The sequence below is a fragment of the Trematomus bernacchii genome, unplaced genomic scaffold (assembly GCF_902827165.1).
Source record: "Trematomus bernacchii unplaced genomic scaffold, fTreBer1.1, whole genome shotgun sequence".
Classification (NCBI taxonomy): domain Eukaryota; kingdom Metazoa; phylum Chordata; class Actinopteri; order Perciformes; family Nototheniidae; genus Trematomus; species Trematomus bernacchii.
Window position 1 is genome coordinate 1,265,942 of NW_022987828.1, and position 144,179 is coordinate 1,410,120.

Below are 144,179 nucleotides of genomic sequence, written 5' to 3' on the forward strand. Positions count from 1 at the left end.
AACTTTTTCACTTAACAGTGACAAAATTACATTGTTGTGGCAATATTGGAAATATAAAAAAAAGTGAACGAATATAACATACTATCATAGCATTGTTTACGTGTGCTCTCTATAAACACATTTGACATTTTGTGATCATGATCAAATGTGAAGCCTCAGCTTTGGAACCTTTCATCGCTGGGATTTGTTCCTACACGACGTTCCATTCAGAAACACCGTTTCACTTCCTGTTAGAAATCTCAACAACAGAGCCGAAGCGCTGAAGCTAAACAACTTTAGCAGCTTTTGGTCAACAAATATTAATGTAGCAAAAATACTGCGTAGCAACAATGATTCCGTACACTGTCAACATCAAACTCGCGGCTCGGACTCTGACTGGCACTCTCCATTTGCAGAATAAAGCCGCTGTAGACTGGTGAGTACTGCACATCTGCCGTTAGCATCTTTATGTAGCTTCTTCATTTAGTCAATGCGTGCGTATGTCATTTCATGTTTGATAAATGCTAATTATATTATATATGCATCACGTTACATTGTTCCCTTTTATTGCTACCGGCAATAATTATTATGCCGATTTTTCCCAACAGAACATAACACTTAGGGCATCCTGTGTCATGTGATGTGATGTGAAGGGATGTGACAGTTTGCTGGGCCTGATGCATTTTGTAACCCTTACCTTCCCATAGTATTCCAGCAGGGAGCACGACTTCACTGTGACTTCCTATGCGTTATTGCATTTCCGGGCCTGTGATAAAAACACTCTACATATTAAACCTAATATGTTATTTAATGAGGTTGTAGGTTGCAGATGTGTTGTACTGGACTTTACTGAAATGTCATGTTTCTAATGCTTTATCCTCCTTATGTATTTATATTACGTGGCATACTATTAACAACACCTCTATGACATCAATGCTAAATATATAATACAATGAAGATCTCTATCAGTGTCAAATATCGAATACACTAGATTTTGATTGTAGTAGATTCAAAGGTTTTAATGTCATATACACATATGCTACAGTGTAGAAATGGCAATGAAAATCTTATGACCCGAGCTCCTCCAACGATGCAACATATATAATAAAATACAAAAATTCAAATAAAAAATTGTGCAAAGTCATGGAAAAAGATTGAAAACGCACCAAGAAAATGATTGAAAAGTGTTTTTAAAAGGTGTAGGAATCCAATTGTCACCAAGTTGTATTCCCCATACATGAAGCTGGCAATGATTAATGTATTAATCTATGCGATAACAAGTGAGACTTACCATTCATCTTTAATAAAACGCTTTCAGTGGATATCATTTCCTCATACATGTAGAAAACATGGCAATGATATGGAAGATTATTAATGGTTTAAGTTGTAAATTGTCTTCACTTGCAGCTACCTTTTTATACTCCACTATTTTGATTAATGTGCACACTTCCTTTGCTCTGAGTTGTATCAGTCTGTTGTACTTTGAAAGTCCATACAAAATAACATATTTAATATTGGAATTTACATTTTGTATGTGGAATTGATTTGTGACCTTTCTGTAGTCCCATCACGCATGCATACTGAAAGATGTGAAATATGTAGACATGGAGTGGATTGATGGTCATACATTTTTTGCTCATTGTTAGAAAAATGTCACTAGTCACCGGCTTGAGTTTCAAAACAGGATACATGTATTTATTATCCTTGCAAGAATGGAAGTGTGGGTGTTTTACAGTCACAAGATGGAGAAACAACGGTTCAAAGCAGTATACCATGCTTTGTTCAGATTAGCTGAGGCCCACGTCAGAAATGATCATCTTTGCCATATCTCCCTAGAGACTGAATCATCATGTTAATCATTGCCACATAGCTTATCATACACTTTAAAACAGTGTGGCATGTGTGGCTTTTACTAGGTAATCATACATCTTGTTATATACACTGTTATACACTTGGGCCATTGTTATCATATGCAACTCTGTCCTTGAAAGAGTACATTCAGTATTTTCCCAACACAAAATGAAAGTTGAAATGTTCTTCTTGGGGTCTTGTGGTCTTGGCTCAATGCCCGCGCACTCACAGACCCTCTGTTTTTATTCTGTGTCAGGAAAAAATCTCAGCTCCTTTCAGGGTTCTTACCGTCATTAAAAACCTGGAAAAGTCATGGAAATTCAAAATGCTAATTCCAGGCCCTGGAAAAGTTATGGAAAACAATATCTTTCCCAAAGTTTTGGAAAAGTCATGGAAATTTAACTAAAGTTGCATCAAATATAATTTATATTTTATCTAATCGCCGAAATAGTAATACTATAATGATAATAAATACTGTATCGTATAGTAATGAAACGTAAAATGGCATTTAACTGTCGAGGTATTTTGCTGGTGAGAGATTTTAGTTGCTTTAGCCTGGAGAAGCTAGTAAGCCTATTTGATTTGTTTTAGATAGGCACAACATGTTTCATATGCAGACCTTATTTTCCTGTTCCATGTTAAAATAAACCATTTTCAGTGGTACCGCTGAGAAAGAGTAATTGTTTTGGTCATGGAAAATTAGGTAAAGGTCATGGAGAAGTCATTGAAAATCATTGGTGAAAAAGTGTATGAACTCTGTCCTTTTCACTTACCTCATAATTCACTCTATCTTTGACTCCTTTTCCTATCTTTCTCTCCGGTCTCATTTTCTGTAGGGGTTGGCAGGGGCTGATAGCTCAGGGATGTCACTCCAGTATTCTCATCATCGATCCAAAGACGTCTCAGACCATACAGGTGCTGGAGCGGCACAAAGCCAACGTGGTCAAGGTGAGTTCACAAAGTAAACTTTTTTCAGCAGTTTATATTTGCAGTGTAGAGCTGCATCTACTAATATGTGTATCCTCAATACTATTCATCTGAATTTGAGTATCATTTGTTTAGCTTAAATTGTGTTGATACATAAAAGAATGCCTACAACAGTTTCCAACAGCTCACAGTGATGTCCAAGTATCCAAACAGCAAATGTTTTTTGCTTGAAAATGGGTGGAACAATTTATCACTTTCACAATTGTTCTAAATGTTTTTGGAGATCACATTCTTTTTTTCAATTGACTTACCAATCAACTGACTTACATTTTCAACTCTGCTCCATTGGATACATAATAGCCTTTGATATCTGTCAATAAGTCAAGCTGAAAACCTAAAAAAGTAATCAGACAATTAACTGATTAATTCGTGTAGAATATTTCAAATAAAGGCTAATCAAAAATAATTTGTTGTATGAAGACATTTTGGTTTGGGCCTCATGTTTCACTTCTTTTTCCAATTTAGTTCTTTCTGAATCTCAAAGTGTTCATTGAATACCCGATTCCTAGATGCAGAATCATACCTGTTGCACTTAAAGTCAGCAAATATGTATGGGTATTATGGTTTCTAAGCTTTTAATGTGTCTAGTGCCCTTACAGTATGTCTTTTATATATATATATATATATATATATAGATATGTGCCAATTTCTCGCTGATATTTTGTACATTTCAGGTAAAAATACCGGAGAGGGGCATGAGAGGGGTTTCAGTAGGCACAGGGTGTCCGCGGGGTCTTACAAAGTATTAAAAGTTGATAAATCAATGTAGCGAAAATTAAGGCTATTAAAAAGTATTAAAAAGTATTAAACGGCATTTTCCAAGGTATTAAGAAGGTCCACAGCAACAACAACATGAAACACCCTTTAATTTACTGCAACGACATGTCGGGAAACCCCCTCTAGGGGAGTGTGTTGGGGCGCCACTGATGGTGATGAAAGCTGGTTCGAGGGCCCCCCACAGACTCTAGAATCGCCACTGTCGATGGGGAACAAAGCTGTCCGGTCCCACATGCTAAGTGCTAGCCAGAAAGCCGGCGCGTTTAAGTCCCGACTCTCCCGATGGCCAGTCCGTGCCTCCCCTGACTGCACGTCGCTGACACTCACCTCTGTAGTGCAGACTCTCTGCACGGAGGAGGAGCAGCGGAGTCCGGGCGATGCTGCTCCTCCAAGGAAGAGACACACGTTCACTAAGCCAAAAAAACTATATCCGGTCACAGAGATCTGCTATTTTAAAGTAAAGTCAACACATATCGACCCTAAATATAGTCTATATTAAGAACGAGAAAAGTCTTAACATATATCGTTTTTTGTAAACATGACAAATGTGCGAGGGTGATTACGTCAGAGCATCGTCCTATGTCCCGGGGCTTAGCCCCGGACAGCCCGGCCCAATTTAACTACTGGGTATTTGTGAGGGAGCTCCTATATGGCATTACCCCGCTGAAGCTCACATTACGTTACATGTTACTTGTTAGACACTTTTATCCAAAGCGACTTACATACTCAATACTGTGGGCAATTTGGGGTGAAGTGTCTTGCCCAGGGACACAACGACATGCTGACTGCAGTGGGGTTTGAACCTGTGCTCCCTTGATCCGAACCCCAACGCTCTATCCACTGCGCCACACGCTCACCAAAGTTTAATATATTTCATAGTTCAAAGTTTTGTCAATTGTTTTGTTTATTGGTCAAATACTGGTTTCTAATGGTTTCTGAGGAGTGTTACTGGAATGAAAGAGCACAAAGTGTGTCTCCAGAAGCAAAAAAGCAGCATACTGCATTAAACCTGACCTTGACAGAGAGGTTGAAGTTCATGTGGAGAGGAGGCTTCAGTAGTCTGTCAGATTTATCTCTTGGGAACAATGCCTAAATCAAATACTACTTTCTAATGGTTTCTTTTTCTAATAAACCTTGCATTGGGTTGGTCACACAATTCATTATCTTGTATATAATAATACTGTATATAGTAAATGTGAGGTAAAGTGTGTCGCCAATGTAACCGGTTAGAACTCAAAGTTGCGATGAGGTCTTAAAATGTATGGAAAGGGTCTTAATAAAGGTCTTCAAAGGTATTACATTTGACTTCAGGATTCCTGCATATACCCTGAGGCAGCTGAAGATACTCAAACTGCTAGCAACATAAAATGTGCTTCTCCACTGGCTCGCTTTGACACCCAGATGCTGGGCTTTGCGCTGACATAATTCGCGTTACAATAGCCGCTAACTGCAGGTCCGTCTCCTCAACTGCTAACCGCTCTCCTTCAGGCGAGGTAGCCTCCTAGTGGTTGAAAGTAAGGCGTAAGGACCACAGGGTGCATGAGCTAGCTATTTCATGTCTTGCTTGTGGTCTGATATACAGTAAATTCATTAAATGTATTTCCCCATATTGCAATTCACAACCTGTTTCCAAGCAACGGTAGCTGTCACAGGGAACCTTAAGGAAAAAGTGTTTTGTTATTCGTTGCAAAAGAAAATATTTTTCCTCCATGAAATAAAAACACACACGTACTGATGGAGTATTATTTCATCAGAATTATTGTTATCATTGTGCAACCTTGAGATAAGTTGTTGTGGTTGCTTTCTGGCACAAACACTGAGCGCTGCTTCACTGTAAGCTAAAAAACACTGATAAAGGTTGCTTCTGTATTAACAGATAGCCCTTCTATGTATGTGTGTTTGTGTCAGCTTATGTGTGTGTATGGTTTATGTGTGTGTGCTTTGTAGAAGGGTAAATAATGGGCAATAAATCGTGTGGTGATTATCAGTGCCTGGGCTCAATCCGAGACTCTCATTCCTCACAGCAAAGCACACTTTAATCTTGTAAAGCACCGCAGCCACAGCAGCGAGTCATTCCTCACCACACAGCCCGACACAAGAAAGCTTGCAGAATAAAAGGGAGAACAAAAAAAGGAAGGAGTTGGCATAGCACGGAGCATGCCTATTCAGGAAAGAATACACATACATAATCAATTATTTAAACACAAACTTGTTCCAAGTCATTTGTCTTTTTAGCATACATTTCTATGGTGTGTGTTTCTTGGAACTGCATCGTTTTTCTTTCCCTTAACCCTGCTTTATATGCACCATAGTTAACATGTAAAAGCACTTATACACAACAATACCTGATCTGGATAGACCTACAGTACAGACAATATTGCCTCTGTTTTCAGTCAAATTCATCATTTTCTTTCATGTAAAAGTCTTGCAATGTTTCCATAGCGACTGGCAAACATTAATCATATGTTTTGTGTTGGGCAGTGGTGGAAGTCTATTTACTCAATAACTGTACTTAAGATCAAATATCAAAGAGCTTAACAGAGCAAGATACAGAAAAACAACAAAACATGAACAATGATACCATTTAAAATGAACCAAAATTAAAAGCCATTCAAGGCAAGGCAAGTTTATTTATAGCACCTTTCAACACAAGGCAATTCAAGGTGCTTTACAACAATGAAAGACATTCAGAAAAAGGCATTTAAAAACAGTCATTAAAAAGCAAAGATAATAAAATAAACATTAAAAGAAAAAAACACATGAATAAAAAGTTACAGTGCAGTTTAAGATATGAATAGTTCACACAGAAGTTCCACTTTACTGATGCCTTTCTTTAAGGTCTCTCCGAACATGAGCTGTGTGTGTGTATGGCACATACGTCCCGAGCAGCATACACAGAGAAAACCAGCCAGGACAAAGTCCCCAGACACTGATCCCCTGGGTTACTAGCCCCAAATGTTCATTAACTTTCAAGGATTAAAACATCCAAGGGAGATTGCTGTTTTAAGATATATTATTACATGTAAAGCTAACCAACTGAATTCAAAGTATTTCAAATAAACCCAACCTTTACCAAATGTAATGTTGAAGTTATGAAAACAATAATGCATCAATAACTATAATCCAATAATGTAATATATACGATTCTGAAATGGGCTATACTGCATAATGAGTCCTTTTCGCTTGTTACTTTAAATATATTTTCATCCTTATACTTTTGTACTTTTTTGAGTAGGAATTTGAATGCAGGACCTTTCCTTGCAGCTGTGTATTTTTACACGGTAGTATTGCTACTTTAACTTACTGTACGTTACCTCTGGTGATTTGTAGGTGAAATGGTCCAGGGAGAACTACTATCACAACCAGAGCTCTCCCTACTGTCTGCGGCTGGCCTCAGGAGACGCCTCGGGGAAGATCATAGTGTGGGATGTGGTTAGCGGCACCGCCCATTGTGAGATCCAGGAGCACTCCAAACCTATCCAGGGTAAGATACCCTCCACAAACCCCCCCCCCCCCCCCCCCCCTCTTTCTCTCATGTAGGCTTGGATTGATTTCTTGTCCCTCAGTTCTGTACAGGAAGGATATCACCCCCAGGGGCCCTGCCAAGGAGAAACTTGGAACTGTTGTTGACTATTTGTTTTCATTAAGAAGCTCTTACCATCATTCTCTGCCCTTTCTGTTCTGGCACTTACTTTACTCTTTATTCTCCCCTCTGTTTCTTGCTCTTTCTCTGCCAGACTTGGAGTGGTTATGGAATCAGGATGCGTCTCGTGATCTACTGTTGGCCATCCACCCTCCCAACTACATCGTGCTGTGGAACGGAGACACGGGCACCAAGCTGTGGAAGAAGAGCTACGCTGAGAACATCCTCTCCTTCTCATTTGACCCCTTTGACCCCTCCAATATGGCATGTAAGTTATCAACAAATGTGTCGAAGAAAATGTGACTCAGCCTTTGTTTATACACTGTTTACATTTTTAATTTTGTTAACTTTTTTGTAATTGGAGGTGGAATTAGATTTAAGATTACACATATGTGGGGGGGGGGTGGGGGGTGTGTGTGATTTTTTTTGCGTTTGTGTATATTGTGTTTGTTTCCCGGGGAAAACACTCACGAGAAACACCGGCTGTTGTTATAACTGCTGTGACGTTAAATTACTCCGTTCTCCGCTTGTAATTATTAGGGATGCCAGAAACTGACCATGATCAAATTTGAAAATCGGACAGCCCTGGCGAATATTAATCGATTATTCGCCCTCCCGCCCCCCGCGGGAGAGAAAAAAAAAAACACTATCATATTGGTGATTAGTGCAGTTATGTCACCTGCACGCCTGTCATCACAACGACGTGGCCTTGAAGTGAAGTTAGTAATGGCCGGCTGTGCTGCGTCTTTCTCTGTAGGCACTTCTTTGGCATGCTTCACACTCAAATGCGAACGCATTGTTGATGTTGAGCTGTGGTAGACCAAAGTCTTTTCGCAGAGCTTGCATTTTACTTAATTTGCACTTATCAGTTCGAAGTAGTTCCACGAGGAACTCTTCTTTGAACGTGCCGCTTTGTTCATCTTTAGTTGTGTTGTTCTCACTGTTCTGTATATCGCCAATAAATCAATCGCACGTGTGACGGAGAGAGGGGGGGGGGGGGCGGGGTCGGTGTGTAGCAGGCTGCAGCAGCCTGCGCTGCTGGCTTCCTCCAAGTTTACAGTAAAACAAACTGGTGGTGTGACCAATGGCCATTTACAATTATTAATACTATTACTATTATTAGCATTAGTCTATATTTTGGTTGAAACTAAGCAAGGAAAAAAAAGAAAAACATAAATAATAATAAAAATATATATAAATAAAATCGAATTTTAAAAATATTTTTCGATTATGGAGACTGTAACGAATATTCGAAAAATCGAATAATCGCTGGCATCCCTAGTAATTATGCCGTTACAAGCTTCAAAGTTGTATTTATCATCTAAATTTGCCGAAACAAGTTTAATATTCTGAAAGCCAAGACTTTGTTTATTTGAAATCAGATGAAAACAAACTGTAACGGACCCTGCCGTGTTATCTATGATTACTATATGCCTTACATTCATAATTTCAGCCGGAGGGAGGGGGTGCGGCGCTGTGGAAGAGCAGATTGCGAGTGAGGTGCCTGTCATCTTCCCTTTACAAGCTTCAAAAATGTATTTATCGTGTGATTTTGGAAATAAAAGTTTCATATTCTGAAAGCCAAGAATATTTGTTTATTTAAAATCAAACAAAACACCCGAATCCCGAAAAAATAGTTTTTTATGCAAATCCACGTTTATTTTGAAATGAGCCGTTGCGACTTCCGACTGATTTCGATAGAGCGGGTCACATATGAGAGAGACTTTGCTGCCTTCCTTTTAAATTGAAATAAATATATTTTACCATTTCTCTTTACTGACAGTTGTGACAGCATATGCAGCTTTTAAACATTTTTTCTCTGTCTTTTGGCAGTGCTGACCAGTGAAGGAATAGTCTTTATCACAGACTTCTCCCACTCCAAACCCCCGGGCAGCGCTGGTAAAAAGGTCTACATCGCCAGCCCCCATGCAAGCCCCGCCCACACCAAGCCTGCCTCCGCCATCTCCCTTGCCCCCACAGGCGCCAAGAAGGCCCTCAACAAGGTCAAAGTGCTCATCACCAATGAAAAACCCACGTAAGTCGGATTTTTTTTATAAATGTATTGCTAATTTAAAACTTTGCCCATATGTCAGTAAATCCACCAGCAAACTTCTCTGCATTTTAAGTAAGGTCCCTAAAAGTTTTACTAGAACAACTACGAATCAAGGACTTTGCTCTGGGTCAACTCACTTGAGTTTTATACAAGCAGTTCCAAGAATTTTATCAAACAATGTCTTGGTCTAAGGATATCTAAAGTGTTTGTATTTGTATTTGTTGTAGCAAATCACATACATTGTGTTGGAGCACTGGTGTTACAAAGTGATGTCACTATGTGGTTAAGTCTACTTGCCTCTTTGGGAGAAATTACATATGGGAGAAATGATGTTTGGTAGAATACATACAACAAAAAATACATACATCAAAAGGATGAAATAACAGGTTTCGCTATTGGAGAATAATAATGGATTTTGGATTATGTTTTCATTTTGTGCCTTAGGTTGTTTATTTGTTCTACCCAAGCAAGATTTGAGATTGATCAATGTGATAAAGTAAAAAATTGAATTTTCCTTCTCAGGGTTAAACAAGTTAAAATGAATAAATGTATTATGTGTTGTGACTTCACCTGTGTTCAATACTTCAATTTACAAAAACGAGTACCTCTTTTTTCTCCATTAAGTATTAAACTGAACACTGACATTTTAATTGTGTTAGACATAACTTTACAAAAAGTTTTGGTGGATCAGGGACCAAAGGCCTGTTTGATGTGCTGCCTGCATCCTGCCTGAGTGGCTGTGACTGTCACACAGGCTTATTTATAGCCGCCTCTCTGTCCACCTACTCAACCAGCTCTAATAACAACCACTCCATTAATCTTACTTTTCTTTATTCTCTCTCACTCCACTCGGCCGCCATGTCCATTTCACTCTTTGTGTCTTCTGTTGGTGTGTGACACGTTCTTCCCTCACCTCTAACGCAGTGTGTAATTGCTCTGGAAAATGCTGTATTCCATCATTACGCCTTTGTCCGCGTTCCGGTATCTCTCCTCTCTGGTGCTGTCTGCCTGTGGTTGATATATTGGGGTATTTAAACAAGACTGATATCAATGTATGTTATCAGAAACATGTTGAAAACAGTATTACATCATACACATTAGTGTCTCATCAGATATCTATTCATCAGTTTTTTAGCCAGCACAAATATGACAAACAATAACAAAGGCGACCAACCTTGTCAGTATTGTAATATCTCTACATCTAATGCTACTTATCCTTAAGATGTCAGACACTGAGCTACATTGCCAACAACCCATGAGGTTTATATGTCCCACCATTTTGGGAATGAGCAAACATTCGAAAGCAGCTAGTTTGCTAGAAATACACAGAAGAGCAACTGATGATTTGGGAAAGAGCAACCATAGCAAATTCATGTTGTTTTAATAAAGAAGTCAGTGTGTCAATAATCAGCTTTTCCATCAGTTCCTGCTGCAGGCAGCGCGAGTAGTTTTCCACACAGCAGGGCACAATAAACTTGTTTACCTGTAGAAGCCTGTAGCCTCGGAACCTCCATTCACCGGCACACAGTGCCGTTCTCAGTGTGCTAATGAAGAAATGCAGAAAATAACAGTGGACCTGTCTTGTGCATTTGATGAACATACGCTAACAACAACAACAAATAGATTGAGTTTCCTGTGACTGTTTCACAACAATCCACCTAGTGTTTCACCAATTTTAATGTAGCAGTAGGATGCTCCTTTATGAATTAGCAGTAACTTAATACAGCTCTGAAAGGGTGTAAAATGAGTGAACAGTATAGTGAGTAAGATACAATAACCTTGGTAACAAGACATTCATGTGATAGAATACTGTATTCTGCCCTAACAATTCACCTGCTACATGTTAAATTCAGACCATAGCTGATATCTTGAGGGGCGTTCATTTGAATTTTCTCTGTCCAAAACTACCGCTATGATTATTTCATTATTTGCCCTTGCAATGTTAATGTTAGTGAAAAGTGATCTGTGTGTCTGCCCTGTCATTTGGATCCCCTCCAAATTGTAATGAGTTCTTTGTTGGCCTATGCGATATGCTTCCACTAAGTTCCATGAAAATGTAGCCAGAAGATTTATCGTAATCTCGCTGCCAGACTAACCGGGCCAAAAACATAACCTCCCATTTGGCGGACATGTGATCCATCACTGGGTCAAACCCTGAAATGAACCAAACTATTTCATAGCAAGCCTCTGCCATTTCCAGCTGCTGTGGTCTTCTCTTAGCCAAAACTGAGGGGTCTCTATCATAAAACATAATTATGCACACATTTGTTGCTCATTTTAGAATCAAGGCCAAATTGTTAATTTATGCACCACTGCCTGCCAGTATGAAGTTTTGTGAGTTTATTCTATGGACATCAGAAGCTCAATCTGACTACATTATATGTATAAACATTTGATTTGAAGGTCCTCTGGGTCATTTATGTTTATTTATCATGAATAAACAATAACACTTCTGTTGAAAGACAGTAAAAGCGGTCCTCTGAGGTTGCCTCATGTGCTTTGTGTGTGTGCACGTATGTGGCGGTGTATCACTATGTATGATCCCCGGACTGCTGCAACCTTCATGGGTTATTCACAGCAAAGAGGAGGGTGTGATGTTTTGGAAATACAGTTGAATCTTTTGCGAGGGTTTGGTTAACGAGACTTTCTCTTCTCTTTTTCTGCTTTTCCTCTTTCTCTCTTTCCCTCTGTCTTTTTTATTTTATTCCATCTAATACACAGAAGCCTCTTTTACTCTTTCTTTCTGATGTTTTCTGCCTTTGGTCGCTCCAGTCCCAATCTCTGCCTCGCCTGACTTCAGTAACTGTGTGATTTAGCTCAGCAACTCCTAAAGGTTACCCAATTGAGTCCATTTCATCTGTTGTGCCTTTCCCCGGATGATAATGATCTCCATTGTGTTATAAAGTTTGTCTCTTTTATTTCATCTCATGGTGACCTAAAGGAATGAAGCTGTAGGAATGAGTAACGACCTTGGCCTGCTCATAAATTCTGCCAAACCTGCCCTCTGTTCCCTTTTGATTGAATTGAAGTATTTGTGACGCCTTTGTTGTCGAATGGAGAGATCAGACCTCGCTGCTGCCATGGATATAGCATTTGTAATGACTTAAACACAGATGAAAGGACTTACAGGAAACATACATTTTTAAAACACGTTAAATAATTCAATGGCTTTTTTTGTGATGCTGCAAATAAATTCATCAGCGTCCTATCATTATACCAAATTCACTTTTAAGTTCTCCCTCATTTGCCTGTGACTCACAGAGGCCACAAACGCAATAACTAATTCATCCATCCTTCTGTATGGGAAGACATAAATAAATATCAATTTGATGTTAGGAAAGAGACATTTTTTCTATTAAAGAGGTCCTCCTGTAGTGTGTTATATATGTTTTTGTGCGGTTGAATGTTCAGCAAAGGCTGAAATACCAAAGTTCAGATGACAAAAGTCCAAGTTCCCTCCAGAGGGAGTTTTTTGCAGTTCCCCCTGCGTGAAACGCCTCGATTTTAGTCCTTTGTTTACTTCTGTAACTTAGTGACATCACTATGTAACACTTGCGCTTCTATTGGCTAGCTCTCCAACACATTGTATACGATAGGCTAAGGTGCGGGCATTGCTAAGCAGTTGACCAATCACAAAAGAGCTGGCCAGCTGACCAATCAGAGCAGACTGGGCTCTGGTTTCAGACAGAGGGTGAAAAGAGGTACAAAAATTAACAGGCAGTTTGAGAAAAAGAGCTTTTTGAACATTAAAGCATGTAAACATGGCACACTAGAGGCACACAATACAAATATGGAACCTTAAAATGAGCATAATATGTCCTCTTTAAAGCTTGTTTTAAATCCATCATCACATTGGTGTGTTTGCATATAAGTGTGCTGTTGCAGCAGAGGCTTATTATATATTTTTGGCGATGTGTCTGCTGAATTAGACAAACTTTATTTTCCTACTTATTAATAAAAAAAGTTTGGTCATTTGAAACATGTCTTGTGTGCTGTGTCTAAAACAAGAATGGCCAACGTGTAGGAAATACATTAATACACCATTAACCCTTTTTTTCGAGAACATTTTTCCCAGTTCAGATTACCTGACACTGAAATTAATTGTATTTTTCTACTTTGTGTGCATCCCCCGGTCCTCCTCTTCCTGTGGCGCTGCAGTGCGGAGGCGGTGACGTTGAACGACTGTCTGCAGCTGTCCTACCTGCCGTCCAAGAGGAACCACATGCTGCTGCTCTACCCCAGAGAGATCCTCATCCTGGACCTGGAGCTCAGCCAGACCGTGGGGGTGGTGGCCATCGAGCGCTCCGGGGTGCCCTTCGTTCAGGTGAGGCACGCTGTACAGTACATGAACAGCAAAAATGATATAATCGTTATCTCTGTATAGCTTGAAAGAATCCAAGTTTGTGGAAATCGCAAACCTGAAGAGAGTTAACCTAGTTTTTGGTGGAGAGCAGGTGGCTCGTTTTGCAATTGCATTCATTTTGTATTCACAGAGTTCTGTCTTAGGGAAAGACATTCCTTCTTTGCATTTCAAGGCATGTTTCCCAATTTTTGCTCCGACGTCTTAGTTAGTCTGGGCGAGATAAATGAAAGCACGGCTGCGCTGTCTCGCTCCAACACGCTTCCTACATCACCTTCTTTCCCCATAATATGATCCAGTTTCTACCTTCATTACTTTACTTGAAGGGCTCTACCAAAACCTGTCTTTTTTTATCAATGATTCTCCCAGGGAGCCAATTCCGCCTGCTGTATATAATAAAGTTCTCTACTTTTCTTCCTCCTTCTCAGTGCTCACCTCATTAAGGTCTGATGACTGAACAGCAATGCCAGGCAGTGCTTAGCGTCAGCACAGAAATCTCACTGTCCTTACATATTGTCTGACCTTATGTTCCTTTCTACGGCCACATTCAGCAGCACCGGTGACCTTTAGGTGACTTTCCCATTTTTTTAAAGTCTGGATTTCTAATTGGAAATTGATGAATGCTGTGAGGGTATTAGATAAAGGATTTGTCACGGCTGCAGAGCCAGTAATGGAACAGAAACTGTCTCTTAATGTCACTCTGTTCCCACTCCCTACTCTCTGTCCGTCTGTGAGTGAATAACCCTCGTAATTGTTGTGTATCTCACGTTTTTCATTGTGGTAGTTCTACTCTATTTTAGCCATAATATGCCATTTGAAATATATAACCTATATCTATGCATGTATGCAAAAGCAATGCCCAGATTACTCTTCCTCCATTTATCCCAACAGTCATTTTCTGTGAGCGTGAACTTGTAAACTTTATCGCGCTCCCATAAATCATACTTATATGGGACTGTCAGCGATCTTGTTTTTAATAAATATCCATGGTTAAAGAGTACAAAGATGGAGAACAAGCCTTTGTAGTCGAGGAGTAAGTCCTGAAGTCACAGAGCCAGGAGTCCAGGGGTATTACTCAGCCGCCCAGGCGCTGTCCGGCCAACGCCTCCCTCCTCTAAGTGTTATAAAGTGCTTGTCTCTCGGCCAATTTGCATGACTGATGACACCGCTGCAGCAAAGGTCCAGACCAGTGTAGACGCTCCAAGGAAAGACAGGGAAATATAGACACATCTATACTGCACGCTGTCAGATCTGCCACATATCCCATTTATTAGGTGTACCTTCAGTTGCTGTACATGTAATGCAATCCATGGGGGGGATCTGGGTTTAAAATGATTAGAACAACAAAGGTGAGGCTCATAATTGTAAAAAAAGGTTGATTGACAATTCCATATAAGTACTTAAACTGGCCATAATTCATTTTTCAACTCTCAGTACTTTTTTGCCATTTAAGATGGAAATGTATGTATTTTTTCACCTTATAATGTCGCTTAGTTACATCGATTCTTTTTTTATATACACAAGCATTTCAAGACGGATGGATTCTGCTCAGTGGCGTAACAAGGTTGTGATTGGCCCCGGTGCAAATATTGTTTTGGGCCCCCCCCCCCATCGCCCCAAACCTAAGCGCACGCTGATGCGCTCACACACGCACGGACATACACTCTCTCTTGTCCTTTCTCTTTTGAGCGCCGCTCTTGTGCTTTGGTTTGCAGTACATCTTTTATAATGCTGCCGAACTTGCTGCTGCTGCTAGCTACAGTACAGTACAGGTTGATTAAACGGTTCGCTCGTCACGCAAGGTATCACATGACGTGAAAGGGAACAAGGTCATTGGACAGACAAATTACAAATTCATAGGTTGCTTGGTTACTTTGAAGACTGCGTGAACCGGTCAATGCCATTGGGGCCCCAAAAAAAAAAAATTAAAAATATATATATATATTTCTTTTGCACCGGCTGCACCGTCGATAGTTACGCCACTGATTCTGCTTATTTTATCTATTGAGAGTGCATTCAGGCATACACTTTGCCAGTTAATATAATGTGCTCTCTTAATATAATGACTTAAAATGTTTTTATTTTATGTTGATCTGAAACCCTCAAGTGATTTTCCATTGAACAGAACATTATACTGCACCTGTTTTGGGAGTCACATTTCTTTATGAAAATCATTGAACGTTATTAGGTTCCAGCTAATTGGTCCTTTTGTTAGAATCAGGAGCACAGACAACGTCAGGGTTGAAGGACCCTAATAGAAGTGTAGCAGTTATGATTCTGCTAAATATCATTTGAGCATTGTAGTAATACACTGGACATCAAGGGCACACTTTTTTTTAAATTTGATTTTAGTATTTTATATGAATATTGTTATGAAAATTCAGGACTTTTTTGGAAAAGTCCCCAATTTTTTTTAAATAGCTCTCATAGCTCACAACTTGCTCCTTTTTCCGATAGCTTATATGCATTTAACCCTATGAATATAAGTCAATGCTGCATGGTACTTTTACACTGCACAAGTAGGACACACCCCTTTTGAAGTTTTTCCTATTTTATGAGAATAATGTTATAAATATTATGCAGTTTATTTTTGTTCTTGTGACTCCGAATCAATGCAGTATTGTATTACAACACTGAACAAGTATTACTGTCCTTTATTTTCATTTTGTATGAATACATTTATAAAAATTAAGAACGAAGCCTACAAAAAAAGAAGTTTCACCAAAGATAAATTCATCATAAAAAAAAGATGAGTAATTGAATCCATCTGTGAAGAGCAAAGAATACAAGTAAACGTATTATTGTTCCTATCTTGTTACATTTGGGTTGGTTCTAAATAAAGAAAATGAAATACACACACAATGATGCAGTGCTACAAGCAAACTAAATAACCACCTGTTCAATACCAAGTATTCAAAAGACATGTTGGCATTTGATTCTGAACGCACATCTCTCCCTGGGTCCAGGTGATTCCCTGCGCTCAGCGGGACGCCCTCTACTGTCTCCACGAGAACGGCTGTATCACCCTCCGAGTGTGTCGCTCCACTACAACCCAAGAGGAAGCAACAGGTAATAAAACCTCTTCATGGTACATGCTAACTGGGTTGTACTCTCTCCCCCCATCCTCACTCCTGTCTTATCCCCGTCATCATCTCTTCAGACACACTGCAGTCAGAGCCTGTAGCCTTGCTTTATGCTCCAGTGAGCATTTAGCCCCTTACTCTCATTTATCTTTAGCTCAGTGTTATAGGCCAGTGGGAGTCCTCTGTTGCTGAGTCTCCCTCCTTTCCTCCCCCCACGTACTCTCCTTGCTATCTCTTCCATGTTACTCCATTTCTTTTCTTTCCTGCCATTTCCTTTTGTGAGCCATTCATTTCTCGTCTTATTTTCTTATCTCCTTAAATCCCTCCTCATATCTCCCGTTTCTTCTCACACTTACTTAAAACATTTTCTTCACAGGTGTCTCAATCAGACTTTCTCACGCTGCTATCTACTTCCAATCTACCTTTTTATTTTTCCCTTTTAAAATGACATCAACTCAATGTCTTTATCCACTTTTCCCCTTTTTAATTTCCTTTAATTTGTTTATCAATTTTTATCTCCCGCAATAATCCTTATTTTTTGATCCACCACCCTCCCATCCTGCCCTTTTGTTCTACTTCTCAATTTGTTAAACTCCCTCCATCTCTCCTCCTCTCCCTCAGACCCCGAGCAGAGTACCCACGAGCTGCTGTACGACCTGCGTTCTCAGTGCGATGCCATCCGCGTCACCAAGACAGTCCGGCCATATCGCATGGTCATCTGCCCCGTCAACGAGAACAGCGCTGCGCTAATGGTCAGCGACGGCAGAGCCATGCTGTGGGAGCTCAAAGCCCACACCGGCAGGGCTGTCACCAATCAAAGGTACACGCAGATCATTTTTAACTTCAACTTCTTATGTTTTATAAAATATGTTTTCTAAAATGTTGCAACTGTCACGTAACCACATTTCCCCCCGAGGTAAAAAGAGTTATTCTGGGTCTGATTCTGATGAAATCCCCAAAGCTACATAACATTTTTTTAAAGGTTGGGACTGAGAAGCAGAGAGAGTTTGAGTGCTTGAATTGTTTTGTAAAGTACTTTAACAAAATAACATTCTGACCTACATTTAGTCTTCTTAGTGACTAGCGAACTAAGGAGGTGCACAGAGATGTGCGAGGCAAGGAAAGACTTATCTGCCATTGTGCTGTGGTTAGAAACACAATCATCTGCATCTCTAAATAAAATATGGTTGGCATGTCTTTGTTTTTTGACACTTTGTGATTCATTATTTTATTATAGTCTTGAATATGGTTAGGATGTTTCATTCAGGTGTGCTTTCTATTTAAGGACTATTGAAATGTTGGCAGCTGTCTCATACTACAATATACCGGAAATCTGGTGTTCTTTTTTAAAGAGGCCATGTTGTGCTTTTTGGATTTTCCCCTTTCCTGTAGTCAGGCTTGACATTTCGTCATTTTAGGGCAAGGCCATTTGTCCTTTGGTGTCACACAATCTTTTAGGGCACAAAGGCCACATGCCAGGGCACAAAGGCCATTGAGGGAAACATTTGGATTTGGAGCTTACAAATAAATAACTTCACTTTCTGATGAAGGAAAAACACACGAATGACACGGAAAACAAATTACTTTTTTAATATCAATAATGTCAAACATTATATCATCATATAGGCCTATGCCTCCTTAGTATTACTGTATATACAATGAAATACTCTACTTTGAATAATTAGTGTTTGGTATGTTTTCCATCTACTACTTCTCCCATTCAAAAATCCGAAATCAAATCAAAAAATCTAAAATTCTATTAATATGTAACAAATATATTCCATTTCAGAGCAGAAGAAACAGCCTTCAAGGGTCAAACTCTGCACATAAATCATTCAGCAGTGCACAGTGAAGCTCAAACATTCAACTGTATGAACAAGCAATACTTTGAAATGTAAAAGTCTGTGTGTGTGTGTGTATACGAGAGTCTCTTTAATACATTTTTTCAACTCGAGCGTCAAATTCGCCTGACGCGTTCTCGCAGTAGCTAATCAGCAGTGAGGATCTAAGCCTGCCGTCACTGACGTTGAATCAGAACACCAAAACATCAGCCGTTAGCTGTTAGCACTCAGAGCTCACGGCTCCTCATATCTGTTCAGAAACTGGACAAAAGTTCAACATGAACAAACCACAGACTGTCTGTGTCATGGCGAATACAGTCGCTGCTTTATTTATGTCTTTAGGCCGTTGTTGTGAGTGTGGACGGAGCAGCTATCGATCCGATCTCCATTCAGAAAACACGGATTTTAAAAGGTTTTTTCGCCTGCCGTCTTGTCTGCACACTTGTCAAAGCCTTAATTCATGTTTTTTACTAACCGTTATCAGTATTTTGTTACTTCGGCATCATTTTGAAACGTATATTACTGTCATGGCCGCCGTGAAATTCCTACCCGGTGACTGAGTCAAATGATGTTATCTTCTGAAACTGATTCTTGTATTTTCTAGTTGGCCTCATGTGACATTCACTGTCACACCCATGTTGTATTTCAGACAATTCATAAAAGCGATAAAATACTGGCTGTAACTAAAAGTGCAATGATAAGGCACGGTTAAAGAATCTCAGGATAGGCTGCATTAAAAAGAAAGGTTTTTAACCTTGATTTAAAAGAACCCAGTGCCTGCCCCCTGATAAATACCTTACCCTTTTTGAACAACAACAAAACAGCAAACATTACATATTTTCACATATTACACAGTTCATTCATTCCTTCAGCGTGGAACTGTAGAGGCAGGGCAAGAGCTTCTTAAACCAGTTGCTTCTTCTCTCCTTTCTGGTGACCTGGCTCTCCAAACATTTCAGCCGAGCGTTCAGGGAGCTCTGCGTCTCCTCCCACTCGTCCTCCTTCTCCTGAAGACTCTGCTGGAGGCTTTCAATTCAATTCAATTCAATTCAATAGCTTTATTAGCATGACCATAGTTACATACAGTATTGCCAAAGCTCTGTATAGTTGTAACATCTATCCAAAATACACACAAATAAACAAACTGCAAAGAACATGTTTTGTTTTTACAAGGAATACAGATTAATTTCATTGATATAAACATTAATACAAAATAGAATATGATATATATATCTATAAGATATATAAGATGTGAGACCTGGTGTATCTGCTCATTCCGATTCCCTCAAACTGTGGCAGGCAGAGACAAACTGTCCTGCAACAATGCTCTCTTTATATTCCCCGAGAAGTATTTTTAGTTTTTCATTTTCATTTTTAAATATTTGAGGATGCTTATGTTTGAGTTTTGGGAAGAATTGTTTCCGTATAGGTTCAACAGTTGGGCATTGTGTGAGGAAGTGCTGCTCTGTCTCCACAGCAGTTCCTCCACATTGTTGGCATGATCGCTCCTCTTTTGGCAGCCATGTTTTCTTGTACCTGCCTGTTTCTATGGCCAGGCTGTGAGCACTCAGTCTGTACTTTGTCAACATCTTCCTGTGTTTAACATCAGTCACTGTGGTCAGGTAGGTCAGGTAGCTTTCTTTCCTGCCACTGCTGCTCCAGATTCTGCCTCATTCTCTCTTTGAGCTGAAGTAGGTTTGACTTCAACATCTTCCTATCCCGCTGTCTTTTCTTCATTTTCTTTATTTCGGTGTCTGTCCCCTTGAGGAGCTGTGCCTCGTTCTCCTTGTACTGGATGCGGTTGCTTTCCAGCTATTGCTCCACCTCCTTCAGATCACCTGCTAGTTTGTCGTTTGCGTGGAGCTGAGCAGCATATGAGGCCTCTGATTTTTCAGTCTGCTGCAGCAGGGAGGTTCTCTCCTGCTGCCAGAGGAAGCGCTCCCTCTCCACCTGATCTTCAAATATTTTCTGAAGAGCAGCCATCAGGCTCTTGCTTTTCTTCTCCTGCATCTCCACCTGGGCCAGATGGAGGCTCTGGGATTTCTGCAGTGCAGTGAGGGCAGTCTTCTCCACCTTCCACTCCTTCTCCTTCTCATGCAGACTCTGCTTGAGGCTTTTTTTTTCGCGAAGAAGCGTTGACTTCTCCTCCTGCCACTGCCGATCCAGATTCTGCCTCATCCTCTCTTTGACCTGGAGCAGGGTTGACTTCAACCTCTGCCACTCCTGCTCTCTTTTCTTCAGTTTTTTTATTTCTGTGTCTGTCCCCTTGAGGAGCTGTGCCTCGTCCTCCTCGTACTTGATGCGGTTGCTCTCCAGCTGCTGCTCTGCCTCCTTCAGAGCAGCAGATAGTTTGTTGTTTGCCTGTTTCTCCTCTTGGAGCTGGGCAGCATATTCAGCATTCAGACATTCAGACTTCTTTAGAGCAGCAGTGAGGTTAGTAATCTCTCCCTCCTGCAGCTTTGTTTTCTCCCGGTTTTCATGGAGGTAATCGAGAAAGTTAGCCGGCAGGTCCTCCTGAATATCCAGGTGGACTCTGCGCTCAGACTTCCCCGGTCTCAGCCTCGCCTCGCTGTCCTTCAGCTCAAAGCGGCCCTGCTCTTCCAGGAAGCTGAGGTAGAAGTTTATCGGAGGTTCAACCTCTCTGGAAATGAAATCCATGTCTCCCACGTTTGTGTTTGACTGGATCATGGTGTTTCTCTCCTGTGTCTTTTGTTTCTGTTGCAATCTGCACTTTGTGTAGTAAAGTTAAACTCGCTCTGAACCAACTTGTGTCTGAGTGAACACTGTCTGGAACAATCTGTCTCTGCCTTTGATGACAATTCTAGAATTATAATGTCACAAGACAGCATCATCTAGAACAAGGGTATTCAACTAAAATTCAACGAGGTCCAGTTAGAGAAAATCTCCCCATGCAAAGGTCCGGAACTTCAAAATGTCTAACTTGCTTCATGAATTAGTGTGATATATATTGAAGTAGCCTGTAGCTTTATCAACGTCTGCATGTAATCAACAACTGACTGCCAATCAAATAAAGAAAGTACAATTCAAAAACAACAATATTTATTGTCAATTAACATTGAACTATACAGATATACAGTAAAATACTGTGGATATGTAAATAAATAAAATAGCTTTTGAAAATATGTGCATCTTAAAAGTGCTTAATTTTAGATAAATAAAATAAAGTGTAGCAGCAGCTTGAGTTTCCCTTTTTCTTTGTTAACTGTTTCACATCATGACTTAACAGTTTCAGCTGATTATAGAACAATATCAGTCTTTACACATCATAACAATTGAACAGTTTTAAAGTTTCTCTTTCTTTCCCTCTTATATTGCAGTCCCTCACTCACTTTTTTTTAATTCTGTGCGTGAATTGAGCTCGAGCTTGTCCTGCCAGGAGTTTAAATCTGGGCTGAAATGGTTTCAGGGCCATTCTCATACAGACATGCAGGTGCTCATTGGTTAGCCTGGAACGATATTTAGTTTTAATTTTGATCCTGTTGGACTGATCATATTGGGCTCTGAGACTGCTTATTTTGTGTGACCTCAGTTCTGACTTGAGAGGGAATGTTTGGTCAAACACTTTGTGTTTTGTCTCATAGTGGCGTTTTGGAACTTTTAATGAGCGCCACGGGGTGTTTCTCAATCGCGAGTAAAGCTGCTTCAGAGCCACTATTTCAAGCATACTACGTCATCGAGTGCCGCCGAAGTACTGTTCCAATCTCCAGTATACTTGGAAATCTACCGAGCCCGGCGTACTCCATTTGGAGAAATATCGAGGCTGCACATGAGTAGACTCCGCGGTCTTAAAATCCCCACGATGCTTTGCGCACGGACCAATTTCCCCAAATCTGTGGCGGAAGATGTAAGGCGGGGCCTCTCATATGACGCACACCTGCACACTTGCTAGCGTGTTCCACACTTCGTTTTCCGAATGCCAGGAAGTATTCTTGACTCGCTTCTGAAGCAAGATGCTCGGCAGACATGTGCTACCAAGCAAGCGTACTCGCGATTGAGAAACACCCACGGTCTCTGAATGAGACACAGTGGTTCTGTGCTCCCAGTGGGCAGGATCCACTCAGGGTTAAAAGCTCTGTTCACACTGTCCACTTTCCTCTTCTTGGAGAGCACCATGTGTAATTATTTGTCTCTCCCTGTCTGCTGCTAACACGCCTGTTCACTCTCCTCTCCGTCTTCTCTCTCTGTATCGCTAATTATTCTCTTCACTCACTTTCCTCTCCGCTTCTCTCTGCCGCTCTCTCGTCTCTTCTTCTGTGTTTCTCTTCCTGTATCGCTCACTCGTCTCTTTAGAATCGCCCCGTCAAAATTGAATTCCCCTATTAATGTATTGATTATAGGTCCGGGTCCGTATAGGTCGGCTTCTGGGTCCGGATCCGGACCGCGGTCCGCCTGTTGCCGACCCCTGATCTAGAATGATGCTGCCCTCTGACATCATAACGGATTATTTTCCAGAGTCAGAATCTGAATACTTCACTATGGCAACCGTCAGAATGTTGTTTTTGTCATATTTTTTACAAAAATATATATTTCAATTCAAGAAATTACTGAATAAAAAATGTTCAAAATAAATTAAATGGAATATAAATATTTATATGGTTCATAATAGGTTACATTTTAAATTTGCAATAGAAAATACAATAAAAAAATAACAAACGTGTTATTATTATAAGGAGTTTAAGCAAAAATGTGCAATAAAAAGCCAAATAAAATAATAACAATATTTTAACCAATAAAAGGAGTTAAAGTAAAAATGTGCAATAACATTTTAATACAAAATAGTATCTCTGGGCCTTGTTCTTGAGTGAGGGGACGATGGAGTTGTGGTTGAGGTGGCTCATGCACCTGGTTAGGATCCACCATGCACGTCCAGCTGGGAAGAGACCATGGGGCAGACCCAGGACCGGGTGGAGGTTTTATTTTACAGAAACATGTCATTATTCTGAAATTCGGTTCCAAACTACTACATTTAAGTTTAAATAATGCCATTCATATTCAGTTTTCTCCATAATTATACAAAGTGAATACTAGTGTTGTATAGGTTTTTGTGCATGTAAATGATCTGCAAAAACACAGCCCCAGACAGAGGGTGAAAAGAAGTGCTGCAGCAGTAGAGGCACACAATACAAATCTGAATCTAAAATTGAGCATAATATGTCCTCTTTAACATTCACTTGCTCACTATTTAGGAAAAATCCTAAAAAGTTGGTTTGTGTCCAGGTTGGATATACTGACATGAATAATAATTATTCTGCCATTTCCTCCGTGAGGGTGGTGTTGTCACAGTGTGCCAGCAGCAGAGATAAATTAAAAATAGTTATTAAGAGTGGAACATTCCACTCCGCTGTATTTGCTCGATTATAGGTCAGGCCCCGAGTGTATAAGCTCCTTCACTGTAGCGGTCTTAAAAATAGGACCTAAGAAGCGGCTCTATTTTTGATCGAGCAGCATCTAATCAATGCAAAAAATCAGTAGACATGTCCTCCTCTACTAAAGCTGCCATCTCCCTCTGGTTCAGTAATTTATTAAAAGGCGAATCACATTCATCATTCACACAAGCAATATTTATTTTTCACTCTCCATTCACTTGGTTTAATAAATGATCTGTGCCATGCTTTCAAAATGATGTATTCATGATCTCTTCCTCCCCCCCTCTCTTTCAGTTCTGGGCTCTCGCCGCTCTACACCCCCATTTCGTTTTGTGGATCTCCACTGGGCACGAACCAGAAAAGGATTCAGGATCTGTCTCTCAACAGCATGATCGGTACGAACACTCATCACAATTTTAACACCTTGTAGCAAGCACCAGACATGACAGGCTCTGCATATCCACCACGTTTCTGAGGCAAAATCTCACATACAGTGGGTAGAAAATGAATACACCCCCTGTAGAGTGTCCTTGTTGTGTCTTTAGTGTTTTATTTATTTATTATAACATCTCAGCTTAGTTGTGAAGGTTTCTGAATTTTTAGCATGAAGTACATCAATTTTTCTGACGCATAGCTTTAATGGAGAGCTGCTGTGATTCCCTTATAAAGTGCACTACACAGGGCATATGCTTGTATTTTAGTAATGTTGCTGCCACTATCATATCACGAGTTCTATGTTTTTACAGAGGTGATCTTGTCTGCTACCTTCTTCAGTATTCACCAGACCTAAAGCGAGTAGTAGTTATGGTTCTTACTGATGTCTAGTCAGTGCAATACATGTAGCTTGCACCAATTTCTGTGCTTTCTTTGCCTTTACACTGCTATGGTAAGAATCCGTTGGGGTCAAACTTTGTAATATGGTTAATTGGTGTTAATGTTTTTATCTTGTTACGGTTTTTAGATGAATCTTTAGGGTTAACACCTCAATGCCGACAGCCCTAGTATGTTTATTAATACATGAACATGGGACTTGTTTGGTCTATATGGACTATATGTATTGAAATCAACAAAACTTACATATCTTAATTTCTAAGCTTTACACCCTTGCTGAGTCAATACGTGTGAGAAGCAATTTGCCTACTACAGCTACCAGTGTTTTGGATAACTCCGTACAGGGTTGGCACACCTTTTCATGGATTTGGTTTGATCTGATGGACCGCAACCTTAAAGAAACTGCATCATATATTGGTATTTAGGTCCGGGCGATGATACGGCCACTCCAGAACATCGCCCTTGTTCTTTGCTAGATGGTAGCTTTCAGTCGTTTTTCAGACCTTCTCAGGTTATTGCAAATGGCTGCTCTGGCAAAAACTGTGGCCGGCTATGATAATAATGAACACAATACATTTCTAATAGCTTAAAATGATTAAGTGATTGATTTGACATTTCGGACAGACAAGGACGACTTCCAATTGCAGGCAGTAATTAATTAGATTTTTATAATTGTTTTTTTACTTTGAAATTGATTTGATTAGAGGGACTTTCATTTATTCATTTTATTCCATGCAATATCAACACAATCTAATGTTAAAGGGAGTGTATTCATTTTCAATCGACTGAATATCACTTTTTCTTTCGTCAGCCTCCCTAGATGGATGACTTTCATTTTAGAAAGAAAATGTGAAAAGCATAAAGAAAGACAAAGCTGTGTGGGGGCGTTGTTGTGCACAGTGCCCTGTCATATCTCTGATTGTTTCTCACTTAGTTTTGTGGGCCTCAGGGCACCCCTTTTCTTTCTGCTGTAATGTGTGACTGCGCACTACACAGGCCGGAGTTATTTCTATGCACTGCTCTGCACAAACTGTCCTGTGGGTGCATGGCCCTTCCTCTCTCTTTTTACCTCTATCTTTTAATCATCTCATCCTTTAGCTTACGATGGGTTTCTTTCTCTTTATGTCTTTAGTCTTCTCCTTTTGCCTTTCTTCTTAACCTTCCTGTTTAGTAAGAGCATAAGGACCTGACAAAAGATGAATGTGGGTATAAATTATAAATGAGATCCCGGAGTTATTCTCTATTGTGTATTTGTTTGTGGTTGTTTTTTCCCTTTGTGTTTTGGATTCAGTGATAGGCAAGGGAATCGTAGTTAGTTATGAGGGGAAGACACACACACACACACACACACACACACACACACACACACACACACACACACACACTGTGTATTGCATGTTGTTTACATTTTGTCACAGCGAGCTTGTTGTTTAGACCTGGTGCTGATTGTCTGACACAACAAGAGAATGAGGCGGGTAATGGCAACCTGATTATGCTAAGGGGAAGAGCTGCCACCTGTAAAACCATAAAGCATTCTATATTTTCAATTTCTGCACATGGCAATCTGTTGTATACATGATTGTTTTTTTTATTGCAGTATCAGTTTATGCAGACCTGCCCTCATCTCATTACCTCTCCCAAGAAGGTAATGTTTTTATTCTGTGTGTTTGTCTGCTTGCTGATAAAAGGAGGTAGCATGGTCCAAAAAAGACCCTATTGCACTCATACCTTATTTTCTTACTAATGGAAAGTGGTCTGTGCTTTCAGAGTGTCCCTATAGTTTTATTATGTCTTTAAGCTGCATTGATCATTTAGAAAGACCAATGCAAAGAGGGTTGTTATGGAGCATGAAATGAAAGCTAAAATGGATTTTCCATCAGTACCAATTATGAATTCAAGGCGTTTTGGATTTTAAGAGGTGCCCTATAGCTCTGCAGAAGCAGATGATTTGTAAGAACTTACATAATAAGTAGAATTTAAGAAGTGGAAGCGTATGGGCACTCTTGTGTGAAACATGGGTCTTGCCTTAATTGTCTCAAATCACCCCTACATCCTTTATCAATGCACCACTGCCCTTAATGAAAAAAAACACAATAACATTAGCTTTTTTATGTGAGCTTTTCCACTTCAGCCAAAAAACATCTTTGGAATAAATTGGTAAAGCCAAGTAGAATTTTTTTTTTGTAGGAGGGCTAATGAGCTTTGTTACAAAAAGATGTCTAGGATTCTGAAAAAAGAGTGAAAGAGAGATAACCACACATTTATCCCACAAATGAAACTGTGCCATTCGATGTAAGATGACACCTGTAGAAAATTAGAACCCAGTGTTTGTGTCAGGTATATGCATCCTCCTCTGGAGTTTAAGCAGGAGCTACTTTACTTTACAAGCTGTTGGATACTGTAGCTGAAGTTGTTGCTGACAGTTTATTGGCTTCAGTTGGTGGTAGTTTGTGTCATAAAGAGTACATATTGTGCTCATTTTCAGGTTCATATTTGTATTTTGTGCCATTATGTTTACATGCTTTAATGTTCAAAAAGCTCTTTATTTTTCTCATACTGCCTGTGCTGCAGCACCTCTTTTCGCCCTCTGTCTGAAACCAGAGCCCAGTCTGCTCTGATTGGTTAGCTGTTAGTGCTAGCCAATAGAAGCACGACTGTTATTTAGTGATGCCATTATGTTATGGAAGTAAACAAAGGAGTCCAATGGAGCATTTTAGACAGGGGGGGGGAAACTCCCTCTGGAGAAAACTTGTAGCTTTAGACTTTGCAGACTATTTACATGCACAAAAACGTATATAACACACTACAAGAAGGGGAGAACCCCCAAAAGCATAATAGAGCCCCTTTAAGTTTAACTACATCTTTGTGTTTAATTTATCCAGACATGTTTATTGTAACGCAGGTATGACAGTTTGAATGTGTCAGATTGTGCTTTGTAGTAATAGTTTTGCAAAGAAGTAAACCACGTGCTGCCTGCAGTTTTAATGAGATATCTCAATGGATGGTTGCTTCAGAGTAGAGATCCAAAAATCCTGTCCAAACCCCAAACATTTACAGGCTGAGACTATCCACAGATATTAAACAAAATACTGTAGAACACAATATGAAAGTTAAAGGGAATGATTCAAATCAAGTTGTTATGTAGCCGTCAGATGTATCATTTAAATTGGATCAGCTCGACTCACTTTATATTGGTCACAGTTGTATCAACACATACACAATAATAAAGGACTTGGATCGGGGGCAAACAGCCTTTTAGCACAGAAATGGAGCTTCAATCCCATAAATTGCTTCTCTGTAATTTTGTCATACCATTTAAGTTGTAATATTGATTTATTGCGGATTGCATGCCCAGGGAAAATTGAAAGAAATGACATTTAATCACATACTCGTAGCAATACTCAAGATAAACAGATTTGACAAAGCCTGACAAAGATCTCTGTTTTGTCACATTCTTGCTTTGTAGCAGTACTAAGCATGCTATATTCAATGTGTTTGATTAACAAATGTTGTGGTTTATCTCCAGGTCAGACCTTGATAGCTGGTGAAGCCCTTCCTCCATCATCCATCCAGCAGGAGGTCCAGTTGAAGTTCCTGCTGAGCGGCCTGCTATCCGGTCTGCCACTGCCACCATTTGCTCTCCGCATGTGTCCACCACTAACCACCAAAAACATCAATCACTACCAACCCCTGCTGGCTATAGGTAGGTAACAATGCACAATTGACACACATGCGCATAAGAAGTTCTGTTCTGTGTAAAGGAGTTGGTTTTCATCCTACTGAGAGTGGAGTATTGTGAAATATAACTAAAAGTAAGGAGCTCAGCATTACTATTTCACCGCAGGGTTTCTCAAAGCCTGTACCAGGTCTACTTTAACATTTCAAACGTTTCTGGAGGTCAGTTTTTTTCCACTTGTGTGCAGTATGTTATTTTGTTACATCATGATTTGTAGCTGTTTCCGAGCACAACCAGTTGCATCAGTGCTGCAAATCCAATACATGAACTGCTTTTTGTTCATAATGAATGAACCGTTCGTTCTGTGTCATAAATGTGATGTGTTGCCCATTCAGATACAATTATATTCCATCTAAAAAATACTGAACGTTCTATGCATATGAACTCTATCATAGAGTTCATATGCATAGAACGTTCAGTATTCAGATGATAGAGATAGAGGTATTTTGTTTGCCATTTACTCAAGGTTTGCTGCGTTAAAAACCGTTAGTTAAGCTGGCATGCACAGCTGTCAGCTGATTGGTTGCACATCGGATTGATGTAAAAGTTGAAATAATTCTTAACTTAAGCGCAGCACTCTATTTTGAGCGGTTCACGACACTGTGTGTAGTGTCTTGCCTATTTGTGTTTCACTGTACTTCTGATTGGTCAGCTAGTAGACAGCATGTGCGTACATAATGTCAACCTGCACACAAACAGAGGATACGTTGTCACAGTCACACATGCACACTTTTCATTTATTAGCAGATAGCAACTGATAGGAAACGGTGAAGCTTAGTTGGTCACCTACCAACTGAGAAATCAAAAAGCTGTCCTTCGTCAGCTGGTAGACTTTCTGAAGAAATATGCTCAGCAAATGTTCAGTTGCTAACATTATCATTGCAAAACATTAAAGTATAATACTTCAACATAACCATGCATACAGTATGTATTGATGTATCAAAATACTTAAGTTAGTTGGAATAAGTCACCAATAGCAACTGTTAACACTTTCATAAAAAAAGAAGAAGAATTTCCCCTTAATGGATGCATTAATTTACCGGTCTGCATAGGGTACATTCCCATAATTATCATATAAATCTACGTATTTGCAAATTATGTTTATATAGGGCTGAATGACTATGCAGCCGCAGCTACACAATTTAAATGCTTGCACATCCAGGCCTTTTATCGATGTGCATTTTTGTCTATTAATAGTCTCTTGTATTCCAATTATAGTAATCTATTTCTGCTGCAGTAAAATACTTTAGGAGTGTTCTTAAACTCCCTGACACTTCCTGATGATGAACCCCTTTGACACATTTTAAATGAATCATTTTCTATCTGCCTCCATGCATGTTGATTGGTATTTCCATTACCTAAATGTTTATAATCTGACTCTTTGAGATAGTGAGTTAGTATATGCAAATGAAAATGATACAAAAGGCATAGAGTTTATCCGAAATATCAGCCTTTGTTATATCTCCCCGAAAGCCGGCGGTTAGACGACACACAGTGAGCGTTTTGATGCATTTGTTTTAGATTGCATATCCATTTTATTCATCTTCTCCACAGTAATGATGCATAACATTATACAATTCTGGATTGTGTAACATGTCTCTGTTTTTTGACAGTTTGTCCCTTCCTGTGTGTATATTTCTGTTTGCTCACACACTCCTGCCTCTGAAATACATTCCATTTTAGGCTGATCTCTTCCCAATGCAGTAAACCTTCAGTTTAGATGTCAACCTAAAAAATATTCTACATTCATTCCCCTGACAAAGCCAACATGACTGAATCATACCTCAAAGAAACACTACCACCTACAGACCCAATGGCAAGCAGATGAATAATAACACTCTCAACCTACACATCTAACTACCATTTAAAATCTGTGTTTATGTCACTGTGAACACATCTACAACTGTGGGACACAGATCTCTTAAACCAAGATTACACATTATAACGTGGTGACTATACTTCATAAAGACCTAAAGAGGCCACTGCTGTTCTCCAACTGTTATTTGTAATCTTTTGTTTAAAGTGAATTGGGATTTTTTACTTAAAAACCACCACCTTCTTTCAAAAGCAGCCGTTTCAAAATCAATTTCAGTCATAGACCTATCATTTTTTGTGTTTTTTTAGAAATCCAATCAGTGAATTTTGGAGTGAGGGCAGTAAGAGCCCCTCACACGCAGATGGTGAGGGGTCGACTTGGCACAGCTGGTTCCCATTGGCGTTCTCAATCTGAAACTAGAACAAGGCGATTTAGTTTTCTCTTCATCCTTTGTCAGATCCCCAAAGTCAGCTTACAGAGTCAAGAAGTTAAACGGTCTCTAGCTGTATATTTAAAATGTGTCTTTTGTTCCACATCCTATGAGCTCGTTTGTGAATAGTACATTTTGGAGACTGGATCATTATGTCGGGGAATTAGATGGAAGGCACATCTCTGCTGAAAGGTGGAAAAGATCTCCTGGCGATTCAAACGCAACAGTATGTTTAGTTGAAATTGTATCTTAAATTCATTTCTAGCAAATGTCATGTACAAGCACAGTTAGATATGACACATATACTATTGCTTCAATGTAGACGTTCAAATAACAGTAGAAAAAGCCTCATTTGGAGCCTTCAAATCTGGTATTTGCCTCACTGTCATGCTGTAGAAATTGGTTACATTCCTGGCTTACAGTTGCTGTAGTCTCTCCCTCAGTAATGATGCCAAGCTTGGTACTGTCACCGAAGATCTGGCAGGCTTTGGCATCTGTCACCTCTTTTGTTTACCAAGAGCCAGAGAATACACCTGATCATTAAATCCAGAGTGATCCATGAGGGAGTTCTTGGCAGATACTGCACTGTCTCTTCCTTGGCTTCCTTTTCCATTCTGCATCAGGGTTTGTCACTAATGTGTAGTTGAGTTAAAAGGGGATTCTCAGTTCCTCCAACACCACATGCCGAAACAGCCAAGGGAAACTGATATATTACACCTTCCTCTAGGTGCAAATAAAGCATGAGCTTTATGCTGATGGTGTGAAAACACTAGGAGTTGAAATTGCCAAACACATTTTCTTTGCAGTTCAATAGAAATCAGGCTTCCCTTTCTCTGTTTTCTCAATTTCTGCGTCTCACTTCCCCCTTCTCAGTCTCCTTGCTTCCAAAATAAAGGTTACAGAAACTGTGAAGCCAGCCTCACTCCCCAGAAGCAATGTGGTCTGGTCTCCTGTCTAAAAAGCATTAATCTCTGTGAGACTTGACAGCTCCATTACAGATAGGTGCATTGCCCGGAGCCTTCCTTTTCAGTGACATGTACGCAAACACTGACTAACCGACAATACTCCCAATCATCTAAGTTAGGCATGCCTAATTTATTTATCCGTGCTTCCCCGACAGCTATTCTTTGCTGCATTGTTTGGATTTGCAAAAATGAAACCCCATTTAGATTAGAATAAAGAATCAACACATACATTTGTCAATTGCAATGTGAGAAATGTACTTCTCCACTGATTTGAAGGCAGCGACTGAGGCATGCAACTCTAAAAGCAAAACAATTATAAAATGGATTGATTCTCATTATCGTCTCCAGTGGTCCGTCGATGGCAATTTCTATACATTTGTAGATCACTACAAGACCCTATACCAGGCCAAGAAGATATATGATACCTTCGATATAATTCTTCTAATCCAACTTTCGTCAATAATTTAAATGAAGGTGGGTAGGAAATGCAGTTTAAGAAAAAACCCTGATACATTATCAATCCATTGTTTTAAATTCAACACTTTAAAATGTTTTAACACTACCTTTTCTGAGCATCGGAATGACAGATCACTGTTTTGCATTATTTTTTGAAAATACAATGGAGGGACAAACTGAACAACTGCTAATGCATCTTTTTGATTGGTGTGTTCAATGTCTCATCTGAATCTCACCACACGCTGCCATACGGAAGAGCGGCATCTTCTTGATCATTTTGATTAAAGTAAACAAACATTGGCTCTGAGGCGACTCATGGTCGCGAGTATCTATGTTTATCTCCATCCACCCACTTCAGCTTGACAGAAGTGTCCAACAGTCCGACACTATCAGAATCAGAATACCTTTATTAGTCCCACAGAGGGGACATTTGCATCGTTACAGCAGGAAAGAGCCACAGACAGCTTAATGTTACATATGTTAAAAAAAGTACTAAGTTATGATATAATAAAAAAACAAAAAAAACGACATGCCATCTTTCAGCTTCTCAGGGAGTAGGCAGGGAAGACACACACACATACAGATTTCTTTGCAGCACTGCCTCTCTCCACGTCCAGATGTTGTGTCAGCATGTGGTTGTCTTGCTGAAACCAAGTGTAGTCCTTTTGCAGAGGGACTGGCCACATCAGCGGAGCTTCATCACACTCAGGATAACTATAAAAGCAAATTGGTTCCTGCACCTGTCTGTGTGTACCACCAACATAAACAATAACCCCCCCTAAACCTTTGTAAAACAATTTCCAAGCGTCATGAGAATGGGCTTTTAAATGTGCTTTCACATCTGCTGCAGGTTGTTGCTTTTCTTTGCTCCACAATTGAGTAATTATTTTAATTGTTGCGGCTTTCAGCTGCCTTGCTTGGGTTATAACCTCAATTGTTTTTGCCTGTTCACAACTGCTTGTCCTTTCCACTAATGTTAAATAAGCCCGGGGCATTTTATAAAACCCATGACAAAGCTGTTGTAATCATTTAAAGGAAATTACCATAATGTAAATAGGATGTCAGCATTTTATTGTCTAAAGCTGAAAGCGTAGATAAGTGCTTTTATAACTTGTTTTGTTAAAATATAAAAACACATATGAGAAAATCCCATGATACACATAAAATGATTATAAGCATATGCACTGTCGAAGCCATAAGAAACACTACTTGTTTTAATCCCCAGAAGATGACAAAAGTCTTCAAAACCATCACTGCCAGGATACGCTTCAGATTTTGAAACATCTTCCTTACATTTTCAAAACTTCTAGGTTGACTTTAGGTTTAATTGAACCTTAGTAAACATCAAAATAACTTTAAAATACATTTGATTTCCTCTTTCAAAGTATGAACATCACTTTGTCAAACTTCTTTAGAGTTTTCGATCAGTGTCAAATGTCACATGTTATATTTAATCAGGTGGAGTTTAGGGAGGGATGAAGCAGCAGATGAAAATGGTGAAATGTTCTAGGGCTGTGATCTGAGTGACACAGGGTTGGATGTGCTGCCTCAATCCACACCCACTGCAGTGACAGGGAACACACAGGGGTGTCACAGTGACACACCGTCCTTCTGATCCTGGATGGTAACGGGATGGGGAAGTTATGTAACTGTATGCCTTGTGACTGTCATAATTCTTATGCACTGCTCTTCTCTGTTTCCTCTCTCCAGGCACCAGTAATGGGTCTGTGCTGGTCTACAACCTGACCAGTGGCCTCCTCCACAAAGAACTCAGTGTCCACTCTTGTGAAGTCAGGTAAGATTTGTGTTGCTGTGAAGTCACAACAAGGCAGGGGTTAGTGGTTCAGTCCCCTCTGGATTACATGACATATCTGTAAAATGACAAGATGGATGAACCCCAGTGGCTAGTCAATCTGATCGGGGTGGATGGATTTTGTGTTGATTGTTTTCTGGCTCATTAGTGCTTGCAGAGGAAATTGGCAATCACATAATTAGAGTGCCTTGTCAGCTCTTGTGTTTTTCTTAGCTTGCTTTAGGTTTGTATGTGAACACCGGCTGAGTATGGTCATCTTGTCTCAAGGAAATAAATAGGACAACCACTAGAGCAAAATAAAATAACCCAGAAGATATCAAGGTTAAAGATATTGTGTAGCTGAACAGGTTTTCACTTGATATGCATACTGTATAATGCACTTTACAAAGCAAATCAAGGTTAAACATATCAAATCAAAGCAAAATCATGCCAAGATGCTGGTCATACCGTTTTTATATGCTAATTAAATCATGAGGACCATAAATACAAATGCCACCTGGTGACATAAAATATGTTATATACCCAGATCTTATTATTTTCAAGTACAACCACTACACACTCTCAATGAGCGGAAAATAATCAATGACTCTGTATGCTTATTCCAACAAATAACTGTGTGTGTGTGTGTGTGTGTGTGTGTGTGTGTGTGTCGTGGTGTGTGTGTGTGTGTGGTGTGTGTGTGTTTGTGTGTGTGTGTGTGTGTGTGTGTGTGTGTGGGTGTGTGTGTGTGTGTGTGGTGTGTGTGTGTGTGTGTGTGTGTGTGGTGTGTGTGTGTGTGTGTGTGTGTGTGTGTGTGGGTGTGTGTGTGTGTGTGGGTGTGTGCTGTGTGTGTGGTGTGTGTGTGGGTGTTGTGGGCTGTGTGTGTGGTGTGTGTGTGTGTTGTGTTGGTGTGGTGTGTGTGTGTCACAGTGAAAGCTTAGTCTGCACTTGAAAAATGGGACCAGCTTTGCGTGCCGTGCAAATCAATTCATCACAACAACACAATACATGGCTATACAAGGCATATAATATACTGTACCCTGCCCAGTGTATGTGCTCCTGTGTTTGTGTTCAACTGGCTGTAGACAGAAGAAAATGGTGTGTTAAAGTGGTGATTTCCACTGTTGCAATATCTACTCGCAGCACCTGATGTTATGAAATAAGTGAGTTAGTGTTGTATCTGTCTAACCCTAACAGTAATACCATCACAGGGAAGTCTCATTCAATTTGTGACACGTGTTACTGATTTTTACTAAAGTACAACGCTGTTACTCCTAGATGTTATATACCAATGCCAGTTAATACTATATACAGCTTTTTCACAGGAGACATGTTCACTTGTCAAACAGGTAAACTAAATCACATTAATGCAGTGCTCTGTTTTTTATATGCTGTATTATATGCTCACTTGAACATAGTCATCATTAATAATATAAGTTACACCTGGGTTTTTCCAGCAACGACAAGTCCAAATGTGCTGGGAGAAAGTTCTTTAGATTTCTGGGTGACATGCATAAAGCAAATCAAATATAATTTTCCATGCTTTTGGAAATAAAATGACTTTAACCTCTGAGCACTACATAATTCCCTATAGTCCTGGTAGCTAATTAATGAACCAGTCAATATTACTTGAAAGGGGCCTTCAGGGAGAAGCAGATTTCTATATTAGGAAACTTTCTTTTTCATTTCACAAGCAAACATTTAAAAATAGAAAGTAAAGTCAGGAGTGGAGGGTATCTGATGATCATTTTCAGGAACCAATGACATGACCACAAGTAAAAGCTATTAAGTAAGGAACTCTCTTGAACAACATGTAAAAAAAGATACTCTAACAAATTCTGTTCAATACCTGTTTTAATGTGTCATGTCACGCCTCAATGCTATGACCTTCTGCGTAAACACCCCACGCTCAGTCGACTATTCATTTTTAAGTATTTGTTTTCCTTGATGTCCTTGATGCCAGCTGGCCAACAGTGATTGTGATTTGAGAATAATGTGTTTCTTCTTCATTTTCCCCAAAAATAATGGTCGACGTGTTGCCAGCATAGAGGTAGAATGAGAGTAGAACAGACATTCCTATATAAATCAACATAGCAGAAGGGTTAAAGTCCTATTGTAAAGAAATATGAGCATTGTTGCCGGCTAACTTCTGCATAAAGTTCTTCATAATCTGCTGAGCTGAGGTTTTGCAGTAACGACTACATTAGTGAACTATTAAAGCATGGCAGATTGACTCTTTTGTGGGCACCATCTCTGTTGCCCTGAGAGGATAAATGTGGAGTGGTGCAGTAATGAGAGTCCTAAAACCTCCAAAATATTTGTACCCCATCCGGTTGCCTTGTCGTGAATGTTCTGGGTCTGTTGAACATGTTTTTTGTGGTTAGAAGCCCCTGCAGAGAAGCCCTCTCCAGTGTACTGAAATCCATTGGTTGAACTTCCCATAGATTTTTGTCAATGGGAGCCCTTGTGATTGCAAATTCAGGGTTGGGCCATACAAAAATACATCATCCCTGCACCACTCCAAGTGGATGGATTGCTGTATTTTTAATTGCTTAATATTTTCCTATTGGCACAAATCATTTATCATTATTTTGATTGAATTATATTTTTAAATACAGCCAAGACATAGCTCAAAAAACCCAGTGATTTTGACACACTATACTTTACCTTCAACTCACTCCACCTACTGTTCGCAAATGTTCACTTTGAACCTAGTCCAGGGGTCTGCAACCTTTTTGACCTAAAGAGCCGTTTTGCCCCCTTTTCCACAAATTTTTTTTGTCTGGAGCCGCAAAACATATTTGATAGCTTGATAGCCTATAAAGTTGTATATATTGTTATATCATAGACAAAAACTACAGTTTTTTTGCATTTATTATTTATTACATTATAAAAAACTGCGGGACCGCAGCAGGATATGACGCATATTTGAGTTGACCTAATTAAAACCGTTTAAAAAATGTTTTCGTGTCACAGTATCACCTCAAAATACAAGATACGAAACATTTTCAACCGTGCAACAAAATATAAATAGTCCTAAAAATATTTTTATTTTTATTTCCTTCTTATTTTTGTCTAAGCTCTAGGGAGCCAGAGTAGAGGGCTTAAAGTGCCGCAAGCGGCTCGAGAGCCGCGGGTTGCCGAGCCCTGAACTAGTCAAATGAGTGCAACATAGTTCAATGGCTATACTACTCTCATTCTATTTCTATGGTTACCACAGTGATTGCAGAGAAATCCAAGGATACATGGTTTGCAGTCTACTCTGAATGTCATATATTTGCCCAGAAAAATATAAATCCACCAATAAACTTCATTTTGTTATGTTTTCTAAATTAATGGATCAATCTGTTTTTTTATTTGTATTGATTGAGCCTACTAAACACCACTTACAACAAAGCAACTCATTTAGCACAACAAAGTGAATATCAAGTAAATGTAGGCTATTTATTCTAATTAGGACAAAAGAAAGCTTAACATGAACTTGCTTGTGTAGCGTGTATTGGTTAATAATGGGGTGCGATGCAAGCCACAATGAAAAGCGACCAACTCCGAATCCCACACCACCTTCTGAGTGACCCACAATGCAACAGCCAAACATCAACAAAGAGCAGGCTTCGCTTCATTAAATTGGTATTCTCTAATGAGCAGCAAAACTATTTTACCAGGATTAATTAAGCACACGATTGAATCAATGAATGCTGTTAAAAAGATCGATCGGGAGCTATCACTATCTGTTCAAGCAGAGCCAGCCTTTAATGAGAGAAGTTCCACAAATGCGAAACTTTAATGAGCCGTGCAAGAAAAGCACACGTTTTAAATGTCTGTAGCTACCCTCTGGCTGTTATGTGTGGATTAAAATGAGTGTGGAAATTAAAGCGAGAGAGGCAATGTTTTTTTTTCTTCAGTGTCAGTTGTCAGTGAGAATTTGCTCTACAGTCCTGACACTCAACAGATGTCACCTCATCTTTCACTCAAAGCCACCGTACCTCCTGCTCACATCCTACATGTGCTATTTAACACCACTCATATTAGTTTTGAAGGTCTATCATCAAAATTCATGCACAAAGGCGAGAGATTTAAAATAAATGGATTCCATTAGATCAGACATTACCATTACAGGAATGGCATCAGATCAGGGCTTTCTCTTGCAAACCTAAGTATTGGATTTTTCTCTTTTCCTGTTCAAGCTGTGGTTGAGTATTACTGTAATTTCCACATCCAAGATTAAGATCAAAGCAGTGTGTTTTTCTGTGGTGGAGAGCAGAGGTACTTTATGGAAATGAGCCCGGCAGCCCTTGCCCTGGCACAGCCATGCCAAACGAGCCCTTCCTGCTTAGCATCTCATTTACATTTAGTGGGGAAATCGACTAATTAATCATTTGGCTATTTACCATCTCATTACGGTGGAGTTTGTGCCCCCTGAGCTGTGCCTCCGCTCTCAGAAATATTCATATCTCACACTTGCTGGCATGACTTTCTGTGCTACACCTTCCCGATGGATTTTGTAGAAGTTTTAGGTGTCTCATTTACCTCTCTGCCTGTGAGGATGCAGCAGAGGAATATCTGACAGCTACACTTGCAAGTATTAGATAGAAATATTATTATTTGTACTAAAACCTGTGTATGTGTGTGCTTACTCCACAGGGGAATTGAGTGGCTGAGTCTTACCAGCTTCCTATCTTTTGCTACTTCTGCACCAAACAACATGGGCATGGTGCGGAATGAACTGCAGCATGTTGACCTGCTTACTGGTAAGAGACACAAACACACACACATTCTCACCTGTATCTGTTGGTAAGGCTACCAACCAACACTTGATATCTTCCTTTGATAATGATCAGTCAATTAAATTGTATGTAAATACCCCAATATTACAAATTACACATTTCTCTCAGGGGGCTTTACAGTGTGTACAACATACAACACCCTCTTTCCTCAGTCAACAAGGAAAAACTTCTCAATATAAACACAATTCATAAATAAAATGGAAAAAATACTTGGGGAGAGCCACAAAAAAAATGGGATCTCTCTCCCAAAATAGGCAGATGTGCAATATAAATTGTGTTTAGATTAAAAAAATTACAAAAACACTATCAAAATCTTCCAAGTGCCTTCAAAAAAATAATAGTAACGTGAGCCACAGCAACAGGCACGACTTAAGATCCAAAAGTAACCTTTGATACTGGCAGGGGAGAGACACAAACACTGTTGGATTCTTCTGTTTTGCTCAGGCTCCCTGCAGCCTCAACAACAAAGAGCATATAGACACTTCAGTCTTTCACTCTACATGTGGTTTTTCTAAGAGACCCTTCTTGTTTTTCTCCAGAGGACACTTACCTCCAAATTAGGTCCAAACTAAACAGTGTTAGGGAACCACCAAGGTGCCAAGCTGAAAATGAGATCCTATCTGAGTGCCTGCAGAGCAAATGATATCCCCAGCTACGGCTCTATAGAATTACGGCTCTAGAAATGACCGAGTGTTTTTCAACTTCCTCCAGGGGGTGGACAGAGAGAGAAAGTAATGGATGGTCAGAAAGAGATGGTTTTAGTGGTGAAATGTTTGCTCAATATAATGTGAGAATCAATAAATATGGTTCTAATCTTGGATAGGAATAATTGAGGAGCACTTCACGTGTCTGCTTCATATATTTCAAGGATATTTCAGGTAATAAGGATGTATGAGTGTACATATACACCGTCAGTGTATGACTTTAAGTAGATGGCGGTCGATGCACTCCCAATTTGGAGAAACAGACTGGAATATTGGCACGGATCCTGAGCATCTATTCTGTGGACGGGTTGCATGTAAAAAAAATCAATATCCGTTAAGTGTACAGTACCATTAGAATTGTTTCACCACTGTACTTTCCCCTTTCTCTCTGGGAACTGCATTTCTTATTCAAAGTCACCAGCCTCCATTGATAACATTTTTTATTTTACCTCACATTGTGCAATATTGCATCACAATTCTCTGTGTGTGTGTGTGTGTGTGTGTGTGTGGTGTGTGTGTGTGGTGTGTGTGTGTGTGTGGTGTGTGTGTGTGTGTGGTGTGTGTGTGTGGTGTGTGTCGGTGTGTGTGTGTGTGTGTGTGTGTGTGTTGTGTGTGTGTGTGTGGGTGTGTGTGGTGTGTGTGTAGTGTGTGGTGTGTGTGTGTGTGGTGTGTGTCTGTGTGTGTGTGTGTGTGTGTGTGTGTGTGTGTGTGTGTGTGTGTGTAGTGTGTGTGTGTGGTGTGTGTCTGTGTGGTATGTGTGTGTGTGTGTGATGTGTGTGTGTGTGTGTGTTGTGTGTGTGTGTGTGTGTGGTGGTGTGTGGTGTGTGTGTGTGTGTGTGTGTGTGTGTGTGTGTGTGTGTTGATGAACTTTTGCACCAAATTATTAATAACTTCCTTGGAGCACTGCTTTGTCAGTGTTTGCCCCTCCCACTCCAACCCTGTGGGCTATGGGTTCACCCACGTATCACTAAAACAGTTAAAATATTTTAAATATAGCGTATGCACTTTAACTGATATTGCTTTTGTGCCCATTGCCACATATTGTAGATAATACACCGACAATGGATAAGCACCTCATTTAACTCAACCTTAAGCAATCTTTTAATGGCTACAGAATTGTTCCTTGTCCCTAAAAATATGGTCTCTATAATGTTTGGGTAACATAGCCTTCATCCCCAGTTCATTCAGAACAGTGATGAGGGTAAATCACCTCTCACCTCTCACCTCTGACCTTCTCTAAAGCACCTGAGTCCTCAAAGTTAACAGTCCACTGCATTAGCTTTGGTTACAGGCTTGCACACGTTCCAACACACATTAACATTATTTATGTCTTTTTTTCTTGGAAGTTAGAATTCTTTAAAGAGCCTGAAGTCCTCTAAGGAGTCTTAACTGAAAATGTGTCTGCTGCTGGTGCTCTTAGGCTCTGTGTTTGCTTCTTCGTTTTTGTAAATATGCTTTTTATTGCGGTCATATTTACAGAGAAATGAAAAAGATCTGTGTGTTTAATACAGAGATACCATTAGTTTGGGACTTGCTTAGCCTATAGCAGAGAAGCATGCACGCCTTTCAGGAGCTCATTAGCAGTGGTTTAATGTAACAAAGTATATGTACTCAAGTATTCAACCTAAGTACAATTTTGAAATACTTGTACTTTACTTGAGTAGTTTAAATTCATGCTACATATACTTTTACTCCACTAAATTTTGCATTTTTACTTCATTACAGTTATTTAACACTAATAGTTAGCTAGCTACTTTTACATATAAAACCGATAAATACACATTATATGATGTAGTACTGTAATTGTATATATGCACGTTATTCAAGAGCATGTATTTGTTATTGATAGAAACTGAATAATACAATTCTTTAACCCTGTAAAATGTGCTATAGAATTTGCAGACTGACTTCTTTTACTTTGGAAACATGTAGTACATTTTACTGATAAAACTTCTGTTCTTCTATTTAGGTCACTTTTTATAATTAGGACTTTAACTGGTATTTGAGTAGTAAAAGACTATAGTAATTCTTCTTTTACTTAAGTAAAATATCTAATTTCTTCTTCCACCACTGCTCATAAGATGTCCGACAGTATTTACATGTTGCAAAATCTTCTCTACTTAGAAGTAAAAACCAAAATATTATGATTTTTCTTTTCTTTTTTGTACCAAGGAAATCATTTATGAGGTATATTTTCTTCAGCCTACTTATTTAGGTTGTAGATATATTTCATTGAATGTTCTAATGTAAGATGTATACATTGGCAATTCAACTATCCAACATTTAAATTGCTGCTACACCTAGACTACATTCAGTTGTTTGATATAGTTTCTGTTTGTTGAGTGTATGTTCATACCTCTCATTTATTCAGGAAAGGTGAGTATATTTTTGCATGATCAAGTTCTCAACTAGAACTGCGAGGTAGCAAGGTGAGTACTTAAATCCTCTGTGCTTCAGCTGATAGTATAATCCACCAATGCAGACAACTGGTGCCCTTTACAGCATTTTCTGATAAGATTTCAGACTCCAGGATAGAAACTCATCTTCCTCACTCGTCTTACTAAATTGTGCTGATACCTGGTCTCTGCAGAAATGATAGCAGCTAGTCTTTTTTTCTTATCTAAGAAAAAAGATGTACCGTATGCTGTAATAACTCGGGGAAGGCTGGTATTGAGAAGTTGTAGTGAACTCTGTTTTCATTGCCTCACAAACAGTAAATATTTATGATGTGTGACAGTGATAATTAAACATTATATTTAGTGGATGATCATCAGCTCAGCTCTTTAAAACCTCTTTCCAGTAATCATCAGCAGTAAATTAAGGAATCAATCGAACTTTATATATATAGCACCTTTCGAACAAATCAAACGCACCCTCAAAGTGCTTCACAAGCAGTTGACAAAAATGTGGTTGTTAAAAGTAATAAAATGCACAGATATTAAGAGAGAAGTCATAATGATCAACAGTAAAGTGTTAATCTAGCAAAATACAATAATCTAAATGTCATCAATGAAAAAAAAAGTATGAATATAGAAACCATAGTAGTGAAAATCATGCCTCTTCCCATTGCATACAGCCGATTGAAAAAATGTGACGTAACATGTTTGTTTGTGTTTCGTTTTTTGTAAACGCACATTTTACCAGTTTTTAAAAAGTGTCAACCCTTTCAAAAGAAAAGCATTAGCCTCGAATGCAGCACAAGTCTCCCAATTTCCCTCTACACCATATGCCCTAGCGATTTACTTACCTTCTGGAACACACCGACTACAGTCCTGATGAAACTGTTAGAGGTCACCCCCCCACCCTCTTCCCCACAGACAGCTCTGCACATTTTAAACAGGCCAACTTCCTGAGTGTCCTCAGCAAAAATCAGGTCAGCACTTCCTTTGGCAAATATGATCATCTGAAGGTTATTCTTGTTTTGTTTAAAGGGGCACCTTGATGCCCTGCATAATGTCAGCTCGGTGGATGGCGACTTTGCGTAAATGTAAAGCAGGGATTAAAGCAGCTGGTGAGAATAAGTTGTCGGCAGTTTGCTCTTTCCGCTCCGGCAAAAGAGATGAAACCAGGAAGCCCTGCCACTAAATGTAAATGAGATCAATCAGTCTCTTCACAGGTGTGAGGAAAGATACCGTGTCCTGCTTTCTTTCATAACCCCCCCTCTCCTTCTCTCTGTCTGTTGTGATTTCCAGGCAGATGCTTTGCATTCAGAGGTGAGCGAGGAAACGACGAGCCACCCATTGAGATGATGAAAGTGTCTCATCTCAAGTAAGTCGCCGGCTCTCCCCATCCACATGTAAAACCAAACACAAGCATCACTGTTCCTAATGCTTTTACCTGAGACACAAACACTAACTGTACATTTACATATATTCAATTTACACCCACATACTCCTTCACCTTACTTGCAATAACCTTGGAACAATGTTATCCCTTTCCTTCTTTATCTCTTTTTGTCTCTTAATATATCATATTTCAAAAGTGTGATGCTCTTGCTTGCTTTTTTTCCGAGGTGTCGAAATAACCAGAATTCTTTCTCTGAATATCACATATCTACCACTATTTGACAATGCCAAGCAACCTTGCTTAGCCCTGTGTATCAATTGCAAATTAGGTGTATAATGTGTTATACTGAAAATGTTCATCTTTGAATGTTCTGCCTTAGGTAACTATTGCATTTTGCTCTTTTGCTAAGAAGAGCAAAACTGCTTACATTTCTTTGCTATGGAGGCGATGAATGCAATGCTCTAGGTCATGGCCATGAACATAATATAGTATATTGTATCACTTACAATCTGCTTCACAAATGCAAGTAATACACTTCCCATACGGATAAAAAGTTAAATATGAGAGCTTTTCAAACGCATTGCTTCTCATTTCAACACATTCAGGGCTGTTGCTGCAACAGCCTCACTTGGTCTTGTATGATCCAAGCTGTAATATAATGGTAATGTTAATAAACTGTAGGTAAATATTGCTGTGTAACGGACATGAGTGTGTCAGTTAAAAAGGTATTTATTTTTCTCAGCACCTCTTTTCACCCTCTGTCTGAAACCAGAGCCCAGTCTGCTCTGATTGGTTAGCTGGCCGCCTCTGTTTTGATTAATCAACCGCTCACAGATGTGTCGGAAATGTCCCCCCATTAGCCTACCACGAACAATGTGTTGGAGCGCTAGCCAATAGTAGCGCGAGTGTTGGGTAGTGATGTCACGGAAATAAACAAAGGAGTCCCATCAAAGCATTTCAGGCAGGGTGTGGGAGAGAAACTGGAATTGGGAATGATGGGGTTTAAGCCTCTGCAGAACATTTACATGCACAAAAACCTATAAAACACTACATTAAAGGGAAAACTCGAAAAAAATAGGGCTCTTTTAAAGTGGACCTATCATGCTATATTTGAATAATATAGTGTAGGACCATACCTATATAAGGCATATTTATACTTTTTTTTTTTTTTCAAAATACCAAACAGATCATGCATTTTAGCCATGCCTCATTTCGCTCAATTTGAAAAATGTTAGCTCTGTTTTTGCAAGGGCTGATTCTGTGAGAACAGCACCACCTACAGGCCTGGCATATGTACTACAGCGTCTCCAGCGCTTTTGAACGGCAATGGCCGTGTCTGTCTCCTCCTGATTGGTGGAGTTGGCCCAATAGCCGTAGTGCCACCGTCCTGACGGACAGTGTTCAAATCTGGATCAGTTTTTATCAGATCCGTTGCAGCCCCTTTTTTAGAGATTTGGGTATGGAGGAAAATAGAGAGGGTTGTGTTTTCTGACACTTGGTGAGTTCCCTGGAACACCGAGGACACATATTCATGTATAAAAGACGTACAAAAGTGCATTTTGCATGATAGGTCCCCTTTAAGCTACTCTTACAACAGCTTAGCATTTTAGCTAAATGCTAAATAGAAGTTTAAGTAGTTTAACCAATTCAAGTAATTTCTATTTTATTGTGCATTGGGTGCCAGAGTGCATAAAGAATAACATCAACAACAATAGACTTTAATAATTTGTTTATCCAAAGAAGAAAGGAGAGGATCTTGGCCTTATTGTCCTCAACTCCTAGAAACACTCTTGTGTTATAGGAATTAGGAGTTTTAATATGAGTAATGTGCCTTATAATATAATTATATCGCCTGCTGTCATTCAGCAAAAGTTGCCCCTGAACAAAGCAAATTGGGTATTGAAACCATATAAAGTTCAAAAAGATGTAATTACAGGGCAGTGCATCATATCTGTCTTTTTATCGGCTCTATCTTTTTCTTTTCAACCAGCCCTCTACAGATCACAATCTTATAATAGCATGGGCCAGGGGATGGAGTTACAGAGAGAGGTTCACATGCTTTCATACACCGTAGCTTACTGAGAAGCTGCCCATAGCTGCAGTGTTTCACACTGTTGAATTCTGAGTTTCTTCTCTGAAATGTTTCAAGAAGGAGAGCTTGTTTCTTGGCCTGATCTTTATCCTGGGTAGGTAAGCGGTTTAAAAGTTAGACACATAGCAAGAATTGTTTTGAAAACTCATCATTGTTGCATTTACGCTTTTGAGAAATAGTTGAAAATAATCTAAAACGTATTGTACCCTATGGATAGTAAAGACATTTCTGAAACTATTATCAATGTATTTGCTGGCAATATGACACATCATTAACTTATGTGGGACAGTCAACAGCCAACATTAAAGAGGCCCTATTATGCTCTGGGCTTTTCCCTTCATGCAGTGTGTTATATAGGTTAGTGTACATGCAAATGGTCTACAAAGGCTCAAATCTTCCTTAACATAGTGACATCACTATGTAACACTCACGCTTCTATTGGCTAGTTCTCAAATACATATATTCTAAGGGATGGGACATCTCAAAGCGGTTGACCAATCACAAACGAGTCGGCCAGCTAACCAATCAGAGCAGACTGGGCTCTGGTTTCAGACAGAGGGTGAAAAGAGGTGCTGAATCACAGACAGTGAAAAATAAAGACCTTTTTGAACATTAAAGTATGAAAGCATGTCACAGTAAACAAAATGAACCTAAACATTTGCATCATATGTCCTCTTTAAGATATCCAAGTCACCTGACTGATTTTAAGAGCCTTTTTCAATATAGAAATAACCCTATAAAAGCCTTATAGACCCTATAGTGGGGTCTTTGGCAGTGTATGTTTTGAGATTGAATGTGTGTGTTTGTGATGTTTTTCCTCAGGCAGTACCTGGTGGTTGTGTTCAGAGACAAACCTCTGGAGCTGTGGGACACCAGGACGGGGACGCTTCTCCGGGAGATGGCTAAGAACTTCCCCACCGTTACTGCACTGGTAGGAACCTACATAATAATGAAACTATTTTATCCATTCTGAGGTGCTAGTAAAAAAAGAAGAGAAGAATGCAACAATAAAACTGAAATATAAACAGAAAGAAAACATGTTTTAGGTATGCTTCTTTAAATACACTGCTGCATAACTCCAGTTAGGATATTAACTGTAACAAAACAAACTGAAGGTGTTGACTCTTTCCTTTGTGATAATACCCTCTTGCTGTGGAGTGGGCCATTTGAAAGATTAGTCTGAACATTTTTCCCAAGCTCAGCAAAGAGCAGCGGCTTCATTAGGCCAGAGAAATGCTCATAAAAGAAGAGTTATGCTGGACCAACTTTACAGTGGGGCAGTAAAATCCTCCACAGCGCAAATAAAAAACGCCAGTAACCTTAATAATACATGCTGGCCTCCCTCAGCCTCGTATTGCTGTCTCATTTCCATATTGATTACAACCTCGAGTCAAGCTGACTGCATTCACAGTGCTCCAGTGGTTAGACAGGAAGGCTGCTCTCCTGTGGGCCTGAGCTTCATTTATGTGAGCAGCTCCTCAGAATGCAAATCACCCCTCCTTACCTCCAGTCTCTGTCTGTCTGCTTTTTGTCTGTTGTTAGTCCAGAAAATGAGTGTGGGTCTGGGTGTGATTCTGTAATTGCTATACCCTGTGTGTCTAATCAGGAGTGGTCCCCGTCCCACAACCTGAAGAGCCTGAAGAAGAAGCAGATGGCAGCGAGGGAGGCCATAGCTCGGCAGACCGTGTCAGACGCTGAGCAGAGCATCGTGGAATCCTCAGTCATAAGGTCTGCGTTATAGATCTCAGAATTTTGTTTTATGAAGTCTTTTGCCAGGATAGAAAACCCTCAGGCAGAGTCAGAGCTTCAACGGTGAGTGAGGAATTGAAATAGGATCTAAAAAGACTTTGTGGCGGACTGAAATTCATTAAACTAATACCAGATTTTGTATTAAACAGTTAATCCTTCTTATTCCAAAACGACTTTCTTATCTTTTATCATATTCAAAAAATTGAGTCTAAAATCTAGACATAAAAAAATGTGGCTTCGCTCAGAGCCATCCCCAACTCATGTGAGATTAACTTAAGCAACCATAGGCCACCAGTCATGCTCCAAACAAATCATTGATTTGAAACTGCATGTTATTTAACAGTAATCATTATACAAAAGTACATAGTATCGATATCATGCTTTTAGACTGTTTAACTGTCAATGTCCTGATCAGTTTGGTCAAATAAGTCAATTTATCCGTTACTTCTAGCTAACTATGTCAACTATTAGCCATTATATTATGCAATTTTCTCAATGTTCCATTCTCTTGGCTTTTACAACTTCTGTTTAACACTTTATTATGGCTTTTTCACAATGTACCAATCACTTTAAGCTTTGTATTTTAATAATTAATCTGTAGGGCTACTATTATCAATCTATTTCATACAGGTATTCCTTACTTTAGCTTTTTGTTTAGACATTGTCGCTTGCTTACTAGTTTTTAAATCAGAACACATTATGTTCAAGGGAATTCAACTTAGAACTGTAATTATAAAATCGTATCATCTTTTATTGAAATGACTTGTAGCTTTTCTACAATCCTTTCATTCCCCCCCGAGAATCCGTGGTTGGAAATCACTGGCCTACAACTGTTTTACACTCTTTCAAATGTGAAATATTTGAAAGAGTGTAAAACATTACCACTGTCATTTTCTCCTCCACAGTCTCCTGCAGGACGCAGAGAGCAAGTCAGAGTCCAGTCAGGCCATCTCAGCCAGGGAGCACTTTGTGTTCACGGACACTGATGGGCAGGTGTACCACATCACCGTCGAGGGCAACACAGTCAAGGATGGTGCAAGGATTCCCCCTGATGTGAGTGCGCAGACTGTGTCAACTGTTATGTTTCCTTAAGCTTCATATCCTCCTGGACTTTGTCAAGGTCATCCACATCCTCGCACAAGGCTATTCCTAGTGGTTCTGCTAATCCTTACTGTACACAAAGATGTAAAACCGTCCTCTTCTCTGCTCAAGTTCCTCCCCCATGGAGTAAAGGCAATCACTCCCCCTCCATATTCTGTGTCCTTCAGGTTAATTTTTATGTATCTTGTGTGGGGGGTTGATATAAATGTTGGCTGATTAATAAAAAGTGTGCATCCTCATGTGCAACAGCTTCTACAGCTTTACATTTTTATTAGATTAACTGAATGCGAGTGATTTGGCGTGTGTCATCAGTGTGTCATCACGTTGTCCCAGATATTGTTTTGCACATGCTCTCTCCGCGGGTTCAGAGCGTGACTCAGACTCAGGGGAAAAGAAAGAACATGTTACTGTATTTATTTACCTGAATGGCATCTAAAGCTATTCATTTGCTGTGACAGCTAAACAGCCCAGCTGGTAAACAGACACAAGCTGGATTTATTTTGATTACTTTGCAAGTAGCCGTGTCACCAAACAAGTTGCTTTTTATAATTGACTAAAGAAAGGTGTTTAGTTGCCCAAGCGTCCATTCCCCCCCAAGGTAACATAACATTGAAGCTATTGTTTAAGATGTCTTTGTTTTCAGGAACCTTTTTTGGACTGCCTGTAATGTTTTCAAGCTGAGTCATGATGTAAAGTAGCAGCACCTTCTGTTGTTTTTCCTTGATTGCCTACATCTGCTCTCAAAATACTAAGTGCAATTTCACGCCTTATCACAAACAGTCTCTGTTTATTTTTTGTATTCAAGATGGAAAAATTCATCTTGCTGCATACAGTATTTCTAAATAAAAACCAATAAGCTACTCAAGTCTATTCCGGAGCAGCAGATTAGATTGTTTGCCAGCCAGTGTGTGGCCTTCTCCTCACACACACAGCACAGACAGACACTGGAGCTTTACCTGGAGGATTTTTAAAGCCGTATTTTTCATGATGGCTGCAGATTCATCGCTCACAGATTTGCATAGCCCGGAGGTTTATAGTCCTTTCAGAATGATAGAAGATCTTCATATCTCTGTCAGGAAACTGACAGATTCTCCCCTAAAAAGTTTGGTCCTATTATCCACTGGGTACACACTGAAGCAGAGCTGACACTAAATGTCTTCACATCAGCACTCTGTCTTGCTGCGCAGCCCTACTTAAACTCAGATGTCGTGCTTGTTTAGCACTTGGCTAGAGAGGATCGTGTTGTTATAGTTAACCTGTTAAGCCCCACGGACCCTTCGGCGGGTCCGAAACCACAACATCTGCAAGCAACAGTGTCTGAGGGCTTCTCAAGATTTAATAAACTATGAATGTTTCATATCCATGTAACGGGAAGAAACTCAGCTAACTGAACTTTTTTTATTTTTAGCAAAAAAAAACACAAGACTAACGCTGAGCCTCTGAATTAGCCCTGAGCGAAAAAATGCTAACGCCGTTAGCACAGAACTCACGGTATAACACCCTTATTACTTATCGTAACTGCACATCCAACCCATCGATTAGCATCGTGAGATTACACAGATTCGATAGGTATCTGTATCATCACTCCATGATCAGAACCCGCGACATGAGAAACAAAAACAGACATCACAACACGTGGCATTAGGTAGCCAACACGGCAATATGTCTTACCTTTTGTTGTTGTCTGATCAAAAGTTATCTTCAATGGCATTAAAACGATAAAAACGCTGCTGAAGGTTCATCCATAGGTTAATCCAATGTGTCTGTGTCCCTTTGAAATGATTTCTGATAATCCATCAGCAATAAACCTAGTTTTAAGATTAGGTTTAGCTTTGGGCAAACTGCGTGCGGATAGCTCTCATTTCTCAATGGTAACGTTGGTGTGTATGTGGACATTCCCCTTCGATTCTATTGGCTCTAACGGTTCAAAAGAGATGTCAATCATCAAAATCGACCAATGGGTTCCAGAGAAACGGCAAATACGCCCATTTCCACCCAAATCATCTCAGAGGTGGAGTTTTTTTTGCTAAACCTCTCTAAAAAGGTCAAATGTCACTTGTTTTGCATCAATCTTGATACAGGGTACTTATTATATGTTGTACTTTGGATTCCTAAAGCTTTTAGTCTACCTTACCATCATCCAAGGGTAGTTTTCACTATAAGTAAAAAAGAATCTTTGGACGGACACTATAATTTACAGTTTTTTACTATGTTCAATCTGAATTTTCTTTAAAATAAAAAACATCTATATTGATTCTGACTTTTCTACATCCAACTCACAGGTTTATCATTACTTTGAGAAAAAAGAATATTAATTTACCCCTTTTAGAAGTGAAGTTATTGTCATTTGTTGTGGAAAGGTCATTTTCGAGGCTTAACAAGGAAAAGGCCTTTTTTATGCTGTTGGTATTGCACTTTTTAAACGACCCATTTGTTGGCTGTCTGAAAGAGAAGACCTGTTAACAGCATTTTTTTTTTATGTCCTTCCTCTAATCATGTAGAAGGTGATTTTGGACATGGATTTTTTTCGGGTTGTCTTAGTAGGGTACAACTTCAGTAACCGCTACTAGATAGTGTAATTCCTACTATATCATTTTGTTTCTTTACATCAGAATCAGAATCAGAATACCTTTGTTAGTCCCACAGACGGGAAATGTACGTTGTTACAGCAGAAAAAGAGCCACAGACAGCTTAATGTTACATATGTTACATGCATTACAAATAATTAAAGTTAAAAAAAATAATATAATAAAAAATATATTAAAATAAGAAGTTACACAATTTACAAAATACACATCCTGTAACAGTTCTTAGGATTTAGCAGCCAGGTATATATTGCACAGTTATTAACGCCATATATATTATATAATAGAAGATTACCATACAGGAAAGATGCTCACCATCAAGCCATGCTGTCAAAACTCTTAGTTATTAATAGATTTGTATTATTATTATGTCTTTATCCAAAAAAGACCATGCATAAAAATACATTCATCTCAGGGAGAGACAATATACTATATGCCAGATTATAGCCGAAATGAATTTGCATCTGCAGTCCCTGGGCTGGTACACAGATAACGATCAACAAACACTAAAAACATTTCTTAGTTTATGAGAACACAATGAGATTTATAAAGTTTAGGAGATGGTTTTGGACAATATTTTGGAATGATGGTGTTTTTAATTATTTCTTTATTTTAAGTTTACATAATTAGCCGTTTTTAAATACATTACCATTCAGCAGGGGTAAAAACCCTTCCTACTTTGTCCTCTCTAACTGTATATGTGCATCCCTTCTGTGTTGCAGGGCAGTATGGGTAGTATCGCCTGCATTGCTTGGAAAGGCGACACCCTGGTGCTCGGGGACGTGGACGGCAATCTCAACTTCTGGGACCTCAAAGCCCGTTTGTCCAGGTATCAACTTTAGGATTTTATTGCCCGAGGTTTTAAGACACCTATAACATTGTACCTACAGTATATTGCATTACTACCTACAATTTTTCCAAAGCATTTATTTGCACTAGGTTGTTTTGTTTTACGGAGGTGTTTTATGTTGTTATATTCATTTCGGCAACGGTAGGCTGCTTTTCTTTTACGTGCTTTCACAGACAAACACAAAGTTAGAGTCTATTTCCAACCTGTTCCTCAGATAACAAAGGAACATTTCCATTTTATGGACCAAAAAACATATTTCTTATCTTATCTTAACTTACAAAGTTCAACCTGGCAAAACGTTTTGTCCACCTGTTCTTAAGTCCTGTTTATGACTTAAAAACAGGTGGAAAAAAAGGTTAGATCAACAGTTTATATCAGGGTTAGAGAGCAGATCATCTGAATTTATGTGTTTCTTGCTTGCCTCTCTTGGCTTTTTTCAGTTTTGATATATTCATTTGATTTTTGAATCAAGCCCAAAGCAAACTTGCCCAGAATATTCATGGCTCGACTGTCTATACTTATTATTATTTTCTAACTCAAGAGTGAGTAAATACATTTGGTGAGGTAATACAAAAATAAAATCAATGCACGAGGTGTTGATGCTTTCAGGGGAATACCAACGCATCGTGGCTGGGTGAAGAAGATCCGCTTCGCCCCGGGGAAGGGCAACCAGAAGCTGCTGGTGATGTACACAGATGGAGCAGAGGTCTGGGACACCAAAGAGGTGAGGCTACATAACTAAAAACTCCCAGCATGCATCACCTCACTGCACTGCATAATACAAGTAAAACATCTGCAAGAGGCTGCAAGTTAATAGGAGAATATCAAACATTTAAACAGATTAACCATGGCAGAAAAATGTTTTTGCATAGCGCTGTAATCACTGAAGCACTATGCACTGTGTTGCAATATATTCCACTAATGTCCTCTCTCAAACTAACGCTGTGGTAATAACTGTAATTGTACTCTTATATTAAAGAAGCTTTGCAATGTGCTGCACACATACACAAGCCCTTAAAGCCTTTTCAGTGGCGTAAATAAGCTCAACCATAACAGGATGGATGATCCTGTTTCCTGTGTGCGACACGCTTCCTCGCCTCCTCTTTAACTTTGTTTCCCCGAAGTCGTCCCAAACTAGAAAGTTCTCTCTTTGCACTGTCTTCATTTCACCTCATTTAAGAATCCCTCAGGCTAGTGTGCGCTCCAGTTCATCATATGATCTAATGTCACAGACTGGATTTCTCTTTTTTTATACCATATCCACACCAAGATATTTGTGATCTTAGCCAGCAGCATTGTGTATACAAATGGAAAAGCAGATGGATTTGGACAACCAATAGATGCTCCAGTTAACTAGTGTGAGGTGGAGGGAGAGGGTCTCACTGGAGCACTATTGTCTGGGTGGAGGGATGTTCTTTCTGTAAGGGAGCTGAGATAAGACACATTTCTTTGTCCCCAATTGTAAAAGCCAGACAACAGATGGATCCAGCGGAAGAGAGAAGCAAGCAATACGGCTGGAAAGAGATGGAGAGGGGTGAGGGAGGAGCAGGGGAGAATGAGGGAGGAGCAGGGGAGAATGAGGGAGGTGAGGGAGGAGCAGGGGAGAATGAGGGAGGTGAGGGAGGAGCAGGGGAGAATGAGGGAGGTGAGGGAGGAGCAGGGGAGAATGAGGGAGGTGAGGGAGGAGCAGGGGAGAATGAGGGAGGCGAGGGAGGAGCAGGAGAAATCTTCGAAATGCTCTAGTGCTCTGCTGGGCTGCACTGACTCACATAAAAAGCCAGTGAAAGAGGTTTGTTCTGAATAAAGGCTGTTTGTCCACTGAGCCTACCCAACATAAATTAGTTAAATGTTACACACATCCTCTGCTTATGTTGAATCCAAAAATCCTTCCATATAGTGTCTTTCTCCTCTGAAATTCTGCTGAGAAATATTTAATATCCCACCATCTTCCTAGAGCTATTGCCCATGCTTTCAAATGAGCTTTAAAGTGACAGCTCGAGCATCTTGACCCTCCTCCTCTTCTCGCAGGTCCAAATGGTGAGCAGCATGCGGATCGGGCGCAACGTGAACTACCGCGTCCTGGACATTGATTGGTGCACGTCAGACAAGGTTGTTCTGGCCTCTGACGACGGCTGTATCCGAGTTTTGGAGATGGCCATGAAGTCCGCCAGCTACCGCATGGATGAACAGGACCTGACCGGTGAGCTAGTGGAGCGAGGAAGGAAGGAAAGAGAACTGCATATTGAATTTTGGAAATGAGTTGGATAAAGGCTTATTATTTAAGAATTAATTCATAAAAAATACATCCAATAACACAATGCGGGACATAATGACACGTGATGTAATACAACTCAAGTTGGCATTAAAGGGGCCCTATTATGCCCATTTTCAGGTTCATATTTGTATTTTGTGTCTCTACTGTGACATGTCTCCATGCTTTAATGTTCAAAAGGGTCTTTATTTTTCTCATACTGCCTGTGCTGCAGCACCTCTTTTCACCCTCTGTCTGAAACCAGAGCCCAGTCTGCTCTGATTGGTTAGCTGGCCGGCTCTGTTGTGATTGATCAACCGCTTAGAAGCATGCGTGTTACGTAGTGATGTCACACAAGTAACAAAGGACTACATTGGAGGTGTTTCAGGCAGGGGGGGGGAGTGTGTGGGAAGGACATTTCGTATTTTAGCCTTTGTAGATAATATATATGCACAAAAACCTATAAACCACATTACAGGAAAGGGAAACCCCTAGAACCATAATAGGGCCTCTTTAATATGCATGTTCCTTTTGATGGGGTGATTATCTTTCAGATCCAGTGTGGTGTCCTTACTTGCTGGTGCCCCGTGCTGCCCTCACTCTCAAGACCTTCCTCCTGCTGCAGCCCTGGTCAGGAACCTTCACCATGGACATCACTCAAGTGTAAGTATCAACTCCGAGTGACTCACCGACCGTACAAGTGTCCACTTTTAAATCACCCCCTTTTAAGATCTCAGTGTAAGTTTTCAATTTTAAGTTTTTCTACCTCATCTGACCTGGGGTTTCAGGACCCAGAAAATGCACAGGAAAAATAAATACTTGGAGAATATATAGCAGCCCACTGCATGGCCCAGAGACAAAAATCCAAGTCATGACATGATTAAGATCTTTTATAAGCAATACTGTGGGAGCAGAGCACTTTTTTACAGCTCAAAATGCCCTGTGCCAGTCTTCAACATCAATACCAGTGTTGATCGATGCATTTTAATTTATTTATAAGACCTACGTAAAGGCTGAATTCATTTTGTGAACTGATGTCGAGTACACCAGCTGTCAAATAATAAACAAATACTGGCATCAAAGTGTTTCCCTAAAGAAGCAGAGCAACATATTGATATGGGCCAGTGGTTTCATTTATTCATATCTACACAGACTTCAAATGTAACTGCATTTGAACTCCCTCTTACCACAAACAGTAAAAAATGCTGCCCATAAAAAGCAGTAGTGGAGGAAGAATTCAAATCCTTTTCTTTAACAGATATAATAATACACACTGTTAAAATGCTTTTCTACACATTGAGTAGGAACGTATAATTTTCTACAGTTTTGGATCATCATATGGTTTAACACACAGTAATGCTTATTCCTTCAGTTCATCACATATATTCAGTTATGTCGACAATGAACTAATGTTGTCAGTCAAATCTAATGGAGTGAAATGATTCTGCATTCCTTTACTGATAAAATATTATTGGCTGCCTATTTTTGTGTTTTTTTTAGGTTCTTTTTATTTTAATTTGATATATTTTCAAGCTTTAGTCTCGGTTTCACCAGAAACATGAATAACTCAAATTTTACTTTTTGTTGAACTTGATATTGCCATTCCTATTAATACAATTCCACACTGATTTTAGTTCAGTTCCAAAATCTAAACTTGAATTACAGGAATTATTTGTATTCATCAATACATGTAAAGTAAACTTATTTGTAAGTAATTAAGTTTTGAAAGATTCCTACTTAAGACCCAGGATGAATAAAATAACAAAAACTCAAGCCTTGGTGTGTTCTCCTATACCATCACACCATCTTCCAAACATTCAAGCATTCAGTTTATTCCCTTTAGAAAGAAATATGCCAGTATAGGCATTGTCATCATGGGAGCCAATAGAGGAGATTCATTGTTATGTTTTTCAGACGGCTACATCTGTGTTTAACTATAGCCTGGTGTTATTATGCCCTACTTAACTGAGCCCTCACAGCTGCCTCACCATCAGACAGGCAGCTATATTAGCAGGGTGCTCGCTGACCTCAGCATAAATGTTTATCTGTTATTTTCTGACAATATACATTGACTTGTCTTAACAACCATATTCTCAGCTACTCCTTTAAAGGTCACCTATTATGCAAAATCCACTTTTTCATGTCTTTTATACATCAACATGTGTCCCCTCTGTGTGAAAAGATTCTGAAAGTTTCAGGAAAAAAGATTTGCTCACTTTTTGTCCTGATCCATTTATATAAAAACCTGTCTGAAGATGAGCTGATCAGATTTTGGCCACTTTGTGATGTCATAATGTTTTTTTGGCTTGTGTAACCATTAGCCAATAACCAACCGCGGTAACCCCCCCGCCACCCCCCCACACCTTATCACCTGAATCTCCTCCGAGAGCACCATTGTGTTCTTTTTAACCAAATATCTCTCAGAGGGGCGTGGGGAGTGGCTCCTTTTTTCCATCTAAAGTAACAGACAGAGAATCAGCACTTTTAAAACAGGGCTGAAACAGAGGGGATTATGGGATGCTACAATGCACGATCTGTTTGATATTTGGAGCCAAACACTTCAGAGACATGTTTTGTATATATAGAGACCTATAATATACTGATGAAAAAGAGTATAATAGGGGACCTTTAAAGGTAGGGTAGGTAAGAATGGAGAAACCAGCTCGAGTTGCGCTAGAATTTGAAAGTACACAACCGGAAAAAATCTGCCCCTTCCGTCAGACTTCCTTACAGAGCCCCTCCTCCAACACACACGAACGTGAACATGACCAATGAGGGCACGAGAGAAGTTTGTGCACGAGATGCAAGGCTGACGGGCAGGTAGGCCATCCAGTTATTTTAGCCGGGCCGGCTAAAATGATTGGTCGTGCTTTTTACAGCGCCACGGCTTCCACAGATGAATTTATTTTATGTATTTATTGTCAAAGCATTTAATATATTCATTGCTATCGGGATGTTAAGAGCATTCCATGGAATATAACAAAAAGTGTTTCTGAAGTGAATTACCCACCACACCTTTAATATCAGGTCATGTTTTATTTTAGTGAGACATGTGAGTTTGACCCTTCTGTTTCAGAGACTACACCGAGAAAGACGAGATAAAAGGCCTGATCCAGGAGCAGCTCAACGCCATGTCTAAGTGAGTAATTGCACTTTTTAATGGTGATGCTTAAAATAGCATATATTTTTTTATGTTGTGATTCAACAATCAGATGTTTGCTAAATGTCAGTTTCCGTTTATGAAGTTTTCACTTGCGCTCAGATTCATGTTTAGACAGCAGGCCCAGAAAGCATGTAGTGTGTGAGTAGACGGATAAAAGGGAATCTCCCGTAACAGCCACGCTGGGCCCGCTGTGTCTGAGAAGTGTAATTGGCGCTCGCTGTGTTCTGATTGTCTGCCTCTGATTGGCTCCCCAGTGATATGAAGAGCGTGCTACAAGACCCGGAGCTCAGCCTGCTTCAGCGGTGCCTCCTGGTCTCACGGTGAGTTTAAACTCAGCATGGAGCTCTAACGCTGTTTGGTGTCTGCACATGGAGCACTGCGTCAATGAGGTACCCCGGCGCGACTATTGTGTTAGCATTCAGAAGGTGTCAAAGAAGTTCTGAGTCACTGAGTTCTAACAAAAGTATAGTTTATATAAGCAGGGTAATATTAAACGACAAACAAACCGCTGTTATCCCGGAAGTGGAAAGACGCTCTTTGAGGATACAAACTAATGTTTCTTACCAACATAGAAAGAAACCTCTTTTTGCCTCCATATGTTTCCCCCTGCTAATGTCTTCCTGTCTTTTTGTATAATCTTTAGGCAGTAGAGTGGGTAATAATGACCTAAAGTCACAGTGTTTGCATTAACGCTACTACTGATCAATCTGGGATCGGGGACCTAATTAAACCAAGCGAGCGTAATTAAATGGAAATCGGTACCTATCATCATTACCGTTAATTGTGTACTAAAAGTATAAAAATTAGATCTTATTAGCTGCTTTCCACAATATTTTTTCCTCCCTTTGTGGACCACAGTTTTTACCCGAGGAGGCTGGAGATTAGTATCTAAGTAAAGTGGTTTTAGCTATTGCAGATTTGCACTTGATTATTTATTTGTTACATTTTAATTCATTCAGATTATGTAATGGAAAATATAAGATGTATATTTTAAACTGTGAAATAATCTGCCTAAATAACAGGAGTTATTTTTTGCCGCAACTGGACAGCCTTGTTTCTGTATCCCCACAAACAAGGCATGACACGAGAGCTGGTGTCAGCAACTCTGATCTCATCTCTGCTCCACTTCTCCGTTCCCTCGAGCATCCGTCGTAACTAGAGCAGCCAGTCTGAGTAAAAATGCAATCCCCCCCCTGTTTGCATCCTGTTATTTAAGCCTAGAACATCCCAAAGACCCCTTTCCTACGGTGATTGAATACAATGTCCCCGCTCACATTGAGAGCCCATGATTATGTCTCCACATCTGACTGACCGCCCAAGTTTTTCATGCCATGGGTAATGTGGCAAGGTAACCTAGCAACAGCTGTGTGCCTCTGCAGATATGTTAAAAGGGATGCTGAGGGAAGTAAATGACGAAAGAAAAGGCAGTGTGTGGAGAGGGGGTGGACGGGAGCTGAAAGAGCAAGGCGTGGGCTGGAAGATGCAGGAACTGTGGTCATTAGTGAGCGAACTACAAGAAGAAACTCGCAGAATGTCTGACCTACACTAACTTCCCCCGAGAGAACATCCGCTAAGCTGATGTGATGTTGTGGTAAACCGCAGGCTGTTCGGGGACGAGTCGGATCTTCACTTCTGGACTGTGGCGTCCCACTACATCCAGGCGTTCGCTCAGGCCCGTCTGTCCACCGCAGAGGGGAACACCCAGGGTGAAGGAACCAAGCCACCGCCGCCTCAGAACCACCTGGACATCTGCAATGACATCCTGTGTGAGAGCTCTTACTTCCAGGTCAGTAAAACAACAAAACATTAAGTGTCAGCATCCCAAATCTGATCCCAAGTCAGGCATGTGGGCTTGTGTTGAACCACGACCAGTACTCTTCTCCAAGCCACATCACAACCTTAATAACGTTCAAATAATTCAAATAAAAAATTACCATTGATTCATTTTTTTTGGTGAAGAAATATTGACATCATCTGCTTAAGTGAAAGCAGCACTCCCTGTCTCCCCTGTCCCACAGTTAGCCAATACAATAAGGCCAAAAAGATGCCTTTCTCAAAGAATGGGCTGTACTTTTTTCTGCATTATTGCACTCGCAAAGTAAAAAATGCCTGATACCTCCAAACACGTTCTTTGCTTTCTTGCAGGTTTATAAAAAGTGTCACCTTGATTAAAAAATATGGTACACCAGTGCAAGCCGTTTAAAAGACATAGTCTGAAACCTGGTTAGCCGGTTATTGCTTTCTCGGTCTCTGGTTCACTGACACAATGGAGACAAATACCTGATCCCTGCAGTCGACATTTAAAAATTCCCATAGGATTCCTCACAGAGACAGTTACTCTCCTCAAGTCAGAGCACACACAAACAAACCCCTACCATGCTGTGTCTTGTCATCCAAAGTGTCAACACAGCACGGGTCACACAGTATATTCCATTATCAATGACATTGTGTATGTATCTCTTCTGTTGTCTCACTAAGCCTCGCTCTTTTAGGGAAGTATCTCACACTTTCAAGCCTTTAAGGTCAAACCTATCTTTCACTTTGACCCCACTAAAACTAAAATTAATCCCACTAACATTTCCTCCAATGACTCTAGCCCACCCCAGGCTACGCTCAATGGAAAAAAACAAAAACATCTCTTGTTTGCTCCGTGTCATTGCTCGGATCAATTCGCTTGCTGATGGCTTTAATAAACAAAACCTTGGGTCTCTTCTTTTTTTCCAGCACTAATTATTGACCCAGTTTGTTCTGGAGAGTGTTGAGAAGATGTCTATTGATCTGTCCTCCTCCGCCTTTTTCTACCTTTGCCGGTCAACATAGCACCATCAGAGTCCATTTGAATAAAAAAAGAAATCCACCTTCATGTTTCCATCACGAATACATCTGTTTTCCATTACATTTTTTTTTGTTCCATGTTAGATCTTATGTACCCTAACATTGTGTTTGTGTCGCAAGTACAAATCTACTTCTGCGGACATAGTTATAAAAAGAAAAGAAATTGAATAGTTGTGTAAAAGTTGGTTGTCCAAGTGAAGCCAGACTGGATTTCTTCACCTACAAAGCTACATAATGTTCCTCGACCTTTTTTGATGAAAGCCAGTTAAGGAAACATCTTCAAACGGCTCTTACTATTAAAGCTTAAAGTAGCATGAATGGACTGTCTAATTTCATGGATGTTCTATTAAAAAAACCTCAAATAAGAGTCTTTTTTTTTCTCTGAGTGTCTTTCGAGGTTAATTTGATGGATTATGCACTATTCTGTTCTTTCAAATAGTTTGAACTTTTAATGAGCAGCCACGGAGTGATCCCAAAGTTTCAAAGTGCTGCCCAGACACTCGGCAGCTACTCTCGCAACTGTTTGTCATAAAACAGCTTCAGTGGCAGCAGCCTGGCTGTAATTACTAATATCCAAGACTCCAATACAGAGCATGCGGTTACTAAACTCATCTTGTATCTCTGCAAGGATTTTAAGCCCACGGCTGTGACTCACTGAAGAATTCATCATAATAAAGTGCAAAGAAAGTACTGCCTGTGTCGGATAAAGATACAGGGTGTACATACACACACACACACACACACATCCTGTGCAACTAATTTTCTACTATGAAGTTATCACTCTCCTTATTGAATCATTTTCCCTCTAGTCCTCATATAAAACTCATTCTTTAAAATAGCTATCGTTGTTTAAATGTTTCAAGCCTATCATTTGCTCTCTGAAAAAAAATATCGGATCTCCCAATTGGGCACATGTAATGAAATAATGGGGGGGAAAAGCACTGATATTAAGTATGGGTGGCTCTGGCACCAGGGACACTGGGAGAACTCTTGAATATTTTAAGGGCTTTTTAATTGCGTTCTCCATCTCTGCTCTCTGTATTTCTATAATTGTCCTCCATATCTTTTTTTGCACATCATTACTCTTTTTCTGTCCAGAAATGATACATCTCTACTGCTCACCCACACACACGCTTATGGATCTATGGAGGCATTATGTTCAAATAAGCTAACTTTTGTCTTCACTTTCCTGCCCAACAGAAGTTCCAGTTGGATCGGGTCCACCTGCAGGAAGTGAAGCGCTCCAGTTATGAACACACTAAGAAATGTGCGGACCAGCTCCTCCTGCTGGGTCAGGTAGGAACTGCACCACACAGACTGTTCACACACTGTCCTACAGAAACAATTATAACATAGAAGAGTGCCATTATAGAAGTGTTTTGGCTCACATTCCCCAGCCTTAAAATAACCTAGGAGATGATCAAACATGTCTTCTGTAATTGACATCAAAGTTACTAAAGTATTCAGATCTACTTCAGTGCCCCATCCTGCATTCAAAACCTTCCTTATGTCATGTAATTATGTAAAACGTTCCCTGCGAGTGTTTTATATGATGTTTTGGGATAAGTATTACTGCTGCATTAATGTGTCTGTTGCCTTTAACCACTGCAGATGTTAAAGGTCCTCTTATATACTGTTTGGTAGTTTTCTCTACAGCAATGCATCATATATTATAAAATCATCACATGTTTGAAGCATTGCTGTCCAATGATGATCAAATATCTCTAAAAAGACGACTTCTTGTGTGTGACCAGCTTTGTGTGAGTTGCATTTAACAGCTTAACCAAGAGGCTTTTTAAATATAGATGAGTAAAGTGCAATATTTGCCTCTAAGGGCAAATCTCCTTTTGATATTTCAAAAAATAAACCTGGCAGAGGTTTTGCTTTTACTTCTTTCTTGCTTAAAGCTTCCAGACTATATGCCACCATCCTGTCTCCCACATACAAAAACACTAACTAACACCTTCACACTCTATAGCTGGACATACAAGCATATTCCCATGAGGGTAAATAGGTGATGTCGCTGCTGTGGAGCCTAATGAGGCAAGATTGACGATAAGTGCTGCCTGTGTCCCCCCTGGTGTCTCAGACTGTGGGGATTGTAGTCACCCCTCCCCACTTTATGTCCCCACTCTGGCTCTAATCACAGGCTGCAATCAGCAGGCTGTACGTGGAGGCGCTCTCCTCCAATCGGCAGACGGGCTGAGGCCAGCATGAGCTGACCCCGCATGAGCCTCATCCCCTCCAGATGAAACCCTGATAATGAACATAATTTCCCCTTGTTACTGCTGTTGTTTGTCCTCAGTCATTACATCCTCATCTCTTTGTTGTGGCTCTCAGACGGACCGGGCAGTGCAGTTACTGTTGGAGACGAGCGCAGACAACGCCAGCTACTACTGTGATTCCCTCAAAGCCTGCCTGGTGACCACCATCACCTCCTCAGGACCCTCTCAGTCCACCATCAAACTAGTGGCCACCAACATGATCGCCAACGGCAAGCTAGCAGGTAGAGTTGCTGTATGTCTGAAAACAGTTTGCAAACTTCTCCTCTGGGTTTTAATGAGTATCTGCAGCATTCATTGTGTGGATGGCTGCAGCCTCGAAAGCACTTATCCTTAACCCCTGTGCCTCATTGGGCAAGTTTTGGGCTTTTTAATTTTTCAATTAAATATCGCATACATTTTGGCAAGGGTGAGATTTTCTTCAGTTTTAACTTTTAACTATTCCGACCCTTAAGGACCCGTAAAAAACACTTATTTTGAGGACATTCGAGTCATCCATTTTGTTATATCAGACTTTTCATCTAAAGCCCTGGCTTAAAAAAAAGGTATTTCCTCCAGATAGAGCCGTTTTTCATGTTTGCTCTTCAGGACAAATAGATGTATTTTCCTGATTTTCTGTAAAAGAAAAACAGCAGCAGTTTTTCCAACATTATTATCCTCGAAGGACATCAAGATAACTTTTTTTCAAAGTGAGGCACAAGGGTTAAATATTTATAAAAATATTGGATTCAACTTGATCCAAATATTGCATAATGAGTGTGGCTATTGCCAGCAGTGTGTAAATAAATAATCACACTGGTTTCCGGTCTTGCATAGAGATAGGCTATTATATCTCCATTTCACATGCATACACAAACTCTCCCCTTCTGCTGTCCGTCAGAGGGCGTCCAGCTGCTGTGTTTGATTGACAAGGCGGCGGATGCCTGTCGCTACCTGCAGACCTATGGGGAGTGGAACCGAGCCGCCTGGCTGGCTAAGGTAACTCAGCATGACGGCGTCCGTCAACAGGAAGCATCACACACTGTGAAATGTTTGGATAGTGTCAGAGTGAGTTGTGCAAGTTCAGAGTGTACTAACTGTGTACATTGTATGCTTGAGTTTACATATTTTCTGTTGGTAATAGCAAGAAGAGTTGTGACAGATTATTCACATTTATAATAATAATAATAAAGCTTTATTTATATAGCACTTTTCATACAGCACGTGCAGCTCAAAGTGCTTTACAAAATGGCACACACAAAAATAAACAACAAGAAATTCCCCTCAGATCAGATGTTAAAACCTTTACAGATACATGCAGCAAAATATAACATTTTAACAGGTTAAGAGACAAAAGGAGGTCAAATGTATGATAATACAAATAAATAATGATTTATCTCGGAAAGATAAGACACAAGACAAGTGAATAGATGCAACAATATAAAACCCTACAAAATAAAGTGAACATATAGGTACAACAGAAATACAAATTAAATGATAATAGTAATAAAAACGTCATTATTCTAATAAAGGTTAAACGATTAAAATATTTAAAAAACAACGTAAAAATAAATGTTGCTATTTAAACTCTTAAATAAATAATATAAGATAAAATGTTTGATTTATACAGTGATCTTTAAGCCACCGATTTGAATTTATCTTATGAATGTAATTATTTTAGCTTATTTGCAACTATGTTTGAACAAGTTTTCTCATTAGCGTTAGCATTAGCATTGCAATTAATGGATTTTGGAAAGACAGACATTTTAATAGAATTTAAAGCAGCCCAACACTACCATGTTCTCCCACTGTGAACAACACGTGGATGTCTGACTCGGATAGCCCCTTTGAAGCAGTTGGAGTTTCAGTGCCTTGCATGTTGTGTGTGTGTGTGTGTGTGTGTGTGTGTGTGTGTGTGTGTGTGTGTGTGTTTCCAGGTGCGTCTGAACCCAGCAGAGAGCTCAGATGTGCTGAAGCGCTGGGCGGAGCACCTGTGCTCCCAACAGGTCAACCAGAAGTCCAAAGCCATCCTGGTGCTGCTGTCGCTGGGCTGCTTTTACAAAGTAGGAGAGATGCTGCACGGGTAAGACCCTGGACTGATGTCGTTATGAGCCTACTGTATAATAATAATAATACATTCAATTTTTATAGCACTTTTCCTAATGCTCAAAGGCGCTTTCCATATATATATAATCGCAGACATAGCTCAAAAAACGTGCAAGACCATGGCATGGGCTTAGAATGAAGTCCTATGAAGTATTGCATTGGAAAATATGAAGAAACCCTGGTCTTTCTTGTATTCATTACATTCCCAGAAATTAGGTAAATTAAAAAAGCCATCATAATTAGGAATACCTTTTAACTTTATCTCTTTTAAAATTCCAAATGTTTTACCCTGTGACTTTTTTCCTTTCCATTCTCCATCTTTGAGTGTATGGCAGTATAAACTATGGTCTGAGTGACCGCATATATTTTTCCTCCAAAACGATTCCCTTGGTTTGTTGTTCTACTTTTCCTCCTCCTCGTGCTCTGAGATCTGACAGTGAAAGCTCAGGGAATTAGGGGGACATCGGGGCTGCGTTGGGATCCCAGCCATCAGAACAGGGATGAGGCTGGGGTCTGCCAATAGCTCTCACCTCCTCATGCCTGTGTCTTTGTCCTCCTCCATCCATCTCCCGGGCAGCATGCGGTACTTTGATCGAGCCGCGCTCTTCATCGAAGCCTGTCTGAAGTACGGGGTGATGGAGGCCGATGACTCTTCCAATATCCTTTTTGAAAACCCATTACTGCACTCCGAGGGACATTTATAACCAGGGTTAGGTTCCCTCTTAACGCTGTCCATCTGTACTGCAGATGTGCACTCCATAGTAGAGAGCTCTTCACAGTAAAGGACATTTAAAAGCACATCGTATCTCATGAGAGAACTTTTAGAACTTACTTTAAAAACATCTGAACATAGACATACAGAAAAAATACATGTGTTGTAGTTTAGCCCATCCTGCAATGTTTTTCCTCAGATGTATATAAGTTTACTTTATTGCAACTGCATACATAAGTTCTACTAGTCAGCCTTTTTTTTGGCTTATATTATATTCTTATTTTTATGTTGTGTGATCAGCGCAATGTAGTAATAAACACACTACAGAACAAAAGATAAGGGGGTGGAAAAAGGTAAACCTCTAAAGTAATATTTCATCTCATGAGTTGAAAACATCCCCCCTGGCTTGTTCATTGGTCAGATCTGGCCTGTAGCCACTAAGTGATTTATCATTTATGGAGAGCAGACCAGGAGCACACTAAGCCTGCGCAGGGCCAAGCTGTCTTTCAAGAAGATCAAATATCTCATTTTCAGAGTTTCCCAGTGTATTCATTAATATCCTCCTTTAAGAAAGTGACATATCTATTTTAAAACCAATATAAATGTGGCCTAACTACAAACTCATCTCAGATCCTTTAAGTGTCTGTTTCCATCTAATCTTTAGTATTTTTGTGACCATCAAAAGTAGCCTAAACGAGGTGGGCCGCAGTGCCATCAGATAAATGCTGAATATATTTAGTTGCACTTGCTAAAAGTTAATGCAGTCAAAGCAACAGTTCTGAAAAAACAGGTCGTCCCTTCATTAAGGGGATGAAGACCTGTTGATGTGGAAGCATTTTAAGAGAGGGTTTGATTCAATGTTTAAGACATTTGAGGACTGCAGTTTGTATTTTAACTCCTACTCTTTTCCTTGCATTATGTTATGCATATAAGTGTTCCTAGTTTTGTAATGACTGCAATGATCTCTGTATATGAGATTCATATTATTTAGTTTCTCACCAAACTGTTCAGTGGTGTCTTCATCCTGCATGGAAGCACCCGCATACATTATATTAGGCTGGAGCCACACGAGGACGATAATGCAAACGGACCGCAATCGTTATCAAAAAAGTCTTCCGTCCACACGCAATAGGCACCAGAAACGTGTCCGTTCACACGAGACCGCTCGAAAGCGCTGGAGACGCTGTAGTACATATGCCAGGCCTGTAAGTGGCGCTGTAGTCCTGCCACAAAAGCAGCGAAGAAGACTTCCCGCGCATGGTTGCCATGGTTGCCCTTCTGTTTATTCTCCGCTGTTGACGCTCTGGCTCTTTTTCTCCCTCCCCGAGGCAAGCGTTTGCTCCTGCTGTAAATCTCTCCGGTTAGTCCACCAGCAGATGACAAACACCCACCTCTCCGCCTCTTCCAAGGAACGAGGGGGCCGTGCGGCAGAGTTTCAGTTAGATTTTTTTTCGCCGGTCAACATGTCCGTTAAAGTTTAAATCATCCGGACAAAATTTGAAAAGTGCCGGTCAAAGGTCTTCTTTGTTATTTATTGAGCTTTAAAAACAAATTGATAACGACTCTATATAATAATATAATAATAAAAAACGGAGCCTCTCTTTTCCTCCAACTCTTCTGAGAGCCCAGCAGCTGATCTCTGAGAGGGAGAGGTGGGGAGAGGCGGGGCTATTGCTTCAACGTTATCAGGAAATGATCGTATAGGCGTAAACACGGAGCCGTTTGCCCCCCCAGAGCGTTTTGTTTGCAGATCTACCCACCTTGGGACCCGTTATCGTTATCGTTATCGTTTTCTGCGTTTCCATGTCGGCCTCGTGTGGCCGAACCGTCTATCTGATAGTGAACTGTAGCAGATACGACCGTTATCGTCCTCGTGTGGCCGGGGCTTTAGTCAGGTGTCTGTATGTGATAATGATGATAATCATGATGTAAAAGACACTGTGCAGTGCATCTAAATCTGGCTGACTGGCTTCCTCTTTCTTTTTTTAAAGCCTTGGCAGCAGACTTTTGGACTAATTATGGTCTTGGAAAAACATTACAGACACTATTACAGTTATCTAACGTAATTCAAATCAATTCATGAACTCTGAATCTTGTTGGGATAGAAAAGGCTGTACCTTTGCAGTCCCTTTTCTGTGGGATTTAAAGAGTACGTCTGAGTCAAGGATAATGCCCAGGCTCATTATGTTCATCATCAGCTACTTTTCCTTGGGTCTTTCTAAAAAAATAAGAACATTATCACAGATACTTACTAAAAAAAACAACCATATGATGTTAAAATCAGAGTATAACTAACAATACTTTCCTGAGGGGGAATGAAAACTTTCACTGTGTTTTCTTCTGACGTATTCAATGTTATGAGTTCTCCTTGACCTCCTCCTGCACATAAACTAATCAAGTCTGCGTTTCTGGAGTACGCTCGGCTGCTGCGCTCCCTGGGCCTGCGGGAGGGCGCCGCTCTGTGGGCGTCCCGGGCCGGCAGCGCAGGGGAGCAGCTGATGGAGGAGCTGTTCCAGGGGGAGGGCAGCGTGCCAGAGAGCGTTATCAGCGAAGACAAAGAGCTGGGCCAGGAGAGCACCGAGTGACCTCTGAAAGATTTGGAGAAGAACGGATGATGGTGCAAATCAAGGATCGGTCATTCATTCTTACTTCTAAACCTCGACCAGTGTGAGTGAACTCTGTGTCAGCGCCCAGAGGAGTCATGATCCTCATCAGGAGAAGAGAGGAGATGTTTCCATGTGGAGTCCGTCTCCCTGTTTCTGTGACTACAAAGAGTTCCTAAATGTTTGGTATGACGTGTGTGTTTGTGCACATTTGTGAATGCATGCAACGGCCCCAAAAGAAACACACTTCTGTCCTGATTCCCCCCAACACGTGAAGTGATGCACCTCGTGTTTTTCTAGGTTAATGGATTTAATTCAGTAGGTTTTTTTTTGTTATGGTTGCTTGGTAAGCTTTATTTTGCGTGCCTGTGTTAATGACTTCAAAGTACTGTTGTAGCTCTACGGGTTTCATTTGCCTTTTCTCTGCTGGGATGAAATACGGCAGAGTTAATTCATCCAAAAATAATACGTTCCATATTTCATTTGCACTGCCCTTGACGGCCCACATTACTACTCCGTGACGGGATTCCCAAACTTTTTTTTGCACTTGTAAATTAACCAAAAACACCACATTATTAGAATGCTAACTATGATTCCCTGTAGAGAGACACAGTCTTTCTGTAGGCAGACACACGACAGACTGGGTGTTCCAGCCACAGCAGGTGGTGCTGTATAATTGAGTGACCAAACCCTGCTGCTTCCCAGCCTCCGCAGCTGTAACTGTTGAGCGGCAGGAAAGTTAGCCAGGCCACCTTGCTCCTAATTCACCCTTATTATAATTGAATGTCCCTGAACACAGAGGCGATAGGAGTGATGCCGTTTAAATAGCTTGTGTAGAGTTCACATTAGTTGAATAGATCATTCCACTAAGGATTTTTCATTTTCTACTTTTATGAAACCTTGAAACGAAAACTACTCTTCTTTGATGTTTGTGTAACGCGGTTGTTCTCTGGTGTGTATTACAAGATGTTCTGTCAAAAATGTGTCCGTACTCATTTGAATCAGACTTTTGACCTAATTTACACACAAACAGTAATCTGTGCTGCCCATCACAATTACAAAGGCAGACACACATATTTTAGGATATGACCCACTGCCATCCGTTCTGCTTTTCTGACCATCATACTCATCCTAATGACGATGCAAAATACATATTAAGTGGTTGTGTTTTATTGCGTTGTAGCGTGTTAACTGGTCCTGAAACGAGACAGTAACTCCATCCGTCGGACCATTTTTTGTTGTGCGTTTTTGTGTTTCATAAACACGTCAGTGCTGTTTCTGTTGTGTTGCGTATAACCCCGAGTCACTATGGCAACCCAGGCCTATTTTAGGGCACTACATGCTCCTGTAGATCCATTTCACTCCCACTTACATACTGTAGGATCTCACACCCAGCAGATAATCTGCTGTAGTTTACCCATGCTGTGTTTCTTCCTCCAATCACGTCATGCAGTATTGTGCAATGAACTGTACTTCCTCTTTATGATTAGTGTGACTAACACAGAGCAAACTATAGCCTTTTTTCATTGTTCTTTGTTCATTGTTTGTACAGTGATCCTAATGCTTTAAGCTATATAAATATGACAAGAGAAAAAAAATATCTGTATATATGGATGGAAATAAAATCAATATTATTAACTTTATATGTCCTGTGTGCTGTTATATGTTGACTCAAGAGGGCGCTCTTGTCCCTCAATAAAAGGCAAAGTGGCTGTGTTATGGCACTTTGAGAGAAAGACCTGTTATAGCAAGAGCTATTTTCAATTATCCCCCTTCAATTTCAGCCCAGGTAGATTGGATTTGAATGTTCCTTCATTTGTCAAACTGCCCTAAAAGTGAATTAGTTCCTGCAGGAGTCGCTTCCGCCTTTAATGGCTTCTTTTCAGCTCAGAAGGAGGGCCAACAGCTGGCCGCAGCTCGCTGCCCAGGTCTAACGGTTCTCACTCTTTTCCTTTCTCCTCGGATTTATTCATTGAAGTGCATTCTGTTTCTTCTCTCCTGCGAGAAAGGCAGAGCACAAAGAGAAGAAAAACAGTCTGAAACAGAAGGCCACACAAATGATTGGTTGTGTTCCCTTTTAATGGCTTAATGAATAACTGCCGGAGAGCCGATCCAGCCGTTCCCGCTAGGCCATCAGTATGCAGGCCGCACTGCGCCTCTGTTCTGTCCCTCTGTTTAAACTCTCGGCTACCACCCAGCTCGCCAAATGGCTCTGATAACTCTCATCCTGCCATCCACCTCTTCCCCAACTTATATGTACTTAATCCTTCTTTTTTGCTTTGTAAAACAGGTGGACACCATGCCAACTCATGTTGCTGCTGCACGATTTCCTGGAAGCCTTTATTCCATCTGCTGTTTGGCTTTTTGTACCCCCATTCAGAAATAAACATTCAAAGTAGTTTTAAAAAACAAGATTAAGAGTGTTTGGATCCAAAGCTGTGAGGAGAACTTGTGTTCATTTAACAGATGGAAATCCCTCGCTGTTTCACGCTGCATACGGGGCAGAATTAACAGCCTTCGCCAAATCAATCGTACACGGTATTCTCGCTGCTACGCATTCTCAATCATCTGTGTAAGCAGCCATCGAACTGGGGCCTTCGTGTGCAGCCGAACACTGTGCAGTCTGGTGGAGAAGTACAGCAGGTCATCCATTTCCCATGAGCATGTCCTCCTCTGGTGCTGACAGATCTCTTCATCCAGGATGGGCAGGTCCATGCCTGCTCGCAGTACTTACTGAAAAGCCAACATGTCTTCCTCTGAATGTGTGTTTTCCTCACCTCCTCGCTGAGGGTTACCACTGAGTTCATTCCTCATTTTCTCTGTAATTATTCCCCCCTTTCATTGTTTTCTCAACACCTCCCCCAGTAATAACGATAGTAGTTTAATTTAACTCTTTTGGCTGCAGTTTCGGCTCTATTTTTTTAACTCAATCCTCAACTTTTGAGTCTCCTCCTGAATATTCAGCTTAATTCTCAAAATGTATCTTTACCTTCTTCCTCTGATTTATTAGTTTGACTCGTAACGGATCTTCTTCAAGTTGTTCCTATATATGGCTGGCCATAATGCTCTCCACAGTCTCTCCACACCACTGTATTTCTGGCTCACTTTTCTCACCTTCCTCACAGCTATCAACAGTTTCCTACTCCCAGGCTGCTCCACGGGAAAATTGATCTACACGAGTAAAGGTCATGTTTCTCTCACACATCCCCTCTCACCCCCGCATCACCTCCTCTCACCCACATCTGTGGGTAACCCCTGGTGTGGAGGGAACCCACAGCTCTGATCTCATCTGATATCACAGTCAGCAGCTCTTCAGATTGGTGAGAAGTGACTTCCCTCCCTTCTTTCATCCTCTGCTATTGGTAGATCTCTCTGTCTTCCCTGATGTTCACAGACTCTGATTGGCCGACGTGTGCTGTCGAGGGCCCCTGTTGCTGCTCCAGGTGATGTTTATGTTGAAGGTATTCATGGCCCCCATCTTTATCTGATTCCATTTAGATGAATGTCACAGTGTTTAGCAGACCATGGCCTCACCTCGCCACAACACCACCCTGCTCCCATTTAAACAGAGGCATGAGAGAGAGAGTAAATCGGGGATGGGGGGCTCGGCGGGGGCAGCATAGGGGATCAACGGGATCTATGGAACATTACCACTCGATGACAAACTCTTATCGAGGCCCCGGTAATGACTTGAGGACAGGATAATCTTTTAAAAAGCTCCTGCTATCTCTAAAACAGCTCTTTTGTGGCTTCCACGTGTGCATGTTGCGGTCAGGGCTGTTATTTACAAAAGCAAAGAGGAATCAATGAGTGCATTGTGTCAGGAGCGTGGGGCTGCAGTGTGGTCTGCAGCTCCTGCACAGGCTTTTACATGATTCTAACACTGCTAATCCTCACAGAATGATCAGGGATATGAGAGCGAGACACAAATGATTTGTTTAAATGTAAAGACTCACATAGACAGTGTACAGACTTCAGAGTGACACACCTATTTCACTATTGTAATCTGGGAGCAGGACGTTTATGTGATGATATTAATCCCACATATCATAGGAAATCTTCACGGCTATGTCAACAAGCTGTAAAGACTTGGCTGAAAGATGAACAAAAGGGTGGTGAGAGAAGAGGAAAGAAAAGGCCTTAACCAAACAGTATACATAGGAAGGAGGAAAACATTGAGGAATAGTTTCGAAAGTACATATTCCTCTTATCTTTATTGTATGGTGGCCGACTGGTGCAAACGCGCTACAACGGCCAAAAACACTTGCATTAGGAGAAGTGCGATGCAATTTAAAAACTATGCAAGAAACAACAAATGTGCCAAAACACATGCAAATTAAGAAACATATTCACCAACTAAACAACACATGCACAGCGAAGCTCAACAACAATGTCTCTACACACAGACATCATATTCAAGATTTTTAAAAAAACAGACTTGATGTGAGCAGTTACACGTAGGAACTACTTTCTTCCTCCGTATGTCCCGCGCAGAAGGAAGTGTGCATGCACTCATGGATAAGAGGTAGAAGCATGCTTTCTTCTGTGAGGTGATACAGATGATGGAAAAAAGATAGAAAATAATTCTCACACCAAGGTCTATGGATTATCTTGAGTAACAGAGTCCTGATTTCTTGAAAGAGACATTGGTTTTGAGTTATTTAAGCACCTCAAGCTGAGTGCTATTGAGTTTGTTTTATTCCAAAGAAGCCATGGCCAATATCTTCAACACTAGGCACCTCACACAGCATGACCATTACAGAAAAAAAGAAAAATGATATCTTGATTTTGAGGTGAAATGTACACAAAACAGTACACATATTAGAGAAGAAAGAAGTTGAAATATGCAGACAAGAGAGGACTCAAGGGGACCCAGAAATCCAAGCTGTGTGTGTGTGTTTTATGTGTGTCAATGGAAGGCCATGAGGTAATAAAGATGCCACAGATGCCCCTACTACAGTGAGGCCCTCCCCAGGCTAATTGCCACTGTCCTTTGGGAGATTATAGCAGGGGGAAGGCAGGGATGATTATGAAGGAAATGGCCTCTTATAAGCCGCTGTGCGCTCGGCCAGCCGGGCCCAGGGCTGCAGACCGGGGGTGTTCCCTTTCACTGGAGGACAGTGGGAGCCAGTGGAGGATGTAAAGGATACCTGTGCTGCAGCTGACCCATTTCCTGTATTGTTGCTTGTGTATATGTGCATGTATGTGTGTTTATCTGAGGCTGTGTAACCATGAATATGTGCTGAGTGTACAGAGTGATCCCAGTTTAACTGCCCTGGCCTCTTTCCTGTGAGCGCAGATAGACTATCCTACTGGGTTGAGGTCTCTCGCGGAGCAGTGTGTTTTTATTTCTAGTCAAGCGGAGTACGTGTGTTTCCTCTCCGTGTAGTCCGGCCGGACACACTGGGCCTGTGTGTGAGAGCGGGGCCATTTGGGGGGGGGGAGCTGAAGCTGGCTGTTTTGCTGCGGCCCGTGCAGGCCTTCACTCCTGGGGATAAGCACGTGCTGCTCTGCCAAGAGAGAACCGGGTCCAGGATCAGTGTTTCTCCTGTGATTTTAAAGGATAACATCAGCTGTGTTGTTAAATTGACATGACGATCAATCACAGAATGCTTCCATCTACAGTACCAAGTGCAGAGATTTGTTTTATGGCTGCACTTCCTTATTTTGCTCATTTGAGACAAGCACTGCGTCCCATAATGCATTCTTAAAATTCTAACCATGTCTTGAGTTTCTAGAATAGCTAAAGAAAGGATTAAGGATTTTTGAGTCGGCCATCATTTGTGACGGATGTCCCACGATGCAACAGAAATGGAAAATTGTTTACAGAATCAGAGGGTAGGTTTGTACAATTGTATTGTATTTGCTTTAGTGTATCAGTGTATAACATAACAATTGTACTGTAAGATAATTAAATCAAAAGAAATCCCCAAATTTGGACATAGATTAGAAGAAGACATTTAAAAGGAGAAAACTATAAAAAATATTAGCTCTACATCTGCTTTAAAATAAAGCTGCTTGGTTAAAAAAATGTGGACAGGTGTAACTATTTTTGTAAACAAGGAAAACCATGTCTACTACCTAATATATTTTTTATTTTCTAAAGTTGTAGTTTGAATAACAATTGTCCATGCACATATTGTGTTTCTTGCTAAAATAAATGCCACAGTTAATTCATGTTTTGTGCACTACCTGCCAAAATACAGTATCTCCATTAGTACACAGTGTATACTCAACTTTAGGACTGATATCTTTATTATATCTCAACTAGGGGGCGGTAGAGGACTAGGGAACAGAAGTGTGACGTGTCTGGGAGACACTATCTCCCTCCAATCCTGAGTAAGGGTTTGGGGATTCAAGACCCCCCCAGACTTGTTTCAAGAAGTTCTGCAGAAATTAGCTGTCTATGCAACAAGTTAAGATGATAAAAAACATTTGTTTTAAAGTCCAATTAAAACATTTTGTTACCTATGCTGCAGTTCATTGGCACATTATTTCACAGCTTCTAAAAACACTGCATGCATGTTATGTTTCATTCATGTCATTATTCAGTCAGTTCAACGTGTGATTTTCACCACCTGGGGTGCTAACTAGGCCGCAGGATCTGTGCCTGCATCCCATAGCATTCCGCCTGCTGTGTGTTTGTCGTTGGCTGATGTGTGTGTGAAAGCCTCTTAACCAGGGCCGAATTCACCATATATTGGACACATCCCCCCCAATATTCAGATACGCTCAAAATGTCAATATATAGCCTAACTGATATCATTTCTTTTTAATAAAATTGCTATTCTATGACTTTTTTATTTTGGCTATTTGTATACTTGAAAATCTTTATTTTCATCACCAAAATGATATATTCTTTTCATATGTATATTGGGTCCGCCTTTGTTTATGCATACCTTTATTTTGTACCTGGGGGTGTATTTCGCTGTCGCACGTCCGAGTCCAGCTTCAGTTAGCATTGATGCTCCAAGCAGGTCAGTCATGTTTTAATTTGCCCTCCATCAGTTCTGGTATCTTTTTCTAGTTAGCCCTAAACTATATCATTTTATTTCGTAATGGTAATGTTAATGAACCCTCCGGTTTAGCTTCTTTGTGTAAATAACTTGTAGTTCTGATGTTAAAACCGAACTTTTCAGGAATAGTAGCTAGGGGAGTGATTTGTAAAATATGCATAAAGAAAAGGTACATCTGTTTACAGTTCTGTTTCATATGGGTGTTGAGAGATGTATCCATAGATTTAGTCCCTAATGTTGCTCTCAAAGTGCACAGATTGATGCATTTAACTTCAACATTTAAAAAAAAAAATCTTCCCGGGGGAGCATGCCCCCGGACCCCCCTAGAGGAGGTTAGGTCCACCACCTGCCCACACCCCCCGTCAAATTGTCCCACCCACATTGAGGATGCTTCCTACGCCCATGCCTGAGACACAGTTTTGTGAATATTGTTGTTTTTTGCCCCCACGGGCAGGGGGAATGGGGTTTAACAGGTTTTAAAGTATCCCATGTGTTAGTGAATTTTTATATATTTTCCTTTAGAATGGCAGGAAATTAGTATTCAAATTTTTATTTAATTTTTGTTCCCCCCCAATGTTGACTCCATGGTTACGGCCTTGCTCTTAACACACCAAACTGACACCAAAGAACACCAAAGAACACGTCCGGACGGAACGTCGCCTCACGTCGCCTCATGTCGCCTCACGTCGCCTCACGTCGCCTCACGTCGCCTCACGTCTCCTGCGTCTTGGCCATGTTTCGCACTGGAACACACCGCAAAGACTTTAGCCGACGGCCAAGTTGCACGTACGAACTGCGCATGCGTGAGTGGCAATAACTCTCCTTACCAGCAGGCGGCTGTAGTGTGTATTCGTCATTCAAAAGAGGCAACAACCGGAAGACAGACTGCGTGATACACAGAGAGAAGAAGAACAGACTGCGTGATATAAACAAACAACAAATAGCGTGTGCGTTCCATTTTCACTCTACAGCGAGAAGCTCATGGGGCTTTCCCGAACCTGTGTCGAGAGCTGGAGTTAAATGAAATCTCAGATTTGCCTTCTTAATAGTTTGTTTCTTAATAGTTTTCACTTCCGTTTCGCTTCTCATGCACTGATTCGCTAGCTGAACAGCCAATCAGAGTGATTTCTTTGGCCAACGGCCTTTGGCCGATTGCACGGCCGAAAAGATACGACGGTGCGGGACACACCAATCTGAGTAGGGCGACAGGACGCTCATCGTCGGCCTGACATCCATCGACGGCCAAAATCGGCTTGGTGTGTCCGGGGCTTAAGGAGCTTAAGTGACTCATGCAGCAGGAGAGCCAACCAGAAGTCGCAGGTCCATTTCATAACAGCTCAATGTGTTTGTGCATGACGGCGCCATGTTCCCTCTATCAGAGAGACAATCTGACACCAGCACTACTGCCTGTTGCCTAATCTGGGAATCAGCGTAGCAGCAAGTCCTATAGCTGCTGCTCATGAGCAAAGAAACCTCCACTCAGATATGCCAAGCCAGCACTTGTGATAAATATTTGGAGGTCAGCGCTCTCTGACACTGCTGCATGCTCTCTTTGAGGGGACTTTGAGTGATATTTGATTCAACACAGCTGGGAGAAACACTGGCACACTGAAATGTATTACATCAGACGTTATAGAAGTCCCCACAGACGGGGAGAAGAAAGGGAGGATTGAAAGGTTAAAGTGATGAGGAGACAGAGAGGGGAGAGAAGCAGGATGACAGAAGAAGTGGATGGAAGGGTGGCTGAGGGAGGGGCCGGGTGCTGACAGTGTTTTGTTGGAGTTATGTAGATGTAATCCCTTCTGATGGGCAGGTCAAGCTGCCTGCTGTACGCTGAGGCACCGGCCGGCCGTGGGTGCACACACACACACACACACACACACACACACACCAGTGCCAGAAGTGTGTGTTTGTGCAGGTCTGTGTGTGCGTTGAGCCCCTTGTTGCAATCTGGCAAGGCTCATGAAAGGGGTAGGGTGGGGGACAAAGGGTAGATTTTCCTTTTCTTTAAGCGGTGAGGGCTGGCCCGCGGAGGAAAGAGAGATGGATCTTCTCCAAATGCCACCGTGGGCGCACTAATGCCTGCTTTGTTCACCACGGTAATTCTATTATGGTAATGGAGGGGATGCATCCCCGCTTTCTTGCCCTTCTTGCTTCATCCCAACTTTTCCAAGTCTCCTGTCCATGCACCCCCACTGGAGAGTTTCCGGCACAAGAACACAACAGTTAAATGGCCCCTGGAGGCCCCTGAGGGATTAGATGCAGAGTCCTACTGTTGCATGGATGTAGTGAGTGGTGCAATAGCTTGTTTTTTTCCGTCTGCTACTGATATTTATGTGTCCAAACCAATTTGTATTTATCATGATATCATTGGGAAATTCACATTTATCAATTGGTCATTGTTCGCAAAATAAACAGCAGATGAGATAGTGATTGTATGCCTCAGTAAAGTAAACAACAAGGGCATGAAAGATTTGGAACTCATCCATAACACTACTTCACTATTGTGCAATCCTCTGGGACGGCCCTGCATGATGCATGCTGGGTGGAGCGTACGGGTGACTCTCAGGCGGGAGTCACCGGACCCCGAGGCCACGCAGCGACTCGGTAAATATCCAGTAATGTCCCCTCCACTGGGACTGGCTTCTCTCTGCTTTTGGGCAACAATCCACCGTTTTACCCAGCAGCCCCTAGAGAGCCTCTAATCCCTCGAAGCCTGGGAACAACTCCAACTTGCAGTCCCTTTAAAACGTCTTGGTTTGTGCATTATTAGATGCTATGAATTACACTTGGGGACGTATGGAGGGAAAAACACGGCAACTGGCAAACATGGCAGTGATAAATCTGAAATAATGAAACAGCGCTCTAAGTGGAACCAGAAGGGCTTCGCTGACCCAAAATCGGGGTAACTCGATAGGCCTGCGGAGCTGCTGGAGGCAGGGCTGCTAGTAAAGCCCAGCTGGACCTGCGGGTACCTAACCTCTGTACAATGTGGAGCTCATTGGAGCCCTGGGCGATGTGAGGAGGGTCACATTCCTGGCCTTCAGAGCCACCCTGGGAGGGATGCGTGTCAGACAAGGTGTTACTGAAACTGAAATTCTTTGCGTGGCTCTTGCTCTATTTTTTCTTCTTCAGGCTTTCAAGAAAAGTTATGGTCCTTTCAAGAGCATAAATGATGGCAAGTTGGGGTAAGCTGACTAATGACAGGACGTTTAGCTTTTATCTGTGAAAAGTTATTGCTCCACATGGGATGAATAAATGACTTAACCAAGACATTCAGTAATATGCAGGAAAACCAGATAAAGTTGCCTCTTTTTTTCAGCGTGTGTTGACATAACTGCCCTGCTGTAATTCCCTGTGTGTGTGTCACGGCGTGGATCCTGAGCCCGGTGTGTGCGAGGGACCTCACTACTGTGCAGCCATAAAGGCGTAGTTGCTTTTTCATTCTGAAAGCGATATAAATTCCCAGCCGGTAATATAACATGTTGGGGTTGGTTGGTTTGGTGTGTGCGAGGAGGAGAAGAGGGCATGTGTGTGTCAGAGAGAAAAGGGTAGTTCAGGGCAGAGAATGAATGGCTCTGTCACAGAAAAGGCCAGCTAATAAAGTAGGTAGTTGAGGGAGGGGGTAAAAAGAATGCAGCTCGTCTTTCGTTTCTTCGTCGTGGGTTGTCATCGAGGGTGAATTAGTTTTTATGCCGAGGCGAAGGCAACCAATAAAGCACCGTCCACTGGTCAGCCCATTTCCAACATCCCCCCCAACCTCCTGCCTGCCAGTGGAAATTGCATTGGCCATGGTTTAGGAGACGCATGCGGCTCAAGTTTCAACCCCTTTGAAATTTTCATCGTCAATAAATTGCTAGATCAAGCAGATTAGTTAAGTGTATTTTGGCTTCTTTTCACAGCTGGGCGACCTTAGTGAGTGTGTGTCTGTGTGTGTGTGGTGTCTTTGAGGTTGTCTAAATGAAAAGCTGGTTGTTCTTGGACTTCACTTTTGCTTTCCCAGAGTCCTGACCCCTATGTGTTGAGCGATGGAGGAATTACTCAGAAATTAAAGTTTAGAAACACTGACACATTGTACTTTCTGTCTTTTCCTCCTCGGTAAAGTATACGCTGTCACTTTGAGTAATTAGTGACGCAGTATCTCATTTTTTCTCGGAGTTTGATAGCAGTTCATGACTTGCAGTTTGTCTTCTTTTATGCCCCAGGGAGATTCCTTGCATCCGTCTGTGTGAAAAGTGTAGTTTATCTTGAAAAGCTATAATCCCAACATTTGTCACAATAAGTCTGAGAGACGTACTCAGACGGATGGCAGAGCTTTAAAGCTACTGTTAAATCTACTAATGCCATATTGAACAAGCACAATACATCACTTTAAATTCACATGACTGATATCAATGTCTGACCTTGTCTCAGTCCAAGACTTTCACGGAGAAACAGGCCGTTCTCCATCAGGCTAACAGTCTCACTTTATTCTAAACAGCTCAATTCCTGCAGCCTCGCTTCTTTCCCAGGCCTTTTCTCCGGGGGAGGGGCAGAAAAGGGAGGTGTCCGGGTTGATAACCCCTCTCCATCACACTGACACTGAAAACAGAGCATGGATAAAGATGTGGCCCAATGGAGTGGTCAGCTTTGGATTTGGAGGAGGAAGATTGAGAGTGAGGGATGCAAAAGGTGGGCAACAGGGGGTGATTGATAAAGAGTGAACGATGGAGGTCTAGTTGAGAGTTATCTGTTTGCTCGTATGTTTGACAGACTCTCTCACAATCACTCACCCTGTCATGTGATATCAGCTCTGCCACGGCACTGACTCGTTATCAGAGGCCGATAGGTTTGTGCACATTTTGGTTATCAGAAATGTGCATTACTACATACCTACTGTATGAGCTACACGGATAACACTGGGCTGCTGGGGTCGATCAGCCTTTCACTCTCTGCTGATGGATGTGTGCAAACACTGGGATGCCTGGGTCACACATGCCGCTATACTCTCTTATATATATATATGGGAGCGCTAACAAGGGAAGGACAGACTCCCGCTGAGCACGCTGCTCAACAAATAAACATCAGTCCAGATCCGTAAGCGTGGGGAGAAACGCCATCCGTCACCATCAGAGGAGGAGGTAGACGAGGAAGGAGCTTAAATGGATACCAAGGCAGTCGCATGATAGATAACACATTTCACAAGGGGGAATGAGGGAATACCATAATGTGAAGCAGCCATGAGGGGGGAGCAGGGGCTGGGGTGGGGGGTAGTTGCAGCTGCACTGACCAGTACAGCCCCAGCATTACACACACAGCCACTGCTGCTCTGACTCTGCAGCAGGAACCATAACTGAGAATGATCTTATGCAACAGTGTTATTCTATGCCTGACATGTTGGAGCACAGTACAGTAACAGCTCCACCTGCCAATTAATTGCAGTGTATCTCTGCTACCTGTTTGCTAAAAGACATAGTAACGCAGTGTATTGGTTTAAATATTAGCAACCCCAAAGCTGGGTAAAAGTAGCACATTGTTACCGGGCAAAAATATGTTCTCAGCACATTTCGTGCAGGGACAGGTGAGCCATGGTGGAGCTACACTCTGTGGAAGAGTTGGGTTGAAATAAGGGGCTGAGCAAGGCTTCTGTTGAAACGGGCTGTTGTGATTTCACACTTTGCCTCCCAATGCCAATAAAATTCCTTTTTCACAGATGTGTTTTATGGTTTGTTTTAAGCCTTTACAAGAAAAAATAAACAATAAATCAAATAAAGGGATTTAAAAATGAAATGTTGATTTTAAAGTCATGTTAATGATACACACAGTATGGTGATATTGTTTGAATGATTCAGCACTTCTTAAATCATTTATTTTCTCTCTTTGTCTCCCGAAGTGATGCTGTTATTTTTTTATATACAAGCACAATAATATTATTATAATGAATTATTTTACCAACGATAATCTTATATTGAAATTCGATGGCATATGTGGCAGCCTTACCATCAATAAATAAAGTTAGGTGGTTATGGTAAATGATTCCACTAAGTTTATCTTATTAATCTGTAAATTACAGTGTGTTCAAAAATACCGGAGACCCACAGTGCCGTATTGTGCTCCAGTTCTGGAAAAACTATTTCTTTGGACAAAAAAACATATTTCCCCATCTTGGAAACCAGCTCTCAGAAATGCATGTCTAATCTGTTTCCATGTACATTTTGACAAATGAACAGAGACGTGGAGGTTTTAAGAGTCTTACGATCCATACACTGCACAGCTGGTTGGGCTTGTTTGCAGATGTAGCATGCAGGCTGCACTGCTTGGCCTCCTCTCCTGTTATTGCGTTGCACAACTGAAATGTCACAAAAGGAGTGGGGATGGATTAAGCTTCTTTTTTCAAATCAAACAAGTCATCCTTTCCCACTTCTCAATCAACGTGTGTGTCTCATAGCAAATGTAACGTGCTATTAATCAAAGCTAACGTAAATAAGTTGTGAAGGGGGAAGTGTAATGGTCTCCTTGAGTGCTGGCAGAGGGTTTTAGAGTAAACAAAAGATAAGAAAGGGGAACCAGACAAACACGGCAACCCCAGACGCGACCACAGACCAACCTACATCTCCTCACACTGCTCAGGCTTATGCTGCCTTCTAATGCTACGCGCCATTTGAAATCCCCATTGTGCCAAGGTGCTGCTGACATACAAAGATTGATGTATTTTTTTCTCCCATGCACCGCCCCCGCAAACTTCCCTTGAAACTGTTTTGCTAGAGGTAAACTCGTCAGCGTGTGTGTTTTAGAAACCCACACGAGTGAGAAAAGAAGGAACGATGTGTTCCAAGGATTGGATAAATATTTAATATTGCAAATCCAGGCCACACCAAAAACATGATGAAAGATCAAAATGACACAGAAAATGCACGCAATGTCTAAATAAAGGGAAAATATATGAATGTATTTTTATTAAAGTCATGATTCCTGCGTCTGGATTTGTCAGTTGTCAGCTTCAAAGCTTTGGCATCCCAACAAGCCCCTTGGAGAACAAGAGTCTCTGCATGTTGTCATTTTAGAGCTGAGTTAGCTGCCCAGCTCTTGTGTTTTCAGAGAAATTATTATTTGATTTGAAAGCCTGTGCAGTGTGTATTTTCTCTTTATGGGTTTGAACTTTGCTGTTCTCTCTGGATCCCGAGCTGCTCTCTGCTCCCGTTTGCTTTCTCCTGGCTCGCTTCAGCTCCTCACGTCATGGGCCACTGAATGCTCTAACGTGGGACACACACCCACCTTTCTTCTTCTTCTGAGCGCCTCTCTTGATCCTTAGTGTGTTTGTTGTCGTTAGCTAACCTTCCGGACAGGAAGACATGATTCTGTCTGAAAATCCTGTGAGTGAAAGAGGTCTAGGGAACTTTTTACAGTCACATCTTCAAGTGTGTTTCATACTTTTTATTCTAAATGGTTCAGTGTGCAACATTGTGGAGGTACATTTGAATACCTCACCCATAAATGTCCCCCACCACCATCTACATCATTACCAAATGTGTTTCTGCAAGCGAATGCATCTGAAAGCATGAACGCGGAGGTCTTTGCTTCTTTGTTCATGTCTGTGTATCTGCTGCGGTCTGTCTGTCATGGCTTGGGAATCGGGGGTCAGCACATGCTTTTAATCAGGCAACCTTTGCTTTGCCAGACGACTGTACGCTGCCCCCCTTCTCTCTTTTTCCCTCACAGCTTCCCTCCCCTTCTCTGAAACTGTTTCTCTCTGCTGCAGGGGAAATGGCCCACTGGCTCCACACAGTGGTGGAGATGGAGCTCATACAAGCCATATAACATACTGCATCTTCATTTGCTTTGATTGATTGAAGCCAAGCACTTTTTCTCAATTTTTTTTTACTTGATCATTTTGTATTCATTCAACTTCAAATTCACAAACATTCAGGGGATACTACAACATTTATTTTCCAGGTAATTATATGTAACTGTTCAGCGTCAACCAATTTGATAATTACTTAATAAAGACTGCTCCACATGTTGCGCACCTTTTCAGTTTTTACAGTAAAACAGTGTCTTTTTGAGGCTCTTTCACACATTTCAGATGTCTATGAGTTGTAAATAGTGAATGATTCCCCCCTCTAAACCTCTCACATGGTTTCATTTAAAGAAATGTTTTAGGGTCAAAGAAAAAAGGATCGTCAATATTGCACATTAAAAGCAGAAATTAGATCATATTCCAAAAGAAAAATCAAATTTGTGCCCAGGACTTTGTCTTTTCTTCTTTCCTACCCAATTTATCATCTCATGATCTCTCAGATTTATGCTGTGGCCCCCAAGCCAGGAATAAAGTAGTAAAAACTATAAACTCCCGTCCCGCTATGAGTATAAAATGCTGCTTAATGTCTTATATTATTAAAAAAAAATTACGCTTACTGTCAATTCAAGACGTTAACCTGTTAAGCCCTGAGCCTGTTTTTCAGGTCTCAGGCTCGAAAATGACATTCCCAGAACAAATGACCATATCTTCCCTTCTAAAAGGGTTAAATTGATAATCTTTTTTCTCAAAGTAATGATAAACCTGTGAGTTGGATGTAGAAAAGTCAGAATCAATATAGATGTTTTTTATTTTAAAGAAAATTCAGATTTTACATAGTAAAAAACTGTAAATTATTGTGTCCGTCCAAAAATTCTTTTTTACTTATAGTGAAAACTACCCTTGGATGATGGTAAGGTAGACTAAAAGCTTTAGGAATCCAAAGTACAACATATAAGTACCCTGTATCAAGATTGATGCAAAACAAGTGACATTTGACCTTTTTAGAGAGGTTTAGCAAAAAAAAAACACTTCTGGGGTCATTTGGGTGGATTTCCATATCTCTGGCCCCCCTTGCTCAATTTTGATGGTTGACACCTCTTTCTGACCGTTAGAGCCAATAGAATCGAAGGGGGAGTCCCCCACACACACTCATTGTGAAAACAAAAGGTGTGGGCTTTGCGCATGTCATTTTGCATTAGAGTGAAGCTACAGTCTAGCTCTGACATCTACTGTAGAAACGGAATAGCATGGATTATCAATCTCATTGCTCATGGATTATCAGAAATCATTTCAAAGGGACACAGACACATTGGATTAAGCTATGGATTAACTTCAGCAGCGTTTTTATCGTTTTAATGCCATTGAAGACCACTTTGGAGAGACTACAGAGCCAAGGTAACCTTGTTAGCATTTTTAGCTACCTAGCGTCAAATGTTTTGATGTCTGTTTTTGCTTATAACGTCGCGATTTCGTATAATTCAGTGATAATGAGGCTACCCATCGATTCTGTGTCACCTCACGATGTGAATCGATGTCATGGATGTGAAGAAAAGATAAATAATAAGGTTTTGTGAGTGATTTTCGGTGCCTCTGTGTTTTATTCTTATATTATTATATAGAGTCGTTATTCATTTGTTTTAAAGCTCAATAAATAACAAAGAAGACCTTTGACCGGCACTTTTCTAATTTTGTCCGGAAGATTTAAACTTTAACGGACATGTTGACCGGTGAAAAAAAATCTAACTGAAACTCTTCCGCACGGTCCCCTCGTTCCTTGGAAGAGGCGGAGAGGTGGGTGTTTGTCATCTGCTGGTGGACTAACCGGAGAGAATTACAGTGCTTGCCTCGATGGGGAGGGATTGCATTGAATTAAAGCAGCGGGAGCAAACGCTTGCCTCGGGGAGGGAGAAAAAAAGCCACAGCGGAGAATAAACAGAAGGGCAACCATGGCAACCATGCGCGGGTAGTCTTCTTCGCTGCTTTTGTGGCAGACTACAGCGCCACTTACAGGCCTGGCATATGTACTACAGCGTCTCCAGCACTTTCGAGCGGCAATTGCCGGCCGTGGCCCAACCCCACATGGAGGCTTGTGGTGCAGTGGGTTGAGCGTTGGTGTTCAGATCAGGGGGTCAAAACCCCACTGCAGTCAGCATGTCGTTGTGTCCCTGGGCAAGACACTTCACCCCTCTCCCCTCCTGGGGATTGCCCACAGTATTGAGTATGTAAGTCGCTTTGGATAAAAGCGTCTAACAAGTGACATGTAATGTAATGTAATTCCCCTGATAGGTGGAGAGTTGGCCATATAGGCAGAGCTCCTCGTTCCTGACGTCAGAGAATTTTCAAATCTGTATCAGTCTGTATCAGATCCGTTGCAGCCCCGTTTTTAGAGATTTGGGTATGGAGGAAAAGAGAGAGGGTTGTGTTTTCTGGCACTTGGTGAGTTCCCTGACACACCGGGGACACATATTCATGTATAAAAGACGAACAAACGGGCATTTTGCATGATAGGTTCCCATTAAGTGATCCGATTGTAATAATCTTTTCTACTTTAATCCTTTCCCTCATTAATTTGTCTTTCTTTTCATTTCCTGCCACTTTCAGCCTCACCTTTTTACCCTGGGTTTCCCCCCTTTATTGCTGTGTCTCTCAGGTGAGAAACAGTGACAGTTTGAGTGACAGGCTCATTAGGGCTTCATTACATGGCTGCTTGGACAGGAGGAGGAGAGAGGCCCAGGAGATGAGCTGTAAAGCAGGACAGGCTTGCTTTGCGACCCCAACCGGCCCCCAGCTTCAGGTTCACTTGACGGGCCCCGGGGGTGGAGAGCACACCTGGGCCAGGTGAGGTTTGCCATGAAGAAGGGCACTGGGTGCACGTCTTCAGAGAAAGCAGGGGCGGATTCCTCACATTCAGCCCAGGGGGAGACCCTAGGGTGCTTCTTCATACTCACTGCACAAATTGACATGCACATACATATATCCACACATGCGCACACACTGTCTGCCAAGGATATTAAAGCACGTTGTCAACAGGTCTACTTAACCAAAAGAAAACAGTAAAACTACTTTCCAAGCTTGAACAATGAGAATTAAGACACAAGTCGAGACATGAGCTCTTCACATTACATCTCTCGAGCTGCTCCTCTTTTAACTGCGCCACACCTCTGAGTGCTGTCAATCGTTGTGATTTGAAAAGCCGAGGCAATTGTTCAGCAGTTGGAACAAGTTGAACGCCTGGCAACAAATCTCAGTCAGAGGTTTGTTTACATGGGGAGCAACTGAGAAACATATATCTCGAGCAGCGGTGATTAAGGCATTGAGAGACCATTATGTACTTAAATTAAGTGGTTAAATGGAGACCAGGTTGTACGGCCTTTTTGAAAGATTTGACGGCGGAGATCTGGTTACAACTCCAAATAAAGTGGAGACCTTGTTTGCACATGATTTATAAAGTTTAGAGAATAAAACTTGTGGTTTTCAACAACATGGAGGTATTTAGGCCACTTAAAGCTGATATTAAAAATATTTTCCACTGGTAATTTGGTACAGTTTAATGGTCTAACAAAAACACTGGTTCAGGGATAAACCTGCTCCATAGTGCTGTTGTCCACTTCATATTAGTTCATTTAAGCAACCTCAATACTTCAGCCACTGTGCAAAATGCTGATAGTGATAGTGTTTTGTGTCCAAATACAGGGAATTTTCTGTAAGCTGGTTTCAGCACCTGTCCTGGGCTTCTTTCACTTCCTAATGGTGATAAATGAGTCCGGTTGAGTCTACTGGGGTCTTATTGAAACAGGCTGCACCCAGAAATGTGTGCAAGCGAATATATATCTTAATGAAGGAAATGTGGCTTCACTGGGACTTACAGCTGCCGCAAGTATGCACTGTTAAATGTAGTGCGAGTGAGTGGAAGAATTTAGAATGGGTGACGTTAGATTTGTGTTAATGTTGAATAACAAGTGTGTGTGTGTGTGTGTGTGGGTGTGTCTTTGTATAAATCTTCCTTGACTGTGGTATTCATCCTCCGCAATGTATGTTCTGCTAAAGAGGTGTAGGCCACATGGTTATGTCACATTACGCTATCAGGAATGTAAAAAAGTTTATATATATCTTAAAGGGGACCTATCATGCAAAATGCACTTTTGTACGTCTTTTATACATGAATATGTGTCCCCGGTGTTCCAGGGAACTCACCAAGTGTCAGAAAACACAACCCTCTCTATTTTCCTCCATACCCAAATCTCTAAAAAAGGGGCTGCAACGGATCTGATAAAAACTGATCCAGATTTGAACACTGTCCTGACGTCAGGACGGTGGCGCTACGGCAATTGGGCCAACTCCACCAATCAGGAGGAGACAGCCACGGCCATTGCCGTTCGAAAGCGCTGGAGACGCTGTAGTACATATGCCAGGCCTGTAGATGGTGCTGTTCTGCCCTTATCTGCCCTTACAAACACAGAGCTAAAAAATGTCAAATTGAGCAAAATGAGGCATGGCTAAAATGCATGATCTGTTTGGTATTTTGCAAAAAAGTATAAATATGCCTTATATAGGTATGGTCCTACACTATATTATTCAAATATAGCATGATAGGTCCACTTTAACTATGAAAATGTTTCCTTTCATCTTTTGGACAGCATGTTGAACACCTGAAGTTGCTACAGTAAGCTTATCATGATGCTCATGACATGACATAACATAAAGGTCTTGTAATTGTTACAGATTATAAACTATAGTGCGATCTGAGAGCACAGACCTTCACCATGGTAGTGAAAAAGAATGTGTGTATCCGCTATTTAATGGGGATCTGGTCCAAAATGTAATGGTTTCTCTCGAGGCCCATGCTACAACCTTCCTCACAGTTACAGGCCTGTCATTTTTTGGGGTAATCCTGCTGACAAACGGATAAACAAACCAACAAACCGAGCGTGTGTTTCTTCCCATTTTGAATGAATCTGTCTGCATAATGTGTCGTAAACTGTAACTTTTCTAGGGACAGCAGACAAACACACTACGACTCCTTAGTGTAGCCTACAACACACTAAATACATTATATTTGTATCGCACTTTTCAAAACGAAGGTACAGTTTTTTCCAAGATATATGCAGACAAAAAGAATATAAAACAATGAAATATATTTTTTAAGTTCTAAAACATATAGAGAATAGGTTTTAGAGCAATTTTACTGAGACTGCAGTCCCTCGTCTCGTGTAAAGTCATAGGAACGTTGGAAAGCCTGTTATGTTTTATGTTATGTTGGTTACAGTAAATGCTTTTTTATGTTTACATTTACCCAGCTTAATCTGACTCTATACAAAGCTCCGGTTGTAGGCTAGCATGTTGCGTTAGAATGCATCCCTTGTTTTTTAACTAATCACAAATAAATCCCACCCAATCAAATGTGAATCAGAGGTTTTTATATGTATTACTAAACAGGAAAGCAGAAACTTCCAAAGAATGAAGTGTGATTAGGCTCAGATTGAAGGCCAAAAATCATAGAGGAAATATGAATATACATATATAGTCTAATCCCCTACTTACAATCTCATCCCTTGTTTTCACTCTCTTACCAATGTTTTTTTATTTTTATTACCATTCTGCATTGTTTGTCCTTTATCCCCCTTCTTCTGGCTGCAGTGGTTTCCCATCCCTATACTCAGATGTGACCTTTCACCCCTGGCGGCACACCGACTGCTCGACGGCAGACATCCTGGTGTCTAATGCTCGCTGCTCCTCATATCGGTTAAGCCGCGGTTGTTTCCGACATTCACTGTGGCTGAGAGAATAGAGGAGCTGAAAGGTGACGGAGGATGGATGCATGCATTGTCTTGGCCGAACATAAAGTATTATCCTCCATTTTTGAGACTACCAGACGCCTCATCTCTTCCTGCTCTGTTCTCCTGCTCATTATTCTCCTGTTCTTTATTTTTCTTTTGCACTGCCAGATGTGTAGAGGAAAACGGAAGGGAATAGCGCTGCCATTTCACATCTCAAAATACTGTGTTTCTACCATGTTTTTTAGAAAGTAGTTGGTTTATTTATTTCTCACAGTGACACTTAGTATTCTTTCTGTGAACAGTTGTTTCCCTTCTTTCCACGACTAAATACACAAAAGACACTAAATGAAAGACAGACTGCAGAAAAGAAACGTATCAAGGCATATCAAGCTGACATTCAAACCCCCACAGCCGCATCACTGGATATCATGGCTCTATTTTGGTAAAATGATAATTATGATAATTGTTCTGTGAACTGTAGCAGCGTGGGGTTGTAATAGTTGCTCTCCCCACAACAGGAACTACTGAGCTCTCTGCACCGGCTTGCCAAAACCACAGAGTTTACACAGCCCTGAGGATGACAAGACAGGGAGAACGAAGAGGGGATGGTGAGTGAAGCAAAGAATGAGGCACAGTAAAGGGTCCCATAAAGACTTTCATATGTCCCGTGCCCTGCATGTTTGATTTGCAGTGAGAGCAGACCGTATGAGGAAAAAAGCAGTAAGGCCACTGCTCTGTAAACAGTCATTATACACTATTTTATTTATTTTCATATCTGACCATACATACAGCAAAAACGATGGTATGAAAATAAATGACCTGTGCTATCTAATTAGTCATTTATAAAAATGATTCCTTTTCTCAGGAGTCTCTCCCATAATAGTGGTTTCCCATCTATTAAAACTTCAACCATATTATTTGATTTTGGATTATTATTGATTTATTTGATATTCTACCATTTGATATTTTTGTTTTGCACAGTTTCAGTTTCTAGATCCTTTAAACCGCGGTACTGAAAGTCACATGTTTTTTGAAAATGTCTCTCTAAGAAAATGTAAATGAGCTTAGCTTTCCTCTATACAGGGTGTGCTAATTCACCCCTGTGATGACAACAGGATGACATTCTGTGGTGCAACAAAGTCATACATCTCTTTGTTCAATAACCTGTCTATTGGCATTCTCTCACGTCCTTGTAGGACTTTTAAAGAGGGTTTTGTTACTGACAGGTGCATGCGCCACTAAGGTCAACCTGTTGGTAATGAGGAAAAATATGTTGAATGTAAGTGTCATTTGTCATTTTATCAAGCCTCCTTGTGAACAGATTCAATAAACAATAACTTAGTGATAGAGTGCCACGCTAGCTGTGCCCCTGTTTCCAGTCTTTATGCTAAGCTAGGCTACCCTCATACTAGAAAAAGTCATGCCAGTGAAAAGCACTGTTTCAGACTTGTTGCATGTTGAAGATGATATAGCAAAACATTTTCTGAAAACACCTAGAAATATTAGTACTGCTGTGCCTGTTCTCACATACGCCTCATTGTAGGGAGTTAGATAGAGTTCTGTCTCCTTTCTCTCTAAATCTCCTCTTCATATCCAGTATCGTTTCTGTCTCTGGCTACCGTCTAGCTTTTCCAGAGCTCTCCGTTAGCACTTTGACCTGTCAAGGAATGATCCTGCACAGCTCTGCCAGGCAGAAGTGAAGATCATAAGTGAGATGAATCTTCTTCCTCTTTATCAACACTTCTATGATATATGTGGTGCCACGCCTCCATCCTGTGTATAGCACTGTTCATTCATTCTTAACTCTGTGGCTAAGATCTTACTGTCACTTGATCTAAGATGTCCTTTGACACAACGTCCTTTATCCATTTTAGTTTTGAATTTTTGGATCGGTTTCACAGTAGTTCAGTCAACTAATGTATTGGATGTGTCAGCAGAGTACAGTGGGTAAAAGTTTAAACAAAGCTATTTGACAAAAAAGAATCATTAACCTGATTCCAAGAACCATGCCTGCTTGGCTATTTTCAGACATTAGTCTGATTCATACATTCTCTATACACATACACACACACACACACACACACACACACACACACACACATGCACACGCACGCGCACACGCACACGATGCAGGCGTCACTGGCACAGTCCAATCTCTCAGGCATTATTCTATTTTCTACGTCTAATTTGGGATTTGCAGGCGGGATGTGCGTGGACGATATGCGCATGTTGCCAGTTTTGTGTCAATATTTCCAGTGCCCCCGTCGTGTTAATGGCTGGGCTGTGAATCGTCACCGGGGCAATGGTCAAACGTGGCCAAGCCGGTGACGTACAGCGATGAGTCCATCCAAAGGAAATAGCAAGTGTGTGTATTTTAAGGTGTGTTCAAAGTCCCCTCACCCTTCTCCTCTTTCTGGTTCCTGAGAAAGGGGCAGTGGTGTGAACGAAGGGTCACTGCCAGATTCAGATTTTATTGATCCACACTGTAGGGCTTTGGTGGGGCAAACTTTGGCACCTCACAGCTCTTTTAGAGACTAGCACTCTGCCTTTTCTCAGACTTACAGGCATATTTAGCAGGACTGATCCACACCAGGGCCATGGGAGAGGTTGATGGTGGGTGGGCGCTTCACAGACAGTATAATGTTGTCGAGACAAGGTTGCCTGCTGGACAATTTAGTGACTGAAAGGCTGCAAGTTCAGTCCAAACAAGATCCAGAACCTTTGTTTTATGTGCCTATGGGCAGGGGTTAAATTGGGCCGGGGCTGTCCGGGGCTAAGCCCCGGCACATAGGAAAAGCTCTGACGTCATCACCCTCGCATATTTTTAACAATGTATGCAGCATGCCTATATCATATGTTTACACAAAAAAGATATACATGTTAAAACTTTTCTTTCTATATGTTTAAGGTTCTTAATAATTCGAAAAATCAATAAAACACTCTTTCTAGCAGTAGGGAGCATAAATAAGAAGACGCGACGATGACTTGCACTTTTCAAATTTTTCGCGGGGTTCCCCCTTATTTATTTTCTTCAAATAAACTTTGCTGATCGGCGACCACACAGTCTCTTCCGTCAGTCACACAGACAGCCAGCAGTGACAGGTGAATCCGGGAAAGGTGTGGAGAAAAATAGGTAATACGCTGACAGGTTTCTTAACATGAATTGCTCTGATATTCTACTTTTACGTTCGACTACCATTAAGTTAAATAACGTTTTTTTGTTTGACTAACTTTTGATCAAATCAAGCGTTTCTTAAACTAAGAGAAAGACACCAGCCAGTGGTCGATATTGTGGACTTTATTTTAGAATAGCAGATCTCTGCGACCAGCTATAGTTTGTCGGCTTAGTGTCAGTGAACGTGTGTCTCTGCTCCGATCGTGAGCTACACTGCAGCACCTCCCGCGGGACTCTGCTGCGGTTCCTCCGTGCAGAGCGCCCGTTTCCTAAACCATGCTATGCAGGGGCGGTTCTAGGGGGGGGCAAACAGGGGCCAGTGCCCCCGTAACACTGACCCCTCCAAAAAAAAGTTACAATATTACGATTTATTGGAACTAAATCAAATCAGAGACCCGGATGTACAGTGGAGATTAAACTGTTCATTACCTTATAAAAGCAAATACTGTTTATGTTGTTTAATTAAATTGTCACTTAAAGTTACTAAAACAAATACTAAAAATGAAAAAAACTACTGAAACACAGGACTGTAACTTAAATTGACCAAAACAAATACCAATTACTGTATTATATGTTTATTTTACAAAATTACTTTATACTGTCTTTGTCAATTTAACCTGCTTTTATTGTGCCCCTCTCATGAAATAACTGGCCCCAGCCTGATGCTATGTATGTGTGTGCATAAAGCTGAGATATGCATATATTTATTTCCTTTCTCTTGGAAAGTTTCAGAGGTTAAAGTGAGGCATGATGCAGAAATGAGAAATGAGTGAAGCAAAAAAGAGGAAACTTACAGACTTCTTTAAAAGGTATGCAAGACATCACTGCTGCTTAGCGTGTCAAAGCCATTTGTATCTTTTATTTATTCACCATAAGTTCCTTTGTTAATTATCCTACATTTAAATGCAGAGTTGAGCAGAACAAGGCAGGTGATGGGCGAGCAGGGAAGCTTGGAAAGAGAGAGGATCAGAGCAGCGTAGTAAGAAGGGAAGGGAGTGGAGGAACGAGAGGAGAGGAGAGGAGTAGAGCAGGCTGAGGAGAGGAGAGCAGAGCAGCCTGAGGAGGACAGAGGAGCAGGGCAGTTTGAGGAGGACAGAGGAGCAGGGCAGCCTGAGGAGAGCAGAGCAGAGCAGCCTGAGGAGGACAGAGGGGCAGGGGCAGCCTGAAGAGAGCAGAGCAGGGCAGTTGAGGAGGACAGAGGAGCAGAGCAGGGAGAAGCAGTGTAGGAAAGGCTGACAACTTGCCTGACTGCTGGAATCAAAGTCAATTTGAATATTTCACACAGAAATATCCATTTCTAATAATTGGAAATAAAAAAATAGGATGCAAATCATGCAGGGAAGCGGGATCCCTTGGGGCAATGAGAACAGGGAAACAGAGGTACTCATTCTCTACTGAATGGCAGAACTGTAGGGTAGGCCCATATGGCAACAGCAATGAGAAGCAAATGAAATCTTTGAGAAAGAAAATAAATGAACATAGTGTCTCACAGAGTCACAAATTAGCACAGGACATAGTAAAAAGACAAAATGAAGAAGCTTTAAAATCAAGCTTTCTAAAAACTCAAAAAGACATTTTGGCTTCCACCCATAATGTCTTTAGAACGGCATACTACATTGCAAAAAATAACCGGCCATACTCTGATCATCCTGGACTAATAGAACTACAAATGATAAATGGTGTAAATGTTGGCCGTGTACTCCACTCAAATGTTACATGTACAGACATTGTACATTTTATCTCAAAAGAAATGAGGGAAGCCCTATTGGCAAGTATCAAAGTGACCCGACCAAAGCTAACTGTTCTTGTGGATGAAAGCACATCATTAAGCAAGAAGTCTTGTCTTATTGTGTACCTAAGAACGTCAGTTGATAGCTCAGAGCCAGTGACCTTCTTCCTAGATCTTCTCGAGCTAGAGAGTACAACTGCAGATGGAATCATTAGTCAACTACTGAACTGTCTACAGAAATATGGTCTTGATGATGCTTTTCTGAAAGAATGTCTGGTGGGATTCTACTCAGATGGAGCCTCCGTAATGGTAGGCAGAAAGAATGGTGTCTACACAAAACTGAGAAGTAAGTACCCAGGCCTCATAGGCTGGCATTGTCTAAACCATAGGTTGGAGTTGTCTGTGTCAGATGCAGTCAAGCACTGCACCGAAACCAACCACTTCACAGCTTTTCTTGACAAGCTATACTGTCTCTATCATCAGTCACCAAAGAACTTAAGAGAGCTTGATGCTGCAGTCTCTGAAGTAGGTGTATGCTTGAGGAAGATTGGTCGCGTCCTCGGGATAAGGTGGGTGGCTTCATCTTTTAGGACAGTAAATGCTGTTTGGACCATGTATGCTGCACTCTATCATCACCTCACATCTGCAAGTGTAGATGTGAACCGTTCCTCAAATGATAGATGCATGTATGAGGGGCTAGCAGCAAAGCTGACGTCAGTTGCTTTTGTTAAAAACCTGGGACTGATGATGGATGCACTTGAGGAGCTGAAAGACCTGTCTGAGGCTCTACAGTCGAGAGACATTAGACTGTCTCAATCAGTAAATCTGATCAAAAGACAGCTAGATGTTTTTAAAACCATGAGCAGGAACCCAGACAGTGGTCTGTTCTACAAAACCGCATGTGAGGCAGAGCAGCAAGGTGTTTTTAATGGCATAACACTATGCAATGACCCAAGGCAGAAGATAATAGATCCCACAAAGTTTTATGCAGCACTATGCAAAAGCATGGAAACAAGGATGGTCACAAGTGAAGAGGAATCCCTCTTTCAAAAGGTCAATGTTCTTGATACAAAGACATGGCCAAGCCCTCTACCATTAATGTATGGTGAGTGTGAAATAAGAGAGCTATGCACTCTTTTGAAAATCGGATTCTCTGGTGTTAAGCAAAGTTATAGGGACTTTAAGGAGAATGCCAGTGTGCCGATGCACATGTCCCTTCTAAAGCTTAAGAATGCAGTGGAAACCATTGCTGTGAGCAGTGCAGAGTGTGAGAGGGGTTTCTCAGAAATGAATGCAGTTGTAACATCAATGCGCTCACAACTGAAAACTCAAAATGTCTCTGCTCTAATGTTCATTCAAATGGTTGGACCTCCTCTTACCTCTTGGGACCCCACGAAATATGTGAGGAAGTGGGTGGCTACCAGAAGGTCTGCAGACCATTTAGCCTGTAGACAAAGATGCACGACTACACAGGCTTCCCCCTATCAGCCCATCTGGGATTTGATGAAGTAGCTGGTCGTACATACAGTAATGTTGTTGAACTGCTTATATTGATGTGGACTTTCATTCCTCAATCAGTTCAGATAGGGTAATGTCTCTGTACTCATATCGTTTTTTTTTAATGTTCTTGAGTAAGTGTGCAGAGAAATGTTGACTTAAAATGGCAATTTGAAGGTCTGTAATTTGTGAAAAATGTTTGTGTATATATTAATAGTTTCAAATGTAAATTCATTCCAGTTAAATAATACTAATAAAAAGACGGTCTAATTAACATACTTTCTATGTTTACTGTCTCGATTGGTGGCATCAAATAGTGCATCTGATACAGGAGCAGTTGCTTTAGGATTGGGCCTCATATATAGCCCGCTATCCCGCAACTATCCCCCCCCCCCCCCCCCCCCCCCCCAAAAAAAAAACAGCCCCCCCACATGTCAAATCCCAATTTAACCCCTGCCTATGGGCCTCACAGTGAATTAAAACTGTAGTATATAGTGCCGCGCACATATACTATCAGGATGTTACTGATGTGGCGTGGAGTGATACTGTGTATATGTAAGCCCGCATCTAGGATGCATGTATGTACCATGGCTGAAGACCTGTTAGGTAAATAAAGATGTCTCATTAGAAAGGTCTACGGATACCTTATTACACTCCATGACCTGCGGTCAATTATATAGCATAAAGGACTATTACATGGTGTCAGAAGTCGGTCCAGTTCGTCATTTTGCCGGAGGTGTGAAGGTTTTGCTAGCCTAAAGCCAAGCTAGCAGGTGCGGTCCCCAGAGAGCGGGAGTCGCTATTTTTTTTTGAAAGAAAGAAAGAAAAAAGAGAGAGATGGATCGATTCGAATTACCATCCCCACTGGTACTCACTGGCAACTTGGGAGAAAACTGGCGACGATGGGAACAACGCTTCCAAATCTACAGTACATGACCGCGAGTGGTGCAGACGGTAAGTACAGGAAGATTAAAGTAGCCATACTGCTGCATGCACTAGGAGAGGAGGCTCTTGAAGTTTACAACACGCTAGACATCGAACATGGTGAAGATGAAGATGAAGAAAATGTTGTTAATGATATTCTTACAGCATTCAGAGCCTATTGTCAGCCTAAGAAGAACACAGTGTTTGAGAGACATCAGTTTTGGGCACATCCTATGTCGGGTAACACCACTATTGAGAAATATGTGACAGAGCTCAGGCAAAAGAGCAAGGATTGTGAATTTGGTGCCTCAGAAAATGACATGATCAGAGACAAGATTGTGTTTAGTATGAATGACCAGAGACTGAAAGAGAGACTTTTAAGAGAACCAAATCTCACATTAGAAAGGGCCATAGACACCTGCAGAGACGGCCAAAGTTAAAATGCCACTATGAATTCAGCAGCCCAGGAGAAGTCTGTACTTGCAGTGCACAAGAATAGTCGAAAAGACAGTCGACAAGGACAAAAGGCACACACACCACCTATTCAACGTACACAAGACATGGGACAAAGACATGAAACATGCAAGAAATGTGGTAAATCACACCAGCCAAGACAGTGTTCGGCATACGGAGTATCCTGCCGTAATTGTGGAAAACAGAACCACTATGCAAAAATGTGTAGGTCAGCTAAAGCCCAACATCACAAGACAGTGCATGATGTTTCTCCGGAGATAGACACCCTATATATTGGGACAGTGAACATTGATCAGCTAAAGTCTAAAGTTGACAAGTCGTGGCATTCTAATGTAAATGTTGACTGCATGTGTGTCAAGTTTAAGTTGGACACAGGAGCAGAGGCCAACATCCTGCCACTGAAAGTATTCACATCGATGACCCGGAAAGCCAGACGTGAAAGGAGAACACACCTTAAACTACAGCCTACAAAGACAGTGCTGGTGGCATATGGAGGGATGAGATTGAAGCCGGAAGGGGTGGACACACTCAAATGCTCCACTTCCAAAACACAGGCAAGTCTGACATTTTATGTATCCAGGCACTTATCCACCCATATTAGGAAACGAGGCATGTGAAGAACTGCGCCTGGTGAAAAGAGTGGACATTGACTCAATAGAAGTGAAACATCCCACAACAAAAGAGGAGCTCATAGCTCAGCACCCAACTGTCTTTGAGGGTTTAGGTGAGTTTGCTGGAGAATATCACATCCACACTGACCCCAAGACCACACCTGTCATACACGGCTGTAGGAAAATACCACTGGCAGTAATGGACAGACTCAGAGCCACCCTCGATGACTTGTTACAAGCTGATGTTATTGCACAGGTAACTGAGCCTACTCCACAGTTACTTACACTCCTTTCGGGTTTTCTAACGGTAGTTACTTTAGCTTGATAGCTAGCCATAGCTCTTTCACCATCCTCGGGTGCTATTGCCTGCTCTATCTGTCTCATGTTTGGTTACTTCCCTACCTCCTTTACTGGTACCGATAGGCCTACATGCGTTAAATGTAGTACAGTTGCTAGGTTGGAGTGGGAATCATAGCCATAGAAGCCTGGCTCCGCATTTTAGAAAGTAACTCAGCTACAGTAAAGCCCATGTTAGTCGGTGCGGACCGGCAAGAGGTAGCTCTTACTAGCCGTCCCCCGGCAACTCCCGAGCAGCCGGGAGACTGGGTGACTGTTCAGAAGGGGCATAACGCGAGACCCGCAGGTCCCCACCAACCCGTTCACGTATCTAACAGATTTTCCCCACTCAGCGAGACACCCACTGAGAAGCCAAATCTGGTTATTGGTAACTCTATTCTGAGATACGTGAATTTAGAGACCGAAGCCTCCACAGTCACATGCATTCCGGGGGCCAGAGCAGGCGACGTTGAGGCGCATCTTAAACTGCTGGCTAAGAATAAACGTAAATACAGTAGGATTATTATTCACGGTGTGTGTGTCTGCCCAAGAACAATTTAAAGTAAAACCTAATAGAGGTGTCATACATAATAACCTAATAAAAGTAAATGTAACAACTACTACAGTGCAACAAAACAGGAAGATTAAATGACTCTTAAACATAAGATCTCTAGCATCTAAAGCAATATTGTTATTAATTAATTGTAAATTATTTAATATCAGATTATAATATTGATATAGCTGTCTCACTGAAACTTGGTTGAGACATGAAGAATATGTCAGCATAAATGAGGCCACTCCACCCAGCCATATCAATACTCATATTGCTCGAGGCACAGGCCGAGGAGGTGGAGTTGCAGCAATCTTTGACTCAAGTTTACTTTTCAATTCTAAACCAAAATTAAATTATACCTCCTTTGAAAGCCTTGTTTTTAGTCTTACGCATCCGACCTGGAAAACTTTGCAGCCAATCTTATTTGTTACAGTGTACCGTGCACCAGGTCCTTATTCAGAATTTTTATCAGAATTCTCTGAGTTTTTATCAACTTTGGTACTTAAAACAGATAAAGTAATTATCGTAGGTGACTTTAATATTCATGTAACTGCTAGAATCCACTTCAAGACAATGGTACTTGCGTACCATGCTGCGAATGGATCTGGCCCTTCCTACATCCAGGACATGGTTAAACTGTACACCCCAGCACGTGCACTCCGCTCTGCGTCAGCCAAACGGCTCGCTGCACCAGCACTGCGAGGGGGACCCAATATTTGAATCTATTGGTTTCCGTCAGAGTGTAAATAAACCAACCCACTGTTATAATCACACTCTCGACCTTGTTCTGACTTATGGTATTGAAATTGAGCAACTATTAGTCGAACCCCATAATCCTGCTTTATCTGACCATTTTTTGGTAACTTTTGAAGTACTGTTACTACAAACCATGAGTCAAAAGTTCCTGCAGCAGAAACCTATCTGTTAGCGCCATAGCCAAATGTAAGGAAGAGATTCCATCAATACTTAACTCGATAGCATGTCTGCATGTAAGGGAGGAAACTTATACAAAATGTACACCACCCCAAATTGATCATGTTGTTGATAGTGCTACAGATGCCCTGCGAATAAAATTAGACTCTGTTGCTCCATGGCATAATGCCGAAACCTGCAAAATAAAGCAAAAGTCGAGACAACTTGAAAGGATATGGCGTTCCACTAAACTTGAAGAATCTCGTTTAATTTGGCATATTACTCTCAATGAATATAAGAAAGCACTGCGTAAAGCGAGAGCAGCTTACTACTCTTCATTAATAGATGAGAATAAGAATAATGCAAGATTTCTTTTCAGCACTGTAGCCAGGCTGACAGAGAGCCACAGCTCTATTGAGCCTTCTATTCCCATAGCACTCAGTAGTAATGATTTGATGTGCTTTTTTAATGATAAAATTGTTACTCTTAGAAACAAAATTAATGACCTCTTGCCTTTGACCAGTATAGTGTTATCAACAGCTCCCGGAAACATAAGTTCTAATATAACACTAGATAGTAAATTAGAATGCTTTTCAGCCATAAACCTTGAACAATTGAATTCAATGATTCTTTCTTCTAAACCATCAACGTGTATCTTAGACCCAATTCCAACTAAGCTGTTAAAGGAAGTTTTTCCATTAATTAACACTCTTTATTACATATTATGAATATGTCCTTATTATCAGGCTATGTTCCACAATCATTTAAAGTAGCAGTGATAAAACCTCTTCTTAAAAAGCACAACCTCGATCCAGAGGTTTTAGCCAATTATAGACCTATTTCTAATCTTCCGTTCTTCTCAAAGATTCTTGAAAAAGCAGTCGCAAAACAGTTGTGTGATTACTTAAAAAACAATGATTTATTTGAAGATTTTCAGTCTGGCTTTAGAACACATCATAGCAGAGAGACAGCTCTGGTTAAAGTCACAAATGACCTTCACATAGCCTCAGACAAAGAACTTGTCTCTATTCTTGTCTTGCTCAATCTCAGTGCTGCATTTGATACTATCGACCATGATATCCTATTGCAAAGACTAGAGCATTTAGTTGGCATAAAGAGAACTGCTTTAGGCTGGTTTAGGTCCTATCTATCTGAACGCTCTCAGTTTGTATGTGTCAACGATGAATCTTCCATGCAAACCAAAGTGAGCCATGGAGTGCCACAGGGCTCAGTGCTTGGACCTATTTTGTTCACATTATATATGCTTCCGTTAGGCAATATTATAAGGAATCATTCTGTACCTTTTCATTGTTATGCGGATGATACTCAACTATATTTATCCATCAAGCCTGATGAATCCAATAACCAAAAAAAATTCAAGACTGCCTGAAGGACTTAAACACGTGGATGACCTTAAATTATTTGATGTTAAACACGGCCAAAACTGAAGTTATTGTACTCGGCCCAAAGAATCTACGAAACAAACTATCTAAAGATATATTAACTATAGATGGCATTAATTTGGCCTCCAGTGAGACTGTAAGGAATCTTGGTGTTATATTTGATCAGGATTTATCTTTTAACGCCCACATAAAATCAATCTCAAGGACCACCTTCTTTCATCTACGTAACATTGCAAAAATCAGGCATATCTTGCCTCAAAACGTGCAGAGAAACTAGTCCATGCATTTGTTACTTCAAGGCTGGATTATTGTAACTCTTTATTATCAGGGTGTACCAAAAAGTCAGTTAAGTCGCTTCAGCTAATTCAAAATGCTGCAGCACTAACCAGAGTTCGGAAAAGGGACCACATTACTCCAGTTTTGGCTGCCTTACACTGGCTCCCTATAGAACACAGGATATAATTTAAAATTCTTCTTCTCGCCTACAAAGCCCTTAATGGGCAGGCGCCATCTTACCTTAAAGAACTCATTATACCCTACTGTCCTACTAGGGCATTGCGTTCCAAGAATGCATGGTTGTTGGTTGTTCCTATAGTCTCTAAAAGTACAATGGGAGCCAGAGCCTTTTCTTATCAAGCTCCAATTTTGTGGAATCAGCTTCCAGTTTGTGTTCGGGCGGCAGACAGCCTATCCGTTTTTAAGAGTACGCTAAGACCTTCCTTTTTGATGAAGCTTATATTTGATAAAATAATCGAGTGGATTGACGTAGACACGTTGTGCCTCTTCACCTATACATCTTAGTTCTTACTCTTTTTCCTTACTGATGGTATGTAATTTGGTTGTGTGTGTAGACGGTGGAAGCAGGGAGAGGCATATACGTGCCTTGATCCCTGCCGAGTCGACGCACAACTGTTGATTGGTGTCAGTGCCAAAAAAACTTTTTAGAAGCAATGCGCTCATGGTATAGATGTGGCGCATACATCTTATGGCGCGTTTCCACTACACGGCCTCGCTCGGCCCCGCTCGGCCTCCTTTGGCCGCGCCCGGCCTCGTTAGGACCAGCTCACTTTATGGCGCATTTCCATTACAGTTTAGGAACTGGGGTAGTATCTATAGTAACGCAGTGTAGGCGGAGCCGTGACGTCATCTTCAATGAGAACCCCAGAAAAACAACACAGCCGTTAGCTGTTAGCACTCAGAGCTCACAGCTCCTCATATATGTTCAGAAACTAGACAAAAGTTAAACAAGTACAAACCACAGACTGCCTGTGTCATGGCGAATACAGTCGCTGCTTTATTTATGTCTGTATAGGCCGTTGTTGTGAGTGTGGACGGTCGGAGCATATACTGCGTTAGCTTAGCCAATCTTCATTTAGAAAACACGCATTTTAAAAGGTTTTTCGCCTGCCGTCTGTCTGCAGACTTGACAAAGCATTAATTCATGGTTTTTACTAACCGGTATCAGTATGTTGTTACTTCGGCATCATTTTGAAACGTGTATTACAATTAAATCACGGTCAAATATGTCCATCTTGTTGTAGTTGTAGCCCCCTTGCCAGCGATGCTCTCTCTAGTTTAGCATACTCAGCCCGACTCAGCCTCGTTGTCTCTGGCCCTAGACCCACGATTTTATGAGGCCAGAAAAACTGTGAATTAGGACCCGCCGGCCGGTACTAGGCCAAGTGGAAACGCAACCAAAGACGGGCCGCTGACGTCACAGCCCTCTTAAACCGTGCTCCGCGCTGTAGTGGAAACGCGCCATTAGTTCCTACTCTTTTCCCTCACCCTATCCTAAGGGAGTGCATGTACGTAGACACGTTGTGCCTCTCCACCTCTGTTCCTTACTTCTTACTTGCTACCCCTTTCCCTCAACCTATCCTAAGGGAGTCCATGTACGTAGACACGTTAGTTTTGCTGTTATAGGCTTAGACTGTCGGGGAAACCTTACTTCTTCCTTCTGTCTGTCTGTATCTGTGTACTCTCATGTTCCGAATAACCCAGCTTCCCCCAAAAAATGTTTGGTGTCTATCTACGCCGGGATCCTGAGTCATGGCTGTATTGTTCACTTGTTTGTTAAAGTGTTTCGGCAAATGTTAAAGTGTTTCGGCAAATGTTAAAGTGTTTCGGGAAATGTTAAAGTGTTTCGGGAAATGTTAAAGTGTTTCGGCAAATGTTAAAGTATTTCGGGAAATGTTTGTTAAAGTGTTTTGGGAAATGTTAAAGTGTTTCGAGAAATGTGTTTCGGGAAATGTTAAAGTGTTTCGGGAAATGTTAAAGTGTTTCGACACTTGTAATTTTGTTTTATAAAATGTAAATTTGTTTTATAAAATGTAAATTTGTTTTATAAAATGTAAATTTGTCTCAAGCTTTGTTAAAGGTGGGGTAGGTACGTTTGAGAAACCGGCTCGAGATACACTTTTTGTTATATTCCATGGAATGCTCTTAACATCCCGATAGCAATGAATATATAATAAGTGCTTTGACAAAAAATCCATAAAAAAATGTCATCTGTGGAAGCCGTAGTACTGTACAGCACGACCAATCATTTTAGCCGGCCCGGCTAAAATAACTGGATGGCCTACCTGCTTGTCAGCCTTCCATCTGTGCACAAACTTATCTCGTGCCCTCATTGGTCTCGTGCTCTCATTGGTCATGTGCGCGTTCGTGTGTGTTGGAGGAGGGGCTCTGTAAGGAAGTGGCAGATTTTCTCCGGTTGTGTATTTTCAAATTCTAGCGCACTTGAGCTGGTTTCTCCGAAATTACCTACCCCATGTCGGCGGCATTTAAAGGCAATGTGAGCGTCCATTCCCATTGGATAACGGAGGATTTTACACCCGGAAGTAAGTATTCTCTTTACTGTCGATTGATTTTACAGTGATATCTGCACTACTCATCAACTCAAAAACACCAGATTATCCTTGTTAATTACACAACATTGATTGGTTTAAATTGTGTACAATGCTTTTGTATTTTTCCCCTTCGATTCGGAGAAACAAATATTTTTTCGGAGTTTAGGATGACAGAAGACACTACACTACCCAGAATCCTCAGCTATTGTTTGGGACTACACCATGTGCTTTGCTTCACAAACCGTGATTAGTCGTCAAGCTCTGTGATTGGTTGACCTCCAACTGCATTCCATATGAAAAAAAACGTTTCGTAAAAGATAAAATCATACTTTATTCAGCAGTGCTTGCTTTACTCTTTGAAAGTCATCACATGAATGCATTGTAATAAATGGTTTGGCTGCATTAAACATTACACATCTGTCGTAGTTCTTTATTTATCTACAGAGATCGGGCCTCAGAATAGACCGGCAACTATTCTTTTACCGTTCTGTTTTAATTTCACAATAAAGTTAGTAGTAATATTTTGTTTTGATATTATTGTTTTTTATTAACTACTAGACCGCTGGGTCATGTTAAGACCATCTTTTCTGTGTTGCTGTGGGTTTTTTCCATCGCTTTTGTGTTACAAATATCAAAACAATAACTAAACCGGAAACAGCAGTATATTTTATTTTGTTAACACTGTAAACTTGACAGCTTTTTAATCCAAACCACCTAATGGTTAAAGCACCTTATTACACGTTTAGAGTAATTGCAATGCAGGAAGATTGTGTTGCTTTTTAATGACTGTTTAAAATGCCTTTTTCTTAATGTATTTCATTTTTGTAAAGCACTTTTGAATGTGTTATATTTTATGAAAACATTTAAATATTAAGAGTACATACAAAATAGGAGGAAAGTAGAAGGTCAATGATAGAAATATAGAATAGAAAATATCAAGAAGACACTGTAAATGATATCTAGAATAAAACAGTTTAGTGCCGGATGTACAAAGATATTAATAGGAGGATGTGCAAAACAGACAAACTAATAAGGCTTTATTTAAACATTAAAGGGGACCTATCATGCAAAATGCACTTTTGTACGTCTTTTATACATGAATATGTGTCCCCGGTGTTCCAGGGAACTCACCAAGTGTCAGAAAACACAACCCTCTCTATTTTCCTCCATACCCAAATCTCTAAAAAAGGGGCTGCAACGGATCTGATAAAAACTGATCCAGATTTGAACACTTCTATGACGTCACAGAAGTGGCGCTACGGCTATTGGGCCAACTCTCCACCTATCAGGGGAATGTGGGGTTGGGCCACGGCCGGCCATTGCCGCTCGAAAAGCGCTGGAGACGCTGTAGTACATATGCCAGGCCTGTAAGTGGCGCTGTAGTCTGCCACAAAAGCAGCGAAGAAGACTTCCCGCCCATAGTTACCATGGTTACCCTTCTGTTTATTCTCCGCTGTGGCTTTTTTTCTCCCTCCCCGAGGCAAGCGTTTGCTCCCGCTGCTTTAATTCAATGCAATCCCTCCCCGTCGAGGCAAGCACTGTAATTCTCTCCTGGTTAGTCCACCAGCAGAGGACAAACACCCACCTCTCCGCCTCTTCCAAGGAACGAGGGGACCGTGCGGCAGAGTTTCAGTTTCAGTTTCTTTCGCCGGTCAAGATGTCCGTTAAAGTTTAAATCTTCCGGACAAAATTAGAAAAGTGCCGGTCAAAGGTCTTCTTTGTTATTTATTGAGCTTTAAAACAAATGAATAACGACTCTATAGGCCTATAATAATATAATAAAACCATAGACTGTATATATAAATAAAACACGGAGGACGGAGACCTTTTTTTCTCCCCCTCTTGACTTGATCAGAGCACGGCTTCCCTCTCCTGCAGGGGGGCGTGGTCAGCTGCAGCTCACAGAATCAGCCCCGTAGACAGCAAACAGCACATAGAGCGAAATGAGGCATGGCTAAAATGCATGATCTGTTTGGTATTTTGAAAACAGAAACGTATAAATATACCTTATATAGGTATGGCCCTACAATATATCATTTAAATATAGCATGATAGGTGTCCTTTAAACAATACTTTAGGTTAAGGTCTTCTTTTAAATACATGTAAGCAAAAAGCTTTGGGGGTATCTGATAAATATTAAGCCTGACAAAGTACTTAACGTTTAATATATTGCATGGTTTGTTTTGGGACTTGACAATCAACTTTCCTGCAATGTTAACTATGTTGAAGCACTTATTTTAACCGATATTATACATATTTATTATACTTTTATAAGATGTATGTAGATAGAATAAGAAATGTGCAGAATATGACAGTTTAATGGTGGAGGTACACACATATTGATAGATGTCTTGTTGAGGAACCTATGACCCAAGTTTGTCATCATTGCATAACTACACCGTAGTTGTGTATATGATATTTCAATAAACCTTTGGAAATATTGAAAGGGATGTGCAAAATAGCCATTATATATAGTTTTTGATGAACGATTAGAGAATAACGAGTAATGAATATGCTTTATAGGGATCTGCAGATACATTTTTTGTCTTCTCAAGCACCAACTATCAAATATCTCGCCTGATTGTTTGCACTTGACAATCACCTTCACTGAATTTTACTCAGGTGTAACTAAAGTCTGATTTAAGGGTTGTTTATATTTTACATCATTAATCCAAATCTGTAAAGTAACTAAAATAAATGTAGTGGAGTAAAAATACCAGGTTAACCTTAAAGAAAGCCCTCAGGATTATAAAAGACCCCCATCACCCCAGCCACAAACTGTTCTGTCTGCTGCCGTCTGGCAGGCGGTACTGCAGCATCCGGACTAAAACCACCAGACTCAGGGACAGTTTCATCCCACAGGCCATAAGACTATTAAACACCTGAACTTTGAAACAACATCCATAACATTCATCTGGCTGCTACTTAGAAATTATTTGTCAAATATATCATATTCCAATCACTTGTATATAGACTCTTATTGCACCATCTATTTTAAAAAAAGTGCAAACTACTCAGCACTAATTCCATTTTTGTGAAAACAGTTTTACGTAATTGCTGTGACAAGGTTTGCACTGTCACGACGGCAGCTGCTTCACCTTCTTTTCCCTTTCTACAAACAAATCCATATGCGGGAATCGACGTCCCATGATGTTTGCTTAAATGTTATTTCCCTCTGTGGGCTGGCCCGGTCCAGGAACTGCAGCAGCCGTGCAGCGGGGGCCGTGCTGCTGGAGGGCAGGAACTTGCTGAACAGGAGGGAGAGCTCTTAATTGGCCTGAATGGCTGCAATCAGAGCCAATAACAGATAAGCGCTCGATTGCTCTCCAGATCGCCTGCGATAGCATTGTGCTACGTGACTGGGCTACGATTGCACTGTTGACCAAACAGAGAACAGGTGTGCAGGCTCTCTGCTGCTCAGGTGGCCCCCCCAGCAACCCCAGAGTAAGCTCCTCCACCGTGGGCCTCACACACCCTGAGCAAACACACTGAACGCTTGGATTGCTCTACACTATATGCTTTTATTCTTTGAGGAGAAAATCCATCTCTGTGTGACAGGCTTGTTCCCGTGGTACATCTGGATAATCTACAGTATGGAGGAATGTATTCATAAGTGTTGGAACAAAGCCACTCTGTACCTGCCTCCTTCACGCCTAATCAGGCTGTATTGACTTTAGTGATAGGGAGCTGGTCAGACGGATGTTGGCGGGTTGAAGCGAGTGCAGCGTAATCTATCGCTGCTTAATTTTTTCATAGATCACAAAGTAGCAGCTAGTATTTTCCTCTTTCCTCAGACAGCTCCGATTACATATCTCTTCTGTCAGTGCAGCCTTTGAAGCAAGTCTTTTCATTTCACAAACAATATATACTGTAAATGTTGGGCTCAGATGGCCAGTCTTTGTTTAGATTAGCAGCCATAAGTGTATAAATATGCCAATAACCTTTTTGGCAAGCAAAGCCCTGACATTAATGACTTCCATACGGCTAAGGACCAATGGAGGAATGCTAACAGATTCACATTTAGTATTGTAAACAGAGGAAGAGAAATAGGAAAACATTAGGGAGTTATACAAAAACAAACACTTTCTCTTTTAGGCTTCATCTCTCTGTTTGTTGTAGCTCATATCATATTTTCCATAAGTCAGTGTGTTTGGTATTAATCATGTTAATGCATTATTTATTGATTTCTGGATAATAGATGTTGCTTATAAAATGTGTGGACCCAGCGCACAACGGTGACTGTAAAACTCTTAATGTGCTGCATGGACGTATCACTTCCGTCAAACACTGACGCATGTGTACGGCCCTCTGTGCCGGTGCTGTTTACATCTGAATTTGACTGAGTGAGTGTAACTTTCTCAATAAGAGAGGAAGGGGGTCTTTAAGAGGGGGATCACATCCTGTGCCAGAGCCCTGCACTCTGTTTCCAAAGCCAGCAGAAGTGATGGGTGTGCTGGGATAATGAGGGGGGTCAGTATCAGAGGGTGAAAGCATTTGGGGATAAGCCACGGCTAATGACGAGGAAGTCCGAGGTGGCTTTGATCTGCACGGGTCCTTTGGCACATCGAGGGAAAGCTGTGTGCTACACCAAGGAGACCCCTAATCTCCTTAGGGATATGCTTAACATTCCTCCACTTTGGGGACCAAAAAGAGCGCTCCATCTTTACGTCTTTCCTTTTTATGGGTGCAATCCACAACAGTCTGCAGGCCTGCATCCTATTTCGCTGTTGGTTTTTTAGGGAAAACCAGAGAGAGCTGTGGGTTGGTGGGTTGGCTGCGCGATGGAAGGAAGGCCTCTTTTGGTCAGAGTGTGGGATGGTTTCCCAACTGGAACTGGTTTTTCAGTGGGTTTTGGGAAGATTTCCGCATCAATCACAGGGATCCCATAGCTGGAGCTAATTCTACAGAGGAAATTTGGATTTCACTTTGAATGAGGAAGTCTTTTTGTGGCATTGTCATCACTTGAACATAATTTCTCCAAATGTCTACTGGGATTTTTGTCCAGAAAACCATTTGTTTTTTCTTTCCTACTGTGGTTTGGAGGTATTTATATGCCATAGACCATATTGGTCAAAGAGTGACATAAAGCATTATCTTCTAAGGCGTTTTGAGAAAAGACAGAGCTGGAAATTACAATGGCCATGCCAGCATGCCAGTTAATGGTAAATCCCGAAAAGCAGCAACGAAGATGGAAAATATTGAACACTCCTTTTCTCCCCTGGCTGGACTGGCACTGTGACTCACCAAACAACTGAAATGAGTTCACCTCAGTTCGCAGCAGGACATGTTTTCTCTAAACACGTTCTTGCTTTTATTACCACAGTGTTTTCATTCCCACGATGGAGATTGCTTTTGTACAGTATATCCGTGTATATTGGAAGACCTTCTGGTCAATCAAAACTTTGGTCTGGGACAAAGTGATGGACCCAGAGACCCTTCTGTCTCGCTGGCTGAGCATTATCCAGCCGATGCCTGCGTGTCTGCAGGGGCTTAGGCCTGCCTTCATTCCCCCGTTCCTCAGCCAAAGCCGACACCCCTCTAGGGCATGAAGGGAGAGGAATGCACTCCGACCCTCCACCCTCCTCTCCTCTCTCCCTCCAGAGGAGCAGGGATGGAGGCCCCTTTATGGAAAGCAACCAAGACCCCAGGCTTCAGATCCCTCTGTTTTTCATCCTTCTCTTTAGCTCCTCACCCCTTCTGCTTGCTTTTTTTCTCTCCTTTGTGCAAGGCTTGTTTGCAGTGGTAGAATACACAGTACGTTGTAGCCGCAGCCTTCCAGAGGGCTGTGGCAGGCTAGGCCGGGGCCCCTGATAAGGGCTGTGCTCGGCTGCTGTGAGGGCCATGAGAGCACAAACATTACACCACTGAGTAAACGGACCCTGGGGCCCACTGCTGAGCGCCTTTGTTATTGCGGCTCACATGCAGCCGGGTCAGAGCAGATAGAGAATGCAGCTCATATGCCTGGTTTATCACTAAATCCAATCCCGGACCTTGTGGTACAGCCTATTCCTGGAACTGAAACCATGTTAACTCTGGTTGTTTTCCCTGACTTGTTTTTGGCTGTTTCAGGGATTTGATTTAAAGGCTATTTATAAGTCAAGTTGAAAGGGCATTTTATTATAGTCTCTGTTCCAGATGGTTATCTGTGCTGTTTGTTTAACTGTGATAAACCAGATCAATCATTTAGGTTGAATATTTACCCGCAATATTAATGTTTAATTAAAAAGGAAACTCCCTCCTCAAATCTCACCGAAACTAACGCTATCTTGCTATCTTTTGCTGTGGGAAAAAACCCATCTCTGCCTCCGTTTAGAGCAGATAATCTGTAGATGTCCTTGACTGTATAGAGCAGGGGTGTCAAACTCAATTTCATCTCGGGCCACATCAGCATTATGGTTGCACTCAAAGGGCCGGTTGTGACTTTAAGACTATATAAAAATACATATATAAATATTGAATATATATAAAATAATGTATTATATATTACATGATTGCCTCTGCATTGGATTATTATCGGATAGGGTAATAACTTCATAATTAACTACGTCTGAAAGAAGAAGTCTAGGGCGAATAATTGCAAGTCTCTTCAGTGAGAATGTCACAATATGATTTTAAAAGAAAAGCCACATTCTGGAAAAACAAAAAAAAATAAGTGACATTTTGAAAAGAAAGTAATTTTGGAGAAAAAGGCTAATTCTAAGAAAAAAGTCAAATTCTGAGAAAAAAGGCATATGTTGAAGAAAAAAAGTCAAATTCTGAGAAAAAGTCAAATTTGAGATGCATTGTGGGACATGTAGTTTATGGGCAATGTGCTTCTGTAAAGTAGCATGTAACCTTATAATAAACATATTATATTCTTTGCAAGCTCTTGTGGGGCGACATAAAATGAAGTCGCGGGCCGGATTTGGCCCCCGGGCCTTGAGTTTGACACCCCTGGTATAGAGGATTTTTAGTTCTCTGCATACAATACAATAATGTTTCCGGACTCTTACTTTGAAACTCACTTTGAAAAGATCCCATTCCCATATATTGTCAGAATAAACTCTGTTTGCATCTATTTTATGTGTTTACAGCTTCTTTTCTGTGTCCGACGCTCATCTCAGCATCTACCTTCCGTCTTCCTGGAGATGCAGGATGGAGGAGGAGAGGAGGCAGGGTGAGTTACAGCGGGAAACAGAGACTTGAGCCGTTGTCTAAACACTGTCAGAAGTGTTCCTGGGCCTTGGAGAAAGATCTGCTCGTGTTGCTGTGTGTTCTGTCTGCGGTGACAAGCTCGAGGCTCTGGTTCCTGTCCAGGACCTCGACTCGCTACTGATGTCCAACAGGTAGTAGACAGAAATGTGAACTTGAAAAATAAGTGGCTAATTTAGGAAAATAAATGTGTTCTTCATTTTCAGTTTCTTATGCAATCCTTGCAGAGAAAGTGAGAAAAATGTATTCTGTTCATCCATTTTCTAAGTTCTCTCCTGTGGTTCATGAGTAAGGAACAAGTGGAAAATAAGTTTAATTGCTTAGAAAATTAATTTAGAAAATGTATCAAAACTTCATTTTAAACAAGGCATACCTTTTTTTCATTTTTTTTACAGATGAAAAAATGTTTTAAGGAATGTTGAAGATAATCTAGGAGACTATCTTTTTTTTGGTTGAATTTTCCCTCTCATTTGCCTCAAAGGGCTTCCATACTTCTCTTCATGTTAATATAGTTAGGTATGTACTACCTGGGTTCCTATTTGCGATCGCCTCCTCCTGATTAGACAAGCATATGATTGCCCGACCAACACATCTTGTAGACTACTCTGGAATTCATGAGGCACGTCATTTTTCTTCCAAATGATGGCTTTGCTGGAATTTGCCTTAGGACAGAGGCCCAGCGACCCGAGTCACCGGCTCTGCATGCACATGCCAAACACGCAACAGTTACTGGAAGTTCAGGTCACACTCCAGCTTTCTCTTTTCCCCTCTGCAATCCGCAGCTTGGCGTCTCCATCCAGACTGTGCAGACAGACCGGTCTCACCTTGGTAAACCCAGGGCACTTAATGAAAACTGATGACAGATCAGTCATTAGAGCTACACACAGCAGCCATTTATACCCTTAATCTGTTATACACAGGTGACCTTGGGAACCCACGTGCATGTGTGTACAGTATATGCATGATTGTGCTCACTCAGGTGTGTTTGCATAGTAGTGCTGTTGATGGAATGAATATGAATACTTGCATTTATTTTCTTGTCTTTATCAACCTTTAATCCTGATATTATCACACTGATGTTTTATTACAAATTAAAAATGTATCCTATAAGATGCCCTTTTATGCTTTTTGTGTTTTTTCCTTTTTTGTGGTGTGTTATATATGGGTTTTTGTGCATGTAGATGGACATATCATGTAAGAAGAGGGAGATTTCCACAACATCTCTAAGCAGTTGATCAATCACAACAGAGCCGGCCAGCTAACCAATCAGAGCAGACTGGGCTCTGGTTTCACACAGAGGGTGAAAAGGCAGTATGAGGAAAATAAAGAGCTTTTTGAACATTGAAGCATGGAGACATTTCACAGTAGAGGCACAGCTTAGCGAATAAAAAGCCAGGTATTTCCCTCACAAGTTGGTGGAGACCAAAGCAGAGGTAAAAGGAGTATGAACTTTAGACTCTGGCAGTAAAATAAATATATTATTTGGAGAGAATCCAAAATTGTTAAGGTATCGACCCACACTAGACTAACTGATGTTTAGACTGAGTTTTTTTCTGGGATAGCTGATCGTTTCAATAGTGCTATGCTATTACAATCCCCCGTTGCTTCTTCTGTCTGCACTTATAAAGTCAACCTATTCAAACACAAACTGAGTTTGTTATTCTTGGACATGTTGAAAAAAAAAAAAAACAGCAGCAGATGTACTGTAGATGAGGCAGGGCGAAGGAAAGTGAGAACACTTGAAAAGTAAAGTGCAACACGTCCCACATCGCGCTGAGCTTAAGATTGATTACTTACGACACTTCAAGGGAGTCCGAGGATGGAATTCTCCTGTTAGGCTTACATCTCTATGCATGTCTGTGTACATTTTCATACATCCAAGAACATACTGAAAGCAGACGTGTCCTAACAAGGACAACGTTTGCGTGATGAAAGGTAAATCAAGATGATCTGGAATCAAGTTATGCATCCGAGGGGCATGAGCACCTTGTAAAAAAATGACTTTTGAGTGTAACAGTTATATTTGTCATTAATAACACTCTAACACATTGACATTATGAAGAAATCCGATATACATTCACCAGTGTTTCGAAATAATAGCCTCAGTACTTGAGTTTGAGTTTGCAATGTCAACATAAAACTGATTGAGTCAACCAGATACACTTTTTATGGTTTCCTGTTCCTGGAGAGGAGCCAGAGCTCTTTATAACCCGCAACAACATTTGCAAAACATTGTCTCGGTGATCTCTTGTTTTGGCCTCTTGCTTCAGGCTCATTAACATGATTAATGGATATCTAAGAAGTGAGTTGAAATGGAGTTGAATCAGAGCAGAGCATTGGATTTCCAGGCTTTTAATTTCTCATCGCTCATTAAGAGAAAGCCGTTCAAGTCTCTTGTTGAGATATTAGCTTGTGTAATGGCTATGACTCTCCTAGAGCGAGAGCAAGGCTTTCCTAATGAGCCTTTCTGCCCTCTCATCGAAGAACCACCTCGACTATCATCCGCTTGAGCTTAACTCTTCTTTTTAAGGAACTAAATAAAATCCCTTAAAATCACCCGATCCTTGATAGCTTTATTTCTGGGAATAGGGCGGCTCTTGGCATGCACTGTACCCTGTGTTGTCCCATACCAAAGAAAGTATTCCTAACCTTATCCCCTTGCCCTTGTTGCTCTTCGTAATGGGGAATTTCATTTACCGGGGAAGTGATCCGTTTTGTCAGAGCATAAATTGCACATAATTGTGGCATTTGGATGGCGGACAGCCGGGTCACTAAACGAACAGTCAGGCTCTGTGAAAATGGATGCCTGGGAGTTCACGCTCTGCTGAAGTTAAATGCACATATCCACTTGTGCGTGTGTGGCCTGCATCTTTTCTTTTGGTGTGTACTTCTGTGTGTGTGTGTGTGTGTGTGTGTGTGTGAGATAGAGAGCGCTCCTCCCAGTGTTTATTCTTCTATTCACAGTGGGTTTTGAAACAGGCCGGCGCTGGCTGAGGAATATACTTCTCAACTGTATGTAATTGTCCTCTACAATAACAGCCACCATGTTTGCTCTGGCAGCACACACAGCGTACAGGCTGTGTGAGAGGGGCTCGGGTCCAGCACTGTAAGGCCCGTGTTTTATTTTCTTTCGGTATCTCACCTCACTGTAGGCTGCCAAGATCTGCGAGGGCAATGGGAGTGCATGGAGATATCTGCAAGGCGTTGCTATATCCAATAGTGTTTTCCCACTCTAACATCCAACTATTTCCCTCACAAATCATAACGGCAATGTTCCCGTCTCTCCCTGTGACACAGTGACGGGCACACATGGCAGCAGGTACAGGGTGAGCCGGTGCAGTTTCCCCCAGAGGTGAGATGACATCCCAGCACAAGCTCAGTCAGGTGCAGTTGATGGAGGGCGGGTTAAGTGGTGCCCCAAGCAACAACACAGGAGCTTAAGCTTTTGACTGACAGCTTTTAAAGCAGGGCCCTGGAGCTGGTCCAGGTGTGAGAGAGAGGCTGAGCTTCAGCTCACAGAGCCACGATTAGGAGCGTCTTCTTCCAGCAGCCCAGTCAGGTTTATTGGAATGACTTATGACTAAACGTGTCTGCAGAGAGACAGGGTGATTTATCGGCTTACAGATAGTTCTCTCTGCTTTAGAAGTGCAATTGGCGAGTTTTCTTTTTGAGACAGAGTAGTGAGAAATGCATAAACATCATGTGATAATACATATTTTTTTTTATTGTCAACAAATCCCATTAAAAAAACTAATAATGATTTTATCCAACAATTATTGTCAGTGTATTCAAAGCCCCATAACTCCACAAAATGTACAGGGGAAAATAGTCCCCCAATATTTGCACTATAAAAAAACCTAAAGTGCCTAGCTGTTTTATAAAATAAGGTATCCTTGTAAAAAAATAAAATGATGTATTCATGACCCATTTTTATATATAGATGGGCCTCAAAACCCATCTATTCAATAGAGCCTTTTCCTAGACCTTTTATTTATTTATTTTTGTAATTTTTGTACTATTCATTCTACCGTGTTGTGTGCTGTTTTATATTGTTCCATGCTCACTGCTTGTAGCACTTCGGGATTTGACTTCAAATATGAAGTGCGTTACAAATGAAACCCATTATTATTATTATTGTTATTATATATTTACATCTTAAGTAAGTCCAAATGGGCGTTGCCACAAACAAGGGCAGTCGAAAAGTTTGTTGACGTTAGCAAGAATACAGAATATTGCCAGCCCATATAAGGGAACATTTTATTAAGTTTTATACAATCTGTGTCCTATCTTTGTAGATTTTACCATCATTCCTATCAGTAAACATAACGTTCGTTTTTCTCAACTTTTTGTATGTATTTCTACCAACAATTCAGGTGCGCTTACTTTTAGTTTCATCAAAGTTGCATCATTTTTTTTCAACCTGTCTGGTTCTCTGAGCTTGTTTTCTTTCCCTTTCTTGCAAGTCACAGTGCTCCCTATCAACTTGGTGTTATACTAGCCAGTAGAAAAAATGGCCCAAACTACAAAAATAACACCCAACTTGTAATAAAACGCAATGGTCAAAGTCAATGGTGTCATAAAATGAGAGCCAGAATCATCCCTCGTCCAGAACTGTCAGAATCGGTTAGAGGCCCCTAACTCTGTCCCAAGGCTGCATCACCAGATCACTTCCTGTCCGAGCTTGCAACAGGAAATCAATGGAGGCACACGAGCAATCATCAACCAAGGCAACCATCTGCTTGTCTACCACAGCTGAGTGTGTTTTGGTCTATTCAGGAGCTCTGAGAAACATTCTCCGAGATGCAAACTACATACCCTCTGTCTCCTCGGCTCATGTCAAACATTTTGGTCCGAGCTGCCGACCCACCAGAGACCCCAGTGATGTAGTATTGATTCATAGCCAAGGTAGTTTTCATTGACACTTCAGGCGCTGCATATCAAGTAAGACATCAGAGGCTGGTTATTTTTCTCTCACCTCTCTGTTTCGTGTCAGTCTCCTAGTTCTCCACAAGATCTCACTTTGAACACTTTGAATCCAAAGCACCACAGGCGAAAGTGAGGCAACGTCTTGGTAAAAGGTCAAAGGTCGACCTTCATTTAAGACTTCAATGAAGCAATTTGCCTCTCGGTCCTGGAGCGAGACATACCCAGCAAGTCTACGGTGTGTTCATGCAGAAAAATAACTGATTAAACCAAAAGCGAAAGCATGCCTTTACCCTTGAGACTCCGCAAAGACCAGGAATTTACACCTGCGTCTATTTAAACAAAATCCAACCTTCACCATAAATAAATGTCGACACAATGGGGGGATGTGACTTAAATGAATTAATTAAATTGATTCATAAATGTATTTTTTTATTTGAAAGGGGGGGTTATGGGGGGTTTGGAATTTTCCATTTCCACAACGATTACTGTAGCTGACTACATTATCCCCTAATAGAGGTTGTTTTTGAGTTCTGCGGGTGAAAGTCTTGTCCTTACATGCATGCATCAAATTACTGTAAATATTTATGTCCCCCTCTCTTGAAAGGAAGCCTACTGAATCGGAAGAGAGGAAAATGAGGCGGGAGAGGAGCCCCGTAAATGGAGCACTATTTGGATTTTTGCAGTCTTTGGATAATGCTCCATTAATCTCACCTCTCATGTGTGTTTCCCATCACAAAGCATGCTGTCTTGATTCTCATGAGAGAATCAGATAGTTAATCTTTACGGGTTAGAGGAGATCCATATGGAAAATAGTCTGGCAGGCTCAGCCCGACTTGTCCTGACAGGCAGATTTGAAAGACATTTTAACTTAACGCCCGCCTCCCACTCTCCTGCGGTTTTTGCTGTGTAGCCTACTGTTTGTTTGTTTAGTAGGCCAACACCGCTTTCTGGACGCTTGTCCCCTTTGGTGTGTGACTCCAGCCATAATGTTTGGATTTTGAGTCTCACTTTGGTGTGGTTTTTGGAGGGGCCCACACTTTGAACAACAATGCCACTGAAAAAACAATACAGCTATAGGGATTCAGTTACAGAAAATTAAAGAAAAAACAACGAGCAACTGGCGACCAATGAATCTTTTACACAAGATTTGTTCCCTCTTTCCATCATTTTCTCCTGTTTGCTCACTGCTTCAGGTTTTTATTAGCATTAGGCAGCACTGTGGGGTAGCACCAGCTTTGGCAAGAAGCAGCGGAGTTATCATGGGGTGCCAACCAGCTTGTCAGATGGTCTGCGCTCTGCAGGAGGTAAAGAGTACAGTTTCTTGTATAAACCATCGGTGCGCCACAGACACACAAATACACAAATGCATGCCGTAGTCTATAAACACACACATCTCTCTCGCACAGACATACACAGTCTCTGTGTCTCTTTTCCTAGTTGGGGGTAGATGTAAGTGCTCCGCTTACCAAAGGAAATCACTGAAATATTGATGTTTGTGAGCACCACTATTATTACATGGGATCTTTTAAACAAGAGAAAATGGTGGTAATGAATAAGACTCACACATTCCAGAAATCCAGTGTTTTTTTCCCCCCCGCTCAGCCCTCATCTGAAAAACAATGAGACATTGTCGCTGGAGAGAAGAAATCCTTATTCAACAGGCTGCTGAATTTCCCCCCCTCTTTCCCTCTCATGTCTCTCCTCCACTCTCACCATCTTTCTCTCTGCACTCACTTTTTCCTTATTTGTCGTGTTATTTATATGAGCTCACTCCACTCACGCTGGGCAGCTTCAGAATGGAAGGTTCCCCTGGGGGAGGCACGGGCAGCAGGTTGAGGAAGGTGTGTGTATGTGTGTGTGAAAGCGAGTGTGTGACCCACCGGCCACCCCTGCACAGAGGGCCCTTTGTGCACGTCCCCGGTTTATAACACCTCCACTCTTCTCCACTCCGCTCTCCTTTTACCCCATTCCCTTTTTCTGCAGCCGCTGCCAATCCTGCCCACTGACACTTTCATGTACACACACACACACACGTATAAACACACATCAAACTGCTGCCCTGTTTTGATTGTACGCAGGGATCGCTCATTCTTTCCAGGGAGGGAAGCGTGTCGTGAACTCTGCGGCTCTAGGCCCAGGGCTCTGGCAGCGGCCGCCTGTTGATGCAGCCGCAAATTCAAACCGGGTCCCCCCTCGGTCTGGAACATCCTGCTGCTGTGTCTCTTGCTTGGATGGGAATAGCACCCAGATGTTCGTAAGTATTTTAATACTTTAGTGTACTTGCAATCATGGTATCGATTTTCTCCATTTCCCAGCATCCATACAGTATCAAAGGTAACCTAAATGCACCTTCAGGCCCCCACCAATCATCACTCCCTGTCTTTCCTGCTACTACTTTCATACTTCTGTTCCTCATTTGCACTTCAACTCAATGCAGAGATGCTTGTGTGGTGTGAAATGATGATGTTGCCATAGGGGTTTGCACCATTGAGATATCACGTTACTGTATGAAATGATTATAGTGTCTATTTCTCTGTCTCAGGCCCCAGGACAATGCAGCAATTTGTGTGTAGTGGCCACACACAGTCTTTTAAAATTATGATTTACATTGGCTCAAACAGAATTTTTCGGAGTCTTTCGGACCATGCATATATGCTTCTAAGCATCGTAATTTCCATGCCTTTCCTATAAGTGATGTGCCAGCAGAATGTCAGCAGGCCTAAAAACATTGATGGTTAAACATATTTGAAAGCGGTATGCAGTTTTCTTAATACCTCTGTGCCTCTACAGTAACTGCTTTGCATTTCGCAGATACAAGGTTACAGGAGAATCGACAGCACTGTACAGCCTGTAATGCTTACATGTATATACTTTTTTCACATTAACACAATATTCAGAGCACATTGGTTTAAATTGACCCTTTTCAATCATAGTGTATGTCCTCACACATTAACTGTTGCTGTTTCTGCAACACTAAAACACAGTACACTGTATTTTTCAGTAAACAAGGTGAACTGCGACAAGTTCAGCTCAGAAAATGCTTGCGGTATTGAAGTAAGAAAAATTGTCAATTGTTTTCCAAACTAAGGTCTCTCGAAGTACATTTAATTACATTTTAATTTGGTTAGAGGGTGTTTGTAAATTATATTTTTTTATCCAATTTGTTGTGAGTTTACAATTTAAATACAAATTAAAAAAAAAACACATGGGGCCATATGTGCGACTGTTTGGATTTCCCATAATGTTCATAAACAATAATAAAAAAATCACTTCACCTCGCTTCAACAACCATTACAAAGTGATGAGCCTACAGAGAAGTATCATCTTGCTTGCGTAGCTTATAGTTTTACAAGGAGTTTCAGCTCATTCTTTAAATGTCGAATCCATAACTTCACTGTTTTGGTCCCCCTTACTGCTATCGTAGTGTGATTCATTTAAAAAATTTGCCAGACAGAACACACATTGTCTGAGCACATAAATGAGCTATTCCAGCTGACTTATCCACTCCTGAAGAGAAGGCACCATTATTAAGATACAGGGTGTTTCTCAATGTCGAGGAGGCTTGCTTAGCACATGTACGTCCAAGTCAGTTGCTTCAGAAGCGAGGCAAGAATCCTTCCTAGCCTCGGAAAACGAAGAATTGTGGAACTGGCTAACAGGTGTGCAGGTGTGCGTCATATGCGAGGCCCCGGCTTAAATGGAGCACGATTTCCGCCAAAGATTTGGAAATGAGTCCGTGCGCAAAGCATTGTGGGGATTTTAAGACCGCAGAGGATACACATGTGCAGCCTCGAAATTTCCCGCAACGAAGTACGCCGGCCTCGGTAGAATTCCAAGTATCCTGGACATTGGAACAGTCCTTCGGCGGGACTCGATGACGTAGTATCCTTGAAATAGTGGCTCAGCTTTCCTCGACATTGAGAAACACCCACAGATTGACTAGTGAAGAAAACATGGCCATTTATTTCTTTGTCATTAAAGAAGCACTGATTATGCCCACACAGGTTGAGTGAATAAGCCAATTAAAAGCTGGCAAAGTGCTGCAGTGATGATCAGGGGCTTTGGTCCAGGCTAAGGATGTATGTATTCATTTTAATAGCACAATATACTAAGATTTGTTTAAAGGTCCCATGACATGGCCATTTCTACTGATCATAATTCCATTGTTGAGGTCTACTAGAATAGATGTATATTGTGCAATGTTCCAAAATCACATTGGTTTCTCATACAGCATCTCTGTATAGTATGTGTATTCACTCTCTGTCCTACACGCCTTGTTGGAGCTCCTGCCCCCCCTCCCTATGAGCCCACTGTGCTCTGATTGGTCAGCTCGCCCACTATGTTCTGATGAGTCCACCACCGTTACAGCGAAACATCAGTGATTATGTGTTACAATGGCGTTTGTTAGAAACTAGAAAATGACACCAGTAATGACAAACAGATGAGAATGCTGCATGGGGTCTGGGTGCCGTGTTGGCAGGACGTTGCGGGGCTCGCTGCTCCGCCCTTTGAGGATCGAGGAGCGGACAGTCTGAGCTGTATTACTGGTGTCGTTTCCTGGTTGCTGTGTGGGGTCTGCGAGACAGCGAGACATCGCGGAACTCATCCTGAGCACACACATACACTCACAGCCAGGCTGTTCGCCACACAGTTCGCCACACACTCACAGCCTGAGCAAAGATAAGGCTGACCCCTAATTTCCACCGGGTCCGTCTGCGTCGCGTTACGGCCGCGTTACGGCCGCGTTACGGCCGCGTTACGGCCGCGTTACGGCTGCGCCGCGGCGTTCGCAGAGATCGCGGCCACTCTAGTCAATGGGTGCTATTCCACCACATGCGGCGCGTTACGGCTCAGAAGTGTCCCAGAAGCGTCCCAGAAGCGTCTCGGCGCAGGGCTCCTCTAAAATTAGGATGAATCCTATTGTTGACGCGACGCAGCCGTAAGGTAATGTCGGGCAGGCAGGAAGTGGAACGTTCAAAGCATATATAGCATATGTATATATATATATATATATATACACACACACAAACTAATTTTGCAGACCCTATCCCTCCGTAGTCTTTCAAGTAGGAGGAGAAATGCCAGCGTTCTCCTCCGGTTTACAGGCACTGTGTAAATTATATATATAAAATAATTATGATGATGAATGCATTTTTTTACCACTAAAATACAGCAACACATCTTTGATTCATGTCGTTTATAACTGGACTATTACAATTATTATTAACTTTGTCTGTACAAAGTAGCCTGTCCAGGAAATATGCCCAAATCAACAAAAACTGCGAGCCTGCATGCACGACGCTCCGCTTCTGAAACGCTTCTGGAACGCGCCCGGTGGGTTATGACGCTAGAGGAGGTCGGACCAAAACCGCGGCGCAGCCGTAACGCGACGCAGACGGACCCGGTGGAAACTAGGGGTGAGTGAGTGTGTGTGCCGGCGAAACTCCGTTGAGTAGCGCGGCTGAGAAAAGATAAGGCTGAGTGAGTGTGTGTGGGTGTGTGTGTGAGGACTGAGGAGCTCCACGGATTGGTCCATTTGGTCGTCGTTACGTCACTTAAACCAGGAAGACAAAAATGGAAAAAGAAAAATCTCCAACGAGGCGTTCTGGGGCAACATAGACAGGTCTTTTCTGTGTTAGAGTTTTACTCGCTACAGGGTGTACTTTGAGGGTTTGTGACTTTGCAAACCGTTTACATCCATAACAAGCTACATAACACACAAGGGGACGGGTAATAACCGGAAAAGCATGTCATGGGACCTTTAAGAATGCAAAAAAAACATAACAATATTTCTTAATAATGGTTACTCAGAAAAATCAGATAATGTAGGTTTAAGTTACTATTTTTATTTAATTTTTGGCAACATATGTTTTTGACAGTCAGTAAAATGTTCTGAAGGGCAACAACATCTGGTAGTTTATGGGTAAATCCCCTTGTACACTAGTCCCTTTCATCAGTGCGATAAGAACAGATCTTGCAAACATTCCTTGAAAATGAACAGATTTATATTTTCTCCATATGAAAGTCTGTCCCCCTTCCACTTTTAATAAACACAGATTCAATTTCACCACAGAATCCATATTTATACGATTTTCTGTTCCTCTGAATGTTAGCACGCATCTAAACTTTCAATATCTTGTCAACAGCCGACTGGCAAATGTTTTCATTTTGAAACAACATTCTGTGGGATATGAAAGGAATGTTGACGCGAAAAGAAGGAGAGAAGCAAAAAGATTTATGAAGCTCCCCCTAAAAGTCAATATGGGCTTCAAGTTTCTTCTATGGCGCTGCATAGATTTATGTTTAATAAGCTTCAGGTGTTGGCTAGGAAGGACACACACACACACACACACACACACACACACACACACACACACACACACACACACACACACACGCACACACGCACACATCCTGCTCTCAGAGTATTTTTGCTGTCACAGTCCTAACCAACGCTTCAGTCTGCATGGCTGCCTTGCATCTGGAAAAACAGAGCTACCTTTGTGCCCACCTCTCAAATGTTTTCATGTGGCCGTCCGCAGCGCCCGTATGACAACACACAGCCTGTCAGGGGGTCGGGGGGTGGTGGCGGGGGGGCAGAGCCAAATGGTAAAAGCTAATATACGACTAATAAGCAAAGAAGGGGAGGAATGTGCAGGAGAGGTCAGAGGGGAAATTGACAGCATATTAACCCCCCTCTATCTTGTACGCTTTCTGCTATGTGTATATGTGAGTGACAGGCACTTTGCACAGTAAGGGAGCGTCTAACAAAAGTCAGTGTGTGTAGAAGGTGTGCCCCCCTCCACCATCTTTACCCTATAGCGGAGCATCATGAGGTGTGTAATGGTGGAGGCAACGTGTGTTTGGAAACTCAACAAAGTTGTATTTTAACATACTCCCTCTCCCCCTTAGCCCACATCTGTCTAGTCTTGCCCTCAGACCCCCCCTCACCTACACACACACGCCCCTCTACTCTTTCCCAAGCCGCTGATAGCTGTCTTTCATAAACCCATTGTAAATCATCACAGCGAGCATTTCTCCTGACACCTGAAAGAGTCTCGACAAGACGGACCAAAAATGCATGTGAGGCACTTCTGAGTGTGCATGAATGTGAAATGGAAACATATGAAATTCAATAGTGCAGAATGTGCTCGCCTATGGCTGTGTAGTCTTCCACCCTCCCTGCTTCTCTCACTTTTATTTCCCAGACATACACCGTGAGAAGACCCAGCTGAAGCTATTTCGAAATCTTTTTACCTGAGGCGATGTGTCCCTCATTCTCTTCTTAAATCTCACATTCTTACCTTTTGTCTTTCTGTAAGGCTAAACATTAGTTTAATTAAAGCCATTGTGAGGCCTGAACGGGGCCACCCACAGCAAACATGTCATTAAGTTTGCTAGGCCGAAAATTAGACAAATTAAAAGTCTCTATGGAAAGAGACTAAATTGAGGTAAATAGAACAAAACAACTTAATTGCATATTGAGGTTGCAGTACCTTCTCTTTTGTTCTGTATTCTGATACACAAAGATCTATTGTGTTTACTCCAAACACAGAAAAAGTAATACACCAAGCTAGAATATAGATTTTCAAGGCCACGTGTTTTCGTGGACAGGAAAACTGGTGTGTGGTGTTCATTGGCTTTCTTGGTATTGTTTAACAGGTGGGTTGGGAAGTCATAAGTGCTGGTATTTGTACACAAGGTCAATGAAAAGACGGAAAATAATAGCCTGTTGATTTGATTGGTTCATCCTGTGGTGGTGTCATTGTGTTTTGTGTAAAATGGCAAGTGGCTCTTATTCAGCAGACACACGCTGGAGGGCCCCTGCCTTTCTCCTCAGTACAATGTCCCACAATTCCCTGGGCAGTTCTCAGGTGGATCACCTTACCCCTCCTGCCTCGGTGGCTCACCTGAGGACCGGCCCAGCAGCTTAAACCTGCTCCAGTCACACAGAGAGGGCTACTGTTACTGCATGGATACATGTTCACAAACACAAGCAAAGACACATTTAACAAAACACCTGAGAGTGACTTCACCCTGCCCATAAAATGGGGTTTAAGCTGCTATAACAACTGGAAAACCCCCCATTCTTAGATGCATGCATACACAGGCTGGCAATTACGATACATTAGCAGCACACTTTCAAGTATTGAAGCGGTGCATTCAACTGTGCAGAGGGAGAACTGTACACTGTCACCCAAGTTGCTGCTGTTGAGATGCTTTTCACTCTACAAGCCAATCGCATGCTTTTTCTCCCGGCTAACTGTCCACGTGCTCACCAAGCTGAACTCTCGGATTCCTGGAGAAGATGGAAACATAACGCTTTCCCAAGACAACGGGGCAACCCAACACTACACACCTCACACATACATTTGTTATTAAGTTACGGAACTGGTTTCTACAGCACAAACAAACACCTTTATGGAAATGCACAAACACACACTGGGGCTCAGACATTGTGTTTCTTGACAATTAGCTCAGTATGTGTCCTTTTCACCCCCTGGCCTTGGAATATATTCGATACAAGAAGTGTTGTTTTTCATCAACCCAGTAAATGTTGCACTAATTATTTCTGAGTCAGACAGTCAGCATGCCCATTCAAGCACTTAGCCTTCCCGTCACCTTTGTTGGTTTAACATCAGGACCAGGCAAGAAGCGTGGGCTTGTACCCCGCACACATTATAAACATAATTGTCAGGGGATTTTATCATGCTGGCTTCTCTATTCTGGCCTGTTTCCCTGCAGGTCTTTACAGCTCAGAGGTGTCTTCCTCGTGTACAGACACAGATAATTATCCACAGATCCACACAAGCTGAACTGTCAGAGTCTCTGCCAGCCGGGATTTACTGCTCACTCTGGATCCAGGAACAGAGATGTATAGAACTGAGAGGAATAAAAGAAAAACATGTTTCACTGTGGAGGATTGGAGGATTTTTTAAGCACATGATCAAATGTATTCTGGCAAAATAATATATATTTGATGGTCCTATTTTACAGTTGTTATTGATTATAGAATTATCATTGCAATTTGTTTTATTGTAGGCCTACCGTTCCTATGTTGTTTTTTCTAAATGTGCTAAACTGCTTAGTGTCATGAAACAAAAATGATAGCAGATTACTGCTTTAGAAACAATAAGTGACACCTTTTGAATACCAATCAGAACTTTCGTCGTTGACTGAATTTGGATGAATAAAAAGTCCAGAGAGAGCAAACAGATTAGACTAACAATTTAAAAGCAAGAAAGCAAGAAAATCTTACTATAAAAGTAAGATTCTAAATAATTTGTTTGTATTTTGGAAAGCTTGTTCTTGCAGATCTTCTTGATTAGATTTGTACCACTCTAATATATGAAGCTACAGCCAGGTAAGCTATACCTTAGCTTAGCATAAAGAGCTAGAGTCGAAAAAAGGGCAGACAACGTCTGTTTATTTACCTGTAATAAAATGTTACACTTATGTTCTTACCTAGATTAAACAGGTGCGATATAACTATTGAGCTTTATTTATTTACTGTATATTTGGACAGAGCAAAGCTAGCTCGGCCTAGGCTATGCTACTGCTTCCAGTCTTCATGCTAGGCTAACATGCTGGCTTTTAGCTGTAGCTTGGCATTTAACACAAATAGGCTATAGGAGTGTCACAGGTTCCTCAACAGTGCATGACAAGACATCTATCAATATGTGTGTATACCTCCACCATTAAACTGTCATATTCTGCACATTTCTTATACTATCTACATACATCTTATAAGAGTATAATTAATATGTATAATATCAGTTAAAATAAGTGCTTCAACATAGTTAACATTGCAGGAAAGCAATATATTAGACGTTAAGTACTTTGTCAGGCTTAATATTTATCTGTAGATACCCCAAAGCATTTTTCTTATTTAAAAGAAGACCTTAACCTAAAGTATTCTTTAAAGGTAGGGTAGGTAAGTTTGAGAAACCGGCTCGAGATACACTTTTTGTTATATTCCATGGAATGCTCTTAACATCCCGATAGCAATGTATATCTTAAGTGCTTTGACAAAAAATCCATAAAAAAATGTCATCTGTGGAAGCCGTAGTACTGTAAAAAGCACGACCAATCATTTTAGCCGGCCCGGCCCGGCTATGATCCACGTCACGTATTCAGTTTTGGCGGCAGTTCTTCCAGTTTGTCCAAAGGTCTTCTAATCAGGGCTCTATAAATAAAGAACTAAGGCAGATGTGTAATATTTAATGCAGCCGAACCGTGTATTACAATGCCGTTATGTGATGACTTTCAAAGAGAAAAGCAAGTACACTCGGAATAAAGTATTATTTCTATTTTTTTTTTTTAATGTTTTCATTCGGATTTCATATCGCATAAACACCATATCCCAACGTGCATTGCGGCTAAAACATCCAATCACCGAGCTTCAACCATAGCTGAGGATCTTGGGTAATCAGTTCAGTGGGTGTGTATCGCCTACGTCTGTTTCCGGTGACTTTATTTTGAAATTCAGTTCCTGACGGAGATTATAGAATTAAACAAATAAATAAAAACAAGGATAATTGTGTGTTATTGTTGAGTAAATAACAGTGTGTTATTTAGAAAAGAATAACAAATTAGAAGGAAAAAAAGTAAAAAAATATATAGATTTCAGTATTCTGAGGCTCTGAGCCCCATTTCTTTTCCTCACGGACGGCAAAGAAAGTCAGACATTATACGATTTAAAATAAAAACAATAATCGTGGCTTTATATTGAGTAAGAAAATGTTTTTATGAACCCCACAGCTTCCGGTCTGCCAAGACCCGACCGGACAAAAAGACGTGGTGCAGGCACGAAACATACTACCAATAGAAATACATTGCTTTTAAAATCGTTCTGTGTGACACGAAAAAAAGGGGAAAACCGTGTTGGTGAACACGAATCAATAGATTAAATGTCGTGACTATAACACGAAATGCCGTGAGACTGGGTTGAGACTCCAACAGGTAAAGAGAGAGTGGCATCATGGAAGAAAGGTCCCAAGGCTTGGAATGAACCCGGGACGTTGCATGCACTGAAATCACTTTGCTAACAAAGTCCTAACAAAAGGACCTGGGTCTTTTCCTAACTGTCCATTTGTATCTTTAAGAAGTGACTTTAAAAATGACACTGACTTGGTTAGCTTTACCTTATCAGGCAGTTTCATTCTATTACCCAAGGGTTTTAAACCCCTCAACTGTGCAGCTCCCTGTCCGGACAGACACACAAGTGATTGCAAAAACACCTTTAAGAAAGGGTTTGAGCTGCTAAAACACCTGAAAAAAATACCCATTCTTTAATACACTTGGACACATGCTAGCAATTATGAGACATTAGCAGCACACTTTCACTGTATGGAAACAATGCATTCAACCGTGTCCAGTGGAAACTGTACACTGTCACCCAAGCTGCTGCTGCTTTGGAATTAACTTTAATTCTCAGGCAGGTAGATCTCTTGAAACAAGTCGGTCTTTATCTGAATAAGATCTCACTCAAGTTGCATAAATTAACCTTCATTCAAGAACACAAGTGGAGCTTTTAGAAGTTTAGTGATTGTACTGCTTACCTTAGCATTTTCAAACACTAAGTACATGTATGAGGTTACTGTAGTAAATAGATTATGAAGAGGTTTGAGTCATGTACATGGACATTATGTAAAATGCATAATCAATATCATGTTTAATGTATAGCTGAAGATAAAGGTCCAGTATGTGAAAGACGATACAACTGGTAAGACATACCAATATAAGGAGAGGGATCAGGGGTATTACTGGGAATATACCCTGCATGTGGACCAGTTTAAAGACCACAAGGGGATTTGTTACAAAGTCCTTTACAGAGCATCCAACTGAGCTGATTCACTAGCTGTCTGAACCGGCATAAAAACTAAAAGACAGTGTGATTGATTGAAATTGCTGGTGATATCTGTGTGCCTGGCTAAATTCAACAAAAGTGAGTTTGTGTGTGCACTGTGCATGACACTGTACTTATGAGAAACAGTTGGTGCTTTTAAAGATTTAGATTGTGGAAGTTTCTGTTTGGAAATGTCATTTTTGGCAGACGTGTGTATTTAATTACGGTAGTGTACGGATATTTAAAATTCATATCTACAAGGATAGCCATAAAAAGTCCAAATAACTATGCATTCACTTTACAATGATTTCTCTTTTTGGAAGATAATGCTGCAGTGGAGTTCTGCAGTGCAAAACGACTTTACTAAAAAATAAAGATAGTAAGAATTTTTGCAATATTTATGGTTCATAATCATCCTAAAGGTTTAAAGTGTTCTGGGCTATGGTTAGATTGAGGTGATTAAGTGAATGTAGACAATTTTCCTCATGTGTAAAGGAAAATGCATGTCCTCATCTGTGTGTCAAAGATAAAGACAATACAAAAGAAAGAGGGAAAAAAAAGATTGCAGACTATCGGCAAGATTTATTTCTAAACGTTTTGGAGGTTACCAGACACTTCGGAGATGATGGATCTGAACAAGATGGGATTTGGACTGATACTTGATTCTGTCTGGAGTCTGTTTCAGCACTCCCATTCACCTCATCTCTCTGTCCCATAGCAGCGAGATCTCTTCACCTATGAACTCCAGAGAACCCCCCGCAATGACTCCTGAGAGCCTCACAGTCAGCTGTCGTCAACCAGGTGCAAAGCTCTGCTTACTTCCATCTGTAATGTGGCTTTGTGGCTGATGACATAATGACATAAAATGTTTGGTGTCTCACTGAACCTAGCCAGAAGGTGGACGGAGATAAGGAAAAAGTTCCACAAGACAGAGATTGAAGGAGTCGAGAATAGAGGAAAAGAGTTAAGATGAGAGAAAGTGAAGGTGGTTTGAAAAGTTGTAGGAAAGTAGAGGGACAGTGCATTAGTCACAGGGTAACTTTAGCTCCCTTTGTGGTTGACTGGAGAGAAATTTCATTATATATACAGAGAGAAACATTATACATGCCAGACGTGCCATTTGTCCATCTCCCTTCCTTCAGGTCTCTGTCTCTGTTTTTATATAAGCTGTCTCCACCCAAAAGATCATGGCAGGGCAACAGACATTTGTTCTGCCTAAAGCAGGGTCTAATGGGGGGTTGGGCTTGGAATTAACTGAGAAATCATGTGTTTGATTAATGTAACCTCGTCAACTTTCCTTACTTTACTCAGTTTTAGCGTGTACACTGTGTTGTTTCTGTTGGAGTGAGAAATGCCTATTATTACAGCTTGAATCTATATTTGTAAAGGTTTAAAGTTACATTTATTCCAGACAGCAATTGGTTGCATGTTGACATTTAAAACAACATGTAGAGAAAGTTACCTTTTAGTTATATTATAATTGTTTTGCCAACATGGCCTATTTTGCGGATTCTCACCCTTGCTCAAAATGCTAAGTGTTTGATGCTAGATGCAGAACAGCAACCTTTGTCATGCAAAAAACACTCAAATGGATAAAGTAGTTGTCAATGTTTTGTTATTGATTATGATCATTTTCCAAAACATATGCATCACTAGGGAACATTTCCAAAAATAGTCTCTGATTTCGATCAATTGTCTCGCTGAGATAAGGAAACCACATGTTGATTTATTTGGAATTAATAAAACAGTTAAGCAGCAGAAGTAGTTTGGCAACCTACAAACACATGGAATGCTTTAAAAGAAATTCTGCAGCATGGGCTAAAAACTCCACACATCCACTGGTGTGTAAATCAGACCTTTACTGGTGGGTCTGGTACATATTCATGTTTGTATACTCACTGGTATACTGTTATTGTTATGTCTGTAGACATGGCCTGCTGTGGTTTCTTTCTTCTTCTATTATTGCAGTGAGAGGCTGCAGGGTGCTACGGAGGTGTGTGTGCAAGTATGTGTGCAGTTTGTGTTCTGGGTGTTTTAAAGTGTTTGCCGTGACCTCATTAATCAAAGGACTTTAAAAATCAAAGTGTCTTTTTTCTTGTTTTTTTCTCACTCATCTTCTTTCCCTCTTCCCCTCTGTTTCGTCACAGTCTCTCACAATCTCAGGGTGCTAGATTGGTGTGAAATGGGTTTCTCTGAAGGGAACGTATCTGTTGTTGGTGAGGTTGCATGTGGGCTAATATAGTATCTGTGTGTATCTTGTGTGGATTTGTTCCCCTGCCACTCCATAGTCTAGAATAACTGTCATTACCCGGCTATAAAGCAGACGCCTGTTTCTCTTTAGTGACCCAAAAGGACCTGCAGAGGTGATTAACTCGGGTCACCTTCCATACAGATCAACATACTATCCCACAAGCTCGGGTTACACTCTGAAACATCGTTCTCATGTTTATGATATGGTGTATTATTTATTGTAGCTGGCCGTACATTCTATAAGTGTTTGTCACTCTGTCAAGTTTGCTTGTGAGTAGGGATGCTCCGATCGCCAATTTTGGGGCCGATCGCCGATCACCGATCGCTGGAATCGGTATCGGCCGATCCGATCGAGTGGGCGGGGCCTATGGGGATCTTCCATTTAAAGTGATGTTTAAAACTCAGTTAATGGGGCTCATTCACTGGCGCTTCCACAAACAACAACCAACATAATTATTACATTCAAATGAAGTACATTATTCAAGTTTACATTAACTTTGGATAATAACACGGGAGAAATGAGCGGAAGCGCTCTCTTTTCCTCTCTCCCCCCCCCTCTCTCTCTCCTGACAGCCTGTCAGTATCGTCTCATGCAGCTCACTGATCCAGTAATTAGTGACCCGACAGTGAAGAATAAATATAGTTTAGCTTGTTCCAGAGGTAGATAAAATAGATAACACACTTAGGTGTGTTAGGTCTAACTCTTAGTGTGTGTTTTGCTCCGCTCACCGGTCCGTCACAGCGTTTGGAGCTGCAGGATTTCTGCTTCACACACGTTGCATACCGCTATTTTATTTTAATTTTCGGACACCTTAAAATACTGCCAGACTGGTGAAGCCATTTTGGCGAGCTTGTTTTGCCGCGCACAGAGAAATTGTCATGTATTTTACGTCATCATTTTACGTCATCATTTTACGTCATGCGATCGGCTCTCGCGATCTGCATTTTTAGAGAGCACCGATCGATCGGCAGAGAGTGAGTATTGGCCGATATCGATCGGCGGCCGATCGATCGGAGCATCCCTACTTGTGAGAAACAAGTAGGGATGCTCCGATCAGTAGGCTATCCCTGTAACATGCCATTACAGGCATTACATCTGCTATCTAAAAGATGAATTTCTTGGCCTTGTCAGCAGTGTTAGCTTAGCCTAAAATACTTAAAGCTGAAAATATAGCTAGGAAAATGTAGAAAAAAGACCCAGGCCACATTCCTTCATAAGTAGAATGTTTGTTGTGTAATGTCATTTTTTGTTGTTATGTTAACAGGTTAGAGCAGCCATACAGCCATTAAAAGAAATATGACTCGTCTGCCTTCATCTAGTAAAAACAGCCTGTCCTCCTCCAAAAAACGACCGATTGTTCAGCAGCTTATTACGACCTATAGTCACGTTTTAAAGTTTAGCACCTCTAGTGGTCGTGTAAGAAACAACAATTTGCGGCATATGGGCTGATGCTCACGTTGATTGCAAACGATCCGGAGGGTCGTATATTCACAAATAACCCTCTCTGTAAAATCCTAAATTGTAGAATAGTTTGGCCATTAAAATGCTTTTTGATTCGATTTCTAGCGAGAAGTGTGTATTGTACTTTTATAATCTATGTCCAGTGGATGTGTAGGATCTATAGTTTGATAGATATTACGAAGATTATTTGAGGTCTCGCCAGGAGAACGTGTATATACTACGTCTTTCCCCCTATTCATTTCTATTGACGGCAGCGTCCATGTAAAGTTGGCGTCAACCCTCACGGGGTGAAAACAGTATTTCCGGTCTCGAAGTTTTCATAATAAAACTGGAAGTATTCCCCTCACTGTCAAATTATTTTTACAGTGATATCTGCAGTATTCATCCACTAAAAAACATCAGTTTATCCTTGTTAATTACACAACATTGATTGGTTTAAATGGTGTACAATGCTTTTGTGTTTTTCCCCTTCGATTCGTAGAAAAAATAGTTTTTTCTGAGTTTAGGATGGCCGAAGACACTACACTACCCATAATCCTCAGCTATCGTTTGGGACTACACCATCCGCTTTGCTTGACAAACCCCGTGATTAGTCCGCAAGCTCTGTGATTGGATGTTGGAGTGGCAGTGCACCAAGGTTACGCCGAGCGTCAAACAGCTCTTTGAAATGGAATGAAACCACGGCAGACTATCCAAAGCAGGATTCGAACGGGTTCACCCCACCCCCCAGAACTACACATGCTGGCTAATTGTGTTTCGCAACATGTTCTATGGCACGTTTCTACTGGGAATTGTAGTTTTAAAAGACGTTTTCGTATTTTCCATAATTAGAAGTTGCCAGTATTAAACTGTGTACACCCCTGGAATGTTTAGGGCAGGGCTCTCCAACACGTCGATCGCGAGCTACCGGTAGCTCGCGGGCAGCTTTTCAGTAGCTCGCCGCTCGATTATTGATTATAGCGTAGTAAGGTTGCTTATTGATTTTTCGGCCGCGGCTGGACAATAACGTTTTTTTATTTTAGAATTTTTTCTGTCACACGAATATCAAATGGTCGGTGACGCAGAGATCAAGGAACAGACGTGACAGCAGCACAGCGACAACACACACGGAGCAGTCTGCTTTCTCCACCAACACCAGTCCAGAACTAACAGCAGAATGACCCGCTCTGAATCAGGCCCTGTCGCTGCGCGTCAGAGACACACAGGGAGGGATTTGTGTTTTTTGAAAAACACTCGTTATCGTCATGTCAGGTTTTTGGTGGATTTAATCAAGTCTTGGATTGCAGAGTATGAATGTCCTCTTGCTATTTTCAGTTGATAAATACTTGTGTAAAGTTTGTGAAGGCAGGAGGAAAGCTTCCTCGATCACCGTCTCCTCTCCGTTCCTCCAAACCCCGCCCCCTCCCTGAAAATAATGAGTGACAGGCTGATAGTGACCCGATAGAAACTTTATTATTCACTTAATCACTGATTGAGATATGATGAAGCTAACTTAATCTCATACATTCATGGGATTTATGTAACAGTAAGACAGAGAATGTAAGTGTGCACCCACATGCACTATTTTTGTTTTTATAATGCTATTGTAAATACTCCTGCTGTTTTCAGACTCAAGTCCTGTGTGTGATGCATTCAAGACATTCAGTGTCTTTTTTTTAACAGAAGACTGTAGCTAGAAGCTGCAGCTAGACTGCAGAAGTATTAGTTTTTAGTTTTTGAGGATGGAACCATTTTCACACACAGATATAGGGAGGCTAGACCTATACAATTAATTTATTATGGTTTATAATTTAATGTCAAGACGAAGAAGAAGAAGAAAAAGATGGCTGAACAACTGTTCAGTGTCAATCCTGTGGAGATCTCCAAAATAATGTTCAGCTTAAGTCTCAGCAAAACTCACAACATTTCTGGAGCCTTGTAGACCCCGAAAACTATAGAACATTCACCAAGCAGCACTGAAAATGTCTGCTTTATTTGGTTCTGTTCTACATACCTTTGTGAAGCAGCTTTTTCTGACATGAATGAAATCTAAATACAGAACAAGACCAACTGATGAACATTTAAATGACTCTATTCTATGACTCCAGCATACACCTCTATGGTGGACTGCATGCAGTGCCATTCATCTCACTAACAAAAGAGTGAAATGCTTGTAAGGTGGTGATTAAGGACACTTATGTGAATGTTCAGTGATGTACTTATTATGTGGGCCATAATAATATGTGAGAAATCTTCGTTTTCTTGGACCTTATTTTTGATAAGCTTTAGGTATTGCAATTTCACACGTGTACAAAAGTATAGCTTAATTCAACTGATGAGGGCTATGTGAATAAATGTAAGCGATGTGATGCAAGTAGCTCTTGGCCACTTTCATTTTTTGAAAGTAGCTCTCAGATGAAGAAAGGTTGGAGACCCCTGGTTTAGGGGATGGGAAACATATTGGTGTTATCACATTTAAAACATATAATTAATAAATGGGTGAAAATTGCTTGTGTCCATAATGGGCAGCATTAATATACCCACATGACAGCTAAGGTCAGAAGAGCTTTATTTAATAGCTGGTCTTATGTCTGTGACCCCTCCTGTTGTTAATTGATAAGCCTGAAACATGCACTTGTCAAGGTTCAGAGGCAAATTTTGCAAATATGGCAGTAGCCATCGATCATCTTAAGATAAGATAAGATAAGATATACTTTATTGATCCCAAGTTGGGAAATGTTTATGTTACAGCAGCATGTACAACATGCAATTTATTGTTACTTTGTAATTCTACTCCACTACAATTCAGAGGTTAACCTGGTATTTTTACTCCACTACATTTATTTTAGTTACTTTGCAGATTCTGATTAATGATGTGAAATATAAACAACCCTTAAATCAGACTTTAGTTACACCTGAGTAAAATTCAGGGAAGGTGATTGTCAAGTGCCAAAATAAACTATGCAATATATTAGACGTTAAGTACTTTGTCAGACTTAATATTTATCTGTAGATACCCCCAAAGCTTTTTTCTTATTCAAAAGAAGACCTTAACTTAAAGTATTCTTTAATGTTTAAATAAAGCCTTATTAGTTTGTCTGTTTTGCACATCCTCCTATTAAAGGGGACCTATTATGCTAAATCCACCTTTTCACGTCTTTTATACATAAACATGTGTCCCCTCTGTGTAAAAAATTCTGAAAGTTTCAGGAAAAAAGATTCGCTCACTTTTGCCACTTTATGATGTCATAACGACTTTTTGGTCGTGTAACCATTAGCCAATCACCAACCAAGGTAACCCCCCCCCCACCTTATCACCTGAATCTCCTCCTAGAGCACCGTTGTGTTATTTTTAACCAAATATCTCTCAGAGGGGCGTGGGGAGTGGCACCTTATTTTTATCTAAAGTAACAGACATAGAATCAGCACCTCAAGGTTCAAGGTTCTTTATTGTCAAGCTGACATAGTTACAGAGTAATTATGTTGTTGAAAATCTTATGTCACAGGCTTCTCCAACAATGCAACATAATAACAATACAGATAGCAAGAGCAATACAAAAAGAAAAATAGTTATAAAATAAAGTGAGCATGTGGAATAGTGCAGTACGAGTCTATATACAAGTTATTGGAATGATATATATTAGATATTAGATACATATTACTGAGTAGCAGATGAATGTTTTGAAGTTGTTTCAGCAGTTCAATTGTTTAACAGTCTCACTGCCCGCGGGAAGCAACTGTCTCCGAATCTTCTTGTCTTTGCCAGGATGCTGCGGTAACGTCTGCGAGACGGCAACAGAAAGAACAGTTTGTGGCTGGGGTGATGGGGGTCTTTGATAATCCGTAGTGTTTTCTTCCTGAGCCGCTGGGAGTAAAGGTCCTCCATGGATGGCAGCTCCGTCCTGGTGATGTGCTGTGCCGTTTTCACCACCCTCTGTAAAGCCTTACGATTGAGGGTGGTGCAGCTGTCGTACCAGGCCGTGATGCTGCCAGTCAGGATACTCTCTATGGTGCACCTGTAGAAGTTGCAGAGTATCCTGGAATCCATTTTGAACCTCCTCAGCCTGCGGAGGAAGAAGAGCCGCTGTCGAGCTTTCTTGGTGATGGTGGTGGTGTGAAGAGTCCATGTCAGGTCCTCAGTGATGTGGACCCCAAGGAACCTGAAGCTGCTGACTCTCTCCACCGTAGTCCCATTGATGGCGATGGGGGCGTGTCCCTCTCCCTGCTGCTTCCTGTAATCCACAATCAGCTCCTTTGTTTTGCTGATGTTGAGATGGAGGTTGTTATCCTGGCACCAAGATGTCAGGTTTTCGACCTCCTCTCTGTACGCCGTCTCGTCATCGTCTGTGATCTGGCCGATGACGGTCGTGTCATCAGCAAACTTCACGATGGTGTTGGAGCTGTGTGTGGCCACACAGTCGTGAGTGAACAGGGAGTAGAGGAGAGGGCTGAGCACGCAGCCTTGAGGGGCACCGGTGTTGAGAATCAGGGTGGAGGATGTGATGTTTCCCACCCGCACTGCCTGGGGTATGCCCGTCAAGAAGTTCAGGATCCAGTCACAGAGGGCGCTGTTGAGCCCGAGGTCTCTGAGCTTGATGGCCAGCTTGGAGGGCACAATGGTATTGAATGCTGAACTGTAGTCAATGAACAGCATTCTCACATGTGTTCCTGTTCTTCGGGTCCAGGTGTGAGAGGGCAGTGTGGATGGTGAAGGCTATGGCGTCGTCTGTGGACCTGTTTGCTCTGTAGGCAAACTGCAGGGGGTCCAGAGAGTCAGGGAGGGAGGAGGTGATGAATGATTTGACTAACCGCTCAAAGCACTTCATTATGATGGAGGTGAGTGCTACTGGGCGGTAGTCGTTGGGGCAGGTGATTATTGTCTTTTTCGGGACAGTTTATTGTTACCTTTGAAACAGGGCTGAAACAGAGGGGTTTATGGGATGCTACAATGCATGATCTGTTTGGTATTTCGAGCCAAACACTTCCGACACATGTTTTGTATATATATGAGACCTATAATATATTGATGAAAAACAGTATAATAGGGGACCTTTAATATCTTTGGACATCCTGCACTAAACAGTTTTATTGTAGAGATCACTTACAGTATCTTCTTTATATTTTCTATTCTATATTTCTATCATTGACCTTCTACTTTCCCCCTATTTTGTATGTACTAGTAATATTTAAAATTTGTCATCAAATATAATTATTGCGTGTTAAAAAACTGTCAAGTTTACAGTGTTAAAACAATAAACAGGGCCGCCCCTGCATGGCCAAACTTGTGGCCCCACGCAAAGTTATGTGATGAGGCCCTCTGTGTTGCGAGCATCGACGGTGGGGGGTGCCAGTGGAGCACGCGCCGGAGCCTCGCAGCGGCTAAACTGTGGCGCGCTTACAGTAATTGCGCCACAAATGCGCATAAAGGTGCGCCGCATTTGCGCTTCGGATGAGGCTGCCTCCCCTAGATGAGGTGAGGCCCCCTCCGCGAGGTGAGGCCCCTCGCAGTCTGCGTGATCTGCGTGTAGGGAGGGGCGGCCCTGACAATAGATTATACTTTCCAGTATAAGTTTCCAGTTTAGTTTATGATGGATGTATTTTGTTATCCACACATATATTGTTTTGATATTTGTAACACCAAACCGACAGAAAAGATGGTCTTAACATGACCCAGTGGTCTAGTTAATAAAACATAATAATATCAAACAAAATATTACTATTAACTTTATTGTGAAATTAAAACAGAACGGTAAAGAAAAATACAGTTTCAGTCTCTCGATTTGAAGCTTATGCATTGTACCATGAACCTGTATAGACCTGTAACAGTCAACTGGTGAGGAGTTGGAAAGGTAGTTTCTGAAGATGTTACAAATAACACACAGCATACAATGCCATAATAACTTTGTATTATTAGTGTAGGACACTTGTATGTATGTATAACATCTGAAGATGTGTAGTTTTATTCATGTTTTCACATAATTTTACAGGATATTGCTATATTATTTCACATATTGTAGTTCTACACATTAATATCTGATTTGTAAAACATCACAGACAGAAAGGTATATCCGTCATTTAACCGTAAGCTATTGAAATTGTGATTCCATAGATGTGTCTCCCATCACCCAAATCCCCTGACTATTCTCTCAACTCAGTATTTACATTCTTATATTCAAAGAAAATCAGTAATATATTTAAAAACTACAAATCCTTTTCTATCAGCTGTGCACCGTCATGGTGTAAATATAGCCTATCTACCAATTGGATCAAATATAAAAGTCATCCGAAATTAATATTGATACTGCAAGGAGACGTATTGTGTGAAGAGAAATGGAAGTTTGATGTTGTTTAATTGCTGATATATTTATGATCCACGTCTCGTATTCAGTTTTGGTGGCAGTTCTTCCAGTTTGTCCAAAGGTCTTCTAATCAGGGCTCTATAAATGAAGAACTACGGCAGATGTGTAATATTTAATGCAGCCGAACCGTGTATTATAATGCCGTTATGTGATGACTTTCAAAGAGAAAAGCAAGCACACTCGGAATAAAGTATTATTATCTTATTTAAAAAAAAAAAAAAAATCGGATTTCATATTGCATAAACACCATATCCCAACGTGCATTGCAGCTAAAACATCCAATCACCGAGCTTGAACGATAGCTGAGGATTATGGGTAGTTAGATGTTTTAGCCTATCAAAACCTCTGAAAAAAAAAATGTGTCTCTCAGAATCGAAAGGGAAAAACCTATGGGAAAAACGCAAAAGCATTGTACACAATTTAAACCAATTAATGTTGTGTAATTAACAAGGATAAACTGATGTTTTTTAGTGGATGAGTAGTGCAGATATGACTTTAAAATCATTTGACAGTGAGGGGAATACGGTTTTATTATGAAAACTTTGAGACCGGAAATACTGTTTTCACCCCGTGAGGGTTGACGCTAACTTTACATGGACGCTGCCGTCAATAGAAATGAATAGGGGGAAAGACGTATACACGTTCTCCTGGCGAGACCTCAAATAATCTTCGTAATATCTATCAAACTATAGATCCTACACATCCACTGGACGTGGATTCTTAAAGTACAATATACACTTCTCGCTAGAAATGTAATCAAAAAGCATTTTAATGGCCAAACTATTCCACAATTTAGGATTTTACAGAGAGGGTTATTTAAGCAATAGCTCACGACAGGCCGTGGTATATGGCCATTATATCACAGTTAAGGGGCGTGGTTCGGGCCGACGCGAAGCGGAGGGTCGACAACGGACCTTTTTGATTACAGATTTGAAAACATCGTTGCTTGCTTTAAAAGTAGCACAATTCATTATGTCAAACCTTGGAAAGTATCTAGATATCCCTGCCCTAATGTCAAAGGAACTGCACACTGAATATGTTTTGCCGTTTGATGTCTATGTCTGGACCGCCGTTTTATAATTGTGAATATACGACCCACCGGAGCGTTTGCAGTCAACGGGAGCACTAGAGGTCGATAACTTTAAAACGTGATTATAGATCGTAATAGGCTGGTGAACAATCGACCTATTTGGTCGTATGAGTTGGAGGACTTGTTGAGTAAAAACAACAATTCAGTGACAATTCAGTACAATAACTATTCTCCCGCCAATTCTTCTAAGTCTCCCTCTTCCCCAAGAATTTTCAATCTGCGGTGAAAAGAAAGTGTTGCTCTTCCCTTGTTTTGTGAGTCTTTGCTGGTGGGGCTGCATCATGGATGTATAATAAGAACTGGATACAGCGTGGGAGGCGGGGCCTCATTCATTCCTATGAGAGTTGCTCAATCGCGCATGATGACAAAATGGCCCAACTTTTGAGAGAGCGAAACGTCACAGATTACCCGGCATGCCTGAGAAGTACCCGTATGTGCGCTCATAGCGCATGCGCAACTTTAAACATGCCCCCCAAAATGCTCGTTCACATCAAGCACGTCAATTTGCGTACACGTAACAGCACCGCGCGTTCATGACAGCATGGTAATGGGTTGTTATGATGGATTTGATATTAACGACGAGGCGGCAGTTAGCAGCTAGCGGCTAGCTAGTAATTATGCTAATTTACACATCAGTCGTTATGTACTTTTATATTACGCTGATGTAACAGGATCTAGTGATATCCAAGCAACAGAGCTTAATTTAGCATGATACTTGTGTGGGTTGTAGCCTACATGAAACCACTTGGTAATATATAAAAATATATGTATTTTGAGTTATGATCAATTGTGATTTAAATCTTTATCATTGTTCATTGTATATGTAAGTTATTTATATGTATGTAAGTTTTGTCTCGTGTGTATGTACTGTTTGTGATCGTTGTTGTGTCCTCACTCGTGGCCTGCACCTTGACGTGGTGAGTGGGCTTTAAACTAAGACAGGCCATTTATGTTTGAAATATCATGCTAACAAACCTGCAATTACAGAATTGAATGATAGTGGTTATATATGTTCATGTCTTGCTGACATTATTTGTTATCCTTTTCCGCATAGCCTCTCAGATGGATTCCTGTTTCATCTGTTGGTGTGCCACTGTCCAGTGTCTGCCGGCTGGCTCCCTCTCAGAAAAGTGCCATCTTCTGTCAACAGGAAGAACTGAGCCTCCCAACCAGCATTCTGACCATGAGTCTGACTCACTAAATGAAGCTCAGCGCAAGTTCTTTCAGGAAGACTGGGTATGTATACATTCACTCCGCAGCTGCTTATAATCAGCTCATCACAGGCGTTCTCTTTAACCTATTACATTCACCTCATTCTCCAGCAGCCAATCACCGAGCTGCAGCCAAACTTTAAAATGGTTCTCCTCTCTCCTGCAGTCAGCTGTGATTTCAGGTGTTCATGCTGCCGCCCGCCTCCTCCCCATCCACCTCCTCCCCATCCACCTCTTCTCCACCCACCTCCGTTCATCATATCCAGAGCCAGGAGAGCTAATCCAAAGACCTCATCACACCTCCTCTTCATCCCATCTCCTCATCAAATCCAGATCTTCATCATCATCACCAGTGTCTAGACCCCGGGGAGGTTCCCTATATGCTCACGGCTGCATTTCCCCCTTTAGATATAAGATTTCAGGATCGGGGTCTAATCGCCAAAGACTTAACATTTATCATATGACATGTGTCAATAAATGTTCTTTAAACAAAATGAAGTCTCTCCTGATTTAACTGTCTGGACCCCATCCTCAACTTTTTTTCAAACCACAACATGCCTTCAGAGGGCTTTCCTGTTGATCATAATTGGTGGATCTTTTAATCTAATAATTGCAATCAATATTATATATATTACCTTTTGATCTATATAAATTGTATTTACATTTGTTGTCACTATTTTTTCCACCTAGTTCTACAATGCCAGCCATAAGAGGTATACATTTCTTATTTTTGTGAATTTCTATATAAAATGCTGATTTTCTACCTGAAAATGCTTATGTATTTTTAATTACATTTTCGTAGAGCTTTGACTTTTTCAGCTGAATAAATATTATAACTAGATGGTTTTGTTCAGCATTGCCAGCTTCACTTTTGAGCTTTATGTTGTGCCCAGCATTCTCCTGTGCTCTGAAATCAAAATGTGGATAAGCATAACACAACACTAAAATAAACACTACAATACAACTTGTTATTTGACACACACAAGGTTGTTCATTTGTGTGTATAAATATAAAACACAGGCTATATATATATATATATATATATATATATATATATATATATATATATATATACATATACAAGTATAATTAATACAACTGTTAATTTGATTAGAGCTTTGACACATATATCTTTATTTATATATGTATAAGTATGACGACTTCCTCGGGCGATATCATGGTATAGCTAATTAATCTGGGTCAAAACGTGTTGTGCCCACATGCAAAGGTTGTAAACTCTGGTTTATCCCTGCGTGGTATTATAGTAATAGCAAACAGCAACGTTCAACTCCTTTAATGGTATATTGCAAGTGCAATAAGAAGCTACAGGGACGTTAATCTACGTCGGTAATATTAACTTTATTTAATACAAGATTTACATCATACAGCCCATGTAGTATAATATTTTACAAATGATGAATTACAGCAAACATGTGCAATATATCCATTATTACAGCTCCGTGGGCTGGCAGTAAGGCGATATGGGTCCGTTCTTATCCATGGGTAAAGATAAACTCATGTGGTGCTGAACACGTCACATCACATGAACGTGCCGGGCGGCGCGGTCCCGTGGGTTAGATGCGCGTTCATAATACAGAGGGAAATAACTCTCAGAATAACGTTATTAGCACATTTTTACAACTTGAGGAACGAATGTTTTTAATAAGGGCTATACAAGTGTTCATACTGGGTAGTTTATTTAGTTTAAAAAAAATTATCCAACGAGTTACAGACCACTCTTTCCCCATGTAAGTCAATGGGAAAAAGTGTTTCCGGGCCTGGCAACCAAAAGGAAGTGTAGTACCGCCGTTTGGCCAGCACGAATATTTTCATCAGAGTCCGGCGCACTTCCTGGGGGCTTGGGCTGCATGTGTAGGCTTGCAGGATGACTTCATGCCATCAGTGGTTCTTAACTTCACCTGGGAGCTGGCGAGCCCCGCAGGCTTCTCAGATTGTCTGCCTCAGCTTTAGGACTTTTGGGCAGGTCCCAAACAGCACAGAAAGAAAGGGCTCGGCTCTGAAAAAGACACACTTGCTGCAGGGCAGAATTAAAGACAATAAATACACAAGTTGGAAGAGCTTCACTCAAAATGTTCTTTTTTTAGCAGCGTTGCGGCCTGCCAGGGTTATTATCCCACCCAGCAGTGGATGTGTGGAGCAACTATTCAGCGTTAATCTTCTATGTTTGTCCTCCAACAAGTTGAAACACCTCAGAGTGTGTGCTTCTCTTGGGTGCAAACAATGGTGTTTTCTCCTCAGATGCAGCAGTGAGCAGGTGTGGAGCTGAATACACTGACTCCCTGTATAATCCTCTTTACTACCCAGGGGCTGAAGAAGCAATTTTATTATAACAAATAAATCCTCTAGTTTAGAAACACTGTAATCTTTAAGCTGAAGATGTTATTAATGTGCTGGCTCATGCTCAAAAGCAGGCCAAAGGCTGCCCCTTTTATTGGTTTTCCAGCATTTAAAATAAAGAATAGGCAGTTTCTTGCTACATTTTTGTCCCGTGGCAGTATTTTATTAGTGCTGCTGTTCCTGATGGGGAGGTGAGCCGTCATGTGCCTACCTGCTGAAAAACAATAAGAAAGCTGTCAGGTAATGTGAGCAGGAAATGCAATTAAATGAAGGTTAAATATAAGTGTTCTTGTAACTTTAACAGATACACCTGTTATGAAATCATTTGGAAAGCAGGCTGCAGCAGGGTAAACATACACTCACCAAACATAACTCCAGATTACCATTTACCAGATGGTCAGCTTTGAAGGCCCGTGGTTTGTATGGAATATTCAATAACACTTAGGCTCTTCTATAGTTGTGTATTTCAACTCTGTGCTGCTTGTTTTATGTGTATTACCAATTTACTATCTTGTAACTGCATCTTTTAACATTTGTATCAAGTTCTCTATCATAATGGCTGTATAAATTAATATTCCTCGGCTGTGTTTTGTTGCTTTGTGTTGCTCAAATGCATTGCTATAGAGACACGCCATTGTTAAGTCCTGCTATTTATGTTTCTGTCAGTAAGGATAAATCATTTTCACAGTATGCAATTTGTAAGAAAGACTCAGAAAGCTATGCAGCATTATTTTTGTAGGAGCCGAAGCATATTTCAGTAGCTCGCTTTGACAAAACTAACATTAGCATGCTAGTTGCAACGGCTAGTTGTCCTATCTTATCATTATTTTAGTTATCAGCAGAAGCAACACTGGTAGACTGACGATGCTAGAGTAGTTATTTGACATGCTGAAATCTATGTTTTCTAGCCAGGCATTTTGGTTGCATATTGTGGGAAACTCAATAGTGGATATTGTAGATGTATTACTGTACTAATGTTATGTTGCTTTGTTTGTATGTGGTTTTATCATGAGAGTGCTTATTATTTGTATCTTTTTTTTACCATCACCAAACATTTCACAAAGGACTGCAGTTGAAAATTAGCTGTCTGGCTAACGTTGGCAGATTTACAAAAGGGTTCCTTTCTGTCCGATGTCCTTTTGAATAAATGAATGAAACAAGGGAAGAACTACCTTTGAAGAGTAATTTAACCATCACAAAATCATAAAATGCAAAATAATACTGTCAAAGATGATCTTTTTCAAAACAATTGATTTCACTGCCGTTCTTACATGACTGATCTGTTTCCATAAAGTCTAATCTCTGACTCACAGTAATCACTCTAATTGAAAATCACCTGCCACTTGCAATGATGAGGATGACAGGGGCTGTAACTCTTGTTGGATTATAACTGTTTCCAGTGAGAGGAGGATCTCATCTTCCATCCGCTCCTCTCTAGCTAGCTGCCAAGCAGTTGATAACACAGCCCTTTATTTCCTGACTACACTCCCGGGTGAGAGGGATGAACTGTGTAGGCTACTAAAAAGTTCCTCTCAATCTTTACTTTTCCACCTCTCCATCCCTTGTGTCCTCTTGTCTGTTACAGTCATCAGCCAGGCACCTTTAGCCCATACAGAGGGACATGCCATTCACTTAGCATTTATGTGGGTAAAGGCAGTGCGATGTATCTAGATGTTTAGTATTAGATTGCATGATTGTGGACATGGCCCAGCTGTGAACACCTTGACATCTGTCTACTAAACTCAAGACTAACTTTGTAACTTTCTGTCAAATAATACTGCAGTTGAGTATCAACAAGACTCTATCAAAATAGTGATACTGGCTGTCTTTATAAAACTCTGTTTTCATCTCATTCGCCTTCTTGGCTTTATACTCCCCTTCCATCAGCTGATCTCACAGTATCAACTATTCTCCACATATCTTCAATTGTCTTCAGATATGTTGATTTACGAACATACAGTGAATTTTAACTTGCACAGTTCAAAAAAAAGAAAAAGCTCTCTGACCTCAATCACCTTCACAGAAGAGGGCTCTGAATTGATAGATTACAAAAAGAAACCCAATAGCATTAAACAATGGGAAGACATGCAGCCCTGTGTGCTAAAGCACACAACCCCTGCTGAGAGTTGCCAAACCACTTGCAGAAGTCGGAGTGATGATCGCACTCATAAACTACCCTGTTATCAATTAGTGCAGCTGGTTCGGGGCATCTTGAGGCGGGCGTAAATCATAAGCCCTGTATGTGTGAGAGAGTGTGTGTGTTTTGTGGGATCAGTAAAAGCTTAGCTCACCAGCATCAGCCTTCATGTAGATAGCCTCTCTTCTTGGTATACCAAACCTCCTGGAGCATAACTGCTGTTTGTCAAATGAGAGACTTCCACTGTGTGTTTAACTGGAAACATCAGGGCTCTGGTCAGAGTTACAAGAGGAACAGAGCGGCTGCCTTCTGGGAGACAAAACAAAAACATGTCCTGAAAGTGAAAGGGCATTCATTGAAGCAACACATAAAGAATATTTGCAGGTTTTTCTGGGAACGTCTGAAGGCGGGGAAGTCGTGAAGTAAATAAAGCTGTTTTGCAATCATGCTGTTGTTAGTTTAACTTAACCAGATCCAGCCGTCACCCTGTTATCGAGATTGGAGATCAAGTTTCCATCTTTACAGGCAGCTTGACCTCTTCATCTTCATCTTCCCAAGCACTTGCTCATCCTCCGACCCCTCCCGTATGGCGAGAATCCTGTTCCTGTGATATTTTTTTTCACACAAGGGCAGAAAAATGTCACTTGAAGACATAAGCTGGGACACTCTGAGACATGTAATTGTGCTTTCCTGTGTCACTATGCACAGTCGGTTTGCCTTAGGCCTGAAAGGACTTCATACAAAGGAATGTCACACCATGACA

The 144,179-nt window shown here is 41.1% G+C and overlaps 1 protein-coding gene across 4 annotated transcripts; it reads left to right on the forward strand.

Annotated features, from left to right (window-relative positions):
- Window positions 1-209: 209 nt before the first annotated feature.
- Window positions 210-69,215, forward strand: wdr11 (WD repeat domain 11). Of its 4 annotated transcripts, none has more exons than XM_034152139.1 (30): window positions 210-415; window positions 2,667-2,778; window positions 6,925-7,078; window positions 7,332-7,505; window positions 9,071-9,272; window positions 13,449-13,614; window positions 16,617-16,719; window positions 17,355-17,553; window positions 24,256-24,356; window positions 26,390-26,437; window positions 28,319-28,495; window positions 33,906-33,990; window positions 38,632-38,738; window positions 43,171-43,246; window positions 46,179-46,287; window positions 46,963-47,084; window positions 48,011-48,158; window positions 51,514-51,620; window positions 52,251-52,365; window positions 53,670-53,841; window positions 54,447-54,555; window positions 56,969-57,031; window positions 57,310-57,375; window positions 58,658-58,841; window positions 61,091-61,186; window positions 62,231-62,396; window positions 63,053-63,219; window positions 64,089-64,234; window positions 64,835-64,914; window positions 67,355-69,215. In XM_034152139.1, exons 1-30 carry the CDS (start codon window positions 330-332, stop codon window positions 67,552-67,554), a joined length of 3,840 nt encoding a protein of 1,279 aa, XP_034008030.1. In that variant the 5' UTR covers window positions 210-329; the 3' UTR covers window positions 67,555-69,215. The 4 variants fall into 4 exon arrangements, with proteins under 4 accessions (XP_034008030.1, XP_034008032.1, XP_034008031.1 ...); XM_034152141.1 differs by having other exon boundaries at window positions 63,053-63,150; XM_034152140.1 differs by lacking the exon at window positions 26,390-26,437.
- The last annotated feature ends 74,964 nt before the right edge of the window (window positions 69,216-144,179 follow it).

Bases quoted from the DNA above. Each gene is read 5' to 3' on its own strand.
- wdr11 (XM_034152139.1), top strand. From the start codon at position 330: ATGATTCCGTACACTGTCAACATCAAACTCGCGGCTCGGACTCTGACT. The intron at 46,288-46,962 runs GTAGGAACCTAC...GTGTCTAATCAG, and splicing joins TCCCCACCGTTACTGCACTG to GAGTGGTCCCCGTCCCACAA. The intron at 54,556-56,968 runs GTAAGTATCAAC...CTTCTGTTTCAG, and splicing joins ACCATGGACATCACTCAAGT to AGACTACACCGAGAAAGACG.